The following is a 144179-nucleotide window of genomic DNA, read 5'->3' as shown; positions in this document are numbered from 1 at the left end:
ACTCAATCATTACGGATTTCCCGTGAACCGCCGGTACAACGGGAGATTAAACCAATAAAAAGCTTTCTGTGTTGAAGTTGCGTCGTACTGTCGATAGGTATCCGCTGCCGTCACCGGGCCGATCGGCGCGCGCCTTGGCTACTTTGTCTGGTCGATCGAGTCTGGCGAGTGTCCTCACCTAAAGAGTATATATCTTACACCGTGGCCCCAAGTGAGCGTCGGAAACCACTGAGTGAATGTTACTGCTGTACATTTTACCCCACTCCCTAAAATCTATGCCGAAAACAGCCTCACACTTTTCATTTTTTTTTTAATTTGATCTGCTGGATATTTCCATTACAGAAGGATACTGCTATTACCGCACTGTATGGCTCTAGGTAATTCAATATAAAATCTGGGCATTTGCGGGTAACGAGTTGTCTCCGAGATTGGGCGTCGTTTTTTCGTCTCGTGCGCTTTTTGACCGTCGTAATCTCGGAGGCATCGCACAACAACATCAACAGCAGAAGCCAAGCTACCGTAGCCAAGCGGTTAAATCCAATGGCCAAATCCAATTTTGATGTGCTCGTCAGAAGCCACCCGTTAGCGAAGGGTAAACCAACGTTAGATAAACGTAAAGTCCCTATTTGCTTTAGAGCAGAAAATCTAGGGACTTGGCATTCATGGTTAAAGGCATGGGCAACGCACCAGTTCGTCTATGGGTTTCTAGTTCATAGTTATCATACCTTCGTCTGTGCCTGTGTGGACCGATCTAATAAGAATGGCTAAAAGAAGTAGTGTCACATGCGTAAAGCCATCGGACCCTCCGTTCTTGAGGAAGCTTAAGGAGCGCGTCGGCTACAAAGAAAGCCCGACGGTCGATACGAAGGTGAGAACTCGCGAAGTCTCTGTAATCGTGGATAACTGATTTCTGCGCTCTCTGACAGAGGGAAGAACACCGACCTGTGGACACTGCAGACCCCGACATCGATGACGAAAAGCCTGTCGTCGTCGTTCTCAAGGCGGGTGATTTGACTGCAGAGGAAGCTGACATTTACAGTCAAAAACAAGGTAAAATAGAATTGACGTCCCATGTGTCGAGTTTTATGTTCTTATTAGTAACTTGATCAATAAAGGAGAAAGTAAGGAAGCACTGGATGCTGGAGCCTGAAAGCAGCTAAGAGGAGGCTAGGCATTGACAGAACTAAGGGTATGTATTATGTAAGGGTTCCTTTAGCGTTTTGGTTCAGAATCCGTCATCTCTGAGATAGGCTACTCGACGCACCTGTAGCGCTCGTTCTGTATCAGTCATGCCAGATTATAGCTTTCTCGAGCCTCACGACGCGCTACCTTCAAAATAACATCACTGATTTTCCCGGGGAGCAGTAGGGGCCGTAGTAGAGACCGGGCCTCCTGGAGCAGTATCTTCGCTCGCGCCAGGCTTTTCGTATGCTGCTTTCCGTGACTTTTCAAAACATTTTGGCATGATTGATACAGTACGAGCGCTACAGGCGCGAGAATGTCTGTCCGACGTACCGCGCCCGTGCGAGGAGAATACTAGATGACGCCAACGAGGAATTTACCACTCGACGCGCGGCGTCCGAGCATCATTGGAGCCAATGAAGAAACGCGAAGGAAGAAATGGATCGTGAAAAGAATCCTCGCACAATACATAATAATACGTCCCCAGGTGGCAGCAATGTGCTGCTGAGCACGATCGAGATCGCGGGATCGAATCCCGGCCGCGGCGGCCGCATTTCGATGAAGGCGAAATGCAAAAACGCCCGTGTGCTTGCGTTGTAGTGCACGTTAAAGAACCCCAGATGGTCAAAATTAATCCGGAGCCCGCCAATAGGGCGTGCCTCATAATCGGAACTGCTTTTGACACGTAAAACCCCAGAAAGAAGAAGCAATCCATTATTTCCAAAGAGCGGTAGTGAGAATATTCCATTTGTGCTACATACTGAGGACAAACTTTAAACATATTTTCGGCAAAGACATGTATAGAAATGGACCAATTGTATCTGAGGGTCGTCTATTTCGATACTTTTGCTTGTGTTTACTGGTGAAATTTTAGGCTACAGAACTACTCCACCAAATGAGTAGGATACAGTTCGGCGCTGTCGCTGTGTTTTTATGGGATCCTCCAAACATTTTGAAGCCAAGTGGCGAGTTCACACAGAACACTTGTTTGCATCACGCTGCGTGAACACCAGCGTGTGTGCAAGCAGTGCTACTTTATGGTGATGGTGATGGGCCACTAATAGTAAATGTGTACTTGGCATGACATTACATGACATGTATTTAAACATGGCTGGTAGCAGGCATGCTGACAAGGCAGTTGGCAAATGTAAGGTTTTATAGTATAGTTTGTTTCTACACACATGCAGCAAAACACAGACTGCTTGTTTGGGACGTACTTAGCGTGTGGCTGGAGTTGCAGCCATATCCACCACCTTAGCGCATGAATATTACACCGAGTAGTAGTAGAGTAGTGGTAATACACGGTCAGCCTTGCTGTCACTGTATGGCAGATCATTTCATGTTTTTGTGGTAGAAATCTCGCTTTTATGTTACACATAATAATAGTGTCATGCTGCTGTGTAACTCGCTCGGTGAGCTTCGTCTGCCCCCGAAGAAATTTTCACGCTGCACGGCGCAGCCTAAGGAAGAGGACGTTGGAAGTGTGCGCGAGGAGCTGGCCGCTGCCTGATGGGCTTGGATGACCGTCCTGTCCCTTGTGCTACGCTAACCATCCATCATTCTTGTAAATAAATCCATCCCATCCGTTACAATTTGGTGGAAGGTGCTGGGTACATCAGACTGGACGACCGAACTCTACTACCCCTTCGACACAGCAAACGGTTGGCCGGGCTACCACCGGGAGACGTCGACATGAGCGATTTGGATGGAGGCGACGTTCGCGAAGAAATCGCGACAGAAAGCATTCGCCCGAGGCAAGCCAGTTACTGGACACCTCATCGAGAAGCACGCACATTCTCAGGCAAAGCAAATGAGGACGTCGAGGACTGGTTGAGACACTACGAGAAGGTGAGCCGCCACAATGAATGGAGCACGGCTGCGCAGCTCTCTAACGTTGTCTTTTTCCCTGCGGGAACTGCCCTCTTGTGGTTCAACAATAATGAGGGCTCGCTCACAACTTGGGGCAGATTCGTCGAAGAGATAAAGAAATGCTTTGGTAATTCGCTTTCGAAAAAGAAAAAGGCTGAGCAGGGGGACACTTTCACGATGAGTGCAGTTACCGGGAAAGATGTGTACCACCTATATTGAAGAAATCCTGAAGCTTTGCGGAATTGTGAAAGCAAACACGTCGGACGAGGACAAGGTTGGACACCTACTCAAAGGAATTGCCGAAGATGTGTACAATTTTTTGATCTCTAAGGAAGACCTCACTACCTAGTCCGACTTAAGGCGTCACTGTCGTACGTTCGAGGCTCTGAAGACACGCCTCATTCTTCCGAAGTGTGGTCGGCTGGACAACGTGACCAACATAGCAAGTGTGGACGTATCTGCCTCTACTGACCTGGCTGCTTTGGTACGGCAAGTTATTAGAAATGAACTGGCTCATTTTCAAGGCCCAGATGCCAACCGCGTTTGCTACCAATGCTCCGTTGATAAACTCTACTTGGAGGCGCAGGCGGCCTGGCCGCGACCTGCCTGCGGTGACCGCCCCCTTTCTGACAACGCCCATGCCCAGAGCACCATGATCCAGCCACAAGCAACGAGTTTTGAACGTCGACATGACAGACAGCCTCGACATGGGTCGTCTACCGTCTACAATGCGCCTTGAAGGTTTGTACCCAACATCAATGAAAATCGCAGCCCCCCTGTGTGCTACAGCTGCGGGGCTCAGGAACACATCACGAGGTATTGCCGCCGTCGCCCACAGTGTGCTCCACGAGATCGCGCATGTCCGCCTCGCATGCAAGAAGCTACATCCTGGCAACCATTTGTCCCTTTCCGCCAGCCACATCGAGACTACACGTACATGCCAAGGAATGACTCCCCCATGTCCGACCGCAGCCTGGCTCCACCGCCGACTCGGACACATCGATCGCCATCTCCACGTCGCCGCTCGCCTACGCCGCCCCAGCTGGGAAACTAGCTGGTGCGACCGATGGAGGTGAGGTCGCGGGACGATCACTTTTTCAAATGCCTCCGTCTGTTGTTATGGTAAAGAACAAAGTGTGTGTTTGTGTCAATGGTGTTAATACTGTGGCTTTAGTACATACTGGTGCTTCTGTGTCTGTGATGTGGCTTGCGTTCAAGAATCGCCTCGGACCGAAAGTAATGTTTGCTTGGGATGGAAATACCACGTTTCACGGAGTTGGCGGTGAACTGTTACGTCCTGTGGGAGTATGTTCCGTCATGATAACCGTTGGTGGAAAGGCATTTCGATCCGATTTTTGTTGTACTAGCACACGCCACGCATGACATAATTCTTGGTATTGACTTTTTACGGGATTGTGGAGCAACATTAGACTGCAGGGCTGGTGAAACTTCACTCAGCAGCGATACCAGACCACCCGTGCTAAACGACATTCCATCCGATCGTCAAGAAGTATTTTCTGTGTCCACTGATGTACTTTTGCCTGCGCAGACGGCAATGTTCATCCCTGTGACCTCGTCACGCATCTGTACTGGTTCCTGCTGTGGATTAATTGAAGCTGAATACGTCAACACTCTAAAGAAGAATGTACTTGTCCCTCGGTCACTGATCGAAGTCATAGAAGGTTGTGCTCACGTTTGGACGGTGAATTTGTCCTCCGAGTCAGTTGTTTTGCCTGCCGGACTGAAGGTAGCACACTTTGAAGAAGATAGTGTTGCGAGCATTCGTGCGGTTGCTATTTCTATGGATGCAAGCCCGACACTCAGTGACCACTCTTCACAGTTTAGTAGCATGATTAATAAATCACTCCCCTCTTCCCACCAACAAGCGCTCCAAGAGCTCCTTGCCCGCTATGCGTCAGTGTTTGACTTTGCTGAAGAGTGTCTGCAGTCACCACCGTACTCCCGCGCACACCACCACATCAATACTGGAACAGCGTCGCCAATACGACAGAAACCGTACTGCATCTCTCCTGCCGAGCGCAAAGTGATCGCCGAGCAAGTTACGACAGAAACCGTACTGCATCTCTCCTGCCGAGCGCAAAGTGATCGCCGAGCAAGTTACAGACATGCTATAGAAAGGCGTCATCCAGGAGTCCAATAGTGCCTGGGCGGCTCCAGTCATATTGGTCAAGAAGAAAGACGATTCGTGGCAATTGTGCGTCTACTACAGACGCCCAAACGCAGTAACGAAGGAGGATGTGTATCCTCTGTCACGTATAGATGACGCCATTGACTTTACATTCTGCCTCGTACTTCTCTGTCGATCTGCGCTCGGGCTGCTTGCAAATACCGATGCACCCGCCAGACAAGGAGAAGACTGCCTTCGTAACGCCGGACGGACTCTTCGAGTTTAACGTAATGCCTTTCGGTTTGTGTAATGCTCCGGCGACATTCGAGCAATTCATGGACACCATCCTGCGGGGACTTCGATGGGAAATCTGTATGTGTTACCAGGACGACATTGTCATTTACGGCAAGACATTTCACGAGCACAACCAATGACTCAAGTTGTGCTTGACTGCATACGGCGAGCTGGACTGATACTAAACTCCAAAAAGTGCCACGTTGGCGAACGTCAAACGCTTTTTTTGGGTTTCCTCATCGACAAAGAAGGCATCCGCCCAAACCCCCAGAAGCTTGCGGCCGTTCGTGGCTTCAACCAGCCGAAGACGGTGAAAGACCTCCGCAGCTTCCTGGGACTATGTTCGTACTTTCTCCGTTTCATTAAGGACTTTGCACGCCTAGCTCATTGGCTCACGTCACTCCTTCACAAGGACTCACCGTTTAGATGGACTACTCAATGTGAGTCTGCATTCTGTCAACTAAAATTTCTGCTCACCTCAGCTCCAATTTTGCACCACTTTGACCCAGAGGCCCCAAGTGAGCTTTGCACCGATGCTAGTGGTCTGGGTGTTGGAGCTGTACTCGTACAGATACATAGCGGACGCCAACAAGTCATCGCCTACGCAAGCCGTACTCTTACCAAGGCTGAGCGGAATTACACCGTAACAGAAATGTAATGCCTTGCGGTAGTCTTCGCCACCTACAAGTTTCGACCATACTTGTACGGCCACCACTTCACGATAGTAACAGATCACCATTCTCTTTGCTGGTTGGTTGGACTACGCGATCCATCTAGCCGATTAGTGGTCATTACGGCTTCAAGAATACGACTTTTCTATCACTTACAAGAGTGGTCGCTGTCACACCGATGCTGACTGTTTATCTCGCCTTCCGTCAGCAAGCACGCGAGATACGGACGATGACTTAGATGAATACCTCCTTGCCATCTCCGCCAAGTTCCCTGATGCCACCGCCTTCAAGCATGAGCAACAGCATGACCCTTCTATTCGAGCTGTTCTTGACGCCGCTCGGTCACCTGCACGCGGCTCACCTTTCATTAGTTTTGAAGATTTATTGTATAAGAATTATTCTGCTGAAGGCACTCCACTTCTGCTCGTGGTTCCCCAGACGTTGAGGCCTATGATACTTCACGCCATGCACGATGACATCATGTCAGACCACCTTGGCTTTGCTCGGACACTTCACCGACTGCGCCAGCGTTTCTATTGGACCAAGCTCTGGAAGACGGTGAAGCAGTACGTATCCAGCTGTGCCATTTGCCAATGCCATAAGCAACCAACGACGCCTCCTGCAGGTGCCTTGCAGCCAGTTAAACCGCCGACCATGCCATTTGAAAAAGTTGGTGTCGACTTGCTAGGTCCCTTCCCCAAGTCTACTTCCGGTCGTCGCTGGATTATTGTGTGTGTGGACTGTTTGACCCAGTACACTGAGACGGCGGCACTCGCTTCGGCTACAGCAGCAGACGTTTCATCGTTCCTGCTGTACTCCGTCATTCTCCACCATGATGCTCCACGCGTTGTGATTAGTGATCGTAGACGGCAGTTTACTGCGGATGTTGTTGAAGAACTACTACGTCTTTGTGGATCTGATTACCGGCATTCGACCTCTTACCATCCGCAAACAAACGGACTCACTGAGCGCACGAATTGTACGCTGGCCAACATGCTTGCCATGTATGTCTCCACCGATCACAAAAACTGGGATTCAATCTTACCATTTGTTACGTACGCTTACAATACTGCCAAGCACGAAGTCACCAGCTATGCGCCTTTCTTCTCTATGCTAGCAACCCCCAAAGCTTTATCGACACCATCCTTCCCTGGTCCCCACATGAGGACTACTCATTAGGCCAGACTTTATGCTGTGCCGAAGAAGCGTGTCGACTGGCCCGCCTCAGGACTGTCTCCTCTCAGGATCGTGCCAAGACTTGTTATGACGCTCGACATGTGCTTGTCACATATGCTCCTGGGGACTTTGTTTGGCTTTGGATACCTGTGCGGAAAAAGGGGCTGTGCACAAAGTTTCAGTCTCGATACACTGGCCCATACATCAACTGAAACGACTGAGTGACGTGACCTACGTCATCGCAAGAGTGACTTTGCATAACCGGCGGTCACGTAACACACAAGTCATGCACGTCGCCCGACTCAAACTGTACCACCATCGGGCTATGTAACTCGCTCGGAGAACTTCGTCTGCCCCCAGAGAAATTGTCACGCTGCTGTGTAACTCGCTCGGCGAACTTCGTCTGCCCCTGGAGAAATTGTCACGCTGCACGGCGCATCCGAAGGAAGAGGAAGTTGTGTGCGCAAGGAGCTGGCCGCTGCCTGATGGCCTTGGATGACCATCCTGTCCCTTGTGCTACGCTAACCATCCATCATTCTTGTAAATAAATCCATCCCATCCGTTAAAGTAGTAGTAGTAATACCACGAGACAACCTTTCCTTCTACACAAGTAAAAACGGCTTGTGCTGCATACTGCTGTAACGTGGACGATATCGTTTGAGTGTTGCTGTATTTTCCTTCTGAATTGGTGGTATAAATTGAGTAATGTCACCATGTTTAGCCCCTAAGTCAACATAATGACTTCCTCTGTGATTAGCCCACTTTTACTTGTGACAAGAATAGCGAATCCTAAAGGCCAGTTGTCTTTCAAATTGTCATGCCCATGGATTACTCACTGGTAGGCTCTCACACATTTATTCATCACCATTGATCATGCTTATGTTTGCAGTTTCAGATAATGAGCCTGCCGATGGCAAGATAATGTTCAAGAAGCCAACTAAAAGGAAAAACGACACCGTTTCAACAGATGGGCAAGCCAAGAGGGTTAAGGAGGTTGACAAGAGCCGCCGCCAGCAAGTGAACTCTGTCAGAGACAGCCGTCTTCTGTCTTTTGGTGATGATGATGATGATGAGGACTAATAATGGCATGCAGGTGGATGCACTGTGTGCACTCGGCCATCATTATTGGTTTTCCGAGCAGCATGGTGATTGGGCAAGTTCTTCACTAGTATGACTGGGTGGGCTGTACTTAAGCTGTTTCCAGCTGTTTGCAGCACATACTTGTTAAAAATGTGTTGTAAAGGTGTGTGGCACTGCTCTGTAAGGCCTTTGGACAATTGATGAGGGGAAGTGTCTACATTGCATAGTTTCTGTCGTTTTAAGGCCTTCCGAACTGCCACATTCTTGTTGCACCCAATGCCCACAGATGCGATGTGTTTACGAGATTGTGTGTGCATATGCACCTTACCTTCCTCAAGCCCGTGTGGCCGTAGAATGTGACAGCATGTCACCGCAACCTGCATTTTTCTTGTAAATTTCTTTGTGACGTGTAATGTAGTGTGTGCATTCCTGTACCAATTTGCTTAAATTTTAGGGAAGCCACCAATACTAGTTGCTTTTCTCTATTCTCAAAACACAGTGAGACTGCTTCAGCAATTTTTTTTAAGTTTTCCAATTTATCTTTTTTAAGACATAATTTACTTCCGCACAACACTGTGTGCAGAACAGGCCTTTATTGCATTGTTCACTGAGGGACCTTCCAAAGCTTACACTTTAGCTTTTTAATCAGCTGATTATTATTCTCTCTAGAGAGAGAGAGAAGTGAGTGCCATGCACAGGGCTACACGAGTTTACGTACGAATATAGTGTGGAACCTGGAGTGCCTCGGGTTTCTTGCAAATAGAGGAGAAATGTGTAATGACAGATAAGGCTCTGTTGTCAAGTTATTTAGGAGTTGGACTCAAGTTAGTACATAGGGTTTGGTGGCTCCTCTATGAGAAATCACACTTGGCACACAGTTGCCATCTTGGTGTGCCAAAACCATGTCTTCATGTGTGCATTTGTCACATTGCAAAGATACAATCAGCAGTCCACTGACAAAGCATGGAAAGGGAATTCTTATTGCATTATCTTGGCCCAGGTGTTATGTTTGTATTGGGGGCGAGGACTTACGGAGTCACCATCTGCCGGAAGTGCCTCACTTGCGTAGTATGAGGAATAATGCGGCGCGCTCCCTCATGGTTTGGCTGTTGGCGCTGAATAAAAAACACGCGGGAGCGCTCCTGGCCATTTCTGTAAGTACTCTCCAAATGAGAGAAGTTTCTTACTGTCAAAATAATAACCTTAGGCAAACAAAGTGCAGAATTGTTTACAGGCGCTATCTCTTCACCGAATACGCACAGTGAACGCCCATTGTGCGCGGTCACCGCGATGGAGTCCCCCGAACCAGCTTCTTGCGTGAAAGGTAGGCAGTCGCTGAGGACAGTCTATGTGAAATATGTTCTTATAGTGTGCTGTCTGTATAACCAAATGGAGCATAACAGAATGAAGCCTCAATGAAGCGATTGTACGGTTTCGCAGTGACAGACTGCGCGTCTGCATGCATGTCCGCACACAATGTTTCGCTTTCGCTGCGAGGACGTTTTCGCACCATGCCGTAAGCTTTAGGCCGCAGCATATGAACATTTGACAGTTACACCAGCAACCATTGTTGCATGGACGCTTTCAAGCTGTTGAAAAATAATTTCGTTATAACTAGGGACTTCGACGCTATACGTCGACTCGTGATGTGCCATCGCGACCATTCATTTTTTTTCCCTTTCAAATTCTTAAACGTTTCAATATCGTTATTTCTTAAGTTGCGTTGCGCTGTATGTTCATCGGTCTTCTCTCAGCGAGGAATTTCCCGCTGCTTCTTTTTGTTAATCCAGTACATTCATTGTTTGGTGCTAACACAAACATGAGCATACGCCATGCCTTTTTTGATTTGCTTCTTACCATTCCCTTTCCATTCTGGTGAACTTGCCAGTATCTAGCACCAACAAGTTCATAGACCAAATCTTCACGATATTAACTGGGCAGCACGAGTGGGAGAGCTTCTCAGTGCGCGCGTTCTGCTACTCACCGAGCATCGCAGCCCCAACGCCGTAGCAGAAATCTTCCTCGCAGAAGTGCTTGCTACACACCCGAGTTGTAGCCGATGGCTGCTTGCTGGTTCTAAGTTTCATAATCCAAGCTACACGCAGCTTCTTGGCCTGCGGTCACATGTGAAGGCTGACACCGGGCTCCGTTGCGTCCGCCATTGCGGTACCGAGCAATAGCCTACCATGATGGACGCCTTCAAAGGAAGCCACTACCTATTATAGTGCTTTCAAGTGTTGTCAAGCAGACACCTGAAGCGGGAAAACATCCCCACTATAGCAGAACCATAGCACAGCTGGGACTAAACTGTCGTTTTCAGCTCGCTTCGGCGCTTCCGAAGCAGACAACGTGGCCGCTGTGTCCTAGTGATCCCTCATACCACGTCACGCCGATGGTGGCACCAGCTTTTCCAGTGGTGGAGCTCGCCCCCAATAGAAGACCTATTTGCTGTATGCATTCCATTCTCAAAAAATGGGCTACACCCAGTGGCATGCACATGTCTTTGATTTGTATTTAACCAGATAATTTGATATGTTTGGGTTATGCCCACCAAAATATAGCAGAAAAAGCACACACCAATGATAGCGGCATGATCCCCGGGCACATCGATTAGCAAATATCACTGTGAGCTAGCATTCGGCCAATAGGAGTGTATTCAGCAGAGACAGAAAAGCAGGTCAAGTGCGCTCAGTAACATAAATTTTTTTTATTTGAACCAAGATGTTGAGGGAGATGGAAGCTGAAGTCGGACACATTCAAGCTCTGAATAATTGACCTTACCTATTTTGTTCAGTTAGGCCATTTTTATGTGTTTTAACTGTCATTTTCCGCACTTCTCCTTACGTTTTACCCTCTTTGTACTGATTTATGATAGCCACAGTCAATAAAAGGCAGAACGAAATTTGGGAGGTATTGTGTTGGAACAGTCAAGCGATAGAAACCTAGAGCTGGCGTGTTGTGCCAAAACGTTTTATTGCGAATGTATATTATTTCAGCAAAAATGGTGAGTGTACAACTGACAAGCAACATTTGCAGCAGCACGAACAGGTACACTAAGTTGTCAAATCCAGGAGAATCGGAATAGGGCATGAGCAAGGTACCGCATAACAGCAACAGTCCATTGCTACACTGAGCTGCCGACGCTACAAAGGGCACAAACAGCTTGCATCAAGCCGTTATGCAGAATAACACTTGGAAGTTGATTCATTTTGACTACAGTAAAAGCTCGATGATACGATCACGGCTAATACGAATTTTTCTGTGGTCCCGGCCGAGCCCCATTACTTTGCAACGTGCTAGAGAACGGTTGTTACGAATCGATTTTCAGCCTGCGTCGGTTGATACGAATAAACGCCGCCCCACCGACGGCCGCGAAAGAGAACAGCGCGCAGTCACGCGCTTTCTCACCTCTTTTGGTGCGGAGGCGCGGCGCCGAACAGTGCGGACTCCGCGACTGGGCGCGAAGAGTTTGAAGCGGTGGCGCTTCAAGAAATAAATACTTTTTACGTACACGTGCCTGAGTGAGTTCACCTCCGACTCTTTAATTTAGCTACAGTCGAATCTCGTTAATTCGAACACGCTTATTTCGAACATACCGCGCACCGACAATGCTCTTAGCAGCGCGCTTAATAACGCGGCGGCGCCTGCCGGACCGGCATTGCTCCGACACCGCCATAGAGCAAAAGCTCAGGAGAGACCCCTCAATGCCGCGCGCGAAGGAACGGGAAAAAAAAAGAACCCGCGGCGGAAATTTCCCCCTCTCTCAAATTGCAAGGTCGCCGTTTCTGCATCGCGCCGGAACAAGCGTGTACGTGCCGACTAGAGTGTTCTAGCCAACCGTATTCTAGCACACACTAGTGCCGACGTATCAGCCACACGGATAAAATGGCAGTGAACCCTTCTCCTCTATTTTCTAGTCACATGTTGACCTTGCACGCTGCGGCAGCAGCGCAGAGGAAAGCAGCGGCGGAGGCACAGTCGGGCCAACGAAACTGCCACGCCCGCAAACGCTCGCTTCCCGATAACGGCAGAAAACGAAACTTCAGGGGGTGGCTAAAATAAGCTGGCGCCAGCACGGCGGCGGGCGCGCACGGAGATGTGCGCACGGAGTCGAAGGTGAGAGAGCTACGAGGGAGTTGAGAGGGAGGGCGAGGGGAGCCATCGAAGCGGCGGAGTTGACGCGGCCAAATCCGCTTCCCTGCCGCCCTCCTCCCTCACCTTCGACGGTCTCCGCGCGCACCCGTGTGCCGGCGCCGCCCGCTCGCTCCCTGAAGCTTCGTTTTCTGTCGTTATCGGGAAGCGACCGTTAGCCGGCTTGGGCAGTTTCGTGGCCCGCGCTTGCTATGCGCTTGCGCGCCGCGATATTTCACGACTCGCACCGTTCGTGCATCGTGCTATGGTGCACGAATACTTCAAAAATACGTCCTTTTAATTCGAACAAATTTTCGGGCCCCTTCGAGTTCGAATTATCGAGATTCGACAGTAGTTTTAAGTGTGTTTCGATGATACGAATTTCGGCTAATACGAATATTTTTCGTGACCTCGTGAGATTCGTATCATCGAGCTTTTACTGTAGTGGCAACAGAACAGTCAGGTCATCGTGGAGAACTACACTGCCGCTATTGAGGTAAGGGGGTTATCCAATTCCTAGGAGCACATCTGGAATACAGCTGGGCATGAGGGGCACACTAAGGCAGTATGAAGTATTGCTAAACCTAATCAGACATCCACGTAGGCTCTTAAGTCTTAGGGCCAATGGTAATTAAATTTTGGACTGTGTAAAGAAGGTTGCTAGTTTCAGATAGTTTAGGTATAAACTTTTGAAATATAAGTTAATGTGTCGTGAAAAGCTGGCAAAAAACATGTCTGATACCGAAACTGAGAAGAAATAACCACTCGCTGAAAATGATGCATCACCCAGAACATGGAGAACCAGCGCAGCTCCTCTGCATGATCTATAAGATTAGGCAAAGCCCTTGGTGCACTGAAAATCTTCGAGGTAATGTGCTGGAACACGCATCACATCTACTAACCACCAGCCCTACAGCTTTGCAGAGATTGCTTCTGTAGTATATTACTCAGTAGCGCACCCAGGATCTCTGCCAGTTTGCCAATACCATCTAAACAGCAATAATTTCGATTTCTTCACGGGAAATTGTCAAAAAAATCGCTTTTTGCGAGTGTGCAGACGATTGCGCGTCTTTCATCTTAGTTGCAGTACTCAAATGCGTAAGGAAAGAAAAGGGGTTAAACAAAAGGGGGGGTTAAGTCGGCCTCGGGGGGGGGGGGGGGTTACAACCCCCGAATCCCCCCCGTCGGTGCGCCACTGATATTACTCATAACTAATTTAGCAAAAATGAACTTTCATTGCACTTGGCCTAGCTCCTGTAGTTCCTAGGGCGCCATCCAGGTAAGCAGTGGCATGATCATGCTCCCAGGAATTGAGCTTCGGCTAGCCGCTTGGCAAATGCATGTTAAGAATTTCGACAGTGGCCTGATGGAAGGTAGTAGTGATAAAGGTGGATCCACCAAAGAGACAGATAATCCGTGTAATTTGCCAAAGCAGCAGCTGCAAGGAGAATACAGTGCAAGAGTTTCATGCCTTTGTTGAATGAGCTTGTGTTTTCTTGCACTTCTGCTTGAAATGTCGGGATGGGTACAAGCCCGGAAAGGCACAATTACACGCATGGCTTCTCTTTTCAGCACCTGTTTCTTTTCTGGGTAAAATTGGCCAAAATTCATTACTCTGCAAAAATTAGCAGCACCAGCTTCAGAAGACTGGCTCCAAGTCTTGCATGTGGATCAATCATCTCTCTTGGCTGAAGAGCAATTTTGTCTAATTGCTACATCTGGTCATATTAAAATGTGTGCTGTTGTCATAAAAGCAATCTCAAGGAAATTTGTAATCTTGCATATTGTTAGGAATGTTGAATGCGTGTTTTGAAAAACTTGTATCGGTGAATTATAAAAATTGTTAGTGGTGCAGAGATATGCTATAACGAATTCTGTTTAAAAGGACACTAAAGAGTGACATTAACTCAATTTAAACAGGCATTCTTTCAGAACTACTTTTATTCATTTGGCAAAAAGAGATGGAATATTACTGGGGAAGATTAAGGCCGAACTTATTAAATTTCACGTAAAAGCCTACAGGCTGGTTAAAAATACTATTTTCCCATATTTACGTCATTTTGGTGCAGGAAAGTTTTCCGAACTTGTAAGCGCAGTGTCAGTGGTCCTTTATCGATAAATAGTAAAGTAGATCCTCGTAGACACTGCCAAAAAAAAAAATAATAAAACTCCCTGGACGCCTAAGCATTTGATTTGTGAATGCGAAAGCGTTAATGTCCAATCGAAAACCGCTGAGTGGTCCGAGTTTTGCGCTGCGAGTGATGTACCATAGCGGTACGTGCGGCCCGAGCCAGCAAGCAGCAGCAGCCTGAGGTGCCTACGGCGCGCATGCCACCGACGTGCTGCGCGACGAGACCGAGGAAGCAGCAGCGGGCTGGCTTGCAAGAGCGAGGGTGACGTGGCATCGTGGCGATGCCCTCTCCCCTCGTGCAACACCTGGCGCGCTAGCGAAGCAGAAGGTGTCCCATGGCCCACTTCTTATGGAAATGCACAGAGAGAGCAATATACAGAGGACAACATAGAATAACCGGACTTTCTCGAACAGCGATGGCTAAGCGCTCCGACTTGCTCGTATCTACACCAACTATGGACAATCCAGCGGGCTCGGGTAGCGGTGGAAAGGCTGTGCCTCGCCCCACATAATGCTCGGGTGGCCTGAGCCCGGGCCGGCAACCTCGCAGGTGCTTTTACTAAAGTTTTCTCCGTCCGTCCGGTCCCCTTTCGCCCGGCCTCCTCCGCCGACGCGCGGTCGTGGCGTCGCTGCCAGTGGGAATTTAGGTGCCGTTTCGCTGCTACAGACGCCGCCGGCTTTTTCGTTCAATGGGCCATTTGATGCTTTCGCATCAATAAGTGACGTCATGGCAAGCTGGTGCGAGAATGTCAGGGCAGCGTTGCCACCAGTCTCACTTTTATGCCTTTTCAGGCTTACCAGACCTCCTCTTACGGTATTAGTAGTGGCTGTTCTGCTATTGCGGTTTAATTTACTCACACAGTTTAATATTCCCATTGAGAGTCCATTTAAAGGAGTACTGAGATGTGATCGTATGCATCAAATGAAGCACCAAACCCTACAGAATTCTACAAAAAAAATACTGACAGGTATCTATGTCATAAATGATTTACTATAATACTTGTTTCTTCTATGAGCCAGTCTCGGTTCATAGAAACTAGTATGGAATTCATAGAGGATATTACATCGGCTTGCCGTGTTCCTGAAAGTGATGTGGCTGCCACACGTACGAGAGCACCGTCTAAGAAATGCGCACAGCGCTCATTCATTCAGCCCCCAGATTTTTCAGGTCGGCGCCCTGCTCCCTTTTATGCCTGGCACGTCACCTAGATGGGTACGTGTGTCGACCGAGCGTACACCATGACGCAGAAGTGGCGCTGCGGGCAGTATAACGGTTCAGCTGCGCACAACGTCGGCTGCGCTCTGTAGACGAGCAGCGTGTTACATGGTATCGCTGCCTCGGATTTTAGCTTTGATGTACGCTTTGTGATACCGTTCTGAGCAGTGCAGGCAAAGCCAGAATGGCGAATTTGTTATTGTCGTGTAGTCTGAAAAAATTAGAGTGGAACGCGATAGTACTAAAATTAAGATCCATGGCTGCTTATCAGGCTTCCCGGTAACTGCAGCTTTCACCTCTCTCCACCTTCGCCTCCGCGCGCGGCTGAAAACCCTCCATGCAGCCGCGAGAGATGACGATCGTCGATCGAAAATCCGGCATCGGCGCGGAGCGGCGGCGATCCGGTTGCCATGGCTCCGTGACGTCACTTTCGTCGCTCTTGATTGGTCATCCATCTCGCGGCAAGCGGCACTTGCCGCAAATTCGCGCGGCACGCCGCAAAACCCCCGATTCCTGCCGCTTTTTCCGCGGGCGGCATGACGCATTGCCGCTCGCGGCATGACGCGAAGGCCACGGCAAGCGCGTCTCGCCGCGCGGCAGCGCAATAAGATCTCGCGCGCTCACAGAACGCACGATCAACACCGTGAGCGGAAAGGGTACGATCGGACAGCGTCCAGAAATCCCTCCACGGAACCGCGAAAGACGACGATCGTCGATTGAAAACCTGGCTAGAGTTACCTAGAATAACACGGCGCGGAGCGGCGGTGGTCCGGTTTCCATGGCTCCGTGACGTCACCCTTGTCGATCTTTAATGGTCATTCGTCTCGCGGCACGCGGTACTTGCCGCAGAATTGGGTCGAGACCCATTTCGCGCGGCACGCCGCAAAACCAGCAAAACCCCCGATTCATGCCGCTTTTGCCGCGCGCGTCATGACGCGTTGCCGCTCGCGGCATGACGCGCGCGTTTTTGCCGCTAGCGTGGCCGTATTAGGAGCCGTATCCTTCGGCTGCCGTTTTCCAGGGGCTTTAGGATGGATGGATGAGGCTGGATCCTTTAAATCGGGCGGTGGCACACGCCACCTAGCCGTGACTATATCATATTTTGCACTTTGTGGAGGGTGAAATTTCAACTCTGCCTTGATTTTAGCCACCAATTTGATGACCTCCGTTCGGTTATTTCTACCCGCTTAAAGTCTATTTTGCCTCCACTGTCCCTAAACCCCGATGCTTTGAAAAAAATCAGCCCCGTTGCTTTGCACTGGTTAAGCCCTTTACAGAAAAGTATGAGGTGTTCAGCCGTTTCCTCTACCTCTCCACACGCACCGCACAGCGTGTCTATTGACCCTTTTCGCGGAGCAGTTTGTTTTAGAGAAACGAGATGGCGCTCAAGGCGGCACGCCATACCTCTCCTCAGCGACCGCGCACGAATACGAAACCATTACCGCTTCTATCTTGCTTCTGTGCGATCAGCTGTCGGAAATGCAACTGAGTTTTCGCTAACGCACTGTGCTCCAATCATGCTAGATTGAATCATGTGGATTGAAGATGTGCAATAGTTGGCTGCAAAAATAGTGACTGGCATGTTAAGGAATAGAATGAATCTGCATGGCCAAGTTCGCGGACTGCTGCTGCAACTGTCCGAACGTGTTACCGGCACTTCGTGATGTACGTACGGCTTTCCTCTAGGATACAGAAATCTGCTCATCCGCCAGCTTTGTATCGCTAACCTTCAAAGAAAGGGCTTCATGCCCAGAACGTCGGCAAGAGTGAGTACCACTCGTTAAACAATGACAAAGGGAGTAGCGCCGCTTCCTGTCATAGTAAGTTTCGCGCACGTTATCTATTGACCCTTTACGTGGAGCAGTTTGCTCCAGGGGAACGAGATGGCGCCTTCGGCGGCACGCCATACGTTGCCTCAGCCAATGCGCACGAATACGAAACCACTACTGCTTCTGCCCTGCTACTGTTCGATCAGTTGTATGAAATGCAAGTGGGTGTTCGCTAATGCGCTGTGCCCAATTTATGCTGCAAAATATGTAACGATAAAGGAAAGACGTGTGCGCTAGTTAGCTGCAAAAATAATGATTCGCATATTAAGGAATGGAATCAACCTGTGGCGCCGCTGCTACATAAGGACTGCCTGTGTTGCCGGCCCTTCGCGATGAACGGCTTTCCTCGAGGATAAAAAAAGATAATTCATTCTCCAGCGCTGTATAGCTAACCTGCAAAGAAATTACTTCAACTCCGCAACGTCGGCACTTAAGAGTGAGTACCGCTCGTTACAAAAGTAACGCCGCTTACCTTACTGGCATAGTAAGTTTTTCGCGCGTAATTTACAAACATCTACCCCTCCTCGCACGCAAACTTACACCCACCCTATCGCCAACGTATCAATAATAAGTGAATGGGCGCACACTTGAATCAATGTGCCGAAACATGAGTGACGGCGACTACACTGACAAGACACGAATGTTGGAAGCTGAACGTTTTGTGACGGTCCACAAAGTAAGCGAGGGACTAGCGATAATACGTCTTTGCTACAAGCTACCACAAAGTACAGAACGTTTACATTCCAAGATTTATGCGCCGCAAGAAAACGTCTATCGTAGCAGAGCACAGCCACGAGCGATTAGGCTTAAAATAAACAATCAAATAGTGGCCGCACCGAGGAGCCGATCGATGAACTTTACTGAGTCAGAAACATGACAAGCCGCTGCTTCAAAATGTTTGCCACATAAAGAACGAGCACAGTGATCCTGATTTAATTCTCAATCGGAAAGTTTTGACAGCTAATTGGAATACATTTCTAGCCCGCTGTTAGCACAGGCACCGTATAGGCTGCTCGCGCACTTTGGACATGGCTAACAAGTTTGGACAGACCCCCTTGACATGTCCAAGCCTAAAGCACTGATGGCATTGAAGAGGCTTTTGTACGAATTGCCGAACAGGGTGTCGGAAGTGTCCGACTTTGACATGCGATGGTATGCAATCTCCTTTGAAAATCAGTTTGACGCAGCGCGAAGTTCCAAGGCGGCTCACATGCGTGATGACAACACCCTCACTTGCTGGTTTGAGGAGGACAGGCAAGTCCGCGTTGGGAATGGCAACATCGATGTCATAGATTACACCTGCTGTAGATGCTTCGTCCATCGGGATATAGGAAGCACTTTGATGCGTCCTAGCTCCGATATTTGCTGCAGTTTTCCGAGTGCACTCCCGTTGTAAACATCGATTGCGAGGACATTTTTCGCGGATATTTTTGGACATTTTTGAATGACGGCAGCCCAACGTTTATACGAGGCGTGAACTATGGCAGCTGTCTTAATTGTCCTAGCTTTCGTCTCCAGCTCCTTCAAAAGATGTGTTGAATGGTTTTTGGATATCGAGACACATGGGAGTGATCACATTCCCACGTACCTTATCATCAAAGGGATGTCCAAGTCCTCTTCACGGAACACCATTTGATTACTCGACTGGACTAGATTTACCTCTGCCATGGAAGGTGCTTGTCGAGATGGCTTGTCCTCTGGATTAGAGGAAACAATCAAGTGTGCTATGCGAGACGCCACACGCACGGTCACGGTTTCGTCGAAGCACACGGATTTGGATATAGAGTTGGAGCGGCTTCGTGCACTCCGTCGTCGTGCGGAGCGGCGATACCGGCGTACAAAACCCATCGATGACCTCAGGACAGGCAGACGACTCCAAAAGAAAATTCAACGTCCCATTGATAGATTGGCATCACGACGTTGGACAATGTTTTGCCAGTCACTAGACCCCCAGAAGCCACTTTCCCACATCTGGAGAACCGTACCTGTCTGCGTTCCCTCCCTGAACAACGCTTCCCGTTCAAAGCACTGGCGCTCTTCCAGAGGCGGCTGGATGTTGATGTTGCAGAAGACTTTTGTGCAAGGATAGTTGGCCAAGCAACCGGTCCAGGCTCTCCAGCCCCCAGTGACATCCCCGTTTCGCGTGACTTCCGCATGGATCTTCCTTTCACAATGGAGGAACTTGAAGCGGCTCTTGCTCTATGCAGGCGTTTTTCATCCCCGGGACCAGATGGAATATCCTACCGCGCCTTGAAAAACCTGAGTGAATGCGCACGTAGAGAACAGTTAGATCTCTACAACGTATCCTGGCAAGATGGCATGGTTCCCGAAGAATGGAAGACAAGCCGCTTGGTTCCTCTCCTGAAGCAAGGCAAGTCCCCACTTGAACTCACCTCATACCGCCCAATAGCACTGGCCAGCTGTGTGGGAAAGATAATGGAAAAGATGGTCCTTGCCCGCTTGGAGTGGTACCTGGAACACTACAACATGTTCCCAAATTGCATGGCTGGTTTTCGTCGAGATCGTTCATCAATAGATAGTGTTGTTGATCTCGCTATGCATGTCCAACATCAAAAGTCATGCAAAAGATTATCTGCAGCTTTGTTCTTGGATGTCAAGGGGGCATACGATAACGTATCTCACGAGGCTACCGTCGATGCTCTTGAGATGGTTGGCTTAGGTGGTCGAGTTTTTCAATGGATTTCTCATTACCTCTTTACAATACGACACATGTATATGGACTTCAGGTGTGACACGCCCTCAGATACGTGCAAAACTTCAAAAAGCTGCTACATGCACTGACAGCTATACCTCCGCAACCAAGGTCTTGAAATCTCGTCAGACAAATGTGCACTGGTGGCATTCACCCGCAAACCAATGACACCCTACGCCATCTCTATAAATGGCCAGATAATTCCTTATAAGAAGACTCAGATTTCTTGGCATAATCATTGATAAATATCTCTCATGGAGCCCGCACGTGACCTACTTGAAACAGCGTTTGACAGCAATCTCCCAGCTTTTCAAGTTTCTGGGCGGAAAGACTTGGGGGAATGTCAGTGCATGCAATGTTGGAATTGTACAGGGCTTTTTCTGGGCTTCTTGAGATACAGTTTGCCCGTACTGACCAACACTTGCCAGACAAACCTTCGTGCTCTACAGGCTATTCAAGCTCTGGCTCTAAGGTTTTGTCTTGGTTTGCCGAAATGCACATCAACAGTGGCGACTATTGCAATCGCCTGGGACCAACCCATACAAACGCACATTGCGGTGGAAGTGTTGAGAGCGCACATTAGGCACTTTGCCCGGGCTCGTTCTCATTATCTGGCAACACTATATACCGCCAGAAAGGCCGCAGGCATCATTTTGCACTATGATTTCGGAGTACACTATGATTTCGGAGTACACACTCGCCTTCCATCAGGCTTCTCCCCCGCAACTAAGCCATCGATTCCTCCATGATGTTTGGATCGGCCTGCAGTGCACCTCACCGTACCAGGAATCAGAAAGAAATCTGAGCTGTCATCACCTGCTCTTAAACAACTCACTCTGCTCCTTTTGCACGAAAGGTACGCCGACCACGTACATATTTATACTGACGGCTCGGCAACTCTCCAGTGTTCCTCTGGAGCCGTGGTATTCCCAGCGAAAGCCAGCACCATCAGTTTCAAGACGTGTCACCCAACGACACCGACGGCTGCGGAACTTGCAGCTCTTCGTGCTGCACTTAATTCGTCTCGTCAGCCAAGAACAACCTCGAAGATGGTCAATATTCAGTGACTCGAAGGCAGCACTGCAGTCTTTGCTATCAGCCCTGCGACGAGGACCACACGAACAACTGGTATTCGAGATTAGAGAACTAATCCATACCTTGACTGAGAAAGGACACCACGTGACATTTCAGTGGCTTCCAAGTCACTACGGCGTCATAGGAAACGAACACGCCGATAACGCTGCTCGGTCGTCTCTTCAAGGCGACGAAGAGGAACCAATAACGTTATCAAGGACAGGTGCCGCTCGAAAACTTCGAATGCTCACCCGTGATATCACGTTCTTTCTGTGGAACGCAGGAAGTTTTCAAGGAAACCGGCTACACAACTTCTCCTCTCTACGCCTTTGCATCCCAGCTGGACTCTGCCGTCGAGAAGCTACCCTACTTTTTCAAATATGGCTAGGAGTGGATATTTACTAAGTCTTTTGCATTCCGAATCGGATGGGCCGACGACGCCTCGTGTGATGACTGTGGTAGCGAGGAGACTCTTCAGCACCTTCTCTTTGACTGACCTCGCTACAATTTACAGAGACGATCGCTCGTACACGCGATGGCGCGTTTTGACCAAAGACCTCTAACAGAGCAACTTATTTTAGAATGCCGCCATCACAAGCCATCGCAGCGGAGGGCGACGTGTGCACTGTTGCAGTTTTTAAGGGCAACAGACTTGGACAAACGGCTGTAGCCTGGACAGATGTTTATAGTGCTGCAAGTGCTACTGTGATGTGCCACCTGTGGCTGGTTGTGATTGTGTGTCTGTGCTCCTTTCTTTCTCTATCTCTACTTTCCTGTCACTTTACCTCCCCCTCCCCTCTCTCCCCAGCGCAGGGTAGCAAACCGGATCTTCCCATCTGGTTAACCTCCCTGCCTTTCCCCTTTCTTCTGTCTCTTTCTTTTGGACATCGCGTAATGAGCTCCGAAAGCACTTGCATGTCCTCTAAAGCTGTGGCCAAAGCTTCGTGCCGTCCACACAGTCCGTCTACGCTATGCGTAGAAACGGAGGTTTGCTGCGCCCCACCGGCGTCACGCGCTTGCATTGTAAACACGGAGGCAGCTGAGGCAAGCAATGGGCGCGTCACCACGTGATCAAACATGGCAGCGCCCACGGGAGCGCCGGGAAAAGGGTCAATAATCAGATAAATGCCCTAAACGTCAGCAGCATTGACACTGCCGTCTTTTGTTCGCCTTCTCGTTTCATGCGCTTCAAACATTTTTCACTTCGCGCGTCGATTCCAATGATTCAACGATAGCTCGAGTGATAGCTCTATAAAGTAATATGCTCTTTAAAGTCACCTGTGAATTATTTGATCAGCCTACGCACTGCAGCGACTCGAATATGCATTAGTACAAATGAGATGGGCACTACACACGGAGAAATATTCTTTTATAGCTGTGCCACAATGAGACGTCGGTAAAACAAGATTATCATGTTATTCTTGTAAGTTGAAACGGCAAAAATATCTGCTAGTTAATATTTTGCCTCGACTAATGTTCTTTCAGCTTTGTAACGGCTGGCTGTCAGTGTGTGACCGCGCAGTCTCCTGCCAACATGAAAAAGGCGTGGTTAGCTTGCTTCGCTACTATTAAAAAAATTAAATTATGGGGTTTTATGTTGCCAAAACCAGTTCTGATTATGAGGCACGCCGTAGTGTGGGACTCCGAAATTTGGACCACCTGGGGTTCTTTAACGTGCACCTAAATCTAAGTACACGGGTGTTTTCGCATTTCGCCCCCATCGAAATGCGGCCGCCGTGGCCGGGATTCGATCCCGCGACCTCGTGCTCAGCAGCCCAACACCATAGCCACTGAGCAACCACGGCGGGTAAAAAGCAGAGTTTGTAGTTAATATTACTGTAAATAACTAAAAATAATAACTTAGTACTATCTGTCATAAAATAAACGCACTGATTTTGCCCTCTGCAGCGATTAACTGGAACTTAAGAGCTTCCGGGGCCAACCAAAAAGTGTTCTTTGCAAGCTTGATGTCGCTATTGTTGATGTAAAGGGCCGACCGTCACGGCGGCACGGACATTTTGTTACGACGGGTTGTGCAAAGAAATATTGCCGTAGTCGAATGTGATAATGTATACAGAAATGAAATTGCAAATAAAAATGGCTACATTTGGCTACGAAATATTTTGCACTTTTTTATGTTAGGCTACATTTGGACTACAACTTCTCTAGATTTTGGCTACACCGCCTCGTCCGACCTGGCAACACTGAGCTGCAGGGTGGGGTCGCAGCGCCCCCCTCCAAGCAGCGGCGATAGGCATGAACTAGCCCCGATGCGAAGGCCGTTAGAAGCGAGCGCGCGCGCCAGTCGAGCCCGGCCGTGTCCGTACATACACCCTCGCAGCGTCGGCGGGGAGTGCACACGCGCCAAGTGTGAGGAAGCAAGGTGAAAGGGTACGTCTGGCGCGCAATAGACCTTTTCACAAACCGACGTTTGAGCAGCGCCATTTACCGACGCGGGCGACGTCTAGCGTCAGAACATGTTATGCCACCATTTTGGACTGTGCGCCTTGCGAGAGCAGGCCGGCCGCACTTCGGTTGTGTGATCTTCGCCGCGCATTATTTCGATTGTTTTACATGTTCCGACGCAATGAACAGCCACCAAAATTTATTGGATCTGGTGCGGTTTGCTTATAACCAATGTCAAAACATAACTGTCGAGCAGCGCGCCTGCAGCGAACCGACGCGCGACAGTGCGAGAGCAGATACAGCCGGCTAGATTTTTATTTTAGTAGTTATTTATTTATACATATTGCACAATAGGGATTTAACAGGACGGTTGTGTGATCTTCGCCGTTCAAACCCCCCCCGCACCCCCCCCCCCCCCCCACTAACCCATTATTTCGATCAAGAAACCGGTGCTACTTTCACACTTTTTTCTTCCGTTTCGCTTGTCTTGTGCGGCTTCACTTGTTACATGTTTCACGTGCTCGCGTGTATACATTTCCGCGCTTCCCTCAGTGTAGGCCGCGTTCGCGTGTGCCATGGCAACAGCAAGCCCAGCCAGTCGGACCGATTTTTTCGCCAGCGGAAACGTGGCGGAGTCGTTCTGTCGACCGGAAGCTACACTAGTGCGTCGGTAGCGGCTGCAGCCGCGTCTGCTTCGTCGAGACCTGGCGTGCTAATCAGCGGTATATTTCATTGTTATTTCTGGACACATGTGACCGTATCGTCGATTGAATCTGATCACCATTAGGTTTCGCGGTTGAGGGTTGCCTCATTTAGCGAAAGCAGGCGCGTACGTAGCTGTCGAGCAATGCTTAGAACCAGGCGCCGGCGGCCTGATGACGCGTGTCAGTGGTTGGCAGATATGCGGTGGTTACTCCATACGCTTCCGACGCAACTGAACAGCTCAATCATGCAAAATTTATTGGATCTGGTGCGGTGCAGTGTGCTTATAACCAAATGTCAAAACATAAGCGTGGCGATCGAGCAGCGCGGTACCTGCAGCGAACCGACGCGCGACAGTGATCACAGATGCCAGCGCAACTGATACAGCCCAGGTGCTAGATTTTTATTTTTAGTATTTAGTAGTTATTTATTTATACATATTGTCAATCCCAATAGGGATTATAACAGGACTTGTTATAAAGATATATTTGTTTACCTATTTTTTACGTTTGTTAATTTACCTGGAATGGCTTTTCTTTCGAATGTCTAAATTTGAAACAAGCTTCGCTCACGGTGAACCTTAACGTAGATCGTGCGCGAAGTTTGTACTGAAGATACTGCGTACGGAAGGAATTGTTCATGTGCGCTATCTCTGAACCGAAATTAGCCAATAATATTGCAGCGTTAGGGCCATCTCTGCTCTTTCTCTAGTTTCTGTGCAATGTTCATAATAAAGTATTGTCGAATAAATACATATGCATATGAGTGTAAACCACTATACTGACCGTGAGTGAAAAGCGCTTAGCGGTCAGCGAAGCGGTCACTGCACGCACGTAAGTATTTCACTTGATCGACTGTGCGAATAATTTATTTTTTTCGTTACTGTTATTCTTGCAAGCATGATGCTATTGTCCGCGCGTACCCATGCGAATACCATTTTTTACGTTCTAACTTGCGCGGGCTCATTTAGCGCATTTCTACGCCATGAACAGTTAGCGCATTACGGTTCCCGAACTCTAGCACTGGTGCTAGGTCGCGCTGATGAGGTTGACACGTTCGTTTTTGCATTCTCTTGCTGCCCAAGCACATATACAACGCTCAAAGATGGGTGAGCTCGATGCAGCACCACACTGTTGAAGTTATTAACTTTATGGGCAGGGCCGCGCAGGGTGCGTGTGAACGCAGAGACAATGTTTTGGTAGACACAGGGTCTGCATACATCTTCCATAGGACACGATTTTTCCAGATAGTTGCGAAGTGTATTTACCGACTAGTTCTCTCGCAGAGTGCTTAAATTTGTCTTATACCGGTGTCACACGGCCACTTTTGATAGCGATCGAGAACGATCTGGATCGGAATGTTCGACCGCGATTGGCTCCCTTCCGCAGATTGAGCAAAGAAGCCAATCGCGACCAAGAAATTTGACCCAGATCGGCCTCGATCACGATCAAAAGTGCGCCGCGTGGCCCCCGTATTAGGCACTGGAATGAAGTCGTGTTTGAAAGAATAACAAATGTAGCCTCTGCCACTACATACGAGAAAATATTGCATCGAAGAGCTGACAATTCTCGCAACCTATTGGGAAATGTGCCGAAAAAGGTTTACCAAAATGCGTTATTTTACTGATGTGTGCATTGGTTCACATTAGACTGGAATGCCAAGTCCTCAGGTGATGCAGGAAACCGGCGAAACGTGATGAACATATCACATCGGCAGTGGTCTTGCGGAGTGCTGTGTTGTGGACACACTTAGTCCCCAAAATCGTTATTTTCCGCTGGTTGTTTGTGCACCCATAAACTGCACAGTGCTGGCCTGTAGCCTTTTGATGAGCATATATGTCATTATTTACGAGCGTAAGTCATTCGTGACAAAAATAAACGGAAACATCGAAGGAAAGCTACCACTCCGCAATGCAAGCGCAAGGCAAGCTCACAGTCCAGACCGAACAGGCAACACTGACACATACTCTCCACGCCAGACCGTCGGAAGCGCCCTCGTGTGACCCGTAAAACGACCAATCGCAGGGAATTCTGGGGCGCGCCGTCTGCTAGCAGCTTCCGGTTCGACGGACGACGCCGCGGCATCGGCGGCATGCCGGCGCACGTGTTTTTCTACGCGGTTTCAACTGTCAGTCGTGCAAAGCTTTCCGTCCGCTTTGTCGACCAGCAATGTCGTACCATTCATGCAGCTGATTTCTAGGTTTCAGTTCACTCTGGGCACGACGATGACGAGCCAAGAATGGCAAGGATACGCTTTTATTCATAAACGAACTCTGGTTTTAGTTTCGGCAGCCTTGAATTTGTTTTTGCCAGGTTTAGCTCTACGACATTTTCCGCTGCTTGGACGCGCCGTCACTGACTGCTCTGCCTGCGAGTCAGTCAGACAGGTGAAAAAGTTATCGTCATCCGATAATTTATCAAGCGTATAGAAGCATTACTTAGAAAATCGGGTGCTGAGGCGATGACTACAGCGGTGCATGCTGCTCTGTGATCGTAGCTAAAAACCGATATCGTCGGTATAACGGCGCAGCTAGCCCTGGAAATGATAACTTTGCGCGCTGTCAAAGGCATTTCTCGGTCGAAACTCTAGGTTCATTTGAAGTGGTACGTAGATAGACGTTCTCGCTTTTTTATTTTTTATTTTTTTTTGTCAACAATGGCCGTATCGCCGTCATATTACGGCTGCGCATTATCGCTATGTGTGCTGAAGGAGCTAAGGAGGGCTAGTTGATTACGAGTATTATGTATGTATCTCGCTGTGTCCCGCTTAAATTCGCGCCGTAAAGCCTCGTTTCATAATACCTCTACATGTGCATGCGAGTACTGAAATAGCTCTGGTTGCCTGAGTCAATGTTAGAGAGAGAAATATCTTAAGGAATCATTCCGTGTCGGCCCTTACACTGCTAAATGCCGCCTGATAAGTGGAACTGTACGTTCATTTTGTTTTTGTTCACGGATGGTCTCTGCCTTGTTACAGTTTTGGAAGTGGCAGCCATTCCTCTGATGCTTGTGACTCTGACTCAGCAAGGGTTGCTCCAAGGCAGTTGTTACATGCGTTCACCTTTAACGCTTGAATTTGAGCAGCCAACGGCGGAACATAGCCGACGATAGTTTTGCTAGGCACCTGCAACCCGGTAATCTTCGAGTGGGACAAAGCCGGACTGCAAGAGGAAGTGGCTCAGTCAGCTAAGCCATTGCGTCGCTGAGGACGAGCTCGCGGGATCGAATCCCGGCCGCGGCGGCCGTATTTCGATGGAGGCGAAATGCGAAAACGCCCGTGTGCTTGCGTTTTAGTGCATGTTAAGGCTCGTTCACACCGGAGGCGGAGCGGCCAAGCGGCAAAGCGGGGAAAACCTCCTCTCCAGGCGGCGAAAGCGGGCGGAAAACGAGGCGGCTAGTCCGATCGCCCCCGGACCGATTTTTTGCCGCCCGCCCAAGCTCGCCGCTTTGCCGCAGCCAATCAAAACGCACTCTGCTCGCTGTTGCAGGGCGGGACGGACCCACCAGCGACGTTGGCGGCGTGTATTTTCTTGCGCTTCCAGCCGTTCATGGTGCGCCAGCAAGGACGCGACCGTTAAAAGGCCGAGCATATCCTCTTCGTCTCTTCGCCGCTTGGCCGCTCCGCCTCCGGTGTGAACGAGCCTTTAAAGAACCCCAGGTGGTCAAAATTAATCCGGAGCCCTGCACTACGGCGTGCCTCATGATCAGAACTGGTTTTAGCACATAAAACGCCAGAAAGAAGAACTGACTGCAATCGCATCAATGGACTTCAACGGCGAAGCGGTGGCGGCGGCTGCGCTGACTCGAACCGGGAACAGCTAGCTAGCTGACGGCGCATCCCAGAATCCCTCGATATTTTACGAGTCACCTATTGGCTGCGCGGTTGGTGATGTCGTTCCTCTCTTGCAGCGGTGTGCGCGCGTCATTCACGGGGAGCGAACGCACGCGGAAAGCAAACGCGACGTCTTCCGTTGCGCGAAAGGCCGTGGGGGGATGGGAGGGAGGGGAGGCGACGTTGTGCTGCGGCACCAAATGCGTATCTTGCGACCGTATGCAAGGCGAACTGGAATGTCGCAGGCGAAAAGAGGAAAGCGGGAAGGCAGCGCGGGAGGGAGGGGGTGCGGCTTCTGCTCTGCGAGCAACTGCGTTCTTTGCGCGGCGGCGGGCGGACGCGCGCACTGCGTCTTGAAAGCGATCTGCAACACGGCTCCTACCTTCGTTGGTCGCTAAGTCTCCGTTGAAGCGAAAGGCCGCACGAACCTTCGCTCGCTGCTGTTGGCGCGCTTGCTCACGCCAGCGTTTTGACAGCGGTTGTGTGCGGTCATCGAGTACGATCTATTCATTTTTGCTTTGTGCGCGCTGACACTATGCTTGTTATTTCAGTTAGTAAGCGAATGTGTCCAAGTTTACACCGATCATAAAACTATCCTTACTCCGTCTACTAATTTGCTATAGCAATTGATGCTTCGCCTTTCGGGCGAAACTACAGATTTTTTCCTTCAAAATCTACCTTGTACCACTACCTGTAACTGCAAGAGATCCGGTCACGTCAATTTCCTCTCTGCTTTTTTTTTTACCAATATTCTAAACGTCTCTTGCTTATCTCGACGGCTAACCGGTTGACGTTTTGGTCCACTTAAAACCCAAGCGCTTCTGAAAGGTGCACGATACCTATGGTTCTCACTGGGTCAATTCCTTCGCATTCCATTAGGATGTACTGAGTAGTCTCTGGATTTTGGCTGCAGCATACACATGCCTCATCTAGTTCCGAATATTTGCTCCGGTATGTCTTTGTCCTTAGGCAACCGGCTCGAGCCTCAAATAGCAAGGCACTGCCTTTCGGTTATCGTACAGATTTCCCCCTCCAATTTCGTTCTTCTCCTTTTTGTTTCCATTCCTTGCATCCAATTAACTGTCTCTTGTTTCTCTCGCTTTCTTTATGATGACTCCTGGTTGTCTATTTGCAGTTTCAATTACCATGTACTTTCTTGACCTCTTCCTCCATTCTGTGTGCACGCTTTTCAAGTACAGATACTTGTGCCCTTTAGCCGCCAACTTATTTTTATTCATGTTTATGTTTCTGAGACTTAGGAAGATGAACCAACTAGACTGAGAGACTTAGATTAATTATCAGGCACAGCCGCCAAGCACATGGTTGTGTTGGGCAACGTCCTTTGCACGTGACGTCACATCCGCGGGCTCGCTGCCGCCATGCTTGCGAACCGCTTGTCGCTAGTCTGACCCGCGCGCGCTGCGAGAATCCGTCGAGCAGTTGTTTTCTGTGTCGTGACAGGTACCTGAAGCTTTTCCTTGGATATGCCAGCATTTTCAACTGCACGGCCCTTTTGCGAGGAATACTTCGCACAGTTGATTGGATCTGCGCGTGTACGGTACAAAGAAAAGATTCAACTGTGCTACAACGTCGATCGTAGCTACACACTACGCCTGGGAATGGACACAAGTGCCGACGCCAGCCTGTTGCCATGTGTCGCCCACGGCGACATCGTCAACTACTTGGTATTCTCTATCAGCTTTGTGACCCTGGACCAGATGAAAGCCTACAAATCGCTGGAGTACCACAATTATTTCACTAGTGGTTGGGTGAAGAGTTTGTCGGCGAGGAGTGCTCGTTCTTGGAGAGGTAAGCGCAGATGTTTTTTTCTCACTTTCAAGCACGGTGTAAAAATAAGGAGAGGTGCTGACACTCTCTCCCCCCCCCCCCCCCCCCCCCTTAACGCGCGCGAAAGCGCCGCTCGCTCGCGTCCAGATTATGTTCGGCTTGGTTGCAGCTGGTTCGGCGCCGTCATAGAGGGCGCTGCGGTATGCGGTCCCAACCTCGGCGGCAAGGCGCGTGCTGCCGCTGCTTCGTCTTCCTGCTTGCATGTGCAGTTGCGCTGTTTTGAAGGCACGATTTTTGTTCGCGTTCGTTTCATGAGCTTGTGCTTGGGTATTGTCGCCACGGGCCCTCGACGAAGGTGGCAGCGGCCTTCTGAGGGGCGTTTGAAATGGCTAGAAAGTGCTTCGTTCCGAACTGCAATTCTGGATACCTGACTTGTGCGGAGCGTGTGCCTTTATTCAAAGCGCTGTCCGACAGCGGTCGTCTAGAGCAGTGGCGCCGTGCAAATCTGAGGGCAGACCGAACTCTAACGCCTACCGACCATGTATGCACCAGCCATTTTTCAGAGGATACGATATCGATGGCATATTGTCACGACGTCGAAAGCTCGAGGGACAAACGAAACGCACTTGTCGGCAGAGGCAGTAACAAGAACGGACGGTTTTAAAATAGCGCGCGCTAGTCACTGCTTCTTCTTCTTCTTGGTATGTTTTTCTAAAGTGCCGATGTGTCTTATGCCGTCGTCATCGCCGCGCTAGATACGTGGCAATATTACGCGGAGCGCTCGATAGAAGGATTCCCACCTTATTTCCAAACTGTCCAAAGAACCTCACACGATCAAATAAACCTCGAAAGCCGCTGCGGAAGAGAAAACCTCCTGTGTGCCGCAGTAGTTTGTGCAAATTTTGCTGCATGTAAAAGATACATACTGGGTGGTTTACCATCATGCACCAAGATCGGAAAATATGTAAATGTCACGTAGCTGGACAGAACCAAGGTAATGTTGTCTGCCGTCGCTTGGAGATACTAAGATTATTTTTTTATTCCGCTTAATTACATAATTATTTTCATAATTGATTAATCAACTCTTTTAATGCTATAATTGGATAAAAAGTATGAACAAGATAATTGTACAGCAGCGTGGAAAACTCCCAATACAACTTTCTGTTGCTCAATACGTGATACATAAAAGTGTTTTCCGAGCGTGAACGAAACCTGCGAATACAGCAATATTGCCGCGCGACTGGCCGCTCGAGGCACTTTGCGTGTATTCGTGAGCTTAATTCTTTCATGCTCGGAAAAACACTTCTACGTAGCGCGTATTGAGCAATACAAAGCTGTATCGGGAGTCTTTGATGTTGCTCTACAATTTTCTCATTGACACTTTTTTAATCTAATTATAATAATTGAGAAGTTGATCAATAAATACGACTAATTATCTAATTAGGCGAAATGTAAAAAATAACCGAGTATCTCCAAGGGACGGCAACAACATTACTATGGTTCTGTCCAGCTACGTGACATTTGCATATTTTGAAATATTTGTGCACCCTGTAAAATACTGCTGTTTTCTGTGCAGATGTGTGCCTGATTTCTAAATTTGTTCCATCCTGGCTACTGAATTTTTTTTACAATGCGCGTGCGGTGTATATTACACGCTTGCATGTTTTTATACATTTTTCCATTGTGGGGAGTGTATGAGACCGCAAGCTTCTGGGATGGTTATCACCTATTAAAATTATCGAGCTGCTTCATGCACAAGTTTTTTCGTATTGTGTCTATGCAAAAAAAAAAAAAAGGTCTATGGGATTATTGTGTGGTGGGTGTAAGTGTATTTGTGGACATGCTGTAGCATGCATTGTCAAACGCGCTTACATTGGCACATTCTCATATGCAATTTAAGAAAAAAGAAAGTTACCTCTTCTTTTTTAGATCCTGCAAGAGTTACTCAGTCCTCAATGGACGAAAGCCCAATGAATAATATACACGGTCTATGTTAAGTGGAACTGGAATAAAAAATGCATTTGCTCAGGTTTTCATCAGTAAACTGTGGTAGTGATGCTCTAATTCATGATAGACGCCTGCCTTCCTCCCGCCTAATAAATTCCCATTTGAAAGAGTTTTTACATAGCTCATGTGCATTCTCATCTTAAGTTCTAGGCATGAGCAGCCACTTTGCTCTAGTGCATTGCATATCGCAAGCTTGCGCCGTTTCATTTCTTAATTTATATCGCGGCCACATTGAATTCGCGCAACGATGATTGAACGGTTTTCTGAGTGTGAATGGAAGCAGCGATAAGCATGAAATACATTTTCTGGTGCAGTCACTATTTTCTTCTGATCGAGGGGTAGCACGTGGGCTAACACTTTCGTTTTTTTATGCTTGGATGAACCGCTAGACCGGACGAAACAAATTGCGCGCGCGAGGGTAACTTCAGAGGGCTTTGAGTGCTGCCCGATTGATCCGTGTTGACGTCATCCACGCCCTGCACAAGGAACCTTCATGTTAGCGAATCCTGGTACACTTATCACTTTAATGTGAAATAACGATTTTTTTTGCGCTTTGAGATTTACTCACTCCACTACGAACGAAAATTTAACGGAGGCAGAGGAATGCCAAGCCGCCGGCGCCGCTAAGCTGGGACCGCTGGCCGCGGCGCCCTCTATCTGCTCGCAGCAGAGCTACTCGGTGCGCCCGCGCGCGGCCGAACATAATCTGGACGCTCGCTCGCGCGCAGTGTCAACACCTAAATATTCTTCCACCGTGCTTTCAAGGTCTCTCAAATGGTTGTACATAGTTTTAAAGCATCCGCCGCGGTGTCTCGCTGGTTATGACGCTCGGCTGCATAACCCGAGAGCACGTGATCAATCTTGGAGACGAAACTCAAAAAAATGTCACAGTTTCGCCCTAAGGGCGAAGCGATGAATGCGATAGCAACACAGCAATGTCATACGAAGTAAGGTGAGCGGCTTTGGTAGCAATATGAATTGTAGTAAACATGAGCTGATTAAGTAAGCAGGTGTGCTGCGGCGTAAGTAGACCGACATGAAGAGAGACTCGATGACCACGAGAAGGCGCGTGTGAAACGGTGGTGTTGATGAGAAGCGCTTCCCGTGGGCAGCGCGTGCGAAGGGACACACCAGTAGCGCTGCACTGCCGACCCGGGCAGCATTGCATGTGTAGCGTGCGTTGGAAAATGTGGCCCGACTATTACTAACTGATTGAAGAAGCGTGGTGTGAGCGCGCACAAACAAACATGAATAGATCACACTGAATGACTGCAGACAACGACCGTCAAAACGCTGGCAGCGAGCGGATATATACGCCGCAGCAGGGGGCGAAGGTACGCGCGGTCTATCGCTTCAACGGAAACTGAGCGGCGAATGCGCATAAAGGTCAGAGCCGTGTGGAGATAAGAGACGGTGCGGTCGAACGAACGACGAGCGGGGTTGTTGGCAGCGTAGAAGTGCGCCCCCCCCCCCCCCCCCCCCCCCGCTCCTTCCGGCGCTGGCTTCCCGCTTCCTTGCTTGCGCGTGGGAGAGATAAGAGACTGTGCGGACGAGCGACGAGCGCGGTTGATGGCAGAGAAGTGCCCCCCCCCCCCCCCCCCCCCCCCCTGCTCCCTCCGGCGCTGGCTTTCCGCTTTCTTGCTTGCGCGTGGGAGATTGAGTGCGTTCCTCTCCGTGATAGCGCGCGTCCCCGCACGCTGCCTCTGGGGCATACGGCGCGCGGCGAAGATTTTATCTATACGGAACCTCACGACGACGGCGACGGCAGAAATCCGGTTGAAGTGTCCATATAATTGCTATCGCAATAAAAAGCGCCAGTGGCCCGTGTGATATCAATGCACGTTGAACCCTTAGTGGTATCGAGCCTTCCACTGCGGCGCCAGTCAATTAGTCCATTTGTTGCTGGTTAAACACCAGATACGCTATCACACCATTAGGTTCAAGTTTCGACAGCGTCGGTTTCTCCAGTCGGGTGCGGCGGGAGGGGCCGATCGGCACACGGCTGGATCCCTGTCACTGCCGCGTCGGCCTCGGCACGCCGTTCCTGCAATTCGGCTTCCCGCTTTTCGGCGTCCGCTTGCCGCTTTTCGGCGCGTCGTTTTTCGAGGCGTTGGTGTCGTGAGGGGTCCGTGTTCATGGCGCTGTAGCCGAGGAGAAGCGACGGAGCCCAGTCAGGGTCCGTCTCGTCGAACAGTGGCTTCCCTAAGAACGCAAAATGAACAAAGTTACGAAACTAACCTTTCGTTATATATCGCCGTTATCACGCTATCAAAGTCGAAATGAATTATTTACCTGCAATGAAGTGTGCGCTGCAGACTCGCGGGTTGCGGTTCTCGATGTCTAAGTTGGCACGTTTAATGCGCGCCAGCCATAGGCTGCGCCGCTTCGTGCTCAACGCTTTCGTGCGCTCGCACTGGTTCTCCACGATCTTCGGTAATGAAAAGAAGTTGCTGTTAGTCGGTTTTTTTTTTTCTCCCGCGGGTGTCACTGCGGTTGGAACCAAATATCATGTACATATGACCATGGTGACAACACGTCTTGCGGGGCTTGCAACGACTGTGGGAGAGTGAGCGATTCATATGCATGGCTGACGCATATCCCAGAATTCCTTTCACTGACGTCAGTGCAAGCTATGTATAAGTTCGGAGAAACCGATACTTGGCTTCGCTACAGGTGTTACACTAGCCGTATAAGATGAGGGTTTATCGTGAGTAGAAACAGTGAATTGTGGTAAATAAGAAAGCCCACCATCATCATCTTTGACAGAAGCTGACCGCCCCCCCCCCCCTCAGAAAAAACCTGGATCCGCCCCTGCATGTGACTGCTTCCCCTATTTATTTAATATAATTGGTAGCAGTTTTTATCTGTGGAGAAGCACAATAAACACTATTGAACATAGTGTTCCCGAGAGAATATTAATTACTACATAACCGCTATACAGCTACATACCTCACTATGATAAATATGAACGTTCAATTGAAATTATCTCATAGCTGCATGAATGTACGCATGCGAAATGCTACAGCAGCCTGGCATCACATTAATGTCAACATTGGTGACATCCGGCAACATTCTGGGGACATGCAGTTCTGCAACGTTACATTGTTACTAGCTATTAGGGAATTTTAGTATAGCGGAACACGCTTACGTTAGCGTTAGCGTGCGACGTAACGCTAGCGCAAAGAAAGGCTGCACTGCGCGGTACAAAGTAGTGTTTTATGGCGAATTCCATTGGGAGAACAGGAGCACTCAAAAGCACGCTGAAAGTGCTAGAGCTCGTTCCAGAGGCGACTTGTTTCAGCGGTCGAACAGGAGTGGGAGCGCCGTCATCCAGTGGTAGAACAAGAGCAGTTTCGCTGCGCCGAGAGCAGCTGGGAGCCGTCCGGACTGCTCTCGCTTGAAAAGCGGAGTACGGAGGAGGTTACGTGGCTTAAACCGTCATATCCTCCTCATTTCTTTTTATTTTGCTTCAGCCGACGCGCGCGGCGGCAATGGCGGCAGCCTAGCGTGGTTGGTGTTTTGGCACCGCTGATTTGACGTCGGTGATACGAGCGAGCTTCGCAGCGATTTAGCGACAGATCCTGGCATTTCTAGTCCGCCTTGCTTCTCGTCGGATGCGCGGGGGACAGCGGCAGCAAAACGTCTCCGCCTTGCTGAAGTGCTTGAGAAGCTCGACGGTGACAGCAGCGAAAGCTGCTAGAGCTCAACTTCAGATGATCTTCGCAGGCGGAAACGTTGTGGGATGCGTCGGCGCTGCACAAAAGTATGCAGTACGTGGCCGCAAACAGTGACAGCGTTACTCCCGACAGATTACAAGACGATCAGGCGTGTTTTGCTGCTCTCCTGCAGAGAATGGTGGGACGTCGATTGCTTTAGTCACATGGTACATTTCTCCTCACAAGGGTTACTCTGGATGCATTGCACCAACAGCTGTCGCAGTAAAATAAAATAGCCTGGGCCTAATAAAGAGTGCGTAATAAATGACGTTGTTCTTTTACCCTCATCACTTACAATAACAAAAAAAAAAAAAATAAAGCTAAGTCGGTTATGTGCTGAGACAAATAAAGCTAAGTCGGTTATGTGCTGAGAAGGTCGTTCCTGTTCAAGCATGACTAAGCAGGTTGTCCACAATCTGCAGACAAAACCAGCCGGAAAATGCTCCAATTAGTGAAGCGCGCATTCCCGCGACGCTGCACAGCACTTGGGAGTAGTAGTACACTCTACTTGGGAGGGCTCTTTTGTCTCGCTTGCCGCGCGAAGCGACTCGTGGTTGCGTCGATGTCGGCAAGTAGGTCCCGGTTCTGTGTTCAGCAATGAGCTGTGACAGACCGCTTACAACTGCTTCAAAACCGCAAAAGTTTTCGTTTGTCGCCGTGCCAGGCAACGACGAAGCACACAGAACGTCAGAGCACTGCGGTGTCGTGTAGTCACTTGCAATCAAGATCAAGCATAGTTGCTGCTACATGGTCGAACCCGAATCGAGTTAGTTTAGCCACAGAACACCCATACAAACTCGCTCAACATGACTCGGCATGACGGTGCTGACGACAGCCTATGATAGCGATCTCGATGCGCGGATCGCGATCGACTGAACGCAGATCGAGCAAAATCGCGATCCAAAGGGATCTACTGCTGTACTCGGTCCATATCGAGCTGTATGGCGATATAAAGTAACAATGTTACAGGGGCATCAAATAATAGGCCGCGGCGTACAACGCACCGAAGCTAAATGAGGCATGCATCACCAACAGTGAGGCGTTGATTGAAACTCGGCCTGTCTATTAAAAACGTTTTCAGGGGGCCAGTTCAGTGATGTGAAACAGCGTACAGCTTGTCTTCGCTGGCTAACGCAGCAGCACGAAAGTACTTACCTATTCTCTTATAAGGCCTAAACCCCGCAAAAGTATTTGCGACATCACCGAAGACCATGCTTGCACCTTCACGTACACAGAAACTACGGATCACGGATACACGTGCGGCTTTTGGAGACATGTGCACTAGTTGCGAAATTTCGCGGTCTTCCTACCTTCCCAGTGTCGCGCCGCTCACCACAGGCGGCGCTGAGCAGCGCGGCTGCTAAAACCCCTATATATAAAAAGTAGCGCCATTCTTGGATCTTGCCGCCACCGCGCTCACCCCGGCGTTTCCTCCTCGCCGCCTCCTGTCTCCCCAGCCTCCTCCGCTGCCCCATTGGCCAATCCGTGTCACGTGGAAGCACGCGTTGCGCTTTTGTAATTTTTTTTCTTTCCAGCGCGCTCCGACCGCCATTCTCGGGCCTGTGCGACGAAAGTGCTGTACGCACAAACGGATCAAACGTGTTAGAGACAAGAACTTCGTTGTGATAGCATGCTGCTGCGCCTTAAGTTGCCGCAACCGACAAGGCGAGGGCAAAAGGCTTTTTTTGTTTACCATCCGGCGAGCGCAAACGCTTGCTGCACACTTGGTATTTGCGCCGTCTCGCATTGTCGCGTTGCTACTTCCAAAATGGCATTATTAAGGCCAGTTACTGACTGACGAAGCAAAATTGCGCCTCAAAAACTTCTCAGCGGGGCGCGATCGAAGTTTTCCGCGGATTTCCTCTGGTAGCGCGTAGCTGTCGTCATGCACGGCAGGCCCGGCGTAGGCGGCGCCACTGTCGATATCGCGCCTCGATCGCGCTGGTCGCGCCGAGCGCGATAGTGGAACGGAGGAGGAGGGAAGTGGATGGCGCTACTTTTTATATACAGTAAAAGCTCGATGATACGATCACGGCTAATACGAATTTCCGGATGATACGAATTTTTCTGTGGTCCCGGCCGAGCCCCATTTGCAACGTGCTAGAGAACGGTTGTTACGAATCGATTTTCGGCCTGCGTCGGTTGATACGAATAAACGCCGCCCCACTGACGGCCGCGAAAGAGAACACCGTTATCTTTTGGTGCGGAGGCGCGGACGCGGCGCCGCACAGCGCGGACTCCGCGACTGGGCGCGAAGAGTTTGAAGCGGTGGCGCTTTTGTACTTTTCCTCCTTTTCGGCGGCCGCCCATCGGACGGAGTGGCTGCTGTGCTTCGGGCCGCGTTCTTTGTGTTTGCGCCATTTTACCTAGTCGCAGCGAGCTATGTCTACCGAGATAGGATTGTCTACCGATATAGAAGGACATTAGAGACTTTTTCTTCCAAGAAATAAATGCTTTTTACGTACATGTGCCTGAGTGAGTTCACCTCTGACTCTTTAATTTAGCTACAGTCAAATCTCGTTAATTCGAACACGCTTATTTCGAACATACCGCGCACCAAATCACGCGGCGGCGCCTCCGACCGGCATTGCTCCGACACCGCCATAGAGCAAAAGCTCAGGAGAGACCCCTCAATGCCGCGCGCTAAGGAACGGGGGAAAAAATAAAAAAAGAACCCGCGGCGGAAATTTCACCCTCTCTCAAATTGCAAGGTCGCCGTTTCTGCATCGCGCCGGAACAAGCGTGTACGTGCCGACTAGTGTGTTCTAGACAACCGTATTCTAGCACACACTAGTGCCGACATCTCAGCCACGCGGATAAAATGGCAGTGAACCCTTCTTCTCTATTTTCTAGTCACATGTTGGCCTTGCACGCTGCGGCAGCAGCGCAGAGGGAAGCAGCGGCGGAGGCGCAGTCGGGCCAACGAAACTGCTCACGCCCGCAAACGCTCGCTTCCCGATAACGGCAGAAAACGAAACTTCAGGGAGCGGCTAAAAATAAGCTGGCGCCAGCACGGCGGCGGGCGGGCGCGCACGGAGATGTGCGCACGGAGTCGAAGGTGAGAGAGCTACGAGGGAGTTGAGAGGGAGGGCGAGCCACCGAAGCGGCGGAGTTGACGCGGCCAAATCCGCTTCCCTGCCGCCCTCCTCCCTCACCTTCGACGGTCTCCGCGCGCACCCGTGTGCCGGCGCCGCCCGCTCCCTGGGCCGGTATTTTGTAGCGATGCCTTTAATGTCATGCCTTTTCGCGCTTTGTCAGTGGTCAGAGCGACGGTCCGCTCGCGTTATCAACGTTGATATCGTGAGCGGACCGTCGCTCTGACCACTGACAAAGCGCGATAAGCGCGAAAAGGCATTATTACTTTAAAGTCATCGCTACAAAATAGCGGCCCTGAAGCTTCGTTTTCTGCCGTTATCGGGAAGCGACCGTTAGCCGGCGTGGGAGTTTCGTGACCCGCGCTTGCTATGCGCTTGCGCGCCGCGATATTTCACGACTCGCACCGTTCGTGCATCGTGCTATGGTGCACGAATACTTCAAAAATACGTCCTTTTAATTCGAACAAATTTTCGGGCCCCTTCGAGTTCGAATTATCGAGATTCAACTGTAGTTTCGATGATACGAATTTCGGCTAATACGAATATTTTTCGTGACCCCGTGAGATTCGTATCATCGAGCTTTCACTGTATAGGGGGTTTTAGCGGCTGCTGCTCAGCGGCGCCGCCTGTTCATTGAACTATGAACCAAGGTGCATATCCTTCGAACGTGCTGTTATTATTACGGTCATTGCCAGGTGTAGTTGTACTGTCATTACATAACCATAATAATCAACGGCAAAATCATAAGACCTAAAAGGTTCTTGGAAACCACCGAGTGGGCGTATGCACCCTTAGCCCCCTCCTCCCCTTTCTCCGAAAAAAAAAAATCCTGGCTACGCGCCTGGAGCCCACTTAGACTTTTCAAGGTCTTGCAAGTGCACACAAACGGATTACAACCACACCGAGCTCGATGGCGGAGACATCATGGTGTTCTGCGATTGAGAATATACCTTTGCCTGGGACAGCCATGCAACTACCGAAGGCCCGGTGTAATGAGGGTTTTAAAGGAAACTTGTTAAAGAGAAAGTTAAGTACCGAATTGAAAATGCACTCAGTGAACACTTTCGTATGAAGCAACTGCATTTATCAAGTCTACCAGAGCCAGCTTTGTAGCAGCTTGCAACAGAGAAGGGGGCTCCAAACCTCACTCCAGACATCCCTTTCTTGAATTTTATGCAAAGCAACAGCATCTAGGCATCTGTGGGATGTCGCGGATTTCAAAGCATATAACTTGCATTTGGGCATTTCTGTGCAGAACTAACTTTCTCGGTGGACTCTGGTTCCTTCGGAATGCAATGAAATCCTGCATCAATAAATGATTAACTAGTATGGAGAAGGTGCCGTCAGCCCACAATGTCATGGGTTGCTACTGCGGGAACTACGCCACCAGTCTCTTGTTCTTCCCCAGATTACCAAGCTCTTCTTGCCCTTGGTACAAATCGCTTCTTCAGTGTTTCAGAAGCTAACTTTACCAAGTTTAACTTTATGTTCCTCTTCAGTGTCTTTTTAAGCAATCAAGTTTGCATCTAGGGGGATGAGATTGGCTGCAGCATTTCTTAGAGAAACCGTTGGGCAAAATTTGTGGACGCAAAACTACCTAGCGCCAAAACGCTACACATTGTTTGATTATGCAGCACATAACCTTGTGCTTGAATGTAAAAACATTTTGTCCCAAGCGCACTGCAGTGTTTGCGATACAATGCACATACACAGCCCATATCAGCAATGCTGGCTTTTGCAGTAGACAAAGCCAGACATTTGCAACATTTTCTTCATGCCAAGCTTGTATCTTCTGGGAATATAGATATGGTGGTCAAAAATAAAATTGGCATAAACTTCTGTTTCTCACTGGAAATCTGCAACACGGACACCTGTAGACCTATTCCAACTAATGGAAGGTTTAGTTTCAGATGGTTGACAAATACTGTGAAGAGCCCGTGAAGGCAGTTGCAATAGAATAGTACGTTTGCCTGCAGAGTTCTCTAAATATTGCATGTGGACTGATCATCTTAAATCTTGGCTAAAGAGTAATTTTTAATAATTGTCTAGTTACATAGTTCTGTTAAAATATGTTCCATAGTGGTGAAAGCAACTTGAGGAAATTGCTTATGCAGTCTTGCATAACTTAAAGGGACACTAAAGAGAAACATCGAATCAGTTTAGATTAGTACCTAGGAATAAATGTGAATAGATAAGCGATTGCGGGGTTGGGGTGAAAGATTTTAAGAGCCTAGACCGCGGTGGCCTAGACAGATAGAATGAGAATGCAACGTTTATGGCGATTCCTAGTCATGTCCTCGAATACCTCGCGTGCCCCGTATACTCCGTCTCATTCTTTCCTTGGCTTCACAACATGGATGACAATGAGAAACACGGTAACCACATTGCACGCTGACTATGTATTCCTAGTCATGTCCTCAAATACCTCACGCGCCTGGTATACTCCGTCCCATTCTTTCCTTGGTTTCACAACATGGATGACAATGGGAAACACAGTAAACACATTCCACACTGGCTATTTGCTGTGTTGCCATCTTCCCATACATTTTGCCCCATAACAAAAACATACAGTGTCACAGACATCACATTGACATGATCCTCTATGCATTAATTTAGTGCACTATGGGAACAATTGTCAACCTATTCTTACACGTCGCCAAACAGTGTAGTCATCAAGGCATGCTGGAGTCTAATAGGTACAGCCGCCCAAATCTTTTAACTAGCGTGCGCGAGCGGAGACTTTCTGTGCGCCAGCACCTTGAATTTGGAACAACCTTACAAATGACTGCTATCTTCACGAGCTTTAAGAGCTCAGATAGCATAGTCATTTGTAAATTTGTTCCCAATTTAAGGTGCTGGCGCACAGAAAGTCTCTGCTCGTGCATGCTAGTTAAAGATTTGGCCGGCTGTACTGAGCTGTTCACCCATACAATTAGAGCACCAACTAGTAAATTCATTGCGTATGCTTTTTGGACCCCGTTTGCGTGAACGATAAACTAGACAACCATATCGACTCCTACATCACATACACTATGGTGAATGTAGCTCATGTTCTGGTACCCCAGTTACAATAAAAGGTTAACCTCAAGGCTACTTGTGATTATTGAAGGAACAAGCGAATAAATCTCGCAAGAAACAGTGAAAGGAGCATGCATGCATACAGTCAAACTCACTTATAACAATATTGGTTTAAACAATAAATTGGATATAACAATGAGCAGCTGATGCACCATCACCTTTTTATGCGTGTTCTATGGTAAAATAATCTGCTTACTGCAATGCCTCCAGGCTGCATTATTGGTTATAACAATTAAACCTGCATACTGGGTGCACGCGCCAAGAAAAAAATTGTACAGATTCCACGCACTATGAGAATCTATGTCATGCGATGCATTTTGCAGGTAGGTACCTGGCTATCCAGCAGTGTTTGGGGTTCCGCAAAGCAATACCTAATGGACCAACGTGTTCCTGTAAATTGAGTAGTGTGCATGGGTCGCAAGCTTACGTATGTGTGACAATCGCAGCATGACGACAAACATGTTGTAGATGATCGTGTGATGGCAATAGCATGATTTCTACACCAGCAGTTCGACGGGAGAGAAGCATGCGTGCAATTGTGGCCTAATGGTCAGAGCATCCGGCTAAAGTGCCCGACGACAGAGGTTCGATTACCACATTGGCCACGCATTATTCATTTTTCTTAAAAAGTGAGGCAAAACAGAAATCTACCTACTGCAAAATGCCAAGAATGAGGCAAAGAATACTCGCAATTAAAAAATTTGAGCCGCTACACCACACTGGCCTTTGTACTACGCACCCCGCAAGGCACGGCTCCATCGCATTGCCTCAGAGAAAAAAAGGGGGAGGGTGCGAGAGAAAAAAAAAAAAAGTTCCTGCGCTAGACATGCTTTTGTGCTGCACACCCAGCACAGCATGCCGGAATCGCATTGCCATCCCCACGTGCCCCTCACCCTTCCATCCTCTCGTCGACGTCCGTGGGGTGGATGGGAGACGGGCTATGAAGGTGCAGGTTGCCCAGCACAAAAGAGGGCGTGGTAAAGCTACTTGTCCCCCCCCCCCCCCCCCAATTTCACTTTTCTTTTCGGCACAGGCACCTATTAGCCAGTTTCAAGCATTATAACCGATAATGCGGCATGGGAACATTCTAGTAAGTGGTTTATTTTGCCACAGAACACAGAACTTCACAGTGCTGCAGCTGCTTGTTACATCCAATTGTTGTGAAAACCAGTGATGCTGTAGGTGGGTTAGACTGTATTTCTATAATAAAAATGTTTAATGTTTGTCCCCTCTACTTTTTTTTCGTGCAACCTGGCTAAACAATGGGGTTTTCTAGGCACTTGGAATACTGTAGGCCCCAAATGCTGTTGAGTCCATTGTAACTACGCACAAAAATTGGCTTTTTATCATGTCCAGTTAGAGTTGCAGACAGGTATGTCTAAGCAAGGCTGGTGTGAAACCTATCTAGTGTCACTCTTCCTCTGGGAGCAGCTGTTAAATCAAATGTTGACATTCCTTGAACATCTCAACTTTTTGCAACATGCTGAAATTGTGCTAGCATCACTGTTTCGTTGGTGACTAGGGTTGCCACCTAGCGCGGCTGGCTACCAGTTCACTCTCCACATCATGATACCATTTACCAGTTTTCCCTAAATTAGCACATAAGCTGCATTGCAAGTGCTCTATCGAGCATTTATACATAACAGAAAACTGAATTGTCACAAAAAAATTCATTCCCAATTTTTTAAAATTTCCTTAACCCTTTGACAACCAAGTTTTCTTCCAGACTGCTCCTCAGCCCTTGCCATTTTTTTTTTGTGTTGGTTTAGTGAACATTTCATGTTACTTAAAGCTGATATTTGACCCTTTCTCCCATTTCAGTATTTGTGAACAGCTCACAAATTTCTTCATCCGTCATATTCAGGAAGGACAGACATGCCACAGTGGCGATGGCCACCATTGCCCTTCCAATTCTTAGCTGACCATTTTTATTTATTTTGATGTGAAAGCACCAAATGGCCAATTGAGTAAAAAGCCTCGCGTCTTGTCTGTAGCACCTAAGCTCCCATTGCCATTGGCTACAACGCCACGTCACGAGCGCACCTCGATAGAGCAGGGAAAAGGGAACACCTGCTGCTGCAGCAGCACGCCAGGTGTTGCATGAGGGGAGAGGGCATCTCCACGAAGCCACGGTACCCTCGCTCTCGGAAGCCTGTTATCCGCACGTTCCTTGTCCATGCAAGCTCTCGCCTGCGTTTTAACTGCGCCTCGGTAAGGCCAAATCAAAACGCGCCAAGCGTTTCAATGCCGTCGCTTGGCCATGAGGAGTTAGGGTCGAAGGACCGCTCAGCGGCGTTCAATTAGATATTTAATGATTTCGCATTCATGATTCCCAACTCGTAAGTGCTTAGGTGTCCGCAGAATTTTTCTTTTTTTGCGTGTTGGTTTAGCGGACATTTCATGCTACATAAAAACTGGTTCTCTGTGGTTGGTTTTTTTGACTTCACAATTTTTTAACAGTTCATAAATATCTTCCCCTGTCAAAATATGGATGGACCTGCTGCACTGGTTCGCCATGCCTGCCCTGCGAAGACACGGCACCGAGACATTTGCTCCCCTTGCAGTCAGAAATTTAGCAGTTTTTTTTTTTTTTTGTGAAAGGGAAAATTGACATTCACCCAAATGTAGCACGAAGCTACAAAGGAAAATCTCCGAAAGAAAACATTACAGTTGAGGAAAAATTCACCCTGGTCCAGGATTTGCCATATTCATAGGTTTTTGTTAATATTACCTCTACATAAATGGTATATCAGGTACACAATGATTTTAGCAAGAGTTGCTTGTGGAGATGCAGGGTTTGTGCGAGGGCAGGTGCCAAGAGTTATCTCTGGAGTGGCAGTCAAAGGGTTAATTTCTTAAAACTTCATGCATTTTGTTGTTTGTAGGTAGGGATGCACAAATATTTGAAACTTCCGAATAACAAATCAAATAGTCACTATTAGTAAAGGCAAATACTTCTAAAATATTTCCAAACGTAAACTGTGCCCAAATAAACAAAAATTGGAGCAAAATTACAGCAGAATTTCACCCCTGCAGGCATAGTATAGACATAAAACACGAGAACTTGTGTAGTGGAGCAGGCTATGTTACTTGGGTAGCCATACTTTACAGGTTGTACAGCGATCATTTGCAGTCTCTGAAGAGCCCTGTGCATGCGAAGAAACTTGTCTGCTCCTAATGCTCGATTTGTGCTTTTAATAAACAATGCTTTACAACGCACTCTGTAATTACAGACTTGCTAACTTTAAAATTACTGGAATGTGAACGTCATTTTATATTAATTGTGATAACGGATATTCTCTATTCGAAAACTACTCAATTCTGGCACTATTCAATTTGGTCTCAAAAATCACTATTAACACACCCTGTAGGCCATGCTTTAATAAATTATTTTCAACAGTGCAAGATCTAAAATTTAAAAGTACATTAAATTTTATATAAAGCCTTTCATTAAATTTCAATCATGGAATGTTTATACTCAGCATATAGCCACTTTATTTGGTTTTCGTTTTCTTTGCATTTTGCATACAGTAAGTTTTACAGCCCTATTCTTGGTGCTGGTTTTTTCTCTGCTGAGGTGGCAACCCTATGGGCGACCAGAACAGACTTCTCCCCTGTACATGATGCACGTGTGGCACTGTACAGTGGCGATATCTGGTCGGCTGCATAATTTCATGCTGCAATGCTCCACGAACACTGTGCCACTGTGCTGCCTCACTCACATTTACAAAATTAAAATGAAGTGTTCTACAGTTGCAAAAATGGGAGTGTGCTGAATATTCGGCAAAAGTAGCTCTACTAATTGTATACACACTGTTGTACCTGTTCAAAAGGCTATGCATGCCATTTTCGCTATCACAACATCAACAGCTTGAACATCTTCCTTAAAGGGCATCTCCGGCAATTTTTGTATGTCCACTGACCTTTATAAAATTTTGAATATGCACTCTCTTTTGCCTCTGATTATCTGTGCCAAACGATATGACATGACTGCAAGTCACTTAGTTTTTCTGAAAATGAATTTTAAAGATTGGTTGCATGTTCCCGACCCATGGCCATGAATGTACGACATTTTACTGGCCACCCCGTGTTTGTGACGTCAGGCGACACTTCGGCCACAAATGACGAAGCTGGCTTCGAGACAACGGCTGACAATCCTCGTTTTGACAGACGTGATAACCGGTGCTTCTCTTCCTCTTGCCGCAGACAATGCGTTGAGCTTGGTTTTACGTGAGCTGCGTCAGCGGATCAAAAGCAAACAGCGATCCTTCAGCACTAATAATGTCGCTGAAATCATAATTGAAATTACCGCTGTCTAGTTCGAAAGAGCTGGAAAAGCTCCCTATGTTGTCAAAAGACATCGTCAGCTTAGATTTTTTTGGCGTTGGTAACACGTGTACCGTGTTTAGCCCACGCTCTGGATGTTTAGATTACGGTAGTGTAGGATCTGACGACGACTCGTGACGTCACATGAAGCAGCTACCCGTCTCGGTTTCAGTATCTTGTTTATTCGTTATTTAAAGTTATTGACGAGTTTCTAAGTAAATTGAATCACTCTACCGCTGACAGGACTGTCAATGCCATTTGAAAATGACAAATGCTAAAATGTTAAAAAAAAAAAAAACACCGGAGTTGCCCTTTAAGCCGGCAACTAAGAAACTGCCATTGGCAATTCATCATCAGCCTGCTTCCAATTCAGGGACTGTGACCCTAACTTGATTTCTATTACTCAGTGACCACACACAATGTCTATCATTTTAAATAACGTCAATGATCGACATGAATATATAGCACTTCTGAGCAGTTCGGAAAAAGGAAGCTTGCTTTAAAATACACTTTCTAAAGAAATAGTAAATTGTACTACAACAAAACACTGCTTCAAAATGATAGTGTATTTACACACTTGGACAAGAAACCTGTGCATGGTATAGTTCATTGCACAGCATAAACATGTTGGCCAATAGAACTTCCAAAACCATTTGTACATACAAGTTCATATACATAGATAATTAAATTGTATGCGACATAAGGCAGACACAATGGCCAAGCTCATGTGAAAAGCGTGGAAATTTGCAGTCGGGAATCTTATTCATGTATTGTACAGATTAGAGCACCTGAGTTTTGAGAGCAACGTTAAATGCAACTTTTGACTTTATGAATGAGCAAGAAAAAAAAAAGAAACTTGAATCATGTTTCACGATGAAGCCAAAGAAATAAAATGCAAAAGACTACTGCTGCCTCATGTCATCAAAAGAGGGAGAGGTCTAGTAATTAATGGAATGCAAGGGCACTTGCAGCCATAAACCCCCACATTCACACTATACCATTCACACAAGCTTCAATTCGTTCACTACATGGAGCTGCAGCAACCATGAGGACTTACTTGCATGTTCACACCCTCTCTCATGCAAAAATCTGCACAAACACAATGACCACACACATGCATAAATTGCTCTGTTCAAATGCTAGAACAGAAATAACCAAGCTAACACTGCTTGTACAGTTATTCAAAACTATTTCCCAAAAGTTTAATTCAATCTTGTCTGCAATGTGCAAACAACTGTGCCACATGGCATATTTGTCACTAAAAATGCACAATTACTCTCTTCAGTGGATTTTTATTTTAAAGTACTTGGTTTCAACCAAGTCATATTAATGTGAAATATTAAAGCTAAAGGGTGAGAATTGTTTAAAAGATAACCATCCACAAATGCACTTTACAGATTCAATGACGTGCATTCAACAACGTTAACAGCGGTCCCAATAGGAACTCTCTCCACATCATTTTACTTTAAATTCATTGCTATGTACAGAAAAGAAAAGGGGAGGGGATGCATTTTTATCACTCAAAAAAGGCTGAGCGAGTGTGGTACAGACAGTGGAAAGGCATGCCTAAGAGCATCTCATGAGTATTACTAAAAAAAAAAAAAAAAAAAAAAAAAAAGCGGGGGAGAATGCATATAATGAGGAAAGAAAGCAACACTAAATTGTAAACTTCGCGGTTTTTAAAAGAAGGTATATTAAAAATAAAGAACAAAAGGTATAGCTAACAATGGTAAATATAGCACACCCACGACAGAGATCCAACTAATATTAATATATAAAGCTGTCGGACGATAGCAAAAAAAAAAAGAAAAACAAAAAAAAAGGTGTATAAATATAAATAACATTTTCTTTCATGTGAGAAGATAGTCACTCCAGAGAAGCTGGTCTTCTGCAGCCAGTCCTTGTGCAATTCTGAGGAGAGGACTGAGGATAAAGACTTCACCCAGTTACTCCTACAGAGAGTGTCCTTCCTTTTTCAGAAGAAATTAAGAGCAGGGGACGTAAGGGAGAGGCCAGTTTCATAGCCATACATGGCGGCTACTGTAGCAGGAAAAAGTGCAGGAGCAACAAATGTGTGGATGAACACATATGTGTTCTTTTCTCCTGTGTTCCCCCACAGTAACTCAGTGCTAGCACTGCACTCGGGAGACCTCTTGCCAGTCTTCAATACCACCAAAGCACACAAATGGCAAATTTCAAGACGTACTCCTAAGCACTTGGGGCAAGGTCACTCCCCATCAGCCTGCTGGCCATCCACATCTGGCTTTTTCACGTCTAGTCCCCCAGCATCCTTAGGGCAGCAGGGCCCATCCACATCCATGGGCTCCTGCCGAGCAGCATCCTCCTCATCTTCGTCGTCATCCTCCTCTGAGCTGTCCTCGTCACCAAAGTCTGATGTGTGTAGCACAATCATGCCATCGAAGGAGCACAAGCACCGATCACACTTTTCAATGTGGCAAACACGAACATGGCAGCGCCGCATGTGCTTTTCTTTCAGGTGTTCTGCTAAGTCCTCCACATTCTCCTTACAAGTCACACATCGGCTGCCTATTGGAGGCTCAGCTGGCTCCACTGGAGCAACAGGTGTGGCCGCCTTAATGGGTGCTGCCTCTTCCACCTTGATACTAGCAGAGATGGCAGGCTTCGGTGCAGCTTTTGCTGGCACAGTGGCAGTTTCCTTGGGCTCAGGCTTGGCCTCTGCCTTTGCAGAAACAGCGGCTGCTTTTGCAGGGGCTGTGGGAACAGAGGGTGGGGCCACAGCTGGTCGCTTTGCAGGTCGGTCATCTGATGTAGCAGCAGAACGCTTCATGGCCCCACTGTGCACTGTGTAAACATGTGTTTCGAAAAGCTTGTAAAGGTTGAATGTTGCAGTGCACACTGTGCACTTGTAGGAGAGGTGGGCTGGCTTCAACACCACACGGTGCACCTGCACAGGCAGAGAAGTATTGCATTTACACCTTGGAAGAATGCTCATAACCAGCTGCAGTAAATCTATGACAGGGGAAAAAAAAAAAGGCATTCCACTGCAACTGCGAAGAGAGCTTCTCACCTGGCTCATGTGGGCAACCAGCTTGGAGGCATAGATGCGGCCGCACACAGTGCAACGACCACCATCTTGGCCAGAGTTGGCCAGATCCTGCATGTTGGATGTGACCAGGCCATGAGCACCAAGCAGGTGGCGCTCCAGCCCTTGATCTGTGAAGAAACGCCACTGGCACTTCTGACAGTTTAGTGGGGGGCGGGAAGCGAGCATCTTGGGGTGAATCTTCACTTTGTGTATCCATTGCATGTGTGTACGCAGCTGCTCCAGGTCTTTGATGTAGCCATCACAGATTTCACAAATGACAAAGGCTGCACCTGAACCACTGGATTCAAGGATTACAGGTGTTCGTGGTCGCTGCCCTGGCGGGGCCTGTTGTTGGGCTTGCAAAGGAGCCGCGACACGAGGACCTGGTCTTGTATTGCCATTGTTGGCAGGTGTCGGTGCACGGGCAAGGGTCACAGTCAGCTGTGGGCTTCCATTGAGCAGTGGAATCACTTCTGAACCACTGCCAACAACTTGGAACACTTGGTTCGATACAGGAGCTGGCTGAATCAAAGCTAGCCTAGGACGTCCACGTCCCCGGTTCTGATTCAGTGATGCAGTTGATGCCAACTGCTGGTAAAGTGGTGGTGCTGCTCCGCGGGGCCCTGCAAGTGAAGGGGCTCCATTCCGGCTTAGTGCAGTATACGTGCGGTTTTGGGCACCTTTAGCTGGAGCTGTAGCATTGGTGCCTAATGCCAGAAAGAACTTTTCATAGGTTTTGATGTCTTCTATGGTTATTGGCTTGGCTGTCACTCCTGGAGGCTGAAAGTCACCAGATGGCAGCTGATTCATGCCATTGTTGAAATATTTCTGGCAACGGTTGACATGGCCACTGGCCTTAGTTTTAAGATTGGTCTCAAAAGGACAAAAAGGGCATTCATAGAACTGTGGTGGGGGCTCCATGGTTGGCAGTTTGTTGTGGATAGCTTCCATGTGGAACACAATGGCCTTGGCATCACGTGTCACGAAGTTGCAGAAACTGCACTGAAGTTCCCGACGTGATGTAAAGTGGGGTGTCAGTAGGTGGCCTTCTAGAACAAGACTTGATTCAGTCTTGAAGTCACACACTCTGCAAGGCTTCACCTTGAAAGTGTATGGGGCATTGGCAATTTTCGCTTGCTGGTGTGCTTCAGACAGCCTACGGTGCTCCTCTATCATCTCTTGTGTACGGCCACCTGCCTTCTTCATTTCACGTTCCTTAAGCCTTATTAAATCCCGATTGAACACTTCAAGTGCCCGACTCAGACCTAGACCAATAAGAAACTCCCCAGCTGTGCTCTGGAAAAAGTCAGTCACAGAGTTGCCTCCTTTTCCCAAAGGAGACACTCTCTTCTTTTCAGGTTTTTTCTCACGAGCTGCACCATTTTCAGTAAAAAACTGGTCCGGTTTCTTAATAAGTAAGGGAGTCACTAACGAAGGAGCTTCCAGCAAAGCCTCTAATTCTTCCATGCGAAAGTCTCCACTCTTTGGCATAGACACTGGTACATACTTGCCAATTTTCACGTAACGACGCAGGAACTTGGGAAGGCTAGGCCGCACTTTTTCTTCCTCATCCCCTCCTTCTTCTTCACTTTCCTCTTCCTCTGGCTGTTCCAACGCTTCTTTGCTAGGCTTAATGTCAGACGAGTTCTGAGACTCCTTTGTAGGCATAGAGCTGTCTTCAGCAACTCCATTGCGACCTGGCTCAGAACTAGTCGAATCCTTATCATTGCTGTCATCTTGTCGAGATGCAAGGCTGTCATCATCTTCCGTCTTCACATTCACTGTTGTGCCTTCCATATTCTCAGTGCTGGAAGAAGCAAAAAAAAGAAATTCAGTTAAAGCACACTTGCAAACCTGTGAGCTTTAAATACGTAAAATCTAGCTCACCGAAGAGAGGGGACGAGGAGTGGGGAGGGGGGATTTTTTAGGAGCTTGCCCTAACACATTTGTAACTTTCGATGCCAGCGCGAGAGCAACAACACACTTTGCACAGCAAATAGCGACAAGCAACAAATTGATTTTAGGTCACAGTGACTTTTCCCGCGACTGCTTCAACAATTTGTCTGCATAAACTTGTATAAACGTTCATGCATCAGAAGACTCTGGAAGGGTTCGGGTCCCTACAAACAAAACAATTTTGCAAAGAGAACTTAATTTTCGTAAAATTCGACACAGCATTAATAAAATCGTTACACAAGCTTAAATTAGTAACCATTACGAAAAATTCAGGAGAGTTGGCAGGTACAGTTAAAGGGATGCTAAAAGCAAATAGTCAAGCTAAAATTATAGATTTAATACTCAAAAACCCCTGAGGTGTCAATATGATTGAGAACAGAGGCTTAGTAAGTGAGAGTTATACCCGTGTCACACGGGCGTTTCGAAGGCCTTCCAACCGATAGTCAGTTGACTCAAAGGTCAAGTGCTACACGAGCGGTTTCGAAGGCTGTCGAGTCAATAGTCTATCGAGTCAACAGAGCACTCCGCAACTCTATCGAAATCTCGATGGCCTTGGAGCTACGGAAGCGGAAACAGCGCGAACATGCCCTCTCGTTCACAGTGTGCTCGTACTCATGGTTAGAAAGAACAAATCGAACCAAAATGCTCTAAAAACACTATATATGAGTGTTATTAATTATTCAATAAAGTATTTTTACCACTTGACATGTGTAAACTGTACATACTCTCGACAACAGCGACATGCTTGTGTTCATTCCTTTCTCCATGTTGTCTAGTACACTCTCCCTCTACTCAATGTGCTGCCGGCTGCCGTCATATTGCCGCCATTTCACCGTATAAACAAACATAAAAGAAATTATAGTGCTTTTAAGTGGTTTTAATGTTGTTTAACTTTTGGTGACATGAAAACGAAAATAAAAATCCGCAGCGCCACACAATTTTGCGAGAAACGCCTGAAGCACTCAACGGCCTTTCAAATGTGCCGTGTAGCAGCGCGACAACTCCTTTGAGTTGATAGAGTTGTGGCGTTTCGAAGGCCGTTGACTGGAAGGCCTTCCAAATATGCCCGTGTGACACAGGTATTAGTTGGCCAAATGGGGTTTAGTGCTGCGAAAGCGACTAAGGCTATGCTGCGCCAAACACAAGGTGTTATAAAATAAGACTTAAAAACAGCAAAAGCTGTGTTGATTTATAGCTTGTATAAAAAGCAGGCGTCTAAAAATTTAAGCACGTAAGGTAATGGCACTAGTGGATCATCTCCTAAGACTAAAGCAGGCTGTAAAGGTATATGTAATTTATATAAATTGAGCAAGTTTTCGTCTGTGTATTTCAATATGTGTGCATGTCAGTAATATATGTATAACTGTTAGTGATTCTTCGCACTTCTCATATGTTGGTAGGCTTTCTTTTGCTAGTAAAAAATTGTGTGCAAGGTGTGTGTGCCAAATACTTGGTCGGCATAAAACTACTTCAATAAACCGTTCCTGGTGACTGCATGAACCCACTCGCCAAGTAAGGGTTTAGCAAGATTTAGCTTGTTGTTTACATAATGGTCCCATTCGTATTGCCATTTTGACATTAAGGCCTTTCGAATGGCGGATACTATTTTTGTATGAAAGAGTTGTGTTCGTTATGCCTTTGTACATTGTTATGGATGCGCATCTATCTGCTGCTTCATTACCTGGTATCCCAACATGGCTTGGGACCCAGCAGAAATGAACTAATTTCCCCTATTCGTTAAAAGCCAACATATTTAAAATATCCCCTAGCAGGGGTTCTCTTAGATTTTAGATGTAGAGCCTTTAGAGTGCTTAGCGAATCAATGTATATGACTGTTTTCGGACTTGTCAGTGATAACTTTTTTAACTACAGTCCATACTGCATAGACTTCAGCCGTGAAAACAGTGGCATACTGTGGCAATCAAAACTTGTTTCCCAATTTTTTGTTACAGCCCCCTCACCCATGTGTTCTTGTGTTTTAGAGCTATCAGTGTCAAATTCCGTGTAATTTTTAATTTGTCCTGTTGAGCACAGAAATCTTGTATTACGTGTTCTTCTGGGGTCTCTCTCTTCTTTATATGTGTCAATGTTCAATCACATAACTTTGCAAAGTCGCACCACGGGGGTAATCGTGGCTTTTTAGCAACCTGGAGGACCTCATGAGGAACACCAGAATCTTGAAAGTCTTCCTCATACTGTAAAACAAGCGGCCTAATCATGTTCGGTTTATTTGCATAGTGTAAGCATGCGCTGCGTTGTGTGACGATGTTGTAGCATATGTGCTGCAGTGATGACTGAATTGTATGTAGGAAAAAGTGAGTAACGCTCTGTGCTGCCATAAGGAAGGCTCATTACAGTCAACGTAGATTTTGGAAAGGTGATGTCCTCTACGCACCACTTGCCAGTTGCAGTCTGAGATTATGTACCAGATCAAGTCCTCGAATGTATGACTGTCGGGTTGAGCCATAATCTATGCAACCAGTCTAGATGGGTACGCACATCAGACCGGTAAATACATACGTGACATGTTCGGTTGTAACCCAGTGTTCATGAGACAACACTTTGAGGATATTCAACGCTCTATTTGCCTTAACCTTTATTGTGTCTATATGGGCCAGGAAGTTTAGTTTGGTGTCAAAGGTTATTCCTAAAAATTTATCTTGTTTGACCAGCAGTGTGGCGCCATTCAATTTCAGGACTGGGTCGCAGTCTAGCCTTCCTTTCTGAGAGAACAAGACAGGCACCCTTTTCTGGGTGGAGAAGCAGAGGCCATTTTTATTAGCACATTGTGCAACTTTATTTATTGTGATTTGAAGCTGCCTCTCACAGGTTGACAAATTTGAAGCATGGCAAGCCACTTACAAATCGTCGACATATACAGAGTGCATAAAAGACGATGGTAAAAATCTTATTAACGGAGCTCATTTTTACTATCAACAGTGTAGTGCTGAGAACACAGCCTTGTGGAAAACAATTTTCCTGTGTAAATGTATGAGACAATACTGGGCCAAACGTACCTGAAATGCTCTATTAGACATTATCAGCTAGGCAGTTCAGCATTTTATCACGGATCCCAAGGTCCAGCCAGGTCTCTTATTAAAATTTCAAATCTCCACGTGGTAGGTAGCATAGGCTTTTTCTAAATTAAAGAAAACTGCAAGACAGTGTTGTTTGTGTAAAAATGAAGATCGAATATTATGTTCTATTCGGACAAGATGGTCAGTGGTTGAACAACCCTTTTTATATCCACACTAGCGATGGTCTATTAGGTTGATTTTAAAATAAATGAGAGTGTTATGTTCATAATGCTTTCATATGATTTTGCCAAACAGCTTGTCAGGGCAATGGGTCTGTAGCTGCTTTCAAATGTTGGGGCTTTACCAGCTTTTTGGAATGGAACTGCTATTGCCTTTTTCCACTCTTTTGGCATTATCCAAGATTACGTTGAAAAATTCAAGGAGAGCCTCTACAGATGTTTGGGATAGATGTGCCAGCATGGAATAGTGAATACGGATGTGACCTATAGCTGTTTTTTTACCCGCAGAACGGACTGTTTAATTCCTGCTGTGTAAGGGGGGTATTGTACAGTTCATTTGATGCGCCAGTAGTGGGCAGCTTTTGTTGTTTAGCAGACTGTTTATCCTTTAAAAATTCCTTTGAATAATTCAGTGAGATTAAAAAAGTGTTCACCAAGTATGTCAGCCTGCTCTTGTAGTGTTGTTTGTGTGCCTGGATTTGTAACGGTGTTGTGTAAGACCAGTAGTCTCCCCTAAACTTCCCCACCTGTTCCCACATTTGTTTGTATGTGACTGAACTGTTTATTGATGATATGCATTTTTCCACGGTGATTTTTCAGCCTTCCTTCGAATAAATTGTGCTTTCGCTTTGGCCTGTTTAAAGCATAGGAGGTTGGTATAGGTCGGGTATCTTCGTTAAGATTCCCAGGCCTAACTTTGTTGTTTTTTTTAGCTTCTGTACATTCGGGAGTCCACCAGGGATTATGTGTTTTGCACACAAGGCTAGATGCTTAGGGTATTGCCTTTTCTGCCGCTAAAATTAAAACCGCAGTGAACTCTAAATTAATTTCGTTTACGCTTAGTTCACTTGAAAAGACTCGTTCGAACGAGTTTTGCATGTTTCACGAAACGCCGCCAGTCAGCAAGATGGTATTTTCCAACGACCCGGTTAATTATTTATAATGGGTAATGATGATGCGAGTTTGATAATAGCAGGTAAATGAAGTGCTGCCATGCGAGGCATCCAGGACTTCCCATTTAAAATAAGTGATAACGCATGGTGAGCAAAAAGCTAAATCTAGGCAACTAAAATTACACGAAGTAGGCAAGAAATAGATTGGCGCACCTGAATTTAAAAGCCAAATGTTATTAGATAAAATGAAATCTTCAATAAGCTGCCCTCTTGCGTCTGTTCAATCGCTGCCCCAAAGGGTACAATGGGCATTAAAATCTCCCACTAAAACAAAATGCTTCGGCAACTGGAGTGTTAGATTATCTAGGTATCTAGTAGTAAAATGAGTATGCGTTGGACAAATCGTTATGGTTTTATGCGATAGAACGGTGACAGTTACAGCCTTGAAAGAGGTATTCAATTGAACATCTCGGGTAAAAATGCATCCCTGCATGACTATGGCGACTCCTGACCAACGGCTAGAGCATGGGTTCTCAAAGTGGGTTCCGTGGAACACTGGGGTTCCACGAGCCACTGATAAATTTTCTGTGGTTCTGCGCTCGCCAAGTGGCTAAAACGGCGAAAAAGTGGTGTGCTCGATCTACAGAACTTCCATTATCCATGCCCGAGTGTCAAAGAGCACATCACAGCGCATAGCGGCAACGCACGAACTGCGCAATAAATCCGCAAGCAGCTTGTAGCCACCCAACCTCCGAAAACGGGCAGCGCACCTAAGCTTTCGCACTTGACTCTCGGAGGCCGTAACTTACCAACATGCACATTTCTCCCGTTTGTAGATAGGGCAGGTGCCGATAGTGTGCGCACCGACGTATACGTCGGAGGAATAAAAGAAAATGCACGGAGCACCACAAATGCGCGCCGCAAAAGAGCCAAAACGGCGCTAGCGTCCAAAAACGAAGCGGTGCAGTCCGCATCGCCACGGTCCTCAGCGGCAATCATACGCGATACGTGACTGACAACGCCAGAATGCTTTGTGCTTATTTGTGCCCTCAAAGCCCTTATTGTTGCGTTAATCGCCGCGCGTAACACCGCGTTGGCGGCTATCTGCGTGCTTCCAAAAGTGCGTAGTCATCTGTGATCACGTCGATAGCCACCACAGTTTCGTCCGCAGCATTTGCGGCAAACGGTAGCTTCGTTTTAACTCAGTGCGTGCGTCGGCTGCGTGCCTTCACAACTGCGTAGTCGCCATCCATGATCGCGTCGATAGCGACTGCGGATTCGTCCACACTTGTTGCAGCAAATGGTAGTTTCGTTTTGACTTGGTGCGTGCGTCGGCCGCCTGCCTTTCTGAACCGCAAGGTTGCCATCCATGATCGCGTCGATAACGGCCGCGGTTTTGTCAGCAGCGGTTGCGACAAGCAGCAGTTGCGCTTTGACTCAGTGCAAAAATGTCAAAGATTAAGAGCACCGGCTTAATCGCGATGGACGCACAATTCATTGGCGACCAGCTCACTAGCGAAAAAAATAACTGGATGTGAGCACGGTAGTGAAAAGCGTGTCTGCAGATGAAGACACGCGCCGCGGCTGCGCTACTAAACATGTTGCGAGGCTTTCGCCGCTGCTAGCTCTAATCAGTCATGAGATGACAAGAATTGCAGCTTCCTCACTGCTTTTGTGCAAAATAGAAACAAGACTTGCTGATGCATTCAGTAAATAAAAGCGTGTTAATGTAGTAAGCATGCATTTATTGTTTTCTTCATACCCTGGATAATTCGACATTAGTTTAATTAGGACATTTTAATTCGGTTAATTCGGGTTCCTTGGCGCTTCATGGAGCTTAGCAGGGTTCCCCGGAACGAACATGCTTGAGAACCCCTGGGCTAGAGTGTTCACGGTCCCATCAGACAACGGTAAAACCTTTAAGGATTTGACTATTCTTGACCCTAGGTTTGTTTCTTGAAGACAGAAAGCTACTGGCAAGAACTTATTTATGATGTCTTTGATGTCACCTAGATTATGGATCAGGCCCCTACAATTCCAATGAATGATGAAAGCCATTGTAAAGAAATTAAAACTGTTTACTTATTGCAAGACCGTAGAGGCTTGGGCTAGTCGGCTGTTTACTTATGTTTGAGCTAAAAAGTGATAGGCGACATGTAATGAAAGAATCACTATTCTAATCAGAGGCAGTAACTGTTCAGGTAACCTGTCCCTTTTTTGGTGCAGTTACAGGAAGCTTGTCCTTCTTTGCGTGCTCCAGGGAGCGCTGCTCTTTTGGCGTCAACGACACCAATGTTCTTGGATCGACCTGATGTGCTGGAGGATCAAGGACTAGGCGCTGAGACGTGCATCTCATGCCTCGGAGTGCGATTAAGTCTTGGGCCCTGCCTTGGATGATGATGGAGCTGCACTGGCTACTGTCACCAAGGGGTCGGATGGATATACTACGGGGCCACTGACTGCGACCTCTGTAGACCCCTGAAACCGATGTGGCGCTGCCCCTGCCGCGCCACACTGGCATAGCTCAATTGAGGTAAGTGAAAGATCTTCCTTTCGCCGTGAGTGCGATTATTTCTTTCCTCCAGAAAGGACAAGATCGCGAATAAGCTGCATGGTCTCCTTTGCAGTTTGCGCAATGTGGAGCAGCATTGCAGTTGTTCGAGGGGTGATCATTGGCACTACACTTTGCGCATGTTGCTTTACCTCTACATTATTGTGATGCATGCTCGAACCTATGGCACTTGAAGCACCGTCTCGGGTTCAGCATGTACGGCCTGACGTTGACTTTTACATACCATGCATTGAGCGAACTGGGAAGAACACTGCTGCCAAAAGTAAGTATCACATGTTTGGTTGGGATTTGTTCGTCGTTTCTCCTAATTGTTATTCTCTGGACTTTGATTACATTTTGATCTTGATTACGTTTCTCTCGAGGAGCTCTTCATCGAGGAAGTCTTCAGAGATCACGCCCCCGCTTGTGTTTAGTGATCGGTGTGGGGAGATTGTGACTTTGATGTCACCAATGCTGGTAAGATCGCAGAGCTTTTGCAATTGTTCTTTCTTTTCAAGTTCGAGAAGAACGTCTCCACTTGTCATCTTAGAGGCTCTGTAGTCTTTTCCAATGTTTTATTTGAGGAATTTCACTACCAAGAAAGGGAAGAGCTGTCGCAATGGGGTGGTTAAATGATAACATATTAATGTGCCTGGGTTTACTCGGAATGCGAATTCGAAAGGTACTTCAGCGAGACCTTTCTTCAGAGGCCGATCTGGAAGGCGGGGGGGAATGCTGCTGCCATAACATGATTTCAAAATTCGGTGGCGATGGTAGCCACCCACCACCGAGCCCAACAAGGGGACACAAGGTTTGGAGGATACCTACGAAAGCCAGCTATGCATCGCTGCTATAACCTCATATATATACTGAAGACTGAATATACTAAAAAAGGTTCACCCTTGCTGCCCAGAAATTTGGAAGTGAGAAGTGACTAGAAGACAGGAAAGATGGAAAAGTGAGGGAGAAAGAAAAAAGACTGAAGACGGGGATAGGAAAAGGCGATTGCAAAGACGATTGCCAATTTCCTACAGGTGCGTCAGTCTGGAAGTGCCGCTTATGTGAAGCAGAGGCAAAAGAAGTGCCTCTGCGGTGGGGCCTTAAAGGTTCTAACACCCGGCATCGGCTCAACACCCAGGATTCCCTTTTCCACAGACCCGTGAAGCAGAGGCCAAAGGGGTGAGTTGCCTCCGCCGGAGGGCCTTATAGGTCTGAACACCCGACATTGGATCAACCCCCAGGATCCCCTTTCCCCAGACATGGCAAAGCCACGCAGTGCTAGGCACGGGAAGGTCCAACCCTCGTTTGCTCGGGTCCATGGTGTCCGAACACACCAAATGCCGGCTGACGCAGAAACCCCTTGCGGGGTTTAGTAAACGAGAAATTGAGGTAAATGTAGGACACAATTTGAGACTCAACCGAGGCGTTCTAGTACTAGCCTGATGACGTAGCAACTTCTCATTATAATTCTGTCACTGGTACTCAACCACTGACAATTAGAAGATCATTGCATTATAAAAGAAAATGCTACTAGTCCAATTCTATTGGATTCTTAGAAAAAAGAACTATTAATGTTACCTTTGACAATGACGCGGTGGATGGTCAAATGATGCAGTTCTCACTCAACACCGCGCCGCCCGCGCTTTCATGTTTTGGCGTTTTCTGCATTGTGCAGTGCTATGCTTGTTTGGCTGTCTCGCAAAGCTCACACTAAAGAGTCAACCACAAGACGCAATATTCAAGCAACAGCAACATGACAGACATACCCTTCAGCACTGTCGCATCTAGCCGTGGGACTATATACATGGGTGCAGCATCACAAAATAAAGTAGCAACAAACTTTCGTTGTTGTCTGAATAAGTAAGATTGTATGCCCATAAAAGAACTCTCAAAACGTGCCGCCAACGCCCGTGCTCTGAATCACTGCCCCATGACATCGCAATCTCAGCCAGCAAGGGATGCCCCGTCCACGCTTCCTCGGTTATGGAGCCCGCAACCCTACCACCGTGGCAAGCACCCACCGCACCATCCGGGGGTGGCGTCCAAGCCTCCTCAGTGGCTCTAGGACAGGGATGTACTGATGCCCTCGTCCACGCCATCGCCGAGCTGTCACAACAGCTCCAGGTTATGACGACCGCTTTCGCGTCCGTCAGCGGTTGCATTCTGCCTGGGAATGTTGGCGGCATGGAATGCCGCTTCCATGCCGCGGCCGATACAGTCCATAATGACAAAGCGGCAGCATTTAATAAGTCTTCATTAGAATGCTCATGCAAACAAAAACCTGTTGGTTACCTCATGGCATGAGAGAGGAAAGAGTGGAGGTAAGTGTGTGACATCACAGTGGAGAGGAGGAACAAATAAGAAAGAGGTGAGAGAGGGTGTGTGACGTCACGCCTTAGGAGCCAATAAGAATACAGGTGGCACATAACGTGCTTTGGTGCTCACGTTTGGCAGACTGCCAAAGCAGAAGAGGGAACTGCGCTGTCGCGCGCTGCAGCTGACTTGGCAAATTGCCTGCAGCATTTGACAGGTCTTATGAAAGTGCATTTTTGAGTAAAGCGTTAAGTGACATGCATTAGAGTCGTTAGAGCCTTTTGGCATTCTTCAGGCATCTTGTTGGTTACTTAAGCCTTGCAATGGGTTAATGCTAAACATGAAATTTAAGCAATTCACATCCCGTCACCGATTCATAGGTCAACTAGATCCCACCAAATACAACATGTCTAGGTAGACTAGTGTCATAAGCCTTTTCTAAATCAAAGAAGGCTGCATAAGTGTCATTTGAGTAGAAATGCTTGACGGATTGTGTGTTCTAGCCTAACAAGGTGGTGGATTGTTGAACAACCTATCTTGTAATCACATTTATGCGCGTCAAATAACTTTCGTGTTTCAAATACAAATGTTAATCTGGCATTTATTATTTTTTGATAGGATTTTGCAAGATAGATTGAGGGGGCTAGCTATGGGTCGATAGCTGCTGGGGAATGTGGGTGGTCTTTCAGCTTTTTAAATTATGGGAGTTTTACGTGCCAGAACCACGATCTGGTTATGAGGCAATAATTTGAACAAGCTGGGGTTCTTTTAACGTGCACCTAAATCTAACTACACAGGTGCTTTCGCATTTCACCCCCAATGAAATGCGGCCACCGTGGCCGGGATTTGATCCCGCGACCTCGTGCTTAGCATAGCAGCCCAACACTATAGCCACTAAGCAACCACGGCGGGTTTTTTCTGCTGTTTAAGAAAGGCACTACTGCGTTTTCCTGTTCTTTCGGCATTATCCTTGATTCTCATATCTTGTTCAAACATTTTTAAAAATAGCTTCCACCGCAGCTTCAGAAAGATGGGCCGGCATAGAATAGCGTACATGGCTTGGCCGCATTATGTTTTTGCCAGCAGAAAGCACATTGTTCAATTCTTGAAGTGTAAGTGGGTGGTTGTATATTTCTCTTGTGCCTCCAGAAATTGGTAACGGTTGTTGCTCTTCTATAATTTGGTAGCTCAAGAATGTTTTTGTATAATGTGCGGAGCTGGATACGCCATAAAAATGTTCTCATGTTAGCTTGTTTCTTCAGAGAAGTTAGTGTTTTTGCACTTGACAGCAAAGGAATTATCTAAGGCAAGTAATCTCCAATAAGCTTTCTGATATATTTTCTCACAGTTTTTGAAGATACAGAGCTGTTAATTATGACGCTTATTACTGCTATAAGTTTTTCTGCATTTCTTCGTATGTATCGCACTTTGCCTTTGGCCTGTTTGAAGCCTAGGAGACTACACCGTGTCAGTTATCTACACAGAATTTCTCAGGCCTGGACACTAGCATTTTCTATGAAGCAGCCAATCTGTAAAGTGCAGTTTCCAACGACATGGCTTTGAACATCTGAAGGGCAGGGTTGATGAGTTTTATGATTGCAAGCGATTAATCACTCCCACATGAGGTGTCAATGACTTCCATACAAAATCTGCAAATAACAAATGGTGAGCAAACGGCTAAATTCCCGTAGCTAGATTTACACGAGCTTGGCGAAAAATATGCTGTTGTGCTGGAGTTCAAAAGGCAAATATTGTTTGTAAAAGTAGAATTTTCAATGAGTTATCTTTTATGATTTGTTTTTTCGCTACCCCCACAGGGGGCTGTGAACATTAACACTTTCCCTACTGCGCCCGTTCGGCAACATTAGCCCACTAAGGATGGTTTCAAGTGCTGTATTCGATACGTTTCACGGCACTTACAAGCACACTGTGCCATCTAACTTATAGTAGAAGTACAGTTTCGTTTTCTATACAGTTCCTATTTTTTCTGCGTGGTGGCCTCCACAAGTGTCGTGTGCACTCCCAGATACTGCAAATCTCACGGTTATTCTGTGTGTGCGGTTAACTTTGGATGTTGCCTTTTTGTCTGAATTCGGAGAGCGATGATGGTGGATAGTGGCTATTGGATGGTGAAACATTTCATACATTGTACATTTATTTCAGCATTCTTGTTCTTTTTAGGTACAAGCATGTTTTAAAAAGTTGTTTAACTTTATTCTACAATCTTATTATTGGCGATTATGATTCTGTGTTGCCACATTGAAATCGTTAACAAAACTTCTATGCCTGAAAAGCATTTATTCTTTCTTTTCATGCATTTGCAAAGAAATTTTCATTGCAAGTTCTTTTAGGAAAAAAAAATCTTGTGTAACGTACAAAAAGCATCCATTTTGTCCACAGTAGGGAGAGTTAAAATGCTCAAATAAAAGAAAAGGCTATGGCAGCTGTTCTATTCTGCTTGTGGGCAAAGCTACGATTGTGGATTTTCAGTCTCATCCTTTGAATACATGAAAGTGTTCACATCTTTGCATCACAAGCTTCTCCATCCACTCCACAAGCGTCACCATAAAGCTACTGACAGTGCAGTCATCTTTTCAATTTAACCACACATTTTAAGCATTGTTTGTTATCTAAAGTAGCAGTTATCTTTATTTTTAGTGGCAATGCCACATAGTATTACTTATTTGTTGCATTGCTGTTCTGACCAGTAGTTGCATCTTGCTTGAGAAGTCTGAATACTAGTGTAAGAAGTGAAAATGCATGGTCATAATGAGAAATCAGGAGACTTGCTTAAGCTGCAGCAATTTTAGTTCCAGTTTCAGACAGCAACTTTGCAATGTGTGAAAATCATCATCATAAAAATTAACACTGGCTTGGGCTAGTTGGTTAGGTACCATAATGAAAACAGCGCTTAAGACAAGGATGAGCAAGAAGACAACACAGGTGTTGGCTCACCAGCACTTGTGTTGTTTCACTTGAATGTGCGTTTTGCAGTTCCCATTACAACAAAAAAGGACTGAGATACAAGCATCACAACTGACGAGATCGCTCCAGGGCCGGGGGGTAATGCTGAATTCATTGCACTTTGAATGTTTCATTGACACTACATTTAGTATCTCATTTGCATGTCTTGATCTTGTAAATATGCAAGCAGTTGTGCAGTCGGCAGGCTATGTTCAAAGTTCACGAGTCATTTATGGACTGCTGAAATTTTAACACCACAGCAAAACATCCTGATCATGCCGTGCACCCTGCATTGTATTTATGGGCTTTCGTCTGCTTCATAAGCCGAGATGGAAGTTTTTGCCAAAGATGCCGCTGTTCACTAAGTGCACGTGATGTATGTTTGGCACATGGCCCCTTAGGGAGGGGGGGGGGGGGGGAACCCTCTCCAAGGACCATGCTGCACTTGGTTTTAACAAACCTTTTATGTTTGCTTTCTCCTGGAAGGTGTACTGTGCTGCTTGGCATTGACTCATTAGTATTTTCCCCTTTAGTGGACACCATTTTTGCAGAAGGAGCCTGCCTGGAAGAAGCACATAAATTACATCACACATATTCAATTGAGCAAAGGCAAGAACACAACCATCTGTTGTCGTTGCTCCAAATACGTAATCATTCTTCTAGGTGAATCAGCCAGCTCATGGCTCCAACAATATACGATGGACTTGAGACTCAATGTTACAGATGCACGCAAGGCCGGCCTTCGGTCTGCAATGCAACTGCAATACTTCAGCGGCAGATATCATGCTCTACAAATATTCCTGCAATATTCTCTACAGGACTAAATTGCTGTCAGTGAGACAGCAAGGTAATGCACACAGACCGAAATGGTCAGCCGGGAAAAATAAACAGCCTCCCATCCTATTCAAACAGGCTCATTCCTATCATTGCTACAAAGACTAGCACTTGTGGCGAAATTGCCAAAACAAATCAAGCCTCTTGCTTGACCAAAGCATCCATCATACGAGCTGGTAGCCCTCAAGCAAAAACACCCTGCACAAAAATTTCTGCCTCAAATAAAAGCATGATTAGTGCACTCGAATTCATTTACTTGTTTGCTAGAATGCACGAGCATAAACACAGGCAAGGCCTAACTGGAGAAGGTAGAAGCAACATGCTACCAGCTTATTTCACATATTGGGAAGAAATTTGCTTAATGAAAAAAAAATATATATATATATAGAAAGGTGTTTACCAAGCATGTCAACAGGCCTGAAATGTCTGGTCAGTTTTTTTTTATGCATAATTGCCAGCAACAAGTGACAAGGACATCCTCTGCTGCCCCTTTTTAAAACTTCCAAAACCTCACTGCACAGCATTGAATACCGCAAGATGCCATACAGAGCTCATGTATTTTTTTCATGGATTGTGGCACGTTAAAGTTTCTCCTTGCATTATCTTCGAGGACTAAATTATTAAGAGTTTAAAGGGCAACTAGGGTGATTTTTCAACATCAACAGATCTCAAATTAAATTTACTGAGTGCTTTTTTCTGCACACTTCCGTCATTCCTGAAAACATCTGGCTTGAGAGTTGCATAGATATTTTACCATTGAAGTTCATTAATTCCCGCACACCACCTGCCTTGCCTACTCAGCTATTGGCCACACTGTGCTACGACGTAAAATGCGGCAAATGCAGAGCATGCTGGGTATGAACGACTGACGACAGGGCCAAGGAGTGAGCCAGTGATAGTGAAGTAGTGTTTGGCGTGAAAAGTTGCTGTCGCGAAAAGTAACATTCTGTGTGAACGGGCAGATATGGGTGGCAAGTGGTGTTGCGTTGTTAGCTGCACGAACTTGAGCCCTCACCATCCGCACACACAGTGAGTCAATGCCGACTGCCCTCAGAAGTAATTAGGCTTATCATAGTTGCTGAGTTCATGGGTCACTGACCTGAAGCTAATTAAGCCATTAGCTTGAAGAAAACTGCTTTTGTAGTTCAGTTTTGACTATACAGACTTGAAATAAACCATTATTCATTTTGTACACTGCACACAAAAAGCTAGAAGCGATGACATGGCGCACTATAAACACTGGTACATTGCCGTTCCCAAATGCTGCCAGATGCACTCGCTGGCACTTCCCTAAATTAAATGTGACTACGTACAGGGTGCACTTTTATGTCTTGTTATGCTGACTCATTATTTAGCTTCCGAGGTGCACTATTTGCCTCATATCCCAAATGGGCAGCAAGCGGAGACCCCTGCAATACAGCAATGTAAGCAACCGCCTCGTTCAGCTGCCAATGGTGTCAATAATGGCGTCGAGAAAACTACGCATTCTCTAAATGAATGATCACACGTGCAAAGCCCTAATCCATGTCTACTTTACGAAACACATTTATTACACGCATGAAGAGAATACGAAGAATTATAAGTAGGCAGCATAACAATGCTCCTGTACTACGGTCTCCCGCTCGCTGTTTTTGAAGGCGTGGTTCACTCATATCAGTGCGACTCAAGAGTGATGCAACAGTGCTTACATGCACAAAATCTGTGTGTTTTGCTATGTTCTAACATTACACGATGTCACTGATTAGAGGCTAGCATTCTGTTTCAAGCGAACGACAAACGGTCGCTGTACCTGCGATGTAAACAAATGCACTGGTCGGTGCTTTGAACTGTCGGCGGTGTTCTTGCGGGATACAAGTGTGGAAAGTCATGTTACACATCTTACAGTGAGCATACAATGCGGTTCCCGGGGAAGGGGGTAAAACACCTAAAATAGCAAGCAGCACGTATAACAATCAGTGGTTAGGGCTGCCCTTGGTCTTCATGTTGCAGCACGATATGTTGCGCATGGGTGCTGGCTCTCGTGGTGGCGGGTCGAATGCGGATGGCGAGTCATGGCTATTGAATTAGTCAGAATCATAGCTGTCACTATTTCACAGATCAGAAGAGCTGGTGCAGCTGACATTGTCACTCAAAGGTCCGGCGCAGTCACGAATCAGCTGAGCGTCTGCTCTTTGCCGCTTTCGTTCTCTCCATGGGTGAACTGGAATGCCTTGCGTGCTTTCCCCGCTGTGTGCCGCTCGTGACGTCACACCTAAGAGGTTCGCTCAGCTGTCTCCGTTTCAGATTGTGACAGTTTTATACGATAAAACAGTGATGGCTATGGCCTCAAAAGTAGTGTTTTAGTGGACATTACATACAGGTAGGAGTGCCGCCTTGCACTACTAAAGCGACTCCTCCTGACAAACAGCTGGAGTGTTCGTGGTCCCTTCGTACAACAGTAAAACCTTTAGGCAATTGACTATTTTTAGGGCCTAGATTTATTTATTGTAGGCAAAATGCTACAGGTGAGAAGTTGTTTATTAAGTCTTTAATGTCACCTAAATCGTGAATTAGGCCTCTGCAATTCCAATGCACGATAAAAGCCATAGTGTTGGAATTGAGAATGTTAACTTATGTGTATGAGCTCAAAAGTTGTAGGTGACACGTGTTAAAGGAGTTGTACTATTTGCAAGAGCGGTAACCGTTCAGGTTACCGGTCCCTTTTTTGATGCGGTTACTAAGAGCTTGTCCTTCTTAGCGCGCTCCTGAGAGTGTTGGATCTTTTGGCGTCGATGACGCCAGAGCTTTTTGGTCAACCTCCATTGCCTTCTCCGAGGTGCTGGATGATCGAGGACCAGGCGCTGAGACACGCGTCTCAAGCCTTCGGTTTTTTCAGCCTAGGGGCCTGCGGAACCAGGGTCTGCAGGCCAGTCTTTGATGATGATGGAGCAGAACTGGCCGCTGCCACCAAGGGGGCAAATAGAGTTACTACCGAGCCACTGACTGTGACTCCTCTAGACCCTTGAGACCACTGTGGCACTGCCCCTTGCCGCGAGGCACTGGCATACGTTGTTTGAGGTAAGTGAGATTTTCTTGCTTCAGAAAACGAGATCTTCTCTTCCACAGTGAGTGCAATTATGTCCTTCCAGCAAGGGCAAGATCATGAATAAGCTGAGTGATCTCCTTTGCAGTTTGTACAATGTGGACGAGCATTGCAGGTGTCCGATGGATGATCATTGGCACTACATTTTGCGCATGTAGATTTATCTCTGCATGATTGTGAGGCATGCTCAAACCTCTGGCACTTGAAGCACCGCCTCAAGTTTGGGATATACTGTTTCACGTTGACCTTCACATACCCTGCGTCGAGTGAACTATGCGCAATACTGGTACCAAAAGTGAGCATCACGTGTTAGGTTAGGATTTGTTTGTCATTTCTTCGAAGAGTTATTTTTTGAACCTTAATTACATTTTGTTCTTTGAACCCTTCAAGGAGTTCTTGATCACTCAAGTTTAGGAAATCTTCTGATATTACACCCCTGCTTGTGTTTAGTGAATGGTGTGCCGAGATTGTGACTTTGATATCACCGATATTGGTGAGATAAGCGAGCTTTTGCTCTAAGTCTTTTTTTGATTTGGAGGTCCCCGCTTGACATCTTTGAGACTTTGTAGTCTTTTCCCACTTTTTCTGCGAGGCATTTAGCTACCAAGAATGAAGATATATTTCTTATTGGTGTGGGTCCTTCACTGCGCGTTACATGGTAACAAGGAAATATTTACGAGCTACTTCGGTAAGCTTATTCAAAAGTTGCATTGCCCTCTTTTCATAGGGCGATCTGGAAAAAGGGGGGGGGGGGGGGGGGCAGCATTTGCCATCACATCGTGTAAATATTCGGCGGAGACGGTAGCCACGTGTCACCGAGTCCAACAAAGAGACACTGCAAGGTTCGGAAATTACCTGTAGACACCAGCTATGCGACGTCGCGATAACCTATTATATACCAAAGGCTGGATATAAAACACACGGCTAACCCTCACTGCCTGGAAAACCAGAAAAGAAAGTGAGTAAGAGACTGGAAAGATTGTAAGTGAGAGAGAAAGACGATGATTCGAGAGGAGGATAGGAAAAGGCAACTATCGATTTCCCCGGTGTAAGTCAGTCCGGGGGTGCCGTATACATGAAGCCGAGGCCAAAGGGGTGTGTTGCCTCAGCCGAGGGGTCTTAAAGGCATTGGCATTACTGTGATACAGGTATCAATGTGATTCAGGTAGTGTTCAATAATTCCACGGCCTGTGCACACTGTGCCTATGTGCAACTGCCTTGTCGTACAGTCGTACTGTCTTGTCAAGGGGTCTCGCATAAACATCTGATATTACTGCACACAATAGTGCTCATACACAATTTTGATAACAACCTTCAACATGGTAAGCTAATAATTTTAAAAAATGGTAGGAAAAACAAAAAAACATTGGCCTATGTAATGAAGTCCTTTTCATTTAGAAAGCAACCACTTAACTGTGAATTACAATCTCAAAATTACTGCAGTAATTATGTGGACATTGCCCAACACATCAGCTCCAATAGCATACAATTATTTCTGTTTACATTGAGATCATTAGACGGCTCTTCGACTTCTTTTTTAACTACTTCTGCAGGTTGCACAATCCGTCTACATTTCTTCATTGTGTTAATTTTTTTCCTGCAGCGGTCAGCTTCGTCCACCTTTCTTCCACATGAGTGTAAGAAAGGTGGATTTTTTGTTTGCAGCTATTTCACCACTGGGAGAGAAAAATAAAACATGGCATGCTTTTCATCTAACTAGAATTGACAAGTTGAACATCTAATTGAAGCAATGCAAATTTTCAGCATTCTTCTAACACGAAAGTGTTTATGCCGGGGCCCACCATCAACTTTGTGAAAGGATGCGACATCGGAACGAACACGTAAAATATGCTCTCTGTTGACAGGGATGGCGCCGTCATCTAGGAGCGGTGAAGCGAAGTTCTGCATCATGACACTAATGACCGCCAACGGTGAGTACTTCTGTAGTCCCAGCGCAGCGGAGGCTCCAACGCAGTGTAGTCTGGTGTAGGCCTTCTGTTGACGCAGTTTCTGCACACTGTCTTTCGCGTCCGAGTAGCCCGTGACACCTCGTCGCCTACGGAGTGCAGGTTCAACATGCATCAGCAGTGCTTACACGCCCCCTACTGCTTCGCTTGCAATGGTACCAACTAAGAAAACTGCTGCACTAAGCGGAGCAGAAAGGCAACGATGTCGATGGGCGAATCTCGCTTAGGTCCAGTGAGAGTCAAGCCAGCACGAAGTAGAACACCTTTGCACATTCACGGCGCACGCTGCGAACTCTGCCACTCGCATTCCTGAAGCTGAGCACATCGCAACTGAACTGGCTGCCCAAGACACTACGGAGCCGGACCAAAACGCTCATACCTTCACCGAAGCGACTCGGCAGCATGACGCCATTCACCAACAAGACGACGCGCACCAAGCAATCCGGCAACACGGTCGCCGACCCGCAAATCATGCACGTTTCACAGCAGCAGACCGTGAGTTCACCAAGTAAACATGCAACAGCTTATGTGAAGACACATTTAACTTTCATGTTCTACCAATTCCTATGAAAGAGGGATCAACCAATCTTTTTCCATTCAACTCATTCATTTCATTCAGAGCACAATGATTGCCAATTAATATTATAACATCACAAGGCCACTTTAAGGCATGAATGTATGTGTTTGCATGATGAAAATCAGTGGCCAAAGTCAGACTACTCAAGCTGTGCTGCAAGCATTGAAAATGTCACAACAATAAGCTGGCACATTATGCTCTATTACAGGGACATGTTTCACTATATGCAGCACGCTCAGCACATTCAGAAGATGGCAACTATTGATCGTTGGTAAACCTTCTCAAGTTTATAATTTGACTCGTGGTGCCCCTTCACACTAACTCAATTTACTATTTCACTTACATGTGTTCTACAGTCCCTACAGCCACATAAAGCTAAAACATAGCATACAGTGCATCTGAAGTATGCATACCTGCAAAGTTCGGAGAAACTAAATCCGGGAGATCTTCCGACCGAGGAAGATCTTCCGGTCGGAATGAAGTTCATTTGGGAGTACTTGAAAATATCAACACAGGGGGGGGTGTTACCGACTGACCCCCCCCCCCCCCAATGTCGATATTTTCAAGTACTCTCAAATGAACTTCATTACAATTTTATTTAGAGATATACAAATGAGCACATGAACATCAAGGTCTCACTTTTGCAAGCATTTCGTTGTTGCTAATTTTGCTTTCAAAAATTCTTTAGAATTTAAATTCTCGGGTCTTACATCCCACAACGACCATCTGATTATGAGGCACACTGTAGTGGGGGACTCCGGATTAATTTGGACCACCTAAGCTTCTTTAACGTGCACCCAATGGACGGCACACAGGCGCTTTTGCATTTCGCCACCAACGAAATGCGGCCGCTGCGGCTTGAGATTTGATCCCGCAAGCTCGTGCTTAGCAGCACAATGCCAAAGCCACTAAGCAACCACAGCAGGTGTTCAAAAATAATTCAGATAATTATTGATTGCAAGAAATTCCATTTGTTTTACATGTTGCGAGGTCGACGTTTCCCAGCGACTTGAACAAGCGACACATGGACGAGCAGCACTGCGTCCTCGTATTTTTCACAATGTTAAATTGCCGTTCGCACTCTGCATTGCTCTCTGGTATCAACATTTTACCCAGTGTCACCTCGGCTGAGCACTACATTAAAAATACTTGGATACTTTTCGCGCTAGCGCTCCTTGCTTTTAAAGCCATGACTGACCGTAGGCCAATGCAATGCCAGAGCGGCTGATGCCAAGGAGAACGATGGAGAGTCTAGTGTTGCTAGTTGCGGAAGGCGGCATTTGCTGGCTAGCTTAATGAGGCTAGGACCACTAGGGCACCCAACAACCTCGTCAGCGTAAGAAGCGGCTCTGCTGTTAACAAAATAGAGCATGTATCGGGTTTCCCTACTATTTCCTTAATTATTAGATTGGGTTGCATTTTTTTTGCCAATGTGGCCTGACAAAGCGCTAGACACGGGAACAGGACACAACAGCAATTTCCGGGAGATTTTCCTGTCAACCGTACAACCGGAAGAAATGGTGCAAATCCGAGAGTCTCCCGGGTAATCCGGGAAACTTGGCAGGTATGAGTATGTAGCATCAATCTGAGAGGTACTAAAGAAGTATGTTCTTGATATGTGACCACAAAAGTTCACCATTGTGCCTTCATTTTTGGTCAAATATGAAAGTTTTTTCATATCAATAAGCTGCAGTTGAAATATGATGAGAGGCTATATTTCAAAACATGTTAAAAAAGAAGGCTTTCTAGGCCGCAATATAACTCTAGCTCAAGTAAGAAAGTACTGCAGCTCTTTCCACAGTGACAACCCCATGCCTTCAGTGTTGCGAGTTGCAAAAGCACGGCCACCAACTTTTCTCACGCAACATGCGTTTCACTTGCATGGGGATACTACCAAGGCATGTTGCATGAAACGGAACATTAATATTGAATAAAAGGACTCCTTTGAAATGAATGTGGCAGCAATGACTTCACACTACTCATACAAACCTTAGACGCAAGTTGTAGCAATCGGTGCCTGATGTTAGTACCAAAATGGCATTCGAGTTGCATCAGTCAACATTTGAAAGCTCCATTGACAGCTCAGCTGGTAATTCCAGCTGGCTGCAAGAAGTGTATTAGAGGGTGTTTCATACACCTACTGGCATTGTCAAGCATCACTGGTTAACACCTTCAAGACTGGATTACAAGCTCATGCCATATCAATAGATAGCTTTAGCTTAGCGTTCAGTGTCTGCTTTGCTCAAACCTGTGTATTCTAACAAGTCGCTCACAGCTGCTCAGCTGGAACATTGGTGCACATGCATGTGGTGCTCATGCCGGTAGCAGAAAACAAAATGCAGCCAGAAATGCAGCTCATCAGCATTGCTGAGCCCATCAAGCGGAATGTGACAGTGCGTTAATATGGCCAGTTTATCGTTTGCAGCCAACCTGACCCCGCATCGCTCATGTCTATGGGATACATGCTTATCAAAAATGCTAAATCAATGCTGTTATCTGCAGAGCCTGAGCATGAAAAATGTGATCAGAGTGGATTGTAAGCAATGCACAGCTCATTCTATTGAAAGCAAAAGGGGTTCTGGTATTCTTGAACGCTGGCTCTACTTCGGGTGAAGGTTCTACTTGGGGCGGTTGCAAGCGCCCACTGGGGCCGCTGTATCTTGAAAGCCATCGGCGACGGAAGAACAGTCCGCTGTGCACTGTGTTTTGCACTGATGCAAGTGCTCGCAGCTGCTACCGTGCTTCCTCACTCCAGCATTTTGACAGCGAGTTTCCGTAGTTACCGAGTGCGATGTGTTCATGTTTGCATGTGCGCGCAACACCGTGCTTGTTAATGCGCAGAGCCGCAGCAGCAGAGGCAGCGGCAGACGCGCTTTCGCGCGCCCCCGCCATTGCGTTATTCTGCCCGCTTCGCGCGAGGAATGCTAGGATGTGTGGCTGGTGCAGGCGAAAAATACGAACAGGACTATTCGCGCACCAGCAACGTTGCAACATGCCTGAAGACGCCAGACACACCGGTTGTGTCGTGTCATTGGGGTATAGAGGCCTGTTTTTCGCCACCGTAATGCCACAGAGCGCAGCACGCGCGCATTATGTCGAGTATACTTGCCACTTGAGGGAAGTTTTCGTCGTCTCAGTTGGCTGCGGAACTTCCAGGCAGCCGCACTGTAACCGGTATTTCACCTCCCCCAACTGCACTATAAGCGATACGTGTATACGTAGAGTGCTATGGGAAAAAGAACGGGAGTCTGAAAAGACCGTATTATATCCGGTTCTGCACTATGAGCAGGTATAACTGGTCTATACTGTAACTAGGTTCAACAGTAATAATACGTGAACTATAGCTAGTGTGGTCATTATTAACTACTATGCAACAGAAAGACAAAGGACAAAAATTAAATGCACAGAGCACTGTGTGTTTGCTTTGTTGCTTGCTAGCGCAGGCGAAGAGCAATGAGACCGTGAGCGATGAGTTTCAAACAAAGACTGAGCTTTTTTATTCTCTCACGAGACACGTGGAGGTGCGTGCACCAACAGACTTGCCTTTCAGGTGCTTAACGTGGTGTTCAAGAGTGGCGCTATAAGCTAGCCATTTAAACAAGGGCCATTTATAGCGGCGCGCGGATGGCGTTCACTACATCACTCCCTCCCCAGTGAGCTGCCAAACGTTACAGGTCCAGTACAATGGGAGCAGTGGTTTGCGTCCCACTGTGTGTGCGCTGCACTGTTGTTCGGGAGAAAGTCGCAGTTGGTTCTTTCGTTGCTCTGACAAGAGTACGACAGCCACGGGACCTTCAGAGTTCTCCATGTGAGCCGGTTTCACGCGGTCAGTAGAGCCTTCCTCACGTCGACCACGAATGTCCATAGTAAATTACTTGTTTGTACGATGGAGGACTTTGAAAGAGCCATCGTACGGTGGTTGAACAGGGTACGGGGTACGGGATAGTGTGTGGCAAATGTAAGGGTTGTGGATCGAAATGTGAATGGTACATGCAACTTGGCTGTAAAGAGGCCTAAAATTAGTCACTGTAAAGTGTGTAAAATGTAAAGGAAGTAAAATAGTGAGAATGACTAATACTGTATGCTATGACTATAGAAGTTCTGTTACCCAAGAGTGATGTACTAAACGCGTGAGTGACAGTAGCACTCATACCTCACCAGTGTGCCCTTGAAAGCAAGGGTTGGGAGGCACGTGCTTTAAAAATGTGCTATCGCGGCAGCAGCCTCTAGTGAGAGGATGTGCTACGATACCTTGGACTGACAACATGCAATGTGCTTACATATCGTAAAAACGCTAAAACTAACTTATTGTCAAAAAGTGGTTCCATGCCGATAAACATTGCGGGGTGAAGGAGAATGTGTTGCCTGTATGCCAGGGCAAAGTACTTCTTTGAACTTTTATTCCCCTACACTCGAAGAAGACGTGGAGGACCGTAAGCATCTTGCCACATCTACTACAAACAGGAAGATCGTCACCGGCCAATAGGTAGGAGTGAGTGCCATAGGTGTGGCCTATCCTAAGACGGCAGAATATAACTTCGATTTGCCGTATTTTCGTTATTGGTGGCCAGTTTCCAACGTTTGGCTTAATGACGTCAAGTTTATTTAGTCTTTCTGTGCCCCATGTACGTTGCCATAGCCCCTCAGTTTCTTGCGAAGGAAGGGCTTTAAATCCATGATAGGGTCAGCTATGGAAGAGTTACTTTGTTTTGCATCTACTGTTGTCGCCATGCGATCAGCAAGCGTATTACCCTCGATGCCTTTGTGGCCAGGTACCCTGCATATTATGACGTTGATGAGATGCGTACAAAGCGCAGAGGATTGAATAAAGTTCAGTGAAAACAGGATTTCTGTTTCTTTTGTAGAGAAATTAGGGCTTTGACGACGCTTAATGAATCTGTAAATATTATATCCTTTTGTAGTTTTATTTCCTTGATGTAACATGCAGCCGACAAGAGTGCGTAGGCCTCTGCCATAAAGATACTTGTTTCCGGGTGCAGACAGCCCGATTCCGAAAAGGACGGACCAATTGCAGCATAAGAAACGCCGGCATGCTACTTTGAAGAATCAGTGTAAAATTCTGGGCATGAGTGTTTTGACTGAAGTTCTAGAAAGTGCGACTTTATGTGTATTTCCAGGGCGTTCTTTGTTACTTCGACAAAAGACGTGTCACAATCTATCAGCTGCCACAGCCACGGTGGTACTAGCTTGGCTGGAGCCATTAAAGAGTTTTCAAGAAGTGGGACAGCCATTGCTTCGCTGAGGTTCCTAACGCGCAGTGGGAAAGGTTCTCTCACTGTTGGACGATTGCGGAAAAGTACGACGAAGGCCAGAAGGAACGAAAGAAAGAGGGTTGTCCGTTGATACGTCGCAGCACACTCGGTCTTTTGAGCCGTACACAGGTAGCCATTGCAACTTCAGCGCGGTTGTTGTTGTCAGCAACTGACCGAGTTCTTGATCTGCTTGCTGAGCTGCCACCAGCTGAGTCAAATCAGTTTCCTCGGAAAGGCTAATGGCGTTGAGAGGACTTCGTGACAGGGCGTCTGCAACCACACTGTTGACGCCGCTCACATGCCGGATGTCTCAGCTCAGCTCAAGTTGGTGCTTTCGGTTGGAAGGGCTGCCATACGTGCCGTCACTTCGCCGCGTCGCAGAAGGTGAATTGAAGTTAACTCGTCCCTTGGTCCTACCATGGTGAAAAACGCACGCGAGACGCGGACATGCACGGCAGGGACTCTGGCCGACACCACTTGCTCGCTATGTTTAAGCTTGGTCTGGCTCAGCTCGCAAAACATGGTGCACACGTTACCATTTGCGGTAGAGACTCCTTACTGTCAAGTACGCCGTATGGAAAGTCTTCCCGTACGGTAAAGTGCGCGCATGCGCAGTCCTCGGCCGGTACGGTATTACCGCACTTACCGTACGGTAACTTGCCACTGCTACAACTCTCTAATAACGAATCCACACCAACTCGCCTGGCTTTCAGTTATCTTGTGAATGTGGTCAGCCTCAGTTTCTGATGTCTTTCACAAGTGGCCATTACATGAAAAATAAGAAGCTGAGAAGAGAATTGGCACCCACTGCATCGAGGTTGACACTGTTCGCCGAGCACAGGTTTTGACAGCAGTGCTTACATGCCTCCGGCTGAACAGCGGACTCCAGTAGCAACTAGGTTGCCAAACCGAACCAGAACCAGAATTCTAGTCGAACTTAACCTGAATCGATATTCCTTAAAATGTGCCTGAACTCGAACCGAACCTGAAATCATTTTTTTAATAAGTTATTGATTCTGCATGAAGCAGTTCAAGTGCAAAGGGTTCAAACGAGTGCCAATAGATAAGCCATTCTTGGAAACTATTATTTCAGTCGGCGCGCACCACGAGCAGATCATTACGACTCACTCGTTGCATTGTGTATGGTGTGTGTGTGTGTGCAAATGTGTGTGCTGGTAACTGCACAGCCACCTATGCAGAGATGCTTGCATTTCTGAACTCAGCCATGCCAGTTGTGCTACACAGCCGAAATATTCATTTAAGGATACCGCAGATTTACGCTTTCTGTTGAAGCTCTCAATTTGTTCGTTAAACCAGCTTGCTACTATTACTAGATAAACCGCAAAATGCATATGCCAGGACACACGGAAAAGCAAGAAAGGTGGTGTTCCTCGAGATGGGAAAAGAAGCCCAATTATTTCATCAGCATGACTTCTTGTAACAGTATCATTGCATTCGCCAATGAATATCGTCACCTTCTCAATGTGCTGAAACAATGGCTGTACACGGACAGGATTTCTTTTTTCTTTTTACGCGTTATGGTTCAACATACGTTTCGCACCTCCAAATAGAGTATACAACGCCCTTCAATTTCTGCAAATCATTCCTGGGGCACAATACGCGTGTTTTAGACTTCACTTACTAAGTGCAAGACCCTGCGCCACGTGCAATTTTTAAATAAAGATTGTCGCCATGTTTAGCACAAACTGTACTTGTCCATAGTTCAGAAAGCACCATACTTGTCCATAGTTCAGGAAGCACCAATGTCTGCACCTGCTTTTATTTAAAGAGAGGAGAAAACTGAGCAATGTCACTTACTGGCTTCTTCCTTTGCTACTGACTAGAAGTTTGGAGTTCTAATTTATGTAATACAATGTGATTCTGCAGTGTTCTCATATGCCACAGTTCGCTCACCACCAGGTCTAATAGTGATTACTTGAAGCAAAAAATAGTACGGTTGTGATCCCCCTTTCATAGAAATCGGTAGAACACAAAAGTGAAATGTGTCTTCAAAGAAGCTGTTGCATGTTTGCGTCGTGACTCACGGTCCCGCTACACCGAAAGGCACACGATTTGATGGCCGGCGACCGTGAATGTAGGTTTGCTTGGCGAGTAGTGTCCAGCTGCCGAGTCGCTTCAGCGACAGCACGAACATCTACCAACATTTTGGTCCGACTCTGTAGTGTCTTGGTCAGCCATTTGAGTGGCAACGCGCTCACCTACAGGAATGCGAGTGGCAGAGTTCGCAGCGTGCACCGCAAACACGCGAAGGCGTTCTGCTTCACGCTGGCATGTCTCTCGCCGGACCAAAGCGAGATGTGCCCGTCAACGCTGTTGCCTTTCTGTGCCACTTGGCGCAGCAGTTTTCTTAGGTGGGGTCATCGCAAGTGAAGCAGTAGGCAGCGTTACTGTAAGCACTGCTGATGCATGTTAAAGCTGCCTTCCGTAGGCGACGAGGCGCCACAGGCTAATCCGATGCGAAATACAAAGTGCCAACACAAGGCTATACCGCGTTGGAGCCTCCGCCCTCCGCTGAGCTGTGACTACCGAAGCGCTCCCTGACAGCGGTCATTAAGTGTCACGATGCAGAACTTCGCTGCACCGCTCCTAGATGGCAGTGCCATCCCTGTCAACAAAACATTTTACTCATTGGCGCCGAACGCCACATGCGTATTGGATGTTCATTGCGAACCCGGCATAAAACACTTTCATGTTAAAAAGACATTAAATGACTATACTGCTGTTGAGGCGTGGAAGCTAGGTCCCACCCCATGCATACTTAAATATGTGTTTGATAAGTACATGAAAATTCCTCCTTATCTGCGCAACCAAATCATAATGCAAGTTGTAGAGAAGAAACTTCTTTACTCATTTTTATCAAGGTGCCTCAGCTGCTTTCCAATAAGTCATTTTTGAAAAAACCATCGCTGAAATCGCGGCGATGGCAGCAGCGCAAGAAGTTTATCCAAACAGTGTGCATCGTCCTACAAATGAGTGTACAAAGAAGAAAAAGGACACAGCAAAGAAAAGCATGGCCTCTGTTTGTGTTGTCGATATCTCTACGACTGTATCTACGCTACATCCTCAAGGCCAATGCAACCCCCCTGCTCACACAATACATACATGCCAGTTTTATGTACACTCCTGTAGTGTCAGCTCGAAGTGCCGAAGTCATATTGAAGTGCTGGCAACTTAAATAGACGGCCGCAGAACACCCGTGGCACCCCTTTCACCCAACCTCCATTTTTCCAGTGCTGCTTGTTCTCCAAGCTGCGTCCACTCTTCCCACCACCACGGAACAAAACGATGGAGGGGCTTTAAACTGAAAGAGGGGGGGGGGGGGGGGGGGCTTGCTAGCGAGCGAGAAGCATTTTTGCCATGAGAGTAGTGTATGCTTTTAAAGCATTTGCTTTCACACTTGTGATAAAGGTCACCTACTAGATCAGCGACGGCATGAGAAGCGAGGGCGATAGGCACCAAATCGAGTGCAAAGTTTGGTTAGTTTAATTATCTGCTATCACTCCTACTCAGTGCTTGGTCAACCCTACGTTCCATTGTATCTCTGTAATGTGCATGCTGCCTTGACTGAGCGTTGGTGCTGTTGCTTACAGCTCAATGTCATGCCTGTGCACTACCCATGTTGCATACCTATATCTTGTTTCAATTTGCATCACGACTGGTACCCCTTTTGCATCTGCGAAGCATCCTATCCATCGAGATGCTCAGTGTCCAGCATTACCTTTAACAGGGCTGCGACTGTCGAAAGTCATTTTGGCCAATTTCTGGAGCAGGTCAAAATGTGTTTCGGAGCACTTTGAAGCAGACAAAATAGCATTTTGGAGCAGCTTGGAGCAGACTAAATTTCATTTTGGAGCAATTTGGAGCAGTTAAAATTTCGTTTTGAAGCAGTTTGGAGCAGGCTAATCTGAATTTTGGTGGAATAATGAAATACGGCAGGGCACTTCGAAACCACGACGAAACACAAAATAAACCAACAGGAAGCTCATAGCAGAAGCGCACTTTGTAGCTATAGCGCACTAGAATATGGAAAAGCGGGTGGAGCGGCGGCACGGCGCATGCTTTGCTGTACAGCCGGAAACATCGGTTGCACAATGATCAAAACTCTATATCTTCGCGCCTACACTCATGACGATAACGGAAAATGTTCTCAAATTATGCGGTCCAATCAATGCTGTAACATAATTCCTGGATCACCATATGTCACCGCAGACGAAGAGAGCCACAATCACCCTGGGCTGGTATAATGTAAAACCATTCCAATCTGTTTTTAATGCGATCGCAATTATATGGACACTCCAGGCGCATTTCTGGCGTCGCTGTCGCAGTGATGTTCCATACAAAGCCTGGGAGCGATTACATCGTCGCCGCGCGCCGTACACTGTGTGCGCGAGTGAAAGCGTGAGGATGAGCCGACGAGGGTGAGCCGACGATGGCGGCTCAATCTCGCGCGCGCGAGGGAGGAAAGCGGGGACGAAGCGCGCCGTCTTTCATCGTGCGCAAGGCACCCGGGGGAGGGGAGGGAGGGGTCGTTCTACTTCGGCGGCTGCTGTGTATGGCGCGGCCGCACGGGCTGTATCTTGAAAGCGATCTGCGATAGGGACAAAGTGCGAGTGCTGGTAGCTTTGTGTGCACTGTTTTCACCGCTTAGCGTTGAAGCAAGACAGCACAAAGGCGAATTCGCTCGCTGCTGCTGCCGCGCTTGCTCCAACCAGCGTTTTCACATCGAGTTTCTGCAGCAATCGAGTGAGATGTGTTCATGTTTGCTTGTGCGTGCGACACCATGCTTGTTAATTCAGTGAGTGAACACATGTTAACAAGTTTATACGGCCGATAAAACTACTATCCTTGCTTCTTATAGCTGTCTACTAATTAATCGCAATCGTTGCTTCGCCTTTCGGGCGATACTGCGACTTTTTATTCCAAATCCGCCATTAGCCTGTCGTGCTAGGTCAAAACGGTTCACAAGGCTCGCCCCTATGGGCATAAAAACAGATTGTAATAGCTTTATGTTATACCGGCCTTGGGAAGACGGACGCTCGCTCTCTGCAGCCGCTACAGCACGTGCCTCCGAAATATCTAGTTCACTCGCAGCGCTCACAGCCTACTTTATATTGTGTTGCACTTCAACTAGGGAGCACTGCACCGCTCGGCCCGTATTCTAGTACACTCTAACACAGCTGCAAGAGCCGGCAGTGGCCGCGCGCGCGCCGGGCAGAAGCGCCGAAAAGTCCACTGTTATAAGCCCTAAAATTACGAGAAACTCTACTGGAAGTGCCGTCACACATTGTGCCTAATGTGAATGGCTACACTCTTTTTCAGATTTCGCTGTTCTCAGCCACTGCCGAAGCCGTTCTGGCGCACGCAATTTTGGTCAATCAGGGGTGGGACTGCCCAAAGCCATTTCGGAGCAATTTATGGAGCAAGTAAAATTGCGTTTTGAAGCAGTTTGGAGCAGACAAATTTTCATTTCGGAGCACCTTGGAGCAGACTAAATTTCATTTTGGAGCCATTTGGAGCAGATAAAATACCTTTCTGAAGCAGTTTGGAGCAGGCCAATCTTAATTTTGGTGGAATAATAGATTGTGGAATACGGCAGCGCTTTCCTGAAAACCCCAAAACACTGGTGACACTACGATCGAACTATATAGTCCCGTGCCAATGCTCATAATTATAGCGGGAAGTGTTCTCAAATGATGCGGTCCAGTCGACGCAGTAATATAATTTCTGGATCACCATATGTCACCGCAGACCCAGAGAGCCACAATAAACCCCTGGGCTGGTATAACGTTAAGCTATTTCAATCTGTATTGATTGCGATAGCAATTATAAGGACACTCCAGGCGCATTTCTACCGTCGTCATCGCCGTGATGTTCCATATTGACCCTTTTCGTGGCGCAGCTGTGGGCGCTGCCATGTTTGATTACGTGGTGACGCATCCATTGCTTGCCTCAACTGCCTCCGCAACAACCTCCTTGTTTACAATGGAAGTGTATGACGCCGGCATGAGTAAAAAAAAACCTCTGTTTTCGGAGATATCGTAGACGGTGACTAGGTGGACGACACGAAGCTTAGATCACAGCTTCAGAGAACATGCAAAAGCGATTTCTGAGCTGATTAAGCTATGCCCAAACGGTGCAAGCAGCGTATATGGTGCTTGTTCTAAAAGCGGATATATATTCCAAGCTATCGAAACATTCCGCTCATGAATTCAGTCAGGATTAGTGTGTTTTGCTCTTTGTTCTTTCTTCGGCAAATATTTTGAAGCTACCGCTAGTCAGTTTCTGACTCAGTGAAGTTCCTCGGTGCGGCCACTATCTGATTATTTTCTGCCTAATCGCTCGCAGGTGCGCTCAGTTCAGATAGATTTGTTCTTGCTGCGCACAAAGCTTGAAACGTAGCTGTTTTGTACATTGTAATACATTGCAGCAAACATCTGCAACTCGCTTACTCTTGTGGACCGTCACGAAACATTCAGTTTTGACCATTCGTGCACCATCGGTGTAGTCCGTCATTTATTGTGCATACACAGTGCGCATATATTCAAGTGTGCGCCCATTCACTTATTCTTGATACATTGGTGATAGAGTGAGAGTAAGTTTTCCTGCCATTTGGGACAGATGTGCATAGATAATGTGCGCGCACACAGGAAGCGGTGCTACTCCCTTTGTCATTGTTAAACGAATGCTACTCACTCTTGCCGACGTTACAGGGATGAAGCCCTTTCTTTGAAGGTTAGCGATACAAGGCTGGCGGATGAGCAAGTTTCTGTATCCTCGAGGAAAGCTGTACATGTCATAGTGCCAGTAACATGTTCGGACAGGTGCAGCAGCGATCCGCGAACTTGGCCACACAGATTCATTCCATTCCTTAACATGCCAGTTGCTATTTTTCATCCAACTACTGCACACGTCTTCAATCCACATGATTCAATCTAGCATGATTATAGCATAGTGTGTTAGCGAAAACTCAGTTGCATTTCCGACAGCTGATCGCACAGAAGCAAGGTAGAAGCAGTAATGGTTTCGTATTCGTGTGCGGTTGCTGAGGGGACGTGAGCGCCATCTGGTTTCTCTAAAGCAAACTGCTACTTGCTAAGTAATAACGTATTATATATATGAACTGCATTTACAATAAAATTTAGGTGCAAATGAAGTGAATCATTGCAATCGCATTAGCGCCATCGATCATCATGAGCCAAGACAAGACGGCGTCGTATCCAAGGCGAGTGCATTCAAAATGGCGGATTTCGTTGCAGATGGCACGAAAAGTAGTGACGGGCGTTTGGAACGTCTTTTGGAAGCACTTATTTGATCCCGAATGAGGCGCTCCCGGCTAACGTTGCTCGCGGCAGACGCGGCCATTGCACGGCATGTGCTCTGGCATGCCCCCAGCTGCCGTGGCCGTCAACAGCCTGAGAGCGAGAATAGTAAACTAGTCATTTTTGTTGTAAAGTACGTTTTAATACATGTTAGTATTCCTAATAATGAAAACAATAGTTAAAAAAACTACCAATTTGGCTTTTGATATTTTATTTATTTCTGAGCCCCTGCTGCCGAGACTACGCACTTCAGCGGAGTGAAGCCAGTTTGGCGAACACACTCGCCCGCAAGTGCGCTTTGCAGCAAGTGTCACTACACGTGCCCGTGCGTACGAATGACTCAGGGTGAAGTGCACTCACTCAAAGTGCACTTAGGTTGTCCCGTGTGACAGGGGTATAATTCTTTAAAGAAATGTTGCCAAGGGATATATCAACAATTTGTATATTTTGGAATTTCTCTCAAATTTTTTTTTTTGCCAGAGATGTTACCTCTTACTGAAATTTTTTTTTGAAAATTTCTGGGCTTTTCTTTAAGAATCTTTTATGCAAATAAATTTTTTTTGTAATTTTTAAAAATAGATACTACTTTCACGTTCATTTACCTTCACTTTTATATACTGCATAACCCTGTAAACTTTTTGGCTGTTGCACAAAGAATTCCTAACTCAAAAATACAATAAACAGCCAACTTCCCCATAGTAAGGAAAGAGTTAAGGCCTCACTTAGTGTGCTGCCCGACGACGATGATGCCAACTTTAGAAAAGCTTACACAGAGATTTGAAATTTTTTTGCAGCATCATCTGCGACCAAAAAACATAAGTAGATGTGAGGTCATGCTCAGATTGTCTTTGGTGAGATAAGCTGGCACTTTTTACCAGCCCACCTGCACCACAGTAGCCGGTGTGCAAAACGTGGATGTGCCTATATCGTCTACACAGGGTTAACGTGCACTCAACGCACGGTACACGAGTTCTTGCATTTCACCCCCTATCGCAATATGGCCAACGCGGCCAGGAATCGAACCAGCAGCCTCACATGTAGCAATGCAACGCCATAGCCGCTAAGCCGCAGGCTGGTAGGTTATATGCATATGTAGTGCAAAGGAGCGAATATAGATCGTCTACCGGACTTTTATGCTTTGGCAGCAATTGAAACATTTTTATATGCTTAAAAAGTGTGTAAATATAAGTATGTAAATATAATTGCATTTTGTAGTTTTAATTTTTTAATGTGCTTTACAGCCAACAATACTGCAACGCCTCTGCTGTAGATGCTTGTTTTCAGGTGCAGAACATTGGACCCTGAGAAGGATGGATGAAGTGCTGCACAACATATGCGGGAATGTGACTTTGATGCATCAATATAAAATTCCTGACAAGAGTACTTTGACTGAAGTTCGAGGATGTGGATACGGATGTGTATCTCTCAAGTGTGCTTCTGGACTTTGACAAACTTGTCACATTCTACGAGCAGCCACTGCCAAGCAGTAGCAGCTTTACTTGAGCCAGTAGACTATGTTCAAGGATTGTGGCACTCATTTCTTCACAGAGTCCTCACATGCAATGAGATGGGCTCTCTTGCTGCAGGTCGGTTGTGGTGAAAAAGTGTGGCACGTAGAATAAGATGGATGCTCACAGTTCGAATGCACTTCAAAAAAAATATGTGAAACTGCAGCACGACCTTTACAGATGGAGTGGTTACGCATCTGACTCTACAATGAGGTTTTCTATAGGACTTGATGGAAGACATTGAAAACTATGGCACCCTTGTCTAAACGTGATCGTATAAGGCTCTTGCACAGGTTCAATAAGCACTTCCTGTCACTGCCACAGTTTAAGAACAACAAAATTTTCAATATGTTCATTGCTTTTAGGCATTTGGCCTCGAGTTATTTAATGTGGGGAATGAAGTTTAGTTTTGAATCAAGTATGATGCCCAAGAACTTGTTCACTGAAAAAGGCGCAGGAGCTTTTATGGGGATTAAATTCAAACCCGTTTTCGTCCGCCCATTTAGACACTTTCTTGAGACCAAGCTAACTTGTCATTTGCAGACTGCAAGGTTACAGGACTTGAAACACATCTGTATGTCATCTACATTAGACAGAAAATTACTGCCGGTAATGATGCACAGAGCAAATCTTCGCAATGAAAAGCATACAGCTCGACACACCTCCCTGAAGTGTGCCAAGTTTCTTGCGTAAATGGATGTGACAATGCATTGCCAATTCTGATATAGAAAGTAGAAAAAAGATTCTGGGACCAAAACCACGACTGATTATGAGGCACGCGATATGGCAAGTACAATTTGACAATTAGCTATTTTGTTTTGTGCATCTCCCCAGATACCCATTCCCGACAAGTCTCATAAGATCTTAGTGTCACACGGTGTCATGTGCCTTTTCTATATCGACAAATACAAAGAACTGTTTGTGGACAAATACATCCCGAATATTAGCCTTGACACACACACAACATGGTGAGCTGGCCTTCTCTAAGCCACACTGATATGGATCATGTAATTTGCTAGATTCAAGGAAATGTAGAAGACAGTTAATCATTTTAATGCATTAGCGTTCTTAGGTTACTTCATGCGCTTTCCGGGTATGAATCATTTTCCTGCCTACCTGGGATCACTGGGTAGAGCATCAGGCTGCTGTGCCGAGGTAACAGGGACCAACCATCGGACCAAACTTGGGTCACCGAGTGTGCGGCAATGTGTGCATACGTGCCGCTCTTCAAGGAACCTCTTTCACGCCGACATGGATCACTGTAAGATGTGGGACTGAGTAGGTACCGCTGTTCGAAGGAACTCTTTGACGCCGACTTGGAGCACTGGGCATGTGCTACTCGGTCTGTGCTGCTCTTCAATGAACGTTTTTGACACCAACTTGTTAACTAGGTAGTGCCACCCTACAATGATGAAAAAAATCCCTTCAATTTCCTCCGATACTGGGCGAAATCGAACCCAGGTCACAAGGGCAAGGACACCAACACGACTCATTAGCAGGCTGCGCTACAAATGCACTGGGTATGTGCCGCTTTTCAAGGAACGCCAACACCGTTGCGAGCTGTGCCACGAATGCACTAGGTATGTGCCGCTCTTCAATGAACCTCTAGCCAACTCGAGCCACCGAGTATGTACCACTGAGTGCGCAACAATCGAGAGAACAATTCTCAGCCTTCGCAGGCATCGGCACGCCACGCTTCTCGTCTTGGAGGCCATCTCGGCAGTGCCACTAGATGGCGCAGCGTGTTGAGAAAAGTGCGAGGGAGAGGAGCCCAGTTGCCGCACGAAGTGTTTCTAGGCGTTCACACGTACCGGCACGCCATGCATTTTGGAGGCCACCCGGCGCTGGATGGCACCGAGTGTTTTTAGGGAAGCGCGAAAGAGGGGTCTCGTTGCAGTACATGCCTCATACATAACTCGTTTCGACGGTAGCAATACGTTACCGTTGACAGTCGTTGTGTAACAGCTTACAAGGCAACTTGTGAGCACTATCCAGCGATAACATGTTACCAAGAAGAGGTCTTCAACGTTTCAAAACCAGGACGACAAAAGCTTCTTTCCAAGTAGATGGAAGGTACCTGGCAGCCCATATAGCATGGAAAAGTGCTAGCAGTACAATCTGCATATCTTTATGGAGACTCTTGATCATATCGTACATAATTTTGTCAGGTCTCGGAGCAGAGCTCTTACTTCTTTTTTCGAGGCTCTCAGCTTGGCAATTTAAGGACAGTTGTGCATCACGTCCGGGTCACCACTTGTAGTCGTCACGGCAAATAGTTGATATACTCAGAATATGTAAATTGGTTCACAAAAACCTGGACTCTCACTGCCTAGCAAGCCAATCAAGAGAATAGTACACCGAGCGTGCGCACTGTCTGTCGCTAAAGCGATCTCACCAAAAATGGACGCCAGCTACAGTTCATTCTGTCTACATTCACAGTCCAGTGCCTTGCATTCTGCAATTTGTGTTTGAGGAATGACTCTGAATAGTGATTAGAGCTGAAACACGCTTAACGTTTTCCTCAAGGGTGTCAGCCTGGTCTAAGGGGTGGATTTGCTGCCCCTTTAGCCTTCTTTGCTCATTCCATATTTTCGTCTCCTGTGTGCCAGAACTTATGCTTGATCGAATCTACTCCCAGCCTGCCGTTGTGTCCGCCTTCACTGTGATTTAATGCGTTTAAATTCATTAAGATTTTCCACATTTGGAGATCAACGCAGTTAACCATACTTATTTTGTTACTTTTGCGCCTGTTTGCAGTTATCATTCCACTGTGTGACTGGTCTTTTAAATGAGCGACCAACCTGTCAACAAGCATCCACGGACCCCGTATGTGGCAGTGGCACTAGTGTGTCACATTTCTTGCTTTGTAATTCTACAACCAATATGTTTTTTTATATTGCACTAGTGCATGTCAGTACAGTTTTCATGATAAATTTTTAAAAGAATCCAATGCAGGACTTGAATTTTTCAAGTGATGTTAATTTGGTACCAAACCCAAACTTCAGCACATCTCGTGGATTTCTCTGGCTCATTGCGTCAATTTTCAAATACTTTCATCACAGGCTGGCAAAATTTGAAAACTGCTTTGTATCGATGCGAAGAGAAATTTTTTTTTTTAATCAGGATTTTGGCCAATATTGTACGACATTCCGTTCTTGCTATTATTTTTTTCCTCAATATAGAAGTGACATTCATTGGTTAATTAAGCTGAAATCAATGCTATTCCCTCACACACTCTAATTATATTTAAAGGTGTAGCCACGTTTTCTTTGGGAGCTAACAAAAGTGTGCATGTATTTGGCAAAATCTACAGAAAGTGCTTCTGACTGACAGAACGCTATATTTTTTCGCGATGATAGCATTCTTTTTTTCACAAAACTAAAATTGATTTCGTTGTCTTCCGACACTGAGGCAGCAAAATGGATATTTTTTTCTCAAAATTAAATATTGTTAGTGGACATGTTATGACAAAGCAGTTCTGTGGAATCCCGCAAGGTGGAGGAAGTATCACGAAAGGGAAAAATTCTGGACCAGGATAAATTTCTCCTCAACTGGATGACAGTTTTCCCCCTTTATTATCTCACTTATGAACATCAACATTGCTTTCGAGGCTGGTGCTCCAACGTAAATGGTCTAACATGACCATGTGCAAACCCAGGCACTTGAATGGTCCTTCATACCTTGCTTAGCAGCCCCTGGGTAACTTATAGTCACATGGTGTGCTCATTCAGTGTTGGCCATTCCTTCAAAGCCTTGGCATTGGGACAGGAACCCGTGAGACTTCACAATGTGCGGCTTTTGTTGCCACACATAACATCACACTCAACCACAAGGTTAAGTTCAGGTTACAATAAAATGGCAAAAAATAAAACCCACTGTGCGGCTAACTTAAGTCAGCTTCAAGTGCTTCAAGTCAGCTGAGATTAGTATATAACACAACCATCCAGAGACTGATTGGCAACAAACTGCTAACACACCAACATTTTACTGTAACCTACGGCTACTGACCACTTTTTCACAATAGACCGTTTTCACACGTCACAGATGCAGCTTTTGCTAATACACCAACATGGCAGTTAAGATTACATCAGTGCAGCATATTCAAAGTCGTGGGTAACCTGCTCCATTGTGATAGAGGCTGTGACTATGCTGGCACCTATGTTAGAACCACAGCAGAACTCGCGCGCAATGCAATTGTCTCTCTAGGAAAATGCCCTCCCATGCTGTCATGTTTCTTTATGCTTACACAGATTATCACCATGATGGCACATCAACATAGAGGCTACAATGACAACAATGCAAGCCGTCTAATTTATTAGTCATCAGAAGGCTGAATACATCAAGCTTTCTAGTTGTGAGCAAGGTATTCACACATTAGGGTATCAACAATTTTAATTTAAAATTTTATGTCGCATTCTCAGGTATTTACCCTATACATACGTCAATTTCGCAAGTTTGCTAATGTGTTTATGGTTTCGCCAACAAATCTTAAAAGCAATTGCTGAAACTCGCTGAGACAGCCCTCAGATGGCACACCGATGCAAAACACAATTACAATATCACAACACAGCAGTGCTGCATGATCTAGTAAGTAGCTTCCAAGCTTATGTTACAAGGTACACTAAACATTTTCCTGTTTTCATAAAAGCAATTCCACGTAGTTTAGGTACTTCATGACCTTTCTCCAACCGCTGCACCATGCCTTACAACATGTAGCGAAAAAAAATTTATGACAAAAGTGAACAGAAACCTGTTTTCATCATCGGGTTTAATAAAACCTAACATGCTTTCCAGTAATACTTTTCAAAATTTCCATTTAATTACCAATAAAGAAGCAAATACTTCTGCTGTGGCACTGCATCAAGCATTTCGAGAATTTCTGCACTCTGCTAAAGTGCTAAACAAAAAAGCACCAGCACAAAGTTGTCTGCACCACACTTAATACTAACCAATATTCAACTCGGACACATTAAACGGTGAATAACAGTAATGCTGGGAACTGTCCATATCTTTCACTACCTGCACTGTTGGCTAAATGTGTACATGTTAACACAATGTTACAGTGCGTGCTGTGCAGTAGTAAAATTATAAACACTTTACCACAGTTCTGAAACTGATGACTATTTGTACCAGGAAATTTTAATCATGTACACCTTGGTACATGTGCGCTACATGGGAGTAGAACATAAGTGCAGTTTCATTTCAACGCCACATATCACAAATATAGTTCCGCTTTTGTTCATGCCATCCTGGATCACATTACAGAAAATTGGCTTCATTATTAGTAAGTTCTTTCTGCACACTGCACGTAAATTTTTTCAAAAATTAAATTTCGTCCCTGCACACAATGCCACACAATTTGTCAGGCATGCAGCAGATAGCTACAAACTAGGGCAAATATAGTTTACCTTACCCTAAATATTGAGGCCATAATACTTCGGGCAAGGTAACCCACCCCACATGACTACAAAGGAGAAACCAGAATTCACAAAAATGGAAAACAAAAAGTACACTTCTAGAAAAGCGAGAATACCATTTGTGAATCCTTTTCTTGAAGTTGATGCTGCCTTTCCAGAAGAATTAATGCATCATTTTTCTGATGACAAGCTGTAAACCTAGGAACGAGCAAAGATGGAATGGAGAGGACAGTGAATAGAGGGCACGCAAATATTTACCTTTACATGTACTCTACGGACAAATTTAAGTCATTTATGTGCAGAGCTGGTCATAACACGGCAAAAACGTGGCACAGGTGCTGGTGCAGCTCAAAAAAAAAAAAAAAACCCTCACCAGAATAATAGCAATGCAGCAGCGTTGTCTTCTCAAATGTTCACTTCAAAACGGTGGATTATGCACCTTGGGGATTAAAAATGCACCATTTAGGAAAAAAAAAAAGCTTTTGAAATCCTTGGAATGGTACAGCTCGCTCAAAAACACGATTTGAAAAGTCCTCGGCATCAGTCCACACAATGACAGGCGAACAACGCCGAAGAATCGTCTGCTGAAGTAGCAAAGTCGATGCAGCGTCGAGTACTAAGCGCCGGATAAATATTTCAATTAAATTTTTTTTTTCTTTTGCGCCAGCCTATGGTTTAAAGTTGAAATCATTGACAACATGCGAGTACGCAACGGTATTTTTTTTAACGAAACGACTGACGACCGCTTCCGTCCCTTGTTCACGTGCGAAAACATTGCCTGACCAGGCTTGACAATACCTAGATCGACTAGCTTTACATGCTGCTATGGCTTCTCATACAAAAAATGCTATGTGATGCCACCTTTGTACTAAAGTAGTGCACGAAACACCCCGTTGCTCCGCGGGGAAAAAATATGTGTTGGTCCAGACAAGTACGATACGCTAGGATAATGACTGTCTCCATCACCGGTGCTTTTCTTTTGGCGGGCCGGATAGGCGCTAGGATGAAGAGCAGCTGTGAAATGAAGAGAAAAGAAGCATCGGACGCTCTGACAGGGTGTCGCTCGGACAGTAGCAGGGACACGTACCGAAAAAGAAGCATTCATTTTGATGCGCGAACGGGCAGCCGACAGAGCTAGATGTATCCGGCAGACGAACCCGGCGACAGGCGCTTGTTACGCGAGAGGGCGTCCGCTCCTAGTCGCGACTTCTCGCGGCATCAAAATCACTCCGTTAATATGTATTCAAAAATTGCTGAACATCACTTAAACCAACGTTGTTAACTTTCAAACGAGGCCTCGCTAGTATCAAGAGGTATATAGCTGAGACACGCATAGCTCAAGAGGCACCGAAATAGCCAGTCTATTGGAAAACGGGCCACCTAGGCCTAGTCCGCCCTGTAAGCCGCGTCTAACAAACGATGCCGGTAAATGACTGTTTACCCAATATTTCATCGCATCGCAAAGCATTGAAACCCCAAAAAATAGCGTTCGCTGACCATAGAAAGGCTCGTAATGCTTACTTTTTCGCGAAACCTACGGGCAGCAGTGCACGACGGCGCGCTGCGGCGGCGACGGCTCCTGCGTACGCGAACGAGCCAAAGTGAATACCAAAATGGCGCTCGCGGGTCACGTGACGTGGCAAGTTAATTTGCGTTATTTTCAGTTTATTTGCCGTGTAGCATGCCTGGAAACAGTTGGAGACGAGCTTTCGAGGTTAGCATTGACTTTGCGCTTCATTAATGGGATCCATTATGGTCCAGCGCAGCGGACCAGAAAACAGGCTTCCACCCCTCGGTCCCGAAGGAGGTGGACTCGCCCAATGGCGAAGAACGTTTCTCCATGGAGGGCCCTGACACTTCCGGAAGTACTGGGAGCAATCTCACTGGCGAGTGCGCTCTGGCGCTCTTGGCGTACTGGGCCGCTCTGGAGCTCCCGGGACGCGCTCCGCAAGCCCGCTCCGTATCCACTGCTGTACTCATGCTTCTGGAACAAGGCGTCCCATAAGAGTCCTCTTTCGATGCCTTCCTCAAAGAAATCCACCTTGGTCCATGGTCTGACAAAGAACCTTGTTAGGACACAGTGGTCATCAGGCAGGCATTGTTCGCTATGGCACTTTCAAAAAGTCGCCCTGGACGCAGGTCTAGAAAGGCTGCAATCGATAGGGTCTTGGGTACCTGTGTCGTAAGTCGGACACGAGGTGTTTCTAAATTGCCAGTTTCATGCCCTGAGTAAGATCGCTCTGCATTGGACCTTCCAAAATGGTTCCGAGCTAGCAATAGGTATTGTCTAAAGGTGGCTCCACAACTCCCCAGTTTCTGTGTGGCACGGCATTTGAGCTTTCGATTAGAAAATTTGCACATGTATGTCCAAACGTGCCATTCTTCAAGCGCTGAAGATGACAGCTGCAATCCACATTTGAATCCACCAGCAGCATCAAACAAGTGCACATACAGACTCAAGAGCGATTCCATAACAATGTGGACGAACACGTACTACTAGGCACGAGGCACACGCAAAGGCATTACCGACCACCTGTGAGGATTCGCCTCAGGGGCACGCTTCTGTAGGCGCCTTAGGTGCGCAGATTCTCAGTGTTATCGCTGGCGGACCCGTAGTAGATTGTTTTTGTTCTTTTTTTTCGCGAACCTATCAAAGAAAATTAATTTAGTCAAGCGATGTTGGCCAAGTGAGCCGAAAAGGGACAGACATACAAAGAACTTTATTTGTGGTCCTGAGGAATCGGGAAAAGGCACCGAACCGAAATGCAGGGCGAAATATAACTGCCCTACCCGAAGTGTGCAACTAGCACCACATGCCACATTTACTGAACTAAAACAGAGATCACAGCTTTGTATGTCTCTGTACCTAAACAATATGGGCAAGATTTTTGCTACATAGAGGTGCATGAGCCCTCGAGTTACTGTGTACCAACATTTTGGTAAAACGCTACAGCCAGGCGAGGATACTTCGGGTGGTCATCGACTACTCTCGTATCTAAGCGCCGCAGGGCGCATTAGTCCCGTCTCCTTATCTCCCCGACAGCGCCTCTAGCTGAATGAATTGTGGTGGTCTTTTGTTACCAGCGCGTCATCGCAAAAAGGCTCCATATACGAACATGTACGGACGACAAGTACTGATTGGTAGCTTCAAGTTACATAGGGAGGGCTACAGAAGAAAGCTGCTCGAGCCGACCACAATATTTATTACGCCCGAAATGACTTTATGACAGTTTATATGTGTTTCAGTGAAGCATAATTATATTTCTTGCCTGAACTTCCCGATGTTGTCCTACATGCTTCAATTTTAAATATTTCCCCCTTTTTTCGGTCATCATGGGCGTGATGAGGTCAAAAAGAGAAAGAAAACATGCAATGCTTGAGAGCTGAAGATGTTTAGATAAGTAATCATCATCATTCATTTTTTCTTTCGCTAAGTACAGTATGATGCCACAGGGACGAAACGGACTGTACTAAAGAAAAGGACAACATAACTAGGGAAATACGAGAGGCTTTAGAAATAGATGAAGAAAAAGACAACTGCGTGAGCACGCCTTCAATCATGCTAACAAAAGCCGAAATCACTTACGCAAAGAATGCATACACACACAGAATGCACCGATAGAATCATAACAACCAGAAAGGTAAGGAAGCGATCTGAGTGTTTCTGCTGTAACCACAGTTCACGCAGTCGCAATACAGCGCTGTGTGTATAAATACTGTATTCTTCTTCTTCTTTTTTTTCTGGAGTTTTACGTGCCAAAACCAGTTCTGATTATGAGGCACGCCGTAGTGGAGGGCTCCGGTTTAATTTCGACCACCTGGGGTTCTTTAACGTGCACTACAACGCAAGCACACGGGATTTTTTGCATTTCGATGGAGGCGAAATGCGGCCGCCGCGGCCGGGATTCGATCCCGCGAGCTCGTGCTCAGCAGCGCAACGCCTTAGCTGAGTGAGCCACCCCGGCGGGTTTTAAATACTCTACAATTATCTGACAATAAACCAGTAGGTAGTTTGCGCCCCCGTGTGTCACTTCGTGTCCGCTTCGTCCCTGTGGCGTCCTACTGTACTTAGCGCAAGAAAAAATGAATGCACACCAACTAGCCCAATTCATAGCTCTTCTTAATCATCATCATAATCGTGTTGAGAGGCAACAACAACAATAAGCGCCATCAGAAAAGGTAAACCAAACTAAACCAAACCAGAGCTGAAGAGTTGTGCGCGGTTATTAAACTGAGAGCAGTATGACAAAGAAAAACGTAGCCTGTCCCTCGAAAATGTAGGTACTGGTAGTTACATTCGCGAATCCACAGGACATGATCAGGCCCACGTCGTAGTATATTACTTGGAAGAAAAAATAAATCACTGTGCTACAAGCTAACCCGTCGCATCAAGTTTGATACTCTGATGGGCTCTCGCTTGATGTACTTTATTCCAGTTGCATGCAGGCCGTCGTACAGGTGTCAATCGAAGTGCTCCTTTTGGTGTTGTCCACTAGAAGCACATACGAGTCCACAGTTAGACATCAGGGGAGTCACTGGCTAACGCAATAGGTGCTATTTGATTTGATAAGACTGACGCGAGCTGGAGTTAGCTGGTCATGAGCCATGCTCAGACTTGCACTTACATGTCGTATTTGAATCTTGCTGTTGAGACATAGTTCTAGTACAGCGCCTGCCCTGTGTGTGTGTGTGTGTGTGTGTGTGTGTGTGTGTGTGTGTGTGTGCGTGCGTGCGTGCGTGCGTGCGTGTGTGTGTGTGTGTGTGTGTGTGTGTGTGTGTGTGTGTGTGTGTGTGCGTGTGTGTGTGTGCGTGCGTGCGTGTGTGTGTGTGCGTGCGTGCGTGCGTGCGTGTGTGTGTGTGTGTGTGTGCGTGCGTGCGTGCGTGTGTGTGTGTGTGTGTGTGTGTGTGCGTGTGTGTGTGTGTGTGTGTGTGTGTGTGTGTGTGTGCGTGTGTGTGCGTGTGTGTGTGCGTGTGTGTGTGTGTGCGTTCATGCTTTTTATTTTCCTTGCGCTGAGAAAGATCGAGCACTGTCTGTCGTCACGAACGTGAATTTTGCGGTACACGCGTAGACAGAAACCACTAAAAAAGTGATGGTAATACATAGTTCACAGTGTACTTCAGCATTTACATGATGTTGTTATTTGCTGTACACAAGTGGAGCATACCCACTATGGGGGAACGGCCATGAATTGGACGGTTTGGATGTGTTCTAAAATATAAAAATATTAGTTTACACGGAAAGACGTATTATTCAACAGTGAGACTAGTTTCAGGTATCACAGTGGAGTAATATATATATATATATATATATATATATATATATATATATATATATATAATAAAAATATTCGCAGCTTTACATCGCGAGAAAAGGGAAAAAGAACGACAAGGACGCACAAGACATAGCCAATCCCCGTATGGGCTATAAGTTGAAGGCGACAACAAAAAACAATTATTGATGCTCATCCCCGTTTTATTACCATCTTCCTTTGCAGTTCTTGTTCCCAATTAAATGGCGCAACCAACTCTGGGAGATCAGCCATGAATCGGGCAGTTAAATAAGTGTTATAACTAGAGGAAAGTAAGTCGAAATGAAATAAGTATCTTGTAAATGGGACTTAACGTCTTACTGTGACAGATATGAATGAACAAATATCTAATTATTATACAAAAAATATGCGATCGTAATAAGAATTAAGAAGAATTTTAGCATGCAATTCTTTTTGTCTCACGCAGAAAGATGCAGAAGTGGTGGCGGAGTGATTCTCGCTCTGAGGGCGCGTGCCTCCTTCGTCTTGGTACTACCAGAAAATTTCAAAGGACTCTGGTGCTACTGTCGCCCTTTTGTTATTTTAGTGCCGTTCATTTCTGAGCAATCGTATTAATTTGCCAGGTATTTCAGAAAGCGTTTCAAGCGAAAGTGACTGCAGTGGGATATGCTGTTTCATCACACTTCACCAATGGATTCATCTATATCGGCGAGTGAGTAACGATTGACTGATTCACAGTGCGCATGCACACTGTGGCTTTTTTTTTTTTTTCAGACAAAATAAGCTACGGAGCAATTCATTTCACTGAAAAACGTGTGGAAGAAGAGCACCAACACTCCCGTCAACTGCCACCCCCTTGATTTCGATTTATTTATTTATTTATTTATTTATTTATTTATTTATTTATTCATTTATTTATTTATTCATTTATTTATTTATCTGCGCGACCAACCTAAAGTATAACCGAGGAGCACTGGTATATTGCAGCAGCACAACGTATACCATGGCTCGAGAAACGAGATGATCAGATTGCATGACGAAAGTCAGATATTCACAAATCCCGGTAGGGTTTTGGATAAACGAGGGCAATAGATATATTGAAACAAAGGGAAAAAATAGCAAAGGGGAAGGGAAACGCGGACATAACGAAGCCAGCGCTGTGGGGATACACGAGGTGCTCCGGGGTATGTGGAAAGGTGTAATGGTTCAGGACTTATATTCGGAAATGCGGTTGTTTGCTTGAAGTCAGGGGTGTAATCAGGAATCGACTGGCAACCATAGGCCAGTAAGAAGGCTCGCATCGGGCGCTCACGGGAAGACTACAAATAAAGCCGTACAGGGTGATATGGTTTGGACAAGTTTTGGAGTGATAGAAGCTCAGAGTTAAATTGATTTCGAAGAACGACTGAGGAATAGGAAAGAAAGGAAATGGATTGCGACAGTTTTCAAGTATTTGCAGAGCAAAAATATTGACTCACAGTGGAGGGAAACAACTGAGAAGCTTACCAGCAAGTATGCGACCAGTATAGTAAGCAAAGAACGTTAAATGCAAAGTCAGGGAGGCTGCGATAACCTCCTGGGTGGCGGAAATGGAAAAGAAACCGGCTATGAGTCTCTACCGAAGAGGTAAAAATGAAATCAGGAAAGAAACAATTTATGACAACTCAAAGGGAAACACTTTAGTTTTCGAAGCTAGATCAGGGTGCCTTATAAGGTGTAGCTATAAAGCGAGGTATACGTCAAGGAATAAGAAGCTTGTGCTTGCTGCGGTAAAGCTAGGGAAACAATAGAACGTGTATCACGTGAAGATATCTACTCAGCTGTCGGTTCAGGCTCCGCTGGCCGCCTTGAAGTCCTTGGGTTCAGGGATAGCAGGGACAATGTAAACATGTCCACAACAGAGATTAGTAAAAAGGTGATTGGAGGTTTGGTGGCAGAAAAGTAGGAAGACCACAAACGGAGGCGCACAAAAACAAAGTTGCCAATAAAGGTTCAGAAAGTTTAGTTTGACGTTGGGAATTATTTGCCTGTTAAAAAAAATAAGATAGCTAAGACATCAAGCAAAATAAGAAAACGAGCTTGATGGCGCAACCCACCACCCCGTTTCAAGGAGACGCTCATAGCATCCATCCACCTATCCAGGGATAATCCATATAGGCTAGGCTTTTGTTCTGCAGTGCATATATTTAGGATGCAGGCGATGGTGATAATGACATATAATGCGTTCTAATTCGTTCCAGCAAGCAAGGCCGTTTCACTTGACTCAAAGAAGACAGCTCCTCTGCGTCAGTCTGCGTATTGGAACGGGAAGTCTCGAACACGTCTGGAACATGAACATCATTCACCTCCTTATGTCCAATTTTTCATGGCAAGGTAAACTATTAAAAAAAGTTTACTGTTCTTCAAAATACATAGAAATAAAGAATAACCTCACATTTTCTTTGAGGCTGTAGCGCTACTTAATCTGCGCCATTACAGATGACTTTTGACACAGGCCTCTGCAGTTTGACAACTCGCGCACGTCACCTTTCGCAACCTGCGTTTCGACGCTCCAGACAGGTCTACGAGCCTTCTTCAGCACGGTCGTAAAGCCTCGCTAACACAGCGCTCGCTTGACTCCACTCCACACCGCAGCTCCCCTTTGTAGCACTCGTCAGCACGTGTCGTCTGCTCGCTAGACAGCAAAGTGGCCTGAATCGTTGCAGAGTTCGATGGTGTCTCGTTGAAGAGGTCTTCTTTGCCGTCTAAGTCAGGATTGTAACAAGATGGCGGCTGTCTGGCGAAGATTACAGTGCAGCTGTCGACGCCGAGATTTAGAACACAACGATATAAGATGACATGTGCATCAGAGAATTCGATGCAAACCTTCCAAAACGGAACAAGGACCTGCAACCATGATGTGTCGCGCAACATCTTAGCTGCGCTGGTCATGGGAAGAAAAGCGTCAATGTGCGCAGCAACAATGAACTTCAACAGAGAGAACACGTAGAGGTAAAGTTTAGAGCTATATGGGCATGCGCGGTCCCTTTCCTGCTCCTTCCTACTCAAGCGAGGGTGGTGACTGTTACTTCTTTTTTTTTCTTTTTTGCTGGGAACTAGCCACCGACCAAACATTCCTTTTCTCTTTTCTGTTTCTTTTTTACACACATCCCCACCCCACCCCCCCTAACATACGCCTTCTGGCCTGCTTACCTCCCAGGATATAGCTGGTGGGTCCTCCACAAAAATATTTACACAAGCGTTGTGTAGGTCCTCCGGACCATCTACTCTTTGTTTGCTGTTTTCTTGTATTTTTTTCTTCATGGACAATGTGGACCGACTTCATAAAAAAAAAAAAAGAAACAAGTTGGATTTTTGCAACAGTCTAGGAATGACAAGGCAATACCCAGGTAGCAGTCAATGCTATGATAACGTTGCAGTCTTGTTGTGAATGTTGTGCTAATTTTTTGTTATCTTAACGTGAGTAAAATGGTTAGAATATAACTTTAAATGATTTAAATGATACATTCGTATAACGTTTGAGACAGGAATGCTATAAATGTAACGCTAAAGTAATATTTATTCAATATCACATTTCAGTGCAAACTGAATGTTGTCAATTAAGAAGTGCTATAGCGTTCATGGTTGTTCTAGTGGACTTTAGTCGTTATTTTTCATGGTTAATTTTTGTTGTACTTGCAGTAGCAAATTACTTTGATTAGCAATCTGTTTACCTTCTGAATTGTACCTAAATCAGTATACAACCTCATTATTTACGGAATGAAATTTGATCATGCGCTGTTCTCCACTGGAACTTATAGGAAAGTTTTCTATGTCGGCTATATCAGGACGTTTGAAAATACGAGTATATTGGACTATGCGAGTTTACGGCGGGCTGTATTCCATGCCTTGTTGGTGATATGCCCATTGCTCTTGCATTGATTGAAAACTGTTAGCGTTGCATGTATACTTTCTAGCGGCGTCATTACTAGTGTAATGTTGGTTTTACGAATGCTGTTTTTTATGTTTTATGATTGTTGCTTGAATATCAGAATAAAGCTTTTAACAGAACGTTCAACTGTAACAATTGCAATAACGTTAAAAGAAGTGACATTAACGAAGTTATTTCAACCTTTGGACGAAACAAAGAAGCAAACAATAAACAACGTTGTCGTAACGTTTACGCGCTACCCAGGTACTCGATCGCTTCTGCCATTACGACGGCGCCCGGCCACATTTTCATATCGGAAATCAGGCCAGTGCGAGGGTCGTTGTATATGCACTTATAAGCGCTACTCAGACATAGCTAACACCCGAAAATTAAATTCTGGGGTTTTACGTGCCAAAAACCACTTTCTAATTGTGAACTCTGTTGTGGGGGACTCCGGATTAATTTTGATCACCTGGGGTTCTTAGAGTAGGATAGTTTTTTTTTTTTTTTTTTTTTTTTTTTTTTTTTTTTTTTTTCATTCCGCCCACATCGCATTGCGGCCGCCGCGGCTGGGATGGAAACCGTGACATCGAGCTCTGCAGCGGGTAGCTAATCGCCGCTAACATCCGAGGCACTCAATTTACGTACCGAACGAAAGCAGCGTGGAAGTTCTGTATTAATTTTTAAGGAGAGAGACAGAGAGGAAGGACTCCTGCCAAGCAAAGGGTGTTTAGGCAATAAGTGCCGGGCAACTGCGAAAACTGCATGGCTCTTCGCAGTTAGCAAAGGTGTGATGGCGCGGTGCGGACTCTGTGGCAGGGTCGTTTGACATGTATTGGAATTTGTCTACATCAAGGGGTACGTGTACGACTGGCCTGAGCATATTACACTGTGCTCCTCCGCACATGAGTCGTCAAAGCTGCGTCCTTATTGCACTATGTAGGTTTACGTGCGTCACGTATATAAAACATCGCACGACAACGACGCACAGGATTCTTTTATCGGCCATTCCCGCAAGCAGTGCGCTGGGTACCTGGTCACAGTCGCACATTAATACAGCGATATCACAACGAGGACACTAAGTCATCATTTTGTTGTGTGTGGTTGTTTCGCTCTGTCCCCAGACTTTATTATTATTTTTTCCCCATAGTGATCCCAACAACTTACAAACTGGATTACGGCACCGCCGAAAAGCAGTCCGGATTGGAACCCGTGTTGTCGTGTACAAAGAGGGAGGGGTGTCTACGTGCAAGCCCCCTCTCCCGCCCCTCCCGAGGTAGCCTTGAAGAGGGACGTCCACTGCGGCGCAAAATGCGAAGGGCTCGCCGCGGAGCCAGCAATCGCGTGGGCGAGGTAGCACTGGAGCGGCTTCGCTCGGCGGAAACGGTGAGGACGGCGCAGCTCGATAGTCTTTGGTTGGGCCTGCCCGCATGTGTTGTTAGCATGCGCGCGCTTGGCGGCGCTGATCTTACTCCGGCCTATTTCAAGCGGCCCGTCTTCGAGCGTACTGTGCTCTCCGATGGTAGTTAGGGTATGGCTTATTTCCATTTAATTCACACAAAGCTTTGTGCCGAGATGTGGTAGGTACAGTTATTCGGCAAACTGTGTTCGAATATGTCGCGAAAGTGGCGTACTCTATTTCGGTTTTTATCAGGAAAGAAAAAAAATCCTTTTTTTTTTTTTTTACTGTTGAACATATCGCTCTCTCCGTTTGTTCCGCCACTTTTCTTGCTTTTTTTTTTTTTTTTTGGCGTGGTTTGCGCATCCATACCGAATTTCTGGGTGCCGTAACATACTGTGGTCTTGGTGCTGAGTTTGGGCACCGACGTAGTATGCAATCGCTATGACCGATCGTGGCCACGTTATAGTGTTAGGAGAACGCTTTCGGATACGCAGCAAAAACCGTTGGGAGCACTTGCAGCGGGTGGCTGGTGCTACGACGTTCTGCCGCCGAACGCAAGTGCAACCCCGGTGCAGCTTTTGGACGTTGAGATCAATCACTCACTGCGCCAAGCACTGTTCGAGTGACGTCACTGTCACGATGGCGTTAGAAGCACAGTCACGTCAGATTATGTGCGCGCGAGGCGCAAATTATCGAATAAAGAAAGCAAAAAGGCGGTGACGCAATGAAACCTGGGAAGAGAACAAAAACTACCGCCGCCTGTCTTCTTCGCTAGCTCTTCAAGAAAATGAGAAAATCAATAATGTGCGCTTGTTCTTCTTCACGAGCATTTTACACAAGCACCGTTTCCGAGAAGGCGGCATGCGTGCGCCGTGGGGATCAGGCGGAGGCGCGCACGACGCAGCTGCAGCCGCCTTGCACTGCCTGCGCTACATGCACGTGCTCCGTCTCCCACGGGCGCTCCGAGGACAGCGTGGTTTGCGCATGCGCACGGCGCCTCCCGCGACGCCAGCATGGCATTTCGCTACCTGGCGCAGCTTGCAGCCGGCATCGAGAGTCAGCGACAGCTCTGCTCCGGCGGACGCCGCGGGTCGTCACTGCATCAGCAGCCTGCGCTGTGATGGAGCCGTATTCTTGGGGATACTCACAGAAGAAGAGTTGCGGGGGCTACAGCCGGCAGCCGCGTAGCTAAATATAATTTCCGATGAGCGGAAGTGTGGGAGAGACAGACCGCATCGACCTGTGAGGTCGATGTGGTAGACACACGGTTGATCACGTTAAGGCGGACAACACGCAGGCAGGCTCAGGATTATGAGCGAAATGTATCACACACAAAGTGTCATTTCGGTTATACCCAAGTACATACCCAGCATGTATAACACCGCATCCATGCAGAGTTTTGAGCGTCATTCATTCGAATAAGAAAAGACTGCAGGGTAAATAAAGCCAAGTCATGTACTCAAGCATCATGTACTGAGCTCTCAGGGGCTGAGGGTTCGAGTGAAAGATCAAACAGAGAATGTGGGATACGGCGCTGGCAGGTGTGTCCATTCCAGGTATACCGTATACATGAGGCGACGCAGTTGAAAAGCGCAGCGAGACCTACCCTTGTAGGACTCTACACTTGCAGGTAAAGGTTGACACGTGCTCAATGACGCCCGCCGTGGTGACTACGTATGTAGTGGCTTTGGTGTTACGCTGCTAAGCCTGCGGGCGCGGGATCAAATCCCGGCCGCGGCGGCCGCATTTCGATGCCAAGACGCCCGTGCACCGGGCGCACGTTAAAGATCCTCACGTGGCCAAAATTAACCCGAAGTTCCTCACTATATACGGCGTGCCTCATAATCATATCGCGGGTTGGCGCGTAATTAAAACCCCAAAATTTAATTTAACAGCTGACTGACACTCTCAATCTCACTGCAGCTGCTTTCTTAAACGGTTGAGTCTTGAAGAACAACGAAAGCCAGCTAGCCACTTGAATTAAACGTTTTCATTTAAATGCAACAAATTCCATTCAAATTGGTGCAGCGGTAGCCAAACGATAACATTTCTGCATTTAACACGTATGTGAGTTTGAAAAAATGAACTTAGGGGGCAGAGAATATGAGGCGGTAACGCGAAGAGCAGTTAGCCAATTGTCTACCAGAGCAATGCACTGCGTACTAAGAACGTGGGAGTGGGTCAAGGGGGCAGAGAATCAGATGGATTGATTAAAAAAAAAAAAAAAAAAGATCGCACCCACAGAGTAAGCGAGTTATGTGCATGACAGGGTTTTCCAAGAGCATTGCGGGAAGTCCTTTCTACCAGTCGGCTGTATGCAGAAAAAAATATCGTGATGATTCAACGGCTATTGTTTCCTGATACTGAGCACGAGGTATACATCCAGTTTTACTGAAGTTGTGACGGCATCAGCGTCTCAGTGGGGCAAGATGCAACGCTGCGTTTCAGTGCTCGTTGTACGGGTACCAACAATATGAAAAGGAACACTCGACTTGCGTACAAGGGCGTCAATTTTAGTTCCTTTAGCGCCGATGCCGTGAATGTACGACGGGCTAAAATCCGAGCTATCATCTTAAAGTGAATCTGAGTGCCTGTCAGTAGATCACGGCAAAGTGCAGCAGACAAACTTGAACCCTGGTAGACATGGATGGTGTCATAAACATGGTCTAGAGAGTCGATCGGACCTTAGACATAGTATACACCCACTTTAGCATAACAGAAGCAAGTTCTTTTTTTTTTTTTTTTGTCTTCGTGGAGGATGCTTCCATCAAGACGTGCAAGTAGACAATTTACCAAAAGGTTTCTTGAAACTAACACCACGTGCAACTCCTGGTACCATTTACAATGTCCGGTGAGTGCATATTTAATCAGTTTTGTGACTTACAATCATGAGCGCAGAGGTCGTTGTTTAGATTTTTTTCTCACTTGGCGTTCCTTTTGGTAACCTCTCCTTTCCACCCCTGTTTTCTTTTTGCATGCTGGGAAATGTGTGTCACGTAGTAAAATTCGCGAAAGGAAACTCCAGTCGTGGTGAAGGTAGTAGTGCGTGACAGGAGATCTAATCTCTCCTCTCGGAACCCCGCGGCTTTGCCTGCGTGTGGCACTTCGGAAACGGCGAGAAAAATGTGGGCCAGGTAGACGTGGTGTGTATTATCGGGCCAGAATGTTGCGCAGCTGCAAAGCTGTGTCGCAGCATTCTATAAATAGCATGGTGCGACACACGCACACACAATACACACGCAAGCAGGGTCTTACTTTGAGATGGTTATTGACGACGTTTTTACCTGCTGACGAGTTCTTTTCAATGTTCCTTAAGCCTTAATTGTATCTCCAGAACAAAAGAACAGTAATAGCTGGGAATAAGGACTTCGTGAGTTTGTCATGTGCCGTACGTTGGCGGCTGCGCACACAAATTTAAAAGGGGGGGGGGGGGGGGGGTCAGGACATCCGGACATCCCCCCTGGATCCCCGCACGGGCATGTTGTTTACTGCATGCAAGCTGTGTTAGGGAAGCACAGACGCCACGAACCTAACAGTAAAATTGCAGTAACAGCTGCACAAGAAAAGTCGCAGACGTAAGTGCTGATTGCTGCACAGACTAAATATTCGGCCGTGCAGCTCAGTGGCGGAAGGATTGCTTGGTTTGGGCTGGTTACAGCTCAACCGGGTAAGTGTGCGTGAACAGTATGACCACAAGCCCTCTCCAAGAACGCGACGCATGCTCGAGGGAATTGATTCGAAGCTGTTTTAAGACGATCTCGGTGCCATATCTCGCGGTTATTCTGATTCAGCGCACCTTGACGCATACGTGGATCATGTGTGTACGTCAAGGAGCCCAAGCGGCATTTGAGCTCTGCGCATACGGATTGCCGCTGACCCACTCAGGGTGCGCTAAGCCGCTTTGTCCATTTCTGAAGCTCTATAAGCGCGAGCGTTTTTTTTTTTTTTTTTTTTTTTGGCAGCCTGAGCGGCGAGTCCGTAACAAGGGCTGGTGATTTTTTTTTTTTCGTCGCACCCTGCCACCACTACCACAAACTGCCGCCACCACCACCCCACAGCCGCTCGGCTGCCTTCGCCCGCAATGCGTTCAACGGCCCCATGTGCGGGCGCAAGCTCGCTGTGCGGAACGCACCTGGTCGCTCTCCACTCAAAAGAGAAAGCAGACGGACTAGTCGCGCGACTGCGTCGCGCACGGGAAAAAAAAAAAAAAAAAAAAGCGCTGGAAAGAACTGGGAAGGAGGGGGGGGGGGGAGTGAGAGAGGAAAGTTGTTGCTCAGATTGGCAGGGCCGATCAGGCAGCCATATTCCGTTCGCGTTTCCTTCCTCTCGTATTGATCCCACTCTCGTGGGGCGCATGCGCGCAGGAAGGAGAAAAATAGCGATTTAACAGGGGAGTCACCAATGCGCCTGCGCACCGAGGGATCATGCGGGAGTGACTTGTGTTCGATGTCAAGTTACACTCCACAAACCGGCTCCAACAGCACTGATGATGTCACTCTGCGCAGCGGCAGAGCGGCGGTTGCTGACTTTTTTTTAGCCTTTTCTCTCTCTCTCTCTCTGTGTGTGTGTGTGTGTGTGTGTGTGTGTGTGTGTGTGTGTGTGTGTGTGTGTGTGTGTGTGTGTGTGTGTGTGTGTGTGTGTGTGTGTGTTGTGTGTGTGTGTGCGCGCGTTCCAAGCGGCAGTGAGATAAAGCGCGGCTGCTAGGGCCGTCCCGATAGCGCCACTATGTCGGAAAACCGCCGTCTATCCAGCTTCTTCGTCTCACCTTCTTCGGCATTCTTCATTCTTCAATGCGACTCGTGAGAAGTACTAATTAACGTGCTCACGAAAGGGGTCACTGTCGTTTGTCGACAGGGAACAACAACAGCAACGAATAATAATAATAATAATAATAATAATAATAATAATAATAATAATAATAATAATAATAATAATAATAATAATAATAATAATAATAATAATCAATGACTGCCGCTTCTAAAGAGGCAATTCAGTGCATTAACTCGAGCCGGTAGAGATGCGCGCGTCATGGATTAGGAAGGTGCCGCCGCCAAGGCCGTAAACTGAGCCCGTGTCCGTAACAGGTTTCACAGCCCGCTGCAACAAAGACGGAAGACGTACTCTGCGCATCGAGGGTAAACAAAACGCGCTCCCGTTGATTTGGATTCTGCTGCCGTAAGCGCATTTTTCTTTTTTCTTTTAGAATCGAGGCTTTCGCAGTTGCACCTAAACGTTATTACTCTTCCTCCTCTCTCTACTTAGATGAGTGCCTGTTCAGCGCCCGACACGTGCCCCGGGCTGGAAGACGCGAGCGTGACGCGGGTGCGGTGCCCTCTATCGCCCCGCCTGCTGCGACGGCTCGTGCCTCACTCGAGTCGCTGTGCTCTTGCGCCCTCGTAACAGGCATCCACCGGGACTACTACTAAGTGGTTCATTTGAGAATGGAAAGGTTGGCGCTATCTTCTGCAGCCCTTCAGGGAGCACGGCTCAGATTTGGAGAATGTGGAGTACCGTCCCTAATACCCTTTTCCAAACCAGGCCCAAGTGCCAGCCCTTTCAATAAATCTGTTCATTCATTCATTCATTCATTCATTCATTCATTCATTCATTCATTCATTCATTCATTCATTCATTCATTCAAGGAGTACAGGAGGCACAAGTGAATATCTCTGGAAATATCTGCAAAGATTCCACAGCTATACCTTGCTTCTCCACAAGAAAAGTAGAAAATAACCCGCGAAGAAAGGGGCCCGGGCAAGGAGACACAATCTCTCCAATGCTACTCACTGCTGCTTAGAAAAAAGTATTCAAGCTATTAGACTGGGAAGGCTTGGGAGTGAGGATCAACGGGGCGTATCTCGACAACCTTCGGTTTGCAGATGACATTGTCTTGTTCAGCAACACTGGCGATGAATTGCAACAGGTGATTCAGGTCCTTAACAGAGAAAGTGTAAAAGCTGGGTTTAAGATTGATATGCGGAAGACAAAGGTAATGTTCAATCACCTGGCAAGGGAACAAGGATTCAGGATCGCCACTCAGCCTCTACAGTCTGTGCAGCAGTACGTTTATCTAGGTCAATTACTCGCAGGGGACACTGATCACGAGAAGGAAATTTAGAGAAGAATAAAATTGGGTTGGAATGCATACGGCAGGCATTACCAAATCCTGACTGGGCGCTTACCACTGTCATTGAAAAGAAAAGTGTACAATCATTGCATTCTACCGCTGCTAACATATGGGGCAGAAACTTCGAGGTTAACAAGGAAGCTCGAGAACAAGTTAAGGACCGCACAAAGAGCGATGGAGCGAAAATAAGAATCAGCTAGCGCAAGACAGGGGTAATTGGAGATCGCAGGGAGAGGCCTTCGTCCTGCAGTGGACATAAATATAGGCTGATGCTGATGATGCTGATGATGCTGCTGCTGATGATGATAAAGCACTACCAAGTCATCCTAGCATTTTCGAAATTTATTGAGTATTTATCGATTATTGATTAGCTATTGACTGGCTATCGATTAGCTATCGCAAGGTATTGGCCATGTATTTGGGCTATAGGCTAAGCACTACCAAGTCATCCCCAGCATTTCCGGAATTTATTAATTATTGATCGATTATCATTTAGCTATTGATTGGCTATCGACTAAGCTTAAGTATTCCCAACCATGCTTAGCTAGACTTGGCCAGGCTCAGCTTCGCTAGTTCACAGGGGTATATGCCATTGCGCTTGGACCCTTTCTGCACAACCGCCAGGATCGGCCCCCATTTCCTGTTTACGCGTCACGGACTTACGGCCGGCTTAAACAGCTCCGCTATTAAAACATATTCAACTAATTAAGGAAAATTCACGAATTAACTTCCTAATTGATTACATTACCGCACATATTTCAATTCATGAATTGTAGCAGGTTTGCAAGGCGTATCCACTTGGAATGAATTTCCAGAATGACACCAGTTTGGAGATATGCGCCATCAAACTCGCCGTAAACATGCATTGCTGTTCAACTTACTTTTTTACCAAAACGATCTTCTATGCATTGAAGCACAAAGGTAACTGGAACGCCCATGTATTTCGGCCCACACTTTGGGAAATATATCTATGCGTGCCAAATGGGTGCCAAAGAAAGGGGAGCGCAGTCGAGGACTGCAGAAAATTAGCTGAGGTGATGAAATTAGGAAATGTGCAGGCGGAAGTTGGAATCAGCTAGCGCAAGACAGGGGTAATTGGACATCGCTGCAAGAGGCCTTCGTCCTGCCAGTGGACATAAAAATAGGCTGCTACTGCTGCTGCTGATGATGAATCACTTATTGGGCCTTCCGCGTTGTTACTATATACTCAAATAGTAATCGTAAGTATCTCTGCCACTGAAAGCCTTTAAACATTACCTTAGAAGATATTCCAGCTTTTCATCGTCTAGTTTCCTTGATGGTGGAAGCAAAACTCAACGTAGGTTCTGAAAACCGCAAGTCTTAGCCACTAGAAAACTTCGTGATAATGTACTACATATGGCTTACGTAGCAAAAAAGCTTCATTTACGTTAGAAAACGTTGGCTTATGTAAAGAAATATATTTTTTTCATCGTTGCAGTGATCTGTTTCAACAGCCTGTTGTTCATTATTAATATTCCTGTTGTTTTTAATCATGTAGTTAAGCATCTGAACGAGAATTTGGTACTTAGGGTCAGAAGAATATACGGCCAAGGGAAATGCCGTGTAGTGCAATGTAAGGTATTTTTTTTCATTTTTTTTTTCAGACGCCGATTAGGAGTACTTTAAAAAAATAGTGGTTTGCAACACTGCTTTAGAGCCATAACTGGACCCGACTTCACGCCTCTGCAAGAACAAGGGGCACAGTCACATCTCGGTCCGCCCAGTACTCGCGTGGGTGACATGTATACTCCGAAACCCTTCATAATGCACATGCTGATATAGAGAATCGCAGAATATTTTGTCGTCAGGGAACGCTACAGTTCTTATTGCTTTACGTGCTTGTCTACCGCGCTTTTTCATCACTGCCTGCGGTAAATTGGGCAAACATTAGCTGCCCGTTGTATAGCTGCGTCGACTCTCTTGCTCAGTAGCTGCATTATTCTTACAGATGGGCATATGCAGTGTTGTCAATTTAGCGGTTTTTTACCGCTAGATTTAGCGGTCTTGGCGTTTCATTATTTCTAGTTACCCGCCGTGGTTGCTTAGTGGCTACGGTGTTGGGCTGCTAAGCACGAGGTCGCAGGATCGAATCCCGGCCACAGCGGCCGCATTTCGATGGGGGCGAAATGCGAAAACACCCGTGTACTTCTATAGATTTAGGTGTACGTCAAAGAACCCCAGGTGGTCCGAATGATTCCGGAGTCCCCCACTAGAGCGTGCCTCATAATTATATCGTGGATCTGGCACGTAAAACCCCATCATTAAAAAAAAAAAAAAAAAAATTTAAGTTGGTAGCGCTATAGCCATAGAGCTATGCTTACACGATTTTCGCAGCACGGAGACACCGAAGCGTTCCAATATGCTTTCAACGTATACACACGCCGCTGAAAATCCGAATCGAAAGATGCAAGTGCACGAAGGGCCTGCGTAGTGCCAACTAAACCAAACCACGCGAGGATGTTGAACTTATCGTTGTGTCGGCCTTCCTAAATCACAAAGGATGCGTGTCGGCTTCTCGTGACATTAGGAGAGTTTTTACAGCGTCTCCACATGGCATATGCTCGCGGGTTTTAAGAAAGTGCCATACCCCAGTTTGGCAATGGCGGTCTCACTGCGCATATATAGCTTCTGCGGAACAGATTCATGACTGGTTAATGACTCTCGAATGGTCTGGCGACTTGTCCAGATGAATGCCAATGCAATCACGCGCTCAGACAAAACTTTTGTAGTGAAAGTCTACTGTCGCGTGTTCGTTTATCTTTACTTCCGAGAGAGCAGTGTTATCTGTTCCTCTTGGACGAGGCCAGGGCGCCTTTTATCGCTCACGTATATGAGAGCCGCTTGTCGAGTATTATGTGAACTCATCTCGAAAGATCAGTGCATTCCCTGACGCTTCTGTAACACATCGTAAGAGCGCATGGGTTCTGCAACCGCGGTTCTTGATCCGAAGACCTCATACCCTGCTGGCCTCTTTTGACAATGAATAGTTCTTTTTCTTTCTTTCTTTTTTTTTAAATTGAATGCTCAAGTTGTTCAAATAAATATGGTGCTTTCATTGCGTACAGCTATACCGCTAGCTGCTTATCCTGTGACGCCTGCCAGACCACGCCTTTATTTCCTCGCATAAGCACGCACGCAAAAATGCCAGAAAAACGCTGGAAGTGGCACATGAGAGGCGATAAATGTTCTTTTATTGGGTGTTGTACACTGCTTCGCTTCAGGAAAAAAAAAATTCATGAGCCATTCCAGTCTGTGAAGGTGGATGACCAGCGAAGCTGTCGAGATGGTATATCTAAATGTACAACACAGGTACATAAATGTTTTGGTGTTGTTTATTTCTTCACGCAAGTTACTACTGGTTTGTGGTCGCTATGGTAGACGGCCAAGAGTTCGGTGACGACGATTGACAGGTTCATGGCGAAGGTTAAGTCTAGAGTCAAGTCCAAACACGAGCGCCTCGTCGCGTGCATCGCACGCGTAGCCTTCACGGTACTCGATCTCCTGCAACTGCAAAGAGACTGCACCGCTGACAAGTCCGTCTTTGACGTCGATGTTTAACGTGATGTTTAAAGTGTCGATGTTTAAAGTGAGTTCATGTGCAACGTCTCTTGCGCGCCGCATCGCGGGCACGTTCCTCTTCTCGGGTCCCCGAGTCGCCTCGCGACGACGACGTTCCGCGGCGCGAGCGCGTTCTTCTTCCCGCACCGCCGGTCGTCGGCGCGACGCCGACGGTCACATTCACGCCGCTGCTCTCAGCGTCGTTCCTCGTAAAATCGCTTGTCTTCGGGCGTACGAACCACTCGCGGCCGTCCCATGGCGAAGGCGGAGCTAAAATGAGACCGAAACTTCATCTGCTCGAACGTTTGACATTGCGCGCATACGCGTGCCGTGTGCTATACGGGAAAATAGGTTCGAGTAGATGTGGAACGGAGCCAGCTATGGACGAAGAAGACGACGACGACGAACGCGCGGTTGCGACCAGGGTCGCCAACGAGCTGCGGAAGAAGACACGCTCGAGCCATTGCTGACGATGATAGTTCTTTTTTTTTTTTTTTCGCGGATAACGTACATGTCCTAGCCAAATACAGCTCCGTTATAAAACATGAACTTTGTTTCGTGTAATTGATCGAGGAGAAACAGTGGTGATTTTTTTTTCTTTTTTTCAAGAACATGTGATGTGAGATGATGGTACCAATGGGCCATGCCACTTTTCCTTTCCCCTTGTCGTATGTGATCAAAACGAAGACACTACCAACATTACAGTCACTTGGAAGCAAATCTAACCAGACAGTACCTGATATGGTATAATGAGCTGCAACAAAGAGGCATACTATGTAATGATAGCTAGTGACGTCTGCCTAGCCTGGTATACTGCTATAAATTATTTGGATGAAAGAGAAGGAAACAGTTGAAAAAACAACCAAACTGGAATAACAAAGAAAAGTCAGAAGTAACGAAATGAAAATAAATATGCCTGCAAGCACACAAACACTCAATAAAAAAAAAAAAAAACTACGAGATTTTGACAAGGAACTAGATGTAATGGTAGCCGAGGGCACCCACGTTTCCTCTGATAAATGCTTTTACACAAAGATGAAAGCGCGTTCATGCCATTTACAATGTGTTCACAGCGTATTATGATCTGTATAGAGACGGACGTCACATTTATCACGGTGTAGATTTCTTCACAGTACTAGGTTCTTAAGGTGGTCAATACAGACCGATTAAGGAAATCAAATGCGAAGCATGTGCTCTCTGTTGCACGCACACAAACGATGCTTTATATTAATTCGACGCCATATAACTGCCAACAACATTAATATGGATCACTTCTAAGTATTGAGTCTCTCAACAGTCTACAAACTACAGAATTAAGTAATTGAAGTTCGCACGTCACCATACGATTCGGTGTGGGCCCTTGGAGGAGGTCACGGCCGGAATGGTGCAGGCGTCAAGATGGCTGCTGCTGAGGTACCCAGCTTGAGCCGGGCGCGAGACGACGTGTCACAACGGAGCAGGAACGTGGGCCAGGAGGGCAGTCGAGGATCATCGAGGTTGTCGTGTGTGCTCGGCTGGACGCCTCCCAGACGTACGCCAACTTCAAGTGGTTGAGCCGTAGGCTCAAGAGCACCAGGCATAGGCAGGAGCCCGGACGCATCATGCTGCCACTGCTGCCTTCTTCTGCGCTTCCTCCCTCACAATGGCGCCTCTCCAGCGTTCGACGCTCGCGCCACGAGGTTCTCTCGAGATTCTTCTCTTTCTTTGTCACTTTTTTTCGGGTACCTTTGCACGATCAGGCTCGTGTCTCCATCGTCGTCGTTGTCTTCGCCTTTCTTTTGGCAACGCAGCGCGTGCACCCCGGCCATCTAGAGCGGCCCGAGGGCCCATCGTCGTCCTGCTTCCCTTGCTCCCCTCCCCTCACATGATTCTCTCGTGAATCAATAAAGTTTGCCCGCCCACCCACCTCATGACACTACCCCGCAGTTCAAATTTTTTGTTTTACGAAAAAAAAAAAACGACACAGAGGTGCACATCACGTCATTACACTTCACATAGTGACAGGAAGAATGTATCAGTCCCGACATCAAACACCACATGCTTCAAAGAAGCACAGCAAGGTTAAGTACAGGAAACCATTGTGTATGTATGCGGCTCCTCACATGTTTGGCCTTCGTATTTCACTATTTACGAAAATACGATCTTTGTATCGGATTGCGTCTGCTTGAATACAAGGCTTTTGCCTGCTATGGTGCCGTTTAGTTAAGGCGGCCTTTGTCTCCCAGGCCTGCTGTAAAGAAAGCGAACCGAAACCGAAAGCGAAAGCGAACCGAAAGATAGCGTGTTCGCTATCTGTGTTTCGGAATATGCAGCTGTAATATTGCGTATATCTTGACAAGAACCTGCGCTTTCTTTTATTCTGACTTAATCTTCGCGCTACTTGAGATCCATGTTGTGTACGGTCCTCTGATTGCGCCTTCTTGAGTCTCTGTCTCTCCTTGGGTGTCCTGCTGCATTTAATGTTCCCATCTGAAATGGCTTCGGGTTTGACCCCTTTAGAGGAAACCCGACCGTCTTTAAGTGCACCGGGGATAGGTAAAGGAATCAATCCTTCATTACTATCCCATGGGACCTGCTGCTTTGGTCCTATCCAATCGGGGTTGGGGTCTCTCGCGTTACGAACCCCTTGAATGTTGCCTAGGATGACATCGTACATAGGTGATTCCATACACCTCGCCAGCGTTTCTCCCGTAAAATAAGGTGATGACAATGCGACCCGGGCCTCGGGGAGAACGTGGGTCGTTCCATCAACCAGTACCACGGCCCGTTGCTTGCCGGTGCAAGCTTCCTGGGGAACCAGACTACGGCGTACCACGATGGTATTGCAGCCTGTATCCCACCGAACTGAAAGGCTGCACCCGTTTAATGTTCCCCCTATCACAGGCATATTCCTGCAGGGGTCATTTTCATTGTGTCTTTCATGTACTGTGCTGACCAGATCTGTATGAGGAGTCCTTACACCACTTTTGTCTCCTCCATGGCATCTTTTCCGGTCGCTCATGTTGGATATCGCCTATTTGATGCATAGCGTTGGAAATGGGCTGGGCGTTATCTACCAGACAAGACGTTTCATCCTGCCTCGTCCCTTTCTCTGGGCAAAGCTTTGCCTCATGACCATGTCGACGGCATTTGGGGCAAAATGCTTTTGTTTTGGTCCGGCAGTTTGGAGCCGTATGTCCTGCCTTACCACACAAGAAGCACTCCGAAGTGGTATCCCCACCATCTCGACCAATTTTCTGACTGGGAATGTTAGTCATTTCGGAATATTCTTTGAAGTAATACAGGTGTTCTTGTTGTTGGGCCTCCATAAACTGATAAGCCACTTTTGTAACAGCACACAAGGTACGGCACTCTCTCTCGCGGAGAAGCGTCACTAGTTTTTATTGCAATTCGCTAAGAATTGCTCAGTCATGACCAACTCGGAAAGACCTTCGAAAGTTTGTGGGGCCTCTGAGAGCTCTAGCCACCTGTCAAAATAGCCTGTGAGCCTAGCAATGTACCATGTAGCCGTTTCATCGGTCTCAGGTTTGGATGCGTGGAAACGTTCGCGGTAACCTTCTGCCGTAAAACGAAAACGCTGCAGCAAAGCTATTTTGACTTTGGCATAATCTAAACTGTCTTGCGCAGACAGTCTTCCATATACTTTCAATGCTTCCCCCGTGAGGCACATGCTCAGTGCAACGGCCCACTGCGATTTATCACAGCCTTGGCTGGTGGCGACGCACTCAAATCTTTTGAGGTAAGCGTCCAAATCGTCTCGGGTGTCCTGAAACTGCGGGAGAAACTTGCGCGGATTTATCGTCTGTGAACTAACCGCTTGTGCAGTTTCAGGAGATTCTGCCACATGTGATCTGTCCCCTCGGGCTACGTCCATTTCAGCGAGCTTAATGCGTAGCTGAAGGCTGTGTTCCTCCGCTTCTGCTCGAGACGTCGCACGCTCGGCAGCAAGCCATTCACGCTTCTTGTTGGCCTCTCGCTCCACTGCCCTCTCATCGCGATGACGCTTTTCTGCTTCCATTACCCACTCTCTCAGTTCCGCCCCCGACAAGCCTAGGCGTTCCCCAAGCTCGATTAATGTACGTGTGTCCATCGTCTGTATTAAGTACTTGTCCGACAGAGAGTAGCTTCGTCCTGTCGCGCGGACTCCAATATGTCATGGTGTAGATCTCTTCACCATACTAGGTTCTTAAGGTGGTCAATACAGACTGATTTAGGAAATCAAATGCGAAGCATATGCTCTCTGTCGCACACACGCAAACGATGCTTTATATTAATTCGACGACATATAACTGCCAACAAACATTAATATGGATCACTTCTAAGTATTGAGTCTCTCAACAGTCTACAAACTACAGAATTAAGTAATTGAAGTTCGCACGTCACCATACGATTCGGTGTGGGCCGTTGGAAGAGGTCACGGCCGGTATGGTGCAGGCGTCAAGATGGCTGCTGCGGAGGTACCCAGCTGAAGCCGGGCGCGAGACGACGTATCACAACGGAGCAGGAACGTGGGCCAGGAGGGCAGTCGAGGATCATCGAGGTTGTCGTGTGTGCTCGGCTGGACGCCTCGTAGACGTACACCAAGTGCAAATGGTTGAGCCGTAGGCTCAAGAGCACCAGGCATAGGCAGGAGCCCGGACGCATCGTGCTGCCACTGCTGCCTTCTTCTGCGCTTCCTCCCCCACAATGGCGCCTCTCCAGCGTTCGACGCTCGCGCCACGAGGTTCTCTGGAGATTCTTCTTTTTCTTTGTGGCCTTTTTTCGGGTACCTTTGCACGATCAGGCTCGTGTCTCCATCGTCGTCGTTGTCTTCGCGTTTCTTTAGGCAACGCAGCATGTGACCCCTCATGACAACCTCTTACAAGTGTTTCAGGTTTATCGTTAATCACACGAGGAATCTCGCTGCACTCGTTAAGAAATTTGCCTCTCGCGGTCGCGCACAGCGATCCAGTAGTTTCAACGCCAGACTCTAACCTTAACGGAAATCTCGCGGTGGAGTAATGAGAACACCTAGGGGTTCTCATTCGGTTGCCATTAGGTGACTATTCTGTTGCGAGCCAGCTAGCTCGCAAACGAATAGTGGTGAGTTCCAGCCCCGCCGAAGGCAAGGCATTTTTTTTTCCTCCAGAACTAAAACGAAGGTTTTCTTATAGGATCATTTTCGATTACAAACCCACCTGTGCCAACACCTGTGAGCATGGGCGTCGGCAGGATTTTGTCTTGAGGGGGGGGAGGAGTGCTGGTGTGGCTGGGGGGGGGGGGGGGGGGCAAGGTGCCCCTAATGCCCCCCCCCCCCCCCCTGCCGACGCCCATGCCTGTGAGTGATCTGTGTAGTGACTCTCGACTCTACAGTTTGAACAGACGCTCTCAGTTCCAACAGACTACACAAACTGAATAAATGGTCGTGGTGAAGGCACATATAGAGGAGCCAAATCGCCTGTGCTGCACTCACAGCAGACACATTATTCACATAAGTTCAAAAACGGTTTGCAGCTTAAGGCACGCATCGCGACGAAGACCGTTAAGGCAGTCCCTGAAGCTCTGAAACAAATTCAAATTACATGAGCCAAGTTCTCGTGAGCAGTGAACGTGCGCCACGCTGGAGTACTGCACTGCTCAGCTTTAAATCGAAGGTGATTGGCCAAAGCGGCATTGAGACAAATGCGATGCAGGCATATACGATCACAATATACTGAGGCCACCCAGCACGCGAAAGTAAATTTGGATCAATATTGCGAAGTGGTGGACATTATTTTCCTTCAGCGCCACGTCAACAGCAACTTCGCCACGTTGAGAAAAGTGCGGGCTCGGTAAAACGCCACTGGGCAGTCGCAGCAGGTGGATCGGCCTTCACGTTATCTGCTGGGCGGGCAACTACTGCCATGCAACACTGGTTCAGCCTGTGGGCAGAGTACGTTAGATGCAGTCGATGCCAGTCACCAGTTGGTCTTGAGTGTGCGGTGGCGGCAGATATTGTATTGTGTCGCCTGCGGATCAGTTAAGATATAATTCACGCACTACAGTCGGTCGGTCGTTCTATAGGATGAAGGTGAAAGGCGTTCGCAGCGTAGACAACTCAATGGCAGTTGTAGAAGTCTTAGCTGAGGTTGAGGTATTATTTCACTGAGATAATAATGGCAAATGACTCGGATGTGACCGACTGGTCAGTGTAGGCAGAAGAGCCACAGCATTTTGAAATGCGTCATCTGGCAGAGAGGTGAGAGAAAGTCACGCACTTCGAAAGCAGCGAGCGGATGCTAGCGTTCTCTGGCGACATGTCACGCGCATCCATCTCGAATCAAATCCTGCTTGTGCTTGTGCTAGCGGGCAGGCTAGGCCATTCATTTCCCGTGAAGGGGGCCTATAGGTCAGGAATCGCTGCCCGACTGACCTGAAGCAGCCAGGCTTGGCGCCGCCATGTCAACAACATTTACTTCCCGCGAAGGGGGCATAGCTCACAAATGGCTACGAGTTGGGCCTGAAGCGGGGAGGCTACGCCATTCATTTCCCATAAAGGGGGCAAATCATATAGTTTCTCACTATATTACCTAGAGGGAAATCTGGCGCTGCTGAGCTGTGGTACGCTTGGGAATGCCGGTATATTGTGACTTCGGATTGGCATCATTCTCGGAGAGCCAGTACGCCTTGAAGACGCGCCTGGCTAGCACCGTTCCGTCTGTCACAATGACTCATTTCCTGCTGAAACAGCACGTAAAAAGCTGTTTTAGCTTTATTTTTACACAAAAACATGTTTTTTTTTTAATTTTGAGGACTTAATTTTATTATTCGATGTACAATTATGTGAAACGTAAAAAGTATCAGCTGGCCGCTAAAGATGGAGGACAGACGACACGATTCTCGCTCGCTTTGGAACAATCGTCTGTTCTTGCTTTTATTCGGTTGATTCTGCATTGTAGGTATGTAAACTTTATTGAGAGATGTAATATGTGTGAATGAAAGCCTTTTATGTAGATTTTATTTTAAGAACGCATTATATGTGTTGCCATATCCACGTTTTAGACAAAGCCTCGTACAACGCCAGCCAACACAAGCCTCGCAGGCACATATCCCGTTCTTCCCATGACGGCACAGCGCCCTTTAAGAAACTCGCATAGACGGTGGCGCCAGATTACCCTCTAGGTGTTATAGTGAGAAACTCTATGGGGCAAATGGATCAGAAATGGCTACTGGTTTGGCTTGAAGCTGGTAGGCTAGGCCATTCACTTCCCCTGAAGGGGGCAAATGGGTCAGAAATGGCTACCCGTCTGACCTGAAGCGGCCAGGCTTGGTGCTGCCGTGTCAACATTTACTTCACGCGAAGGGGGCATAGGTCACAAATGGCTACGAGTTGGGCCTGAAGTGGGGAGGCTAGGCCATTCATTTACCGTAAAGGGGGAAAATGAATCATAAATGGCTACCCGTGTGGCCTAAATCGGGTACCGCTAGGCCATTCATTTCCCGTGAAGGGGGCAAATGGGTCAGAAATGGCTGCCCGTTTGACCTGAAGCGGGCAGGCCTCTTGGCGCCGCCTTGTAAACACCATTCCCTTCCCGTGAAGGGGTCAAATGGGTCTGAAAGAGCTGCGCGTTTGGCCTGAAGCGGGCAGCATTGGCGCCGCCACTACCACCTTAAGAAGGGAAACCAAACCCAACCGATCGATGCTGACATTACGGAAGCCGAAGTGTATGCAGCCTTTCTAAAGCTGCGCACAACTTCGACACCGCGGGCCCAGACGGAATCGAAAACAAGACAATCCGTAACCTAGACGCAAAGTCAGTAACTGCCCTCGCTGAATATTTCAAGGACTGCTGGCACGCGGGCAGCATACCAGAAGAATGAAGGAGGAGGAGGAATGAACTTTATCTACAGAAATGAGCTGACGGTGAAATCGTCCGAGGTGGGCAGCGTCCCTAGTCCAGGATGCCGTGGGACTGAGCCGATAGCTTAGCCCTGCTCACCAGGCGATGCTGGTCTTCAGGGCTCGGACTTATCAGCTGGGCCTCCCACTGCTCGACGGTTGGTCCGGTGATGCATGGTGTCGATGGGTTTTGCCCACATTCCCATACCATATGTGGTAGAAGGTATTGGGCGCAGAGCAGAAGGCGCACTTGTAGATATAGCTCGTAGGATGCATGACATGTAGGAGGGTGCCATGCGGGAATGTGCCGGTCTGTAGTTTGCGGAACATCAGGGAACATCACCACCTCTTCTTTTGTGAGCTTGGGATGCGGGGGTGGGTAGACCCTCCTACCCAGTTTGTAGTGGCTCAGGATATAGGCGAATCTTTTCGGGACGCTATCGTGTTGGTCTGCCGGGGCTCGTGAACCCGGTGGGATAGCCCGGAGAATGTGATCTCGGGCAGCGGCGTTAACCGCCACATTACCCGCCAGGGACTTGTGTCCCGGGGCCCAGACAATGTATAGTTCTTGAAAATTGTCTAGTTTCTCGAGGATGCTCAGGGCTTGTTTGGAAATGCGGCCCTTTTGATAATTTCTACATGCTGTTTGTGAGTCCATGATGACTGTGGTGTGATGTTCTTCTCGCTTGCCCGTAGTGGCCGCCAGGGCTATCGCCGTTTCTTCCACGCAGTCGATGTTTCGAGTGTTTACCGAGGCCGCTGCTACCTCTTCTACTCGGCCGTTGATCACGCTGATAGCGTGGGCCGCTCTATTCTTGTACTTTGCCGCTTCGGTGTATCTTCTCCTTTTTTGGTCCTTCGTAGGCCTTACGTAGAGCTTGTACTCTCGCTTGCCTCCTTTCTCTGCTGTATTCAGGGTGCATGTTTCTCGGGATGCTGGCCACCGTGATCTTCTCCCTCAGAGGTACAGGGACCCGCTGTTTTCTGGATTCATATTTGAATGGGGAGCCCAGTCTGCTTAGCGTGTCCCTGCCTGTGCTGGTGAGCCTGAGTCGCTCTATCTGGCTTGTCTTGTGGGTCTCTGCTAGTTCCTCCCAAGTATTGTGGATGCCCGGGTTGAGTAGCTTCTCCGTCGACGTCGCCGGTGGAAGCCCCAGTGCCAGCTTGTAGGTATTTCGTATTAGAGTGTTTAGTTTGTCTCTCTGGCTGTTCTTGAGACCCAGGTACGGGGTGCCGTGACTCTGCTGATTATCAGGGCTTGTATTAATCTGATAGTGTCCGGCTCTTTCAGGCCGTGCTTTCTGTTAGTCATTCTTCGCACCAAGTGCGCAACTTGCGTAACTGTCGCTTGCAGCTTTTTAATGGCGGCGAGACCAGCACCGTCCTTCTGGAAAGTGAGGGCCAGGATCCGGAGTACGTCCACCTTGGATAAGTTGACTCCTGCAGGGTCAATGTTGGGTCCGGTGTTTCCTGGGCAGGCCGCCCTCTCGTACCCTTTTTGAGGATTAGGAGCTCCGACTTTTCCGGGGCGCATGAAAGACTGCAGCGATGTAGATAACGCTCGGTCCTGTCGATGGCTTCCTGCAGGGCGTCTTGTTCGCCCGCCGATCCCGTGCACGTTCACACGGTCAGGTCGTCTGCGTACATTGCGTGACGGATACCCCCGATACTCTTCAAGACGTTCGGCAATCCCCTCATCGCTGTATTAAACAGCAACGAGGAGATCACCGACCCCTGGGGGGTTCCTTTCTGCGGTATTTGGATCTTGTCGGTCCTGAGGTTCCCCAGGCCTATGGTCGTCGTTCTACCCGTAAGGAAGTCCCAGACGTAGTTGTACATCCGCCGTCGGCAGCTGGTATGTTGTAGACTGTTTTGCACTGCTTCGTGTGAGACGTTGTCGAAGCCCCCTTCACGTCGAGTGCCAGGATGGCACTCTTGTGGCGTGTGCTGAGGCCATCGATGACTTCTTCTTTTAGCTTAAGTAGAATGTCCTGGGTGGAGAGATTAGGCCGGAAACCGAACATAGTGTTCGGCAGGTGCGCCCCTTCTTTCAGGTAGGTCGAGAGTCGATTGTGGACCATGTGCTGGAAGAGTTTCCCCGCGCACGACGTGAGGGAGATCGGGCACAGGCTCTGTAGCTTGATGGGCTTGCCAGGTGTCGAGATCATCGTTACGTCCGCGTGCTTCCAGGAAGCCGGTATACTGCCGGTCTTCCGGCTTTCATTGAAGTGCTTCAGTAAGCTCTCCGTTGCCCTGTCGTCCAGGTTACGGAGGGTCTTGTTAATTTTGTCTCGGCCGAGCGTCGCGTTTCTCGTGAGGTTTCTTAAGGCTGCCTCGATCTCCGATTTGGTGAAAGGTTGCTGTAGATACGGGTTGGGTTCCCCTCGTACTCCGGGTGAATGACAGGCTGCGTTTTCCATTGTTGCTCGTCTCCGAGGTATTTCTCAGTGATGGCTTCGAGCACTTCTTCCTCGGTGCCCTGGAAGTTGTGTATAATTAAGTCTTTGTATGTGTTGCCCATGTGACAGTTTTTGATTCCTTCTAGGCTAGGAGGGTCTTTAGAATGGCCCAGGTCTTTCGGTTGCTTAGGGTTCCCTGTAAGTGGTCGCACACTTAATTCCAGTTCTGGCGTCCGAGTTTTTCAGCATACTCCTCCGCCTGTCGCGAGACTGCGACAATGCGGATCTTGAGTTTGCGGTTTCTCTTCTGCTTTTTCCATCTCTTCAAAAGTCCACGTCTGGCCTCCCAGAGGTGAAGTGGATGTGGGTCGACTTCGGGGTTGTCCGCAGGGAGTTGGATGGTCTTTGTGTACTTGGTAACCAAGTCCATCACGTTCTTGGTCCACTCCTCGATGTCCTCGAGGCTTCTGGGGTGTTCACCTTTCCGGAAAGCGGGCCAATCCGCAATTTTGGCCTGACCTAATCTCACGGGGGTTTTGTGGTGCGTGATTTCGGTCTGGATGATGTGATGGTCGCTGCCCAGAGTCTCGTCCAGTCTCGACCACTCGACTTGCCTTAGGCCAGTGGAGAAGGTCAGGTCTGGGCTGGTGTTTCTGGAGACGCTGTTGCCGATTCTAGTTGGTATTTGAGGATTGGTACACAACGTCAGCTGGTGGTGTTGTGCTGCGTTGTGCACGTCCATACCCTTCTTGTTGGTTGCTCGGTAGCCCCAAGCCACGTGTGGAGCGTTGAAGTCACCCATCATGAACTTTTGACCCTTGGTGACTTTCTTCACTTCTCCCAGGGCCTTGTCCAAGTCCTTGAGGGTGTCGCGCGGAGGACTCTATACATTCAGGATGTAGAAGCTCTGCAGGGTTTTCTTGTGAGGAACCAGCTCAATCATAGTGCGTTTGATTCTGTGGTTGATTTGGTGTTGCTGCGTCGTGTGATGTTTCTTGATCAGGGCGACGGCCCGGGTCCTTCCTTGGGCAATGTGCGTTTCGTAGCCGCGCATCGTAATATCTCTTTTTGTTTCCTGTAACGCGACGACGCCAGTTTGGTGTAGGGTGCATAGGTGAAGTAAATTTTGTCGTTTCCCGATTTATTCCTCTGTAATTCCACTGCCAAATGTTGAGGGTTTGGGTCGCTTCTTTCTTCTTTGCTATCTTACTCGCCATATGGCTTCGCAGAGTCTCGTTCATCTGGGCTTCTCCGATGGGTTATTTTGGCTTTTTTCTTGCCTGCTGTCTTTTTCTAGGACGGAGATGCGTTGGCTGAGCTCGTTTCCCATCTGGGTTATCTCCTGGCGGAGCGTTTGTACGGCTGCTTGGACGGTGGCTGCCACAGATTTGCTTATGGTGACGACGGCCTTAGCCAGTTCGGCCCGGAACTCATTTTTCAGTTCGGCCTTGTCTTCGGTTCGGGCGTTGTTCATCTTGTATACTCTATTCCTGATTCGAGGTCCTCTATTGGGGGGGGGGGGGGGGGGTATGTTCCCTCGGCGGCGTTGGTGTTGTGGTCGGTTGCTGCTGTTTCTGCAATTGGTCAATGAGTTGTTGGAGCTTCTTCTCCAGGGCTTGTTCCCTGGCCTGAGCTCTTCTGTCCCTTTCCTCCTGACGTCTTTCTTGCTCTTCTAGACGCTTCATGAGCCCTTCATTCCGCTTCATCAGGTCGGCGTTTTGCCTTGTGAGAGAGGAGATGGTTTCTTCGTACTTCGAGTTTCGCTCTTGAGTCGGCAATGAGGGAAACGGGTCGGTTTTCGACTTGGAACTAGCTATCACTTCTGCCCAGCTGATCTTCTGCTGTTCTTGTTGTTGCTTATTTGTTTCATAGTCCGAGGAGCTTGCCCTTGTCTCCCTTGTGATAGATGGCTGTCGGCCTCTTGATTTACTTCTCTCCCTCACGTACAGGGGTGGGGGTCTTGGCTTGAGCCTTTTCTCGCACTCCTAGCTTGCGCTCTCGTGAGGTAGTCCACATAGTTTGCACTGCAACTGGCAATCGTGGTCTGCTGGTGGGTTCTGCACTCCGCACCGGTTGCAGATATGTTTGTCTGGGTTGGGGCATACGTCCTGTCGGTGGCCGATTTCTCCGCAGGTCTTGCAATACTGTACCGATCTGCGATATAGGCGGCATCGTGTGCACGAGCTGGCCACCTTCACATAGAAAGGGACGTGCGGACCTTCGAAGGTGGTCACTGCTGAGGTGGATTTGCCGAGCATCCTCGCGTGCAGGCATGCCACAGTTGTTGGCTGTCAGAAGCTCCGCAAGTCGTTTCTCCGTCATACACGCAGTGATACCTTGCACGACTCCACGTACTGTTCCTGGGAGCGGTTTGATGTACGGCGTCACCTCGTATGTGGCTGCCCCTTGTTGGATGCTGTTGATGGAACCGAGCTTGAGTGCGTAGTCCTCGTCTGTGGTGCTGGCAATTATCAGCTTCTGCTTCCACTGCGTTTGGATGATTACGTTCGCGCAAAATTCTTTGAAAGGGGAACCACTTGCCCTTGCGATTCCCTCAGTGATCTTTTCGTCCGGCCAGCTGGACAGCTTCATGCCGGTTCTTGGTCGGTACACCACTTTGTAATCACTCTCTGGTAGCGGCGGCGTCGCGCGTGGCAGCGGTGGCTTGCCGTTGGTTCGGCTTCCCTGATCTTGCTGCCGTTACTGGTTGCTGTTGGCTTGCATGCTTGCTTCCACTCTCGGGTTGCTCCTCGCGTTCAGGTCCTTTTTGCTGGTTCTAGGGGTTTCCTTGCTTTCCTCCCTCTTTTATGTGGTCCTCGTTCGGCGCTTTCCTGTTTTTTCTTGCCTTGATTGCTTGGAACCATGGGCCAGCTTGACTCGGCGTCTTGCCGCTGTTCTCATCGAATTTCATGTTGCTCTGTACCGCTGTCGAGTCTTGGCTATTGTTCTCTATTTCCATTTCGTTACAATTCCCGCTCGCCTCCACTGCCATTCTCGATGCTCGCGAGGCCACGCAGGCCCGCTCCTGGGGCGCGTGCGGCGTTCGGAGAACGGTGTTAGAATATGTCGAGGTGCTCGGTGCGTCAAGGTGAAAACATCCACTCACCGCTCTAATTCTGGTATCCTTCGATGCCGCTTGCCTTGTTTAGTTCTATGATACAAAATTCTGAAGATTGGTTAAGGTTAAGGTTAAGAAGAATGGAAACACGCGAAAATGGGCTTCATACCAAAGCCCGGAAAAAAAGTCACATGTATCCAACCTTCGCCCAGTATCGCTCACGGCATGCCTCGCCAAACTCTTCGAGCACGTGGTACTAGCGCGCCTAGAAGCGCTCGCCGAGGAACAAGACATTTTCCCGCCAACCATGCTTGGTTTCCGCGCCCACCTATCCACTCAAGACGCCCTAGTACAAATGCACCACGATCCATTGAAAGACCCCGTACGCGCAGGCACGCGAGCATTGCTTGGCGTAGATCTGCGCAAGGCTTTTGACAACGTGATACATGAAGCGATAGTACAACGCTTGGCCGCGACAAACCCCGGGGAACGCACTTACAACTATGTGTGCTCCTTCCTATACGGCCGCACCGCGGAACTTTCCCCGATTGACAGCAACGCCAAGTCTTACGCTGACTAAGAAAGGCACGCCACAGGGAGCCGTCCTTTCGACATTTCTTTTCAACCTTCTAATGAACCAAAGAAAACCACGATTTGATTATGAGGCGCGCCGTAGTGGTGGACTCCGGATTAATTTTTACCACCACGGGATCTTTAACGTGCCCCCAATGCACGGGACACGGGCGTTTTTGCATTTCGCCCCCGTCGAAATACGGCCGCCGCAGCCGGGATTAAGCCTTTGGTTGTGTATTGTGTCTCAGATTGTGCCAGGGTGATGAGTTTGCTACGATGTTTATCGCTGACGCAAGTATCGATCTTCTTTGATAGAGCGATCTCGGTATCGAGCGCGAACACAATTCTCTCTGTCGCTCTTTTAGGTGGCGAGAATGGTTATCAATACTACGGCGTCTCAATGACTCACATTTGTAACCTTAATAGTACGGATGTCGCGGGTTCAAACACCGATCGTGTCGCGGTTGCGTTTCGCTAACGGCGAAGTGCAGAAACGCCGCTGCCCATGAGATAGTGCGCTAATCGGGGCTAAGTGGAAGGCGTATTAGGAGCCACTACCCTCTCTCTTCTATAGAGAGGGGAAAAAAAAAACGTTGTCAAACCTATAAAGGCCGTTAAAAGCTTTACCATTTCAATAACCTCCTCGATCAACACCTATGACAACTGCAGTTAAGGTTCGATACCAGTCACCCGTAAGCGATTTCTTGCTACGCAGGTCGGCGCAACAGCATGCCGACCATCACCTTGTATCACGTTGAAGTGGAGTGCATAGAGGTAGTGCTTTAGTTCGGGACACAAAGCTGCTCACCGCGCGTTCTTCTTCGCGTTGTTGTTGCTGAAAGTAGCGACCATGTGCAGCTCATGAATGTGAGCCGTGCCACGTGCCTTGCGTGCGCCGAAACACGATCGTCGACGCGTTCCGTTGCCAGCGCGGCTCGGGCTGACCGGAGGCCGGACGCGTTCTCGCGCCCGATAACTGATTACGCTCGGGGTCGAGGTGCGCCTGTGGTTTTTCGCTATCTGGATAGATATCTTGCCGTTTTATGTGGCCAAGCGCATGTCTATTGCTTGAAGTAGGTGCGTTCGCGGCAGCGTGCTGGAGAATATCCTTGCACTTGTGCTCAGCTGAGCTCCGCAGGGACGTGAGACCGGAGCCCGTTTTGTGCATCCTCTAATTAGGTTCATTACACGGCGGTATGCCTCTTTTCTGCACGCAATAAAGACGTAAACGCAGGCCATCCGATTGACAGCGCGTACAAAAACGACTAAACAGGAAGTATTCTGACTGTTCGGTCAGGACAAAATTTGAATGTGCCGCAGCATTTTCGTCTGCACATGCGTACGCAGTACGCGTCTGATAAACTGTAGCCAATGGCGCAGACAAAGCGCGCGCATACGTGCATGTATCCTCACAAATGCGCACAAATAAAGAAAAAAAAAAAAAAGAGGGAGAACAGCTGCGATGACTTTCAGGTAGGGGAGGTGAGTCTGAGGAGGGATGAGAAAATGGGTGGGCGCTTCAGACTCTTTAGTAGCTTTCGTTTATTAAATGATAACACTGGCCTTCATGCCCTTTTAGAAGCCGGCTATCACAAGGTCACCGCTAGTAAGGCAACGCTATACGTTAAATGAAGATAGCGTTGAACACATAGTCGAGCCAAAGGAAACCTGCTCTTTCAGAGATATGCTCTCCCCACACTTTACCAGACCGTTCGCCTCTCTGGAAAGCAAAAGAAATGGCATGATTGTTCATAAATGGATGACATATATAATCGGTAAAGTTCATAAGCCAACGGCACGGCTTGCCCCATGCGAGCGGTGAAGCTTTTTGCTGAGCGCTTAGGGTATTGTGTTTGGCCGTTCGTTTCTTTTCTCCTCTCTCACTCTACCATGAAATATAGTCGCGGAAAGTGGAATTGCATCTGCAATTCTAGTCACCTCTGGTCAACACGACAAACGCAATAAAAACGTTGTAGATGTGAGCAAGAGTAACTTTCCCGTGTAACAAATCTGTGGACGGGATTTCCGTTCCCGTCAAAGCAGTGTACACGCACCGAGCTTGGGACTAGGGCCTGCAGTCGAAACGGGTTTGGTCGTTAAAATTTTTGGCCAGCGCTGACTGCTCCGCGGCGTGGAAAAACAAAGTTTAAATTAGACGATCAGAACAGCAGTTTGCTACCAACGGGAAGCGCGGGTTCATTCTTTCACGGACCCGTGTGTCAAAGACCGCACATGAACAGGAGCTGGTGGCCCCCTTTGCCGGCCCCCATTTTAGGTAGAGTTATCCTTCAACTTTACACTTCGCAACGCTGCGTTACCCGAGCGTTGGCCGCTAGGAACGCACGCACGCACGCACAGACAGACAGACACGACCGGCGAACAGACGCACGCACACAGGCAGTGCGCATGCGCGCCAGCAGACGCGGGCGAGTCCATGTGAGGCGAGACTGCCAGGGGTGTGCCGGCAGCCGCTGGTGACGCTTCGGTTGAGTCGCGGTGCAGAGGGGGTAGCAGAGCGGGGGGGGGGGGGGGGGGGGGGAGCGTGGATATTTCGTAGCAGGATTGCTCGCCGAGTAAAAATGCGGTTCGGGGGCGAGGGGGGAAAAGCAGCAAAAGGTCGGGCCGGTGAAGGAGGGTACATGCGCGGAGCAGGGAAGAGGTGAGCAAGAAGACAGCCGGCTCATGAGAGAAGCGTCTAGACGAAAGGGGTCGGGCGAGGAGGAAACGGAGAAGAATGGTACGCGCCGCCAAGGCAAATGGCAGTCAAGCCGTCCTTTGTTGCGTGTTGGTGAAGGTCTATGAGATTAGACTGTTGCGCGGGCCTGGTTTCTGAAGCCCCGAGGCCCGAATCGCTGGCTCGGCATTTTTTATTACTTCTAAAAGCTGGTCCGGCAGCGAACTGTGCCAGCCGGATGCAGTCCGCGGTAAAGTGCGATCTTTAAGCGACGCAGGTTTCCTCAAGTTGTCATGTTCGGCCGGTAAAGGCTCACTCACACTAGGCCGACACGACGCCGATTTTGGTCTGCCGACTGTTGGCCACAGCGTTTTCCGTCCTGTAAACTGCTGTCGCCAACAGTCGGCAGTACAAAATTGGTGTCGTGTCGGCATGGTGTGAATGAGTCTTAAGGGGCTAGCATTTGTCTGTTGTTCCAGTAGCTACGCGCCCACGAGTTCAAAAATGGGAGATGAAGGACGTCGACGGTGGGAAGGGGTGTGTGAATGGAATAGAATGCTGTTGGCGACCGTAAGAACAACGCGAGCGACTAGAAGAAACCATTTTGCGCTCTCGACATCACGTAACATTCTGAAGCGACTCCAAACTGCCTGAACACAGCATTTATAACATAGATGTTTGACCACTTATGTGAGTGGCATATTTATTTATTCGATCCGGTGTTACATATTTTCGATATCTCTTCGTCCAGCTGGCTTTGGCATCACCTTTCTGAAACGAATGATGTGATGTTCTCACCCTTGCAATAGCCCTTAAGATTTCTGGAAACAGCACTAAAGCAGAGAGACCGGAGAGCCAGGAAAGCAGTTTTTGCCACAACTTCGTGCAGCCTCCTGAAGCCCTTCAAGATGCAATCCTCACACAGGCCCCACGTGGTGCTCCTAACTAGGCCAGGCCAGGGCTATCTTTACCAAGTCACAAAATTTCGTTCCAAGGCACCTAAAAGTATTTGATATTGAGGGCATTAACTGATCGCTAACTATTAAGATTCAAAAAGCTTCCGCAACTGAGTAAATATGCTCGTTTATTAGTATTGTCGGACATTTTACTGCAGCTACGTGTTTTTGCAGTCATGCGAGTTTGGAAACGATTTCAATGCTGAGCTAAAATTGTTGCGGGAGGCCAATTTTCTCAAGAGATACAAATTTATTATTGAAGTCATCAGCTGTTCTCGCGAATGGTGAGCACGTCAAATTTGTACATTTCAATTATATACATGACGATATAAAGAGGAAGAGCCAGCTAATGAAGCGCATTCATCTTCTTGATGGCATGTCGGTGTTTCGGTGAAGAAGGAAAAAAAAAAAAAAAAAAAAAAACCCTTCATGACATTGCAATGGTTACTGTTCTCTCTGATTAAGATTTTCACTAATTAACATCCTGGAGAGGGATGAACCTATCGGAAGAGTTAATGCATTCACCGCGGGATAATAATCCGTTGCCTCGGTGCATTGCCCTGGATAGCCCAGAATTGAAAAGTGAGCGCTCGTGTCTGTATACTGCCTCACAGTGTATTTATCGATGCTAGAAGGATATTCCCCGGGTTCCCATAAAAAAAAAAAAAAAAAAAAAAAGTGGGCAATGGCAGATAAGCTTTTTGGCATGGTCCATAAAGGCTTCTGTTTTCTTATAATAAATAAGCAGGCTGTGGCATTAAGTAAGAGCTGCGATTTTGCACGTTCACTCCGACGCGGCTTATTGCGCTCCATGTTGCATTATTATTATTATTATTATTATTATTATTATTATTATTATTATTATTATTATTATTAGTAGTAGTAGTAGTAGTAGTAGTAGTAGTATACAGTAATAGTACTAAGACCACCAGGTTGTTTCTGGGCACGTTAATGAATTAAATTGATTGATTGATAGATAGTTGTTGTTGTTGTTGTTACTGTTGTTACAAATTTGATAGCAGACATGACGTCATACTGTGGCAGCGACAGGGAAGTCGGAGAAGCTCCCTTATGCACAAGAGAGGGCAACCTGCAGTATTGGGCAACAGCTAAAACTACTCGCCGTGGTGGCGTAATGACTTCGGCGTTGCTAAGCCCGAGGGTGGGGGAACAAATCCCGGCCGGGGCGGCCGGCCGCATTTCAACGGAGGCGAAATGCAAAAACACCCGTGCATTGGGTGCACGTTAAAGAACCCCAGGTGGTAAGAAATTAACCCGGGCGTGCCGGGCGTGCTTCATAATTTTATTGATTTTATCGTGGTTTCGGCACGCAAAACTCCAGAATTTAATTTTAGTTATAGCTAAACCAGAGAGCGCGACAGAGACCGGAGCTGAGCACCGTGGCGTTTTTTTTTTTTTTTTCTAGTTTGTTTTTAAGCATGAAGTGCTTTTAGTTCTCGTTGTCACCGACCTTCAAGTGACCTTGAGCCAAAAGCAGCCGTTATCCGGACAACTGAAAACGATAACATGCCAGCAAGTTGCGTGAACCAAACGAGATCATCCGGGCACCCAGTCAAACCTTAACAAAATGTGGTCTCTGGCCCCCCACCTTTTGTACAGGGCCGCATTACATATGCTAGTTACTCTCCAAACAAGTTACAAAAATATTGCTTCCGAGTTCTCCCTAATGTTTCTTCACAATATCACTCAAGCTGTAGCTTCTAGTACGCTGAAGTTTTATTTGTCATTTCCAATAGCGACGTTCAAAAGGCAGATAGAGGGGACCTAAGGCCGCACTTTTGCAGCCGACCACTTCGATGCGACAAGAAGAAAAAGTGGCGGAGAGCCAGCATTTTGTTTTTCTTTTTTTTTTTTTGCGCTCTTAGTATTAGCACTGCAGTGCCAAAAGAAGCTTAAGCATGCCATCCTGAGAGTTGGAGGAATCCTTGATATATATATATATATATATATATATATATATATATATATATATATATATATATATATATATATATACAGGGTGTTTCAGCGAACACTTTCAAAAATTCTTAAAGGTTGCCTGTGGCAGATAGCACAATCTTAGTTCATGAGCTGGTCTACTCGAAGAGGCGGACATTACTTGCACAAAAATTGAAATGCGTAATCGACTAATTAACAAAAATTCACTAATTACCTGATGGCCCATATTGCAATTTTCAAATTGTAGCCGTGGAGTTCGCAAAGCGGATCCACTTGGTACGAATTCTCGGGATCCCACCAGTTTCGAGATATTAATTCCCGAACTTTGCGGAGAAATGCATTGGCGTTCCAGTTAGGTTCTTAACAAAACGTCGCTTTATGCGTTGAAGCACAAAATTAACTGGAACGCCAATGCATTTTTCCGCAAAGTTCGGGAATTAATATCTCGAAACTGATGTCATCCTGAGAATTAATTCTCAGTGCATCCACCTTGCGAACTCCACGGCTACAATTTGTAAATTGCAATATGGGCCATCAGTTAATTAGTGAAAAACTTAATTAGTGAATTTTTGTTAATTAGCCGATTATGCATTTCATTTTTTTATGAAAGTAATGTCCGCCTCTTCGAGTAGGCCACCTCATTAACTAGAATTGGGCTATCTGCCACAGGTAACCTTAAATAAATGCTGAAAGTGTTCGCTGAACACCCTGTATATAGTGGTCGGACCGTTAGATGCAGGTGGCTGTGATAAAGGCTGCTAACGGGCAGGTGGACCCCCCACGGGAGTACGAGTCTTACACACGGGTGAAGAGGAAGAGAAAAGACATTTTATCGATTATTAACTGCACACACGATTTTGCAGCTCTTCCAAGCCAACTTATGAGCACGACTAGCGCAGAACCAAGAATGCCGTCCTGACCAACGGCGCACCTCCGACCCCCAGGGTTTCGCTCCACGTTTATTCATTTCAGCTTAAAATAATGTTAAGAAAATAATATATATATATATATATATATATATATATATATATATGACACGAATTGTGTAATACTTTCTGGAGGACATGCGGGTACCAGCGATTACGCTGGAACCTTCAACGAGTCATGTATAAAATCCCACGAGCTTGCCCCGCGGAATCAGACTTTCGACGATCGATGAGCGTGCTCGCCGGTATCATTGTGCTGAATATTACTTGTTTTGCTGGGCACAGGTTCGCCCAACAACCAGTTTCGCTATTTACGTTGTGCCACTGCAGTGGCGCACCGACGGGGGGGGGGGGGGGGGGGATTCGGGGGTTGTAACCCCCCCCCCCTGAGGCCTACTTATCCCCCCCCCCCCCCTTTTGTTTAACCCCTTTTCTTTCCTTACGCATTTGAGTACTGCAACTAAGATGTAAGACGCGCAATCGTCTGTACACTCGCAAAAAGCGTATTTTTTTAAAATTTCCCGTGAAGAAATCGAAATTAGTGCTGTTTAGATGGTATTGGCAAACTGTCAACCCCCCCCTGGCAGATATCCTGGGTGCGCTACTGTGCCACTGTGTTTCTTGCCCGTCACGACGACGTGGCAATCATGTATACGTTTACAGTCAACTTAAGGATATAAACTGCAACAGGGGCAACTCCTTTCTTCGGACTTAGCGCGAAGTGTTGCTTCCAGTTTGAGGCGTACCGAATAGGCTCATGCGATCCGGAAAAAAAAAAAAATAAGAAGAAGAAAAATAAAAAAAACAGAGAGAAACTGTAACCGGAGAACGGGGTGCAAGTAGAAACCCGCTCTGTACGAAGGCATACAGTCATCGCGAGAGTCGAGAAAATCAGAGGTCTCAAAGTTTGCCAAGTCCGACTGTAGCACATCACGCAGCGAACGTCACCTATACATTTCGATACTTGTTGTCCCGACGGACGAACTTAGCGCACTACACACCTACTCTGCAGCGCTTCTTAGATTGCATGTTTTAGCATCGCGTGTACCTCTCATCGCTCACGTCTAGCTTTGAGCGTTCTTTAGCTAAGCAGCGCCAAGTGCATTCGCGGTACACGTTGGGTGCGCAAGGTGGAATATGGCGGCAACGGTAAAGCAGTATCGCTATGTTGGAAGCTTGTGCACCATTCATTCAGTGTGCCAACCTGTCGCGGCTAGAATTCGGTCGGTGGTCACGCGCACCAACCAAGCGGAACTGCGATACTTGGAAGCATGTGAGCTATAGCCAGCTCACAGTTGAGAAATCGTGCGAAATTGATGTTAAGCTTATATGGGCACTTCTTCGCAGGATATCATTATTTGTCCTAGCGCATGAGTGCATGCTTCACGTAGTAAAAATGTTAACAAAAATTACCTTACAGGAACGCCACGGGGAACGCGGGAGATGGAAGTGCAAGACGATGAGCAAACGAGAACAAGCTACCAAAGCAGGAGCCAATGTTTCGACAAGTGGACTTGTAGAAACGTTAATTGGCTCCTGCTTTCACCTCGTTCTCGTTTTGCTTAACGAGACGTGTACTAAAGAGAAACGCAGAATCTGTTTAGACTGATAGAATATTCTTGAACAACTTAGATTTCGTTAATTTCGGGGCAAAAGGTTGATTATTAGAAGAGAAAAGTAAGTAAGGTCAGAGTTTCATTCTTGAACTTCGCGCCGTAAGCCCAGGGCCGGAACGTCAATGTGACGTCACGGATGACGAAGTATTATTATTATTTTTTTTTTCACATTTAGGCCGTTGTGGTTCAGTAAAGGTGCTTGAAATTTGCTAAGTTCAGTCTCTGGCTCCTTTAGAATACAGTGCACTCCATTACTGCCGATAACGATTGAACTAGACCCGAGCAGACAGGTTCAAAATTTATGACGTCAGGGCAAGCTAGTGCGGGGATTTCAAGGCAGCGTCGCCACCCGTCTTATGTTCTTGCGTCTTTCCTGGCTTACCGAGCGTCTTTCTCGCGGTAAGAGTGGTTTTCGTGGTATTGTGCAAGGTTTATCGACTAACACAGCTCAAATAATTTTTCACTTAAGTGTCCCTTGAACGAACGGTTTCTTTCTTTCTTTTTTTATGAAGTAGAGGGCGGGGTGTTTTTCAGGGTAACTAAACATTTGTGACTGGGTGTTCAATAGAGCCAGTGGGCGGCATATGAACCGAACAAGAGACAGAAGCAGCAGCAGAAAAAGTTCATATCTTATCAGGCGGAAATTTGAGACCTGCTTCTGACCTAACTAGGTGGTGCGGAGACGCATTCTGGACGTAATTGGTGTTCTTAAGATTCAAAGAATGTGTTGCAGTGCTAAAAGGCAGTCTATTGATATTCGTGCTGCACGACTACGGATTGCGTAATCGTGCAGCGGTTGCGAAGGTTAAAAAGAAAAGAAGAGATCCATATGGCAGGAAGTGACTTTTTTTTTTTTCTACTGTTCTTAACGAGACCTTTGTACTCAGCTTCATTTAACGAGATGTTGGCGCCTGTAGGACGCGCTGGGTACGCCTCTTCTCTGGCATGACAATTGTTCATAATGGCACTGCAAATGCTACCAGGCAAAATAATGATAATAAAGAAGAAAGAGCCTTGATATCTCAGTTACTAAAGAAATATGCAGATCCGACGCTCATTTTGGAATCTCTGAGAAGCGAAGCTTTCGTGAAGAGGTTTATTAAACGCTGTAAAGTTGTTCATCTGCTGCAATGCGTTTTGCAGCATAGTGATTACGTGCCTGCCCGGCAAATCAGCAAGACGCGGAAACCCCCACCTCGCGGCCCACGTGATCCACGCGATCGCGGATTGCGTTGTTGCATCCGGTATCGATGGATGGACGTATGGGTGCTATGAGCGTCCCCTTTGAAACGGGGTGGTCGGTTAGCGCCACCAAGCTCTTTTCCTTTTTTTTTTTTTTTTTGGAATGTCTTACTTATCTTCTTATTATTATTTTCTTACAGACAAAGTATTCCCAGCAGACAAAAAATCCCAAACTTTCTGAGCCATTATCGGGAACGTTATTTTTGTACGCCTCCGTTGTTTGTGGTCTCCCATACTTTCACGTCGCCAAACATCCAACCGCCCGTTTACATTGTCCCTGCTATCCCTGAACCCAAGGGCTTCAAGGCGGCCAGCGGAGCCTAAACCGACAAATGAGTAGATATCTTCACAGGATAATAAAACACGTTATATTGTTTCCCTAGCTTTACCGCAGCAAGCACAAGCTTCTTATTCCTTGGCGCACGTGCTGGTAAGCTTCTCAGTTATTTCCCTCCACTGTGAGCCAATATTTTTTTTTCCTGTACAGATACTTGAACACTCTCGCAACTCATTTACTTTCTTTCATATTCCTCAGACGTTCTTCGAAATCAATTTAACTCTGAGCTTCCCTCACTTCAAAACTTGTCCGGCCCATATCACCCTTCATTTGTAGTCTTCCCGTGAGCGTCCGACGCGAGCCGTCCCACTGACCGCTGGTTGCAATTGGATCATTCTGCGTCACGCCATCTGCAGGATCAGCTCAGTTTATATACCCATTGCACTGCCTCCGAGACCGGCCAGTCTGATTCGGCATGAAACCGACGAAGCTGACGCGCCAAATCCCAGGAAAAGAAGACATAGAAAGATTCGCTTTAAGAAAGGAATTCTGGGCTTTTAGACGGATGTTTGTTGCACTGACGATACTTAGGTATACCATTTGTTGTATCGTGTGCGTAAACTGCATGGAGAACAGAGCCGAAAACCAGCGCATTTGTAGAGGTAGTACTGACGGGGCTACATATAAGTCGCTTCGTTATACAGCTGTCCTACGAGCAGTCGTGGTCACCGAAATCTGGGAGGGATCGCTTAGAATGCTTCGCTTTGAAATACAAATTTCGCCGGCACATTGTAAACCAGATCCCACGTAAGTGCAAAGTCACAATACGTCTTTCGTGCACACTGAAACACGGGATCGTCTATGCTCTGCACACGGATCAGTACGAACGAATACTTCCTACTTGGCATACATTAAAAAATAATAATAATATCTAAAGCTTTGTCATCGTGAACATATCCAATGCTGACACAATATATGTACGATTCCAGAGTAATGAGTATAACAAGTGCATCCACAAATACCTGTCAACGTTTCACCGAGATGAAAAGTGTAGTCATCAGGGTTTATTAACTTTTAGAGATGCCTGATTCCTCGGAAACTGTAACACTGAGTTTCAATTTTTCTGATAACCATGCACGCAAGATTTTCCCTAACGACACTGACCTGCTATCCAGTGCATGTATAGCTCATCAGCTACTTCACAAGAGCCCACAACTGGTCAGCTTTTTCTTTAAACCTTTGTAACAAAAACGTGACAACGAATGTAACAAAAACGTGACAACGAAATGCCCTTTTCGCGGTATGATCTAGGCACGCGTATGCACAAAAAAACGTTCGTATACGGTAGGTTACATATAGCTGTTGTAAGAGGAGATCCCTTCAGTCGTCATGTTGGACACACATAACGTCAGCGAAGACGGCGGACAAATGACAAACAGCTTTAACAAACAATAACTTTGTAAACTCAATCCAGTTTTTTTTTTTTTTTTTTCGCTTAGGTGTTAATGAAATGTCGGCGGGTTTCGGACCCCAACGCGGCGAACTGCGCTTTCTTAAAGTGGGACTCTTAGGTGCAATAGTACGTTATTTTTTAGAAAATTGTACTCAATCGTGCGTAGCTTCCCAGTGCACATCACTGAAAAAAAAAAAGCCCTGAGAGTTGAGAAATACTAGTAACTCTGTAACCACGCGGAACATACATATCATTACTAGGACGATTGGTGCCTCGCAGGGCGCAGCTTTAAATAAATACGGGCCGAGTCATCACTTCTGGTGGCCGGTCACGGAGTATAGTATGTTCCCCTCATGTCGTTTTGCGTGTGGTATCTGTGGCTCAACGTTCGGTTGTTACGAGTCGCAGCGCTGGGCAATATCGTGCAAATTTTGTTACAGTACTAAACATCCTCTCTCTCTCCCTCATACACACGCACAGTTTTATTGCACCTGAGAAAAACAATGTTAGCCCGTTGTGTGCATCGATATGTAATAATAATAATGGCAGTACGTATGTTTGCTGTTTCTTTCGTTCTTAAATGTATACCGCAACCTATATTGTACAGCTTTTCCTTAATTTCTAGGCTTTCCCGTGGTCATCCTACTCTACAAGTGTTTCGGTCTTCAGTGTATACAGGGATGCAATGATTTACATTGCATCCCTGTATACACTGTACACACGCGATAAATTGTGCGAACGATTTCACACAATTATCCAAGCCTTGCGGGCGGCCAACGAGCGAGAGTTCTGCAGGCGCGCGATCGAGTCGCTGCCGGGTCCTATGTTAGCAATTAGGGCGCAATCAACGAAGACGACCCGTTATTGTGGTCAATGCCGCCAGCGCCGCACCCCCCAACCCCCCCTTTGCTCAAGCCGCGTCTCCTCCGAGCCGTCACAGGTGGAGGAGCATCGATCAACGCATGCTCCCACATAAGCGCGTACGCAGCGACAGGCAGTGGCTTCTCGCAGCGTCGGCCGCGGCTCGCGCTCGCTCCACTGCATGCCGCTCTGCTTATTCTGGTGCTCCGAACAGGATTTAGACATTGAGGAGGGAAGTAGGTTCATTTCCTTCCTCCATGCATCTTGAACTGGTCGGGTTGTGTGTTTTTTTGTTTTTTTTTTTTCCCAAGGTGCAGTGCGCGCTATATATACAGAGGACGCCGTATAGTGGACTGATTCAGATGAATGTTGGTTCCTTGAAACGCGTGCACTGAAACCTCAACACTCAGGAGTTTTTGCATTCCGCTGCCGTGAGAATCCAGACGCTGCGGCTGGGAATCGAACCCGCGACCTCGCACCATGCAGGCAGCAGAACGCCGTAGAGAGCCACTGTCATTGCTTGAACAAAAGACGCCTCGCTCTTCTGTGCAATGCGCGTTGAATCCTCGGCATGTCGTTCGTAAAATTTGATAGAAAGGTCGTGTTCAGCGGGAAAAACTTAGAAAAGAGCTACTGTAATACTTCTAGAGTTTCTGTATTGATTTTTAACGCATTTTTTTTTTCAAAATATGATAAAAATACCCTGACTTCCTTACTGTGCCTTCACGGGTTGTTCTCTTTGTGGTGGAGGCCCGGTCCGTCTTCGTCGTAGACGAATTCCGCGAACTTAGGCCACAAAAAGCTCTATATTTGCAGTGACGAGGTTGAATCCAATCTTCCAATTTGGCAGTCTGTATTTGAGTCAGACATGAGGTATTCGACGAAGGTGGACAGTTCGAATTGCGCCAAGCGACGTCTCGTTTAGATGGGGAGCTACGGAGCACAAATAATTTATGACGAAAAGTGGAACCAAACCCGTACAAAATTGTAAGCGTATTACCACGAACGAAAGACGTCACGGACACGGGACTGCGACGATGCCAATATATGGTTCAACAGATTTGCGAAGCGGGAAAGCCGGGGACGAATGGTGCGAACGAGGCCATTCGTCGGGCAGCAGTCCGGTCACGATGGTGTGGGGAAGCAGCCATACCGCCAAGAGTAAGTTGAAGATAATGCGACTCCCTGCGAGCGAAGTGTATAGGAGTGTTGGGATAGCTTAGGTGGTCCATTCACGGGCATTTCATCATCATCATCATCATCATCATCATCATCATCATCATCATCATCATCATCATCATCATCCTATATTTTATGTCCACTGCAGGACGAAGGCCTCTCCCTGCGATCTCCAATTACCCCTGTCTAGCGCTAGCGTATTCCAACTTGCGCCTGCAAATTTCCTAACTTCATCATCCCATCTGGTTTTCTGCCGACCTCGACTGCGCTTCCCTTCTCTTGGTATCCATTCTATAACCCTAATGGTCCATCGGTTGTCCATCCTACGCATTACATGACCTGCCCAGCTCCATTTCTTCCGCTTAATGTCAACTAGAATATCGGCTATCCCCGTTTGTTCTCTGATCCACACCGCTCTCTTCCTGTCTCTTAACGTTAGTCCTAAGATTTTTCGTTCCATCGCTCTTTGTGCAGTCCTTAACTTGTTCTCGAGCTTCTTTGCTAACCTCCAAGTTTCTGCCCCATATGTTAGCACAGGTAGAATGCAATGATTGTATACTTTTCTTTTCAATGACAGTGGTAAGCTCCCAGTCAGGATTTGGCAATGCCTGCCGTATGCACTCCAACCCAATTTTATTCTTCTGTTAATTTCTTTCTCATGATCAGGGTCCCCTGTGAGTAATTGACCTAGATAAACGTACTCCTTTATACAGAATATAGGGGTTGACTGGCGATCCTGAATTCTTGCTCCCTTGCCAGGCTATTGAACATTGTCTTCTGCATATTCTGCATGGGCATTTACTGTTCCGCAAAATATATTCAACGCGGATTCCTCAACTGCTGAAATTTGATAGGAAATGGCCACTCGTGATGTTTTGCGGAGAGATATACGGAACTGGTATCGAAACCAAAGGCGATGAACTTCTCTAATCGGCCATGATATGGGTGATGAGATCAGATTAGATCAGACGAATGCATTTAATGAGTGGCTGGAGGTCTAGTTGGAGAAAGGGAAGGCTGACGGAGCTAAGATATGGTTCAGATGGACAGACCAGGCACTCGAGCCCACTGGAATGGAGGTTTAGATACCTGCAAGCACAATAGATAGTTACGAAAAGGGCGACAAAGGAGGGAGTCAAGAGTAAGCTGAGTATTGGTGGCAAGCTTATCTCCAGCAATCTGAAGAAGACTGGGACCAGTTCCTGTGAGCGAGAAGGGAGGAGCGAGGGAGCGACTTCGGTAGCTCCAACCCAAATGGCATCACTCCATCATCCGATCAAAAGAATTGCTGACGAGTTCGGGAGGTGCAACAATGCAGATTGCACGTATTCTGGTACCGAGTACGACACATGACGCCATGTGTTTAGAGCTAATAAATAGGAAGAAAGTGCAGATCGAAGCAAAGTCATGATGGTACATTCGTACACTGTGGAGTGTGGAGAAGGGCTCGCCTCCACCAGGGAAAAGTAAGAGGCACCTGACGACAAAACTACTGATTGAGTGAGGTCAGTAAACAAATAGCTAGCTAGCTAGCTAGCTAGATAGATAGATAGATAGATAGATAGATAGATAGATAGATAGATAGATAGATAGATAGATAGATAGATAGATAGATAGATATTGCCTCTTCTTGCTCCAGAACTGTATCACAGGAAAACAATGAGAACTGCCGTTTCTATCTTGTGGAGGATGAGGTCATTAACAATTAATTTGTACTAACTTATTTGGTATCGTGCGAAATGCCATTTGCGAAAAAAAAGCAAAAGAAAAAGCTCAAATGTAGCACTTTTGTTCAAAATGCCAGTATCAGTGTCAAATATTCGCAAGCGAGACCACGGACAACCTGGGGCCGAATTCACAAAGCTTTTCTTTCAAAAGGAGCTGACCATTGGCCAGCTCCTTTCGCTAATCATGTGTCCCACACCAGGATTGGTTGAAACTTTATTTTACGAACAATTCTTGCGTAAGTGTTTTCCGTGACTCCGGGCCCTGCGCTTCACCAAGTCAGACTTTATATGTAGCCGGCCCGTCGGATACGACGATACCGTGGCCAAGGACCGACCGGAGCCCAAGTTACGAAGGAAAGTCGGGTGGCACACAGCTGGCCCGCGGGTCAGGTCGGGTACATGGCTTCGAGGGAGCCCGAGGCCGTACAGAGGTATGCAGTGCAAAGAACCGAAAAGTGCAAGTTGTGTCACTCTGTTCAGCGCTTCCCCCTTGCTCGAATCACCCAATCTCACAACTGCGTGCCCATGAAACCGTGTTTTTTTCCCCCGCTTATGAGAACCGCAGCTCCCGTCTCTAACTCCTTATGTTTCGGACTCATGCTTCCGGCTCTCTTGACGTATCTGAGATTTCGATGCTTGTTAAATGCATGCCTCTTGAAGAATTGTACCTGTTTTTTTTTTTTTTTATTATTCAGATGAAAATGGAACTATTGGCAACTAATGCGTCGCCCGCTTCCACACAAACAATAAATTGTTCATTCAATAACGTATGAGGACATGACGTCATTGCCTATATTTTGCATGTGTTATTGTGTCAGAATCGCTTGGAGCATAACCTTTTACAGCGATGGACCGCAGGTTCGGAATCAGCTTAATCATTCTGTTATTTGTAGTTTATTTACCCCTAGTATGACGATATGGGGATCATCATTACCCAGGAACTAATACAGCGAAGCCGACGCCGCAAGTCTTGGTGGAGCGTGGGCACAATATCTATCGCTATTATGAACAAAAGGAAGATGCGGTAGGATTCACAAAGCTCTTTGTTCGTAAGTGCTCTTCGCAATTGGCTGGCAGCCTTCGCTAATAATATGTCTAGCATCAGGATTGGCTGGAACTAGCTTTTACAAACCATTCTAGCGTAAGATTACTTTTGTGAACACGGGTCGAGGTCTTTTCCGCGTGAATCCCCCTCTAATTCACTTATGAGAGCGACCCCACTCTTGGCCAATCCCCCAGAATGGGTGGCTGCCACCGCCGTTAAGGACATCATCATCGCCATCATGGCGTCGTCGTTGTCACCATCATCCACAATAGCCCATACGATCCATCTGGAAGCTACAACTGATCGGAGGTTTCACACGGTGTTTTTGCATGCCAGACACAGCTAAAGGTCGTGATTAGCTATTGCGGCCATTTAAAGAAAAAGATTATTCTGCTACAGGAGCGGGCCCGCGCTGTATACGACAGCTACCGAGTTATTTCCGCCAGTGGATCTTGAGAACTTTAGAACGAAGCAAGGGAGCGCAAAGAAAATACATCATCATCGTCAGTATTATATTAGCGGCAACAACGACACCAAAGACGACGAAAAAAATTGCATAGTCTGTGCCAACACTTTGCATTCATTCTGTGCACCAAAAGAGAGAGAGAGAGAGAGAGAAAGAAGAAACGTTTATTCATAATGAGGTGGGACGTCTTCCTCGTAGTGGAGCCAAGTCGGGTCAACTTGGAATGACTCTCGTAGCATCTGACGCAGAAACCCCAAAAGAAGGAGCCGCATTTCTACGTCTGCGAATCGGCTATAGTCCACGCTCCAACATCTATTTACCTATTTATTCAGTTAGCTGTTTCATAAGGGCTATGCCCCTTTGATTATGAGGCCCCGAACAAGTGGTCGTCCAGCCTTCAACCTTGCTCCCCCCTGAGGACGTTCACCCGGCTCCGGTCGCCTATCATTTCTGCTAACCTTTGGACTGCCCTAGCCTGCAGTAGGGGAGAAGAGAGGGAGAAAGTGCCCGGATGGTGGAGGGTATAAAGAGGCCAGCCAGCATCCACGTGGAGAACACTTTTGCTTTGCCCTAGCGTGCAGGTGCACGCACGCTGAACTTTTCTTGTACGTTTTCTTTGGAGCACACCGCTCACTCGTAACCATGCATTAAACTTCTGTTACTTGTTTTTACGTCACCTCGTCTTCCCTGCCGGACCCTCTCCGATGGTCAACCTGGTTCGAGCTCCAAGCAGACGCTGTTGAAGGTACCCCCAAACCTCGGCCCGTAACAGCGCATACGTTACAGGAACCTCTAAAACAGGACGAATACGTGATTTATAGATCAGCAACTTAGTGCGCTCTTCGGAGTTTCGAATAAAGTTCGCCTGAAGTAACCGAACGATTTAGTACTTTGCCTGTAATGTGATCAATATGCTTAGACTATAGCACGTTGTGCGTGAAGATAACCCTTGGGTACTTGTACTGAGACGCTCGGTGAACAACTGTGTTGTCGAATGCGTACTCATGATGCGATAGAAAATGGCGGTTCGTAACAGATACTGCGACGGTCTTTTGTAAGTTAATGCGCATCTGCCAACCCGCACACCAGGAGCAGAACCTGCTGAAGGACTCTAGCTGAAGTAAAGTTCGCTAAGAGAACCTGCTATAAGTCGCAGTCGTCTGCGGAAATACGGACTCTTGACTTGATATTGATGGGTAGGGCATTTATGAAGATTTAAAAAAAAATGGCAAGGGGTCCCCGAACGTAGCCCTGGAGGACGAGTTATACACCTGCAGTATAGAAGATTTTGTAGAATTCAATGAAACGAAGAGCGAGCGAGAAATAAAAAAACCCTGGCTATCCAAACTATCAGTTGAGGATTATTTAAAATGGCGTTTAGTTTACCTAGTAGCTTGCTGTGAATAACGGTCTCAAAGGCTTTTGAAAAGAAGACAAACAACACGTCATTATGTTTGCCAATATCCAGATTGCCAGGAATATAATGTGAAAATTTCACCAGTTATGTTACTGTACTAAAACCACGACGGAATCCATGTCGAGTATTAGAAGGTTATTGGAGTCAAGGTATTCTGTTACACGATCGTGTATCATATGCTTCAGCATTTAGCAAGATTTTGAGCTAAGCGACATAGGCCTATGCTTTGAAAAATGTTGTTTTTCACCAGATTTATAGGGAGGCCGGTCCTTGGCTAGTTTCGAGGACTGGAATACGAGGCCTGAAGTCAATCATTGATTGAAAATTACAGCCAAATAACGGGAAAGGCCAGATAAAGTAACGAATCAGAAAGCTGTTCGGATTGGCCTGGGCACTGTATTTGTGTATTATTAGTTTAGTATCAGATTCAGGATACGATTTTCACTGCCTACAACATCGCCAATGCAGAGCTCTGGATTAGTACATGTAAATGACAGCAAAGAGTCGTCATCGCAGGCAAACACGCATTGGAAGACAACGTTAAAAGCATTACGACCGTGACGCCTTGGCTCCCATGCATGCCTCGGGTTTGGTGGCGTCAATGCTCACGCACCTGCGAACGCATCGCGGCGCACCGAGGCCGGATATCCAAACCACGAAAACCGAGGTAAGCAGGCAAAGAAAGCTTAAAAATATCTCATAAAGTTGTCCTTCTTGCTTTTTTTTTTTTTTTTTTTTTTTTTTTTTTTTTTTTTGTCGCGAGTTGGGTGGCGGAACTCTCATACAAATCTACACAGGTATCGCGCTCGTACACTGGGTATTTAGATAAATATACGCTGAACAGCTTGCAAAAAAGAAAAAGAAAAAGAAAGAAAGAAAACAGGAAACCGCAAGAAGACGAGCTGCGCTTATGCGTGGCAGCAAGTGCGCAAGTAGAACAAGTAATAAAACGAAAAAACGGTGTTCAATGCACAACAGTTCACGAGAAGAGGTACTACGTACTGCTCGCGCTATGCCTACCATTCCGTATGATTCCGATGTAACTACCAGAAACTTTAGAGGCCGAACCGAAGAGACAACAATGTCGCTTTCTTCGACAACGCATTACTGTGGCGGCGGACGTCACAGTTATCCACGGGGAATGAAATTTTAACGACTGTAAGGCGGCAGGCGTCGATCGTCCCCCCCCCTCCCATGAGCGTGCTGCCCCACGGCGACGCGCGCGGGGCGCCATGCTTGAAGGCAGGGTCGATAGGCGCGCCTGCCAAGGCCGACTCCTCGTCGTCCGGGCCTCTCGAGCGCTGGCGCGCGCACATGGCTCACGGAATGTGGCCCTCACGCGTGGCCAGTGCGTGCAATCGCGCCGCATACGCCTGCGCGCAGCCCATCGGTAACCGGCTCTCCGTCGACACAGGCAATTTCTGTGCAACAGCCCTCAGCATCACGGCAAGGCGCTTCTTCCACTATACAGACTACTTCGTTGTTGGTCAGAGGCCGCTTTCTTGCAGCGAATAACACACTATGTCTGATGCTGAAGCGCTTTGTATTAAGAGATGAAAAACTGTGCGAACGCACTTTGTGCTGGGGTATACGGAGCAAGGAATCCTTCGTTATACCGACGCAATACTCGACGAAGAAGCCAGCACCCAGCACATCCATCCCTAGGAGTCAACGTAGAAATCTACCTATGGTGTTTCAAGAATCGCACTGCACGGTCATTTTCTGAGCAGCATAACTTAAGCGTCGATAACTTTTGCGGCTCGGTGAAAGCTTCGTAGGAGTTGCGATCGTCGTGTTGGGTGTTTTGTTCCCCTCATTCCACTAAGCATGCAAGAGTTTCAGCACACCGTAAGCTCTTTAAGCGTCACCATTACCGGCCCTCCAAGGTATATGGCTGCAGGTGCGGTAACGGTATCGGTAACGCGGTGTCCGGAGCCCCCAACTATACGGAGTGCCTCATACGTTGCAGATCGTGGTTTCGGCATGTAAAGCGCCAACATTTAATTTTCTCTTCTCACTCTTTTCATTGTAACTTGTATTTGACACTGGTAAGTGCAAATAAAAAAAATCACAGCTAAGATATACCTGTCCCGAATGTAGCCTGACGGGTGCAGCAGCGGAGTCTCTCCTTTGCACAAACGGGAAGGACCGGCACAATTGAGACGAGAAATACGATTCTGCATAATGTGCTTCTTCCGGCTTTTTCTTCGTTTGAATCTTTTCAACGACGTCATCAACTTCGCTTCTCAATGAGAGTTTGCTGAGTGGTGGTATTTTCTTTTTGGCCTCTCAGGTAGCCGATCTTCTGAAATTATGATCGCGAAATATGCAGTAAACGGCAAAAAATAATAATAATAATAAATAAGCGACCATATTAAGCATTGAAAAAGCGTCCGCGTTTGGGATGTTTGGTTGACGACTTGAGCGGAAACAGCGCAAAATAACAGGACGTGAGAAAGGGACAACGCCGTTGTTTGTCCCTTTCTCACGTCCTGTTATTTTGCGCTACTTCCGCTCAAGCATATGAAGGCAAAGTTGCGAGTTGGTAAGAAAGAAGGGAACGTTCGCTTTCAACGAAATTCAACGAAATCCCCACGACACTGCCATAGCGTCGGCCGCGACTCGGTGCCATGGTGCGGAGAAATGCCTGCTGCTGCTGGCCGGCTGCCAGGACACTCGTAATTTTGCACCTCTCGTATACTTACTTGTAACGATGCGAGCGTGCTCGTTGGCAAACTTCGTTTCTGCACCTGTCATCGCGCAC

The 144179-nt window shown here is 47.1% G+C and overlaps 2 protein-coding genes across 5 annotated transcripts; one reads left to right on the top strand and one right to left on the bottom strand.

The window, feature by feature from the left end:
- The first annotated feature begins 626 nt into the window (after positions 1-626).
- LOC119433452 (uncharacterized protein KIAA1143 homolog) lies at positions 627-11635 on the top strand. The gene is made up of 3 exons (XM_037700662.2): positions 627-868; positions 927-1050; positions 8210-11635. The coding sequence occupies exons 1-3, from the start codon at positions 761-763 to the stop codon at positions 8398-8400; spliced, it is 423 nt and encodes a 140-aa protein (XP_037556590.1). The 5' UTR covers positions 627-760; the 3' UTR covers positions 8401-11635.
- A 35353-nt stretch (positions 11636-46988) lies between these two features.
- LOC119433421 (MOG interacting and ectopic P-granules protein 1) lies at positions 46989-91156 on the bottom strand. Of its 4 annotated transcripts, XM_049671605.1 has the most exons (6): positions 90963-91156; positions 89558-89639; positions 89433-89488; positions 63904-64005; positions 49493-51317; positions 46989-49369 (listed from the first exon to the last, which is right to left on the bottom strand). In XM_049671605.1, the coding sequence occupies exons 2-6, from the start codon at positions 89558-89560 to the stop codon at positions 48671-48673; spliced, it is 2685 nt and encodes an 894-aa protein (XP_049527562.1). In that variant the 5' UTR covers positions 89561-89639; positions 90963-91156; the 3' UTR covers positions 46989-48670. The 4 variants fall into 4 exon arrangements, with proteins under 4 accessions (XP_049527562.1, XP_037556553.1, XP_037556561.1 ...); XM_037700625.2 differs by lacking the exon at positions 89433-89488 and having other exon boundaries at positions 90963-91066; XM_037700633.2 differs by lacking the exons at positions 63904-64005; positions 89433-89488 and having other exon boundaries at positions 90963-91066.
- Between the last annotated feature and the right edge of the window lie 53023 nt (positions 91157-144179).

This window comes from Dermacentor silvarum, chromosome 1, assembly GCF_013339745.2.
Source record: "Dermacentor silvarum isolate Dsil-2018 chromosome 1, BIME_Dsil_1.4, whole genome shotgun sequence".
In the NCBI taxonomy this organism is placed as follows: domain Eukaryota; kingdom Metazoa; phylum Arthropoda; class Arachnida; order Ixodida; family Ixodidae; genus Dermacentor; species Dermacentor silvarum.
This window is presented reverse-complemented; position numbering and strand designations above follow the sequence as displayed.

Excerpts from the sequence above, each read along its gene's own strand:
- LOC119433452 (XM_037700662.2), top strand. The coding sequence starts at position 761 with ATGGCTAAAAGAAGTAGTGTCACATGCGTAAAGCCATCGGACCCTCCG. Across the intron at positions 869-926 it reads GCCCGACGGTCGATACGAAG|AGGGAAGAACACCGACCTGT; the intron begins GTGAGAACTCGC and ends GCTCTCTGACAG. Across the intron at positions 1,051-8,209 it reads CATTTACAGTCAAAAACAAG|TTTCAGATAATGAGCCTGCC; the intron begins GTAAAATAGAAT and ends TTATGTTTGCAG.
- LOC119433421 (XM_049671605.1), bottom strand. Across the intron at positions 51,318-63,903 it reads GGAGAAAGCAAACATAAAAG|CACTGAGAATATGGAAGGCA; the intron begins GTTTGTTAAAAC and ends TGCTTCTTCCAG. Across the intron at positions 49,370-49,492 it reads TGGTTGCCCACATGAGCCAG|GTGCACCGTGTGGTGTTGAA; the intron begins GTGAGAAGCTCT and ends CTGCCTGTGCAG.